This window comes from Panthera pardus, unplaced genomic scaffold (genome assembly GCF_024362965.1).
Source record: "Panthera pardus isolate Hobbes unplaced genomic scaffold, ASM2436296v1 HiC_scaffold_11, whole genome shotgun sequence".
NCBI classification, from domain to species: Eukaryota; Metazoa; Chordata; class Mammalia; order Carnivora; family Felidae; genus Panthera; species Panthera pardus.
Window position 1 is genome coordinate 58,073,460 of NW_026526666.1, and position 122,354 is coordinate 58,195,813.

Consider the following 122,354-nt stretch of genomic DNA (forward strand, 5'->3'; position numbering starts at 1 on the left):
GAAACATCCTAAGCAAATATAAAAGATTGGTAGACCAAGTTACTTCCTAGCAAAAGTAATACATCACTTCAATCAATTTTTACACTAAATTCTTAAAAGCATTTGAAAAACACTTGTGTCTTCTAATTGTTAATGCACTCATGTGGTGGAAGATTAGACAAGTAATAGAAATCTTTGTTTTCAAATAAGTGGTCTTAATTTTTCTTCTTAGAGAAGTTTAAAGCAGCTTATCATAAACATATGCAAACTATCAATTTTTGTGGCTTTCAGGTAAAGTCCAACACTTGGTTCATACAGAGTGTATGAGAAGAGGTTCTGATTCGGGAAAGGCAGAAAACAGATTATCCTATCCTACGCAGACTGTGTATCTACGTGTTAAGTACATGGGGAAGTGCTATAGTACTCCAGGACTATGCTTCCTGTTTTGAGGACGGTGAGACACAGCACGCACGGTGAGACACAGGTAGCACGCATGGGAAGTTGGAACCTGGGGCCTGACCACCGTGTTGGGGCTTCAGAAGGGAAATCTCACAAGGCATACCCAAAAGGACTAAAACACCTTCCAATGTTAATTTAGCCCCTGTTGAAGACCTAGGCTCAGTGCTGGAGGCTCTGATGCAACGCTTTTTCGTCTTCAAAGAGTTACAATTGCAGGCTCTTGTTCCGAGGTGCTGCGGTCCAGTGGATTTATTTATCTACCACGTGCATGCCACTTAACCTCTCCGTGTCAGTTTCCTCAACGGCAGGACGGAAGTAAAAAGAGCATCTCTTGCGTAATTTGGTCAGAATGAAACGCTTCACGTACAGACGCGAGGGTGCTGCCTGGCATTCAGCGAGGCTCCCAAGAAATGCCAAGTGCTGCTGCCCTTATCAGTACTGTTCCCCAGGCAAGATTCCAACGTTTGGATGAGAGAGGGCGATTGAAAAACACTGAGCTCGAGCGCCTGTGGCGCTCTTGGGGAGATGCACCACAAACCCAAGATCCCCAGTGATCTCAGACCGAGACGCGCTTTCTAAACAGAGAAGAACAACGCGCCTGGCCTGGCCTGTTCCAGACGCGCGGCGCGGGGCCGCCCACGACTTCGGTGCCAGGCTTTCCGGAGCGCAGCGCGCCCGGCCGGGGGCCGGGGTCCGGGGAAGGAAGCAGGGGAAGAGGAAGTTCACTGGGCGCGGCAGCAGGCGGGCGGGGCCAAGAGCCGGGACCGTGCAGGCGGGCGGGGCGCAGTGGGGGAGCTCGGCGCGGCAGGGGCGGGGCGCGGCGGAGTCGGGGGCGGGCCGGCAGTGCCGCGAGCTCGGCTGCAGGGACCGGCGGGGACGTCGCCAGCTCCGAGCTCAGCCGAGCGAGAGGACTTTGCGAGCCATGCTCGCGGCTGTGGGCTCCCTGGCGGCCGCCGTCTGGGCAGTGCTGCATCTGCGCACGGTCCTGCTGGGTGCCGTCGCCTTTCTGTTCTTTGCTGATTTCCTCAAAAGACGGCGCCCCAAGAACTACCCGCCGGGCCCCGTACCCCTGCCCTTCGTGGGCAACTTCTTCCATCTGGACTTTGAGCGGTCGCACCTGCAGCTTCAGCGGGTAGGAGCGGGTGAAGGTGCCCTGACCCTGACCTGCGGGACAGGGGCCGTCCCGGGGATCGAGGGCGGGAGGCTGGGGGGCTGTGCAGCTAATGCAGGGACCCTGGTAAACCCTGCTTTGAGCCCCGGTTTCCCAATGGTCAGCTGGCATCATTACACCTGCCCTTTCTAGAAGTGAAATAATAGTCACTGTTTACTATTAAAGTATGCCAGACTTGCTACATTCTTTATTGTGTATCTTGTGAAATGTTACTGGTACAGCGTATTTAGCATATGATCACTTTGTCCTCTTTAATATTTTTATCCTTGGGGAAAAAAAACGCTGTACTTACCTTCTTTGAGGCTGTATTTACTGAGTGTAAAATGGTGACAGTACTACCTAAATCCTCACCACTTTTCAATAACTGAGCCCCTCGCTTTCAATCTCTTCTCCCTGCGATCTGCTGTCACTAAAGTAATCGCTGTAAAATGTCATCCCTCGGCTTAAATTTTCTTAGTGCTTCCCACTGCTTTCCAGAGTGAGGACTTATCAGGGAGCCCCTTGGAACTCTTTCTGACTAAGCCTCTTTCCACCTTTTTATAATCATATCCCGCCAGGGCTCCTTAACCCTGGCTCCTCTGATTTACTTAAAATTCCCTCCAACATCCAAACTTCTCCCAAGAATCCTCAGCTGGTTTCCTACCACTCAGCACAGGCACCTAGCTGAATGACAACACTGTGATAGGTGGTTGTGAAGGTTAAATAAAAACAATGGTCAGACATGGCTTTTACTAGGTGCACAGTATTAGTCCCCTTCCCCTTTCCCTAGACATGCCTGGAGCACTTTAAACTCTTGTCTATACATGTACAGAGGGAGAAGGTTTTATCACTTTCTTGGAGAAACACCCAGTTGGTAACACTAAGTGACAGGATTAGTCACAGAATTTTAAAGCGAGGCTCCTAAACCTATACCCGTGTTTAAGAAATGTGTTGTTCAATTTCCAAGCATTTGGAAATTCTCCTGCTTGCTTTCTATTAATGATTTTTCAGTTTGTTGCCATTATGGTGAAAGGACATAGTTTGTGTAATTTCAGGTCTTTTAAATTTGTTACAGTTGGTTTAATGACCCAAGATACAGTCCCATGCATGCTTGAAAAAAAAAAAAAAAAGTATTCTACAATTTTGGGGATAAGTGTTCTGTATGTATCAATTAGATATCATTGGATGATCCTGTTTATTTCTTCTACACTCTGACCTCTTATCTACTAATTCTATTAATCACTACGAGAAGCATGTTGAAGTCTCCAACTCTAACTGAAGTTTTGTCTATTTTCCAATTCCATTCTGGTAGTTTTTCCTTTATGTATTTGCCATTTCTGTTATTTGGTGCATACACATTAAAATTATTATATCATCTTAGTGAATCGACTCATGTTATTATGTAATATCCCTCCTTATGCCTGGTGATTTTTATTGCCTGAACTTTAGCTGATATGATGTGACCACACCAGCTATCTGTTGATGATTATTTGCATGGTATATGCTTCTTCATACTTTCACTTTTAACCTGTTTGTATCATTATATTTGAAATCAGTTTCTTGTAGACAGCATATAAGTGGGTCATTTTTTTTTTTTTTTCATTTTGCCAGTCTGTCTTTTAATTGGTGGGTTTAGATCATCTTATTATTTATTTTCTATTTTTCCCTCTGTTTTTTATTCCCCTATTTATTATTTTTCTGTTTTCCTGTGGGTCACTTGAACATTTTCTTTTTAGAATTCCATTTTAATTTATTTGTTGTGCTTTTCAGTATATCTCTTTGCATTGTGTTTAAGTGGCTACCTAAGGATTATAATAGGCACATATAGCTTATTGTCATCTACTAGTGTCAATATTTTGCCACTTCAAGTTCAATGTGGATACCTTACAAATGTTAGATCCTTTTACCCTCCCTGCTTTACACTATTATTGTCTTAAATATGATCTCTCTATGGGGCGCCTGGGTGGCTCAGTCGGTTGAGCTTCCAACTTCGGCTCAGGTCATGATCTCACGGTTTGTGAGTTCGAGCCCCGCCTTGGGCTCTGTGCTGACAGCTCAGAGCCTGGAGCCTGCTTCGGATTCTGTCTCCTTCTCGCTCTGCCCCTCCCCACTTGTGCTCTGTCTCTGTGTCTCTCAAAAATAAATAAATGTAAAAAAAAATTTTTAAACATATTCTCTCTATATATTGAAAACCACATCAGACAATATTATAAACTTGCTTTTAACTGTTAAGCACATTTACTCATTTATTTACCCTTATTTTGCTGTTTCTTTATTCACAATTTTCCAAATTTCTACCAATATCATTTCTTTTCTACCTGAGGAACTTTCTTTAGCCCTTCTTTTAGAGTCAAAACTTCTCTTAACTTCTGCTTACCAAAAAATGTCTTTATTTCACTTTCGTTTCTGAAGTATATTTTCATTTAATATAGAATCCTAGGTTAACAGTTTCTTTCATTCAACATTTTAAAATGTTGTTCCACTTCTTTCTGGCCTCTGTGGTTTCTAATGAGAAACCACATTTGAATTGCTGTTCCCCATAAGTAATCAGTTGTTCCTCTCTGCTGCTGTCGAGAAGTCGTTTTGCTTTTAGTTTTCAGAGATTTGATTATGGTACGTCGTGGTGTTGATTTCTTTGGGTTTATTGGGTTCTTGGATCTGTAGGTTGATCTCTTAACCAAAGCCAGGAAGTTTTCAGCCATTGTTTCTTCAATATTTTTTCAATTCCACAGTCTTTTTCCTTCCTTTCTGGGACTCTTGGACACTGATGGTGCAAATGTTAGATCTTTTGTTATTCTAACGTAGGTCCCTGAGGCTCAGTTTTTGTTCTTTTCAATCTATTTTCTCTGTGTTGTCCTGACTGTATACAGTCTCTTGATCTTCTCAAGTTTCACTGGTTCTTCTGTCATTACCCTTCTACCATTGATTTGCTCTCCCGAGTTTTTGTTTAGATAGTTGCATTTTTAAGTTTTAATTTTTCCCTTTGGTTCTTATACCTATCATTTATTTCTTTGGTAAGATTTTCTATTTAAAATTTTTGAGAGTATTTGTAATTGTTTGTTAAAACATATTATAGCTGCTTTAAACACTTAACCCTATAAAGTTAAAACGCTTCTGTCCTGGGGCACCTGGGTGGCTCAGTCAGTTAAGCGTCCCACTCTTGATTTAGGCTCAGGTCATGATCTCAGGTTTTGTGAGTTTGAGCAGCACATCAGGCTCTGCCCTGACAGTGCAGAGCCTGCTTGGGATTCTCCACCACCATCCCCACCCCTCTACCATTCAGGCTGTCTCTGTCTCTCTCCAAATAAAAAAATAAATAAACAAACTTTAAAAAAAACCGCTTCTGTCCTATTAGGCTAGCCTTTTTCTGAAACTTTGGCTAGAGAAAGCAAGCCTTTCTTGGAGTTATTTTTGTCTGTGCCAATTAGTGTCATGAATAGTAGGAGGAGTAAAATGGAATGCTTTTACTCAATCTTGTATGAAATCATAAATTTGATATGTGCCTTTGGTTTACTACTAAGATAGATGTGATTAGAAAGGGTAAATGATTTGCCTGTCATAAAACTGGCTAGTGATGAAACTGAGGCTAGGATCTTACCCATGGCCCGATGTTTTTTCATCAGAACTATTAAATTTTACTGCATACAGGTTTGCATTTTTTATGTATTTGGTTGTAAAACAAATGGAGTCAAATGGTGTATTTAGTTATAACTAAATTTACACTCTAGCAGTTCGGAAACATTAAGTACCAACTATTTGCTAGATCCTGTATGAGGACTTATATGTTCATTTTCATTTACTCTTCACAAAAGACACACAAGTGAGTCATTAGCTGGTGCTGTTTCTACTTTGCCACTGAGGAAAGTGGCTGCAAATAATAAAGTTGTCTGCTTGAGTTATTCAGCATAGATGACGGCAAAACGAGCACTTCAATCCAGAACTGTTTGACACTTACGCCTATTCTGTACTTGTGCTACTTGACTTCTCATGACAGGGAAAGGATGACTGATTTATTCATGGATTCATTTATCAAACACACGTTTATGAAGCGCTTACCATATGACAGGCACAGCACAAAACAGTATATGATGCAATGTGTGGTGTAGACTCTTGGTAACCAAACGAAGTATCAAGAGATGGGATCCCTGGGAACGGGAAACCCTAGAGATAACGTCGTGTAGAATGTTGGAATAAATTGAGCTGAGCGTTAAATGGATGTTAGGCAAGTGGCCACGTGGAGTTCAGGGGACAGGAGATTTTAAATGGGACAAAGTGGCGTGAGCTAAAACACAGCAACAGCAGCGTGAAGAAACTAGCCTGTTTAAATGGTACGATGGGAACTTTCCTTGTATTTTTCCCCCTATATTTTAAAACTTTCTCTATCATGGCTATATGACCAATTAGAGGAGCATTTATTTATCTAAATAAGAGAAAACCTTATTGTACTAAAGTGGGAAAATGGTAGATAAGGTGGATAAATGTATTAGGTAGCATACACATTGAACTGCTTCTAACAGAGACCCCAAAATACAGTGGTGTAAAAAAAGGTTGAAATTTACCTCTCTCCCACAAATGAGTTCAGATGTAGGCAGGAAGCCCAGGATAGGGAGACTGCTTTCTATACCTCAAGACGATCCAGAAACTTCATTTCCTTCTTTGTTGTGCTCTGGTCCTGCAACCCCACTATGTGTAAGTTCTGGTCCACGGGAAGGGGAACGGGGTAGGTAGTGAGCAAGCAGTTTTTATTTAAGGATGAGACCCGGACAACGCGCACGTCACCACTACTCATGTCCCACTGGCTACACCTGGAGAAGCTGGGGAATGTGGTTTTTGATTGGAAAGTCATGTGGCTAGTTAACACTTAGTGCCATCACTCACAAAAAGAGAGAGAATATCTTCATCCTTTCATTTAACTATTTGTTTTTATTTTGCGAGAAAGAGAGAGCATACACATGAGGGAGAGAGGGGGAGAGAGAGAGCATCTCAAACAGATAGTGCAGAGCCTGATGTGGGGCTCAAACTCCCGAACTGTGAGAGCATGACCTGAGCCAAAATCGAAAGTCGGACACAGACTGAGCCACCCAGAAGCCCCTCTCTAGAGCCCAAACTTTATGCCCACAAGCTAGGTGCTAAATCTCTGTGCCTACTTTTCTGAATGCTGAAAATGCTTTCTAGGATTGTTATAAGAACCAGATAACTTCATGAATATCAACTTGTTGCCAGAGTGCCAAGCACATAGTTGATACTCATTTCCACGTCTACCACTATTCCCCTTTCTTTAAAAGTTTAAAGCAAGAAATTCAAGGAGAGCCAGTGCTGTTGCATCCCAGGCATCCCTTGTCTGCCTAGTGGCTGGATGAGCTCCGCTATTCCACTCTCTGGCCTCTTCCTCATTCTGTTGTCAATATCGTATCAGAATGCCTTTGCTAAAATATACTCCCGGACAGATCAATAACAACAAGTAATTGTGTTATTAATATTAGTATTGTGGCTACTAATCACAACAATCCTAAAGATGGGAACCCACAATACCCCCATTTTATACATTTGGAAATTGAGATAGAGAAGTTAAATAACTTGCCACCAAATCACACAGTGAGCGTGATTTGTAAGTGGGTTCAAACAGATTTGTATGACTTCACAATCCAAGCTCTTAAACACTCATTTACATTACGTCTCCTATTCAAACATCTTTGGCCTCCTAATTACAAGCAAAACTAGATCCAAACTATTTCAGCTGGCATGAAGGCTGTCCTCAATCTATCTCGGATTGCCTTGCCCAGCCTTGTTTCCTATCTCCTTACTCAAGTGAGGAGATACTTTTCCCAGGAAACCTGTCCTGGTGCCTGGTTCCCTTTATGTGCTTCCTTACTTTCCCTCGTCAAATGATTTCTTGTACAGAATAGTAAAAATAAGAACTGATTATTTTTCCATATGTTCCATTAGACTGGGAAGTGCTTTAAGTTAAGGACTCATTGTATCCCCAGCCCTTGGCCTTGACCTACCACATGGTCAGTGCTCTTTAATGAACCCTGCATTCCAGTCAAACCACACCGCTTACTTGTCCCTGAACACCTCCATTTTCCTACCTTGTATTTGCATATCCTATTCCCACATTACATGTCCTTTTGCTGGCAGCTTTTGTTTAAGATATAGTTGAAATACCATCTCCTTTTAGAGGTTTTCTAATACATCTGGGGTGGAAATTCATTTCTTCTTTCAATGGCTTCATGTTCCTTTCTACCAGCATCATAGCATATATCACTTCTGCTGTGCATTAGTGTTTTCTGCAGTCAGCATTGCTCAAGAGACTTTGATGCTGTAGGAAAACACCGAATCATATTGACCTTTGTACCGCCCCATGTGTTATAACATAACAATGTCACAAGGTGCCTGGCAACTCTTAAGCATTTTATAGAAATGCATAGAACCAAACTTGAATTTGCTTTCCACAGACTGTTCTCAGAAGCCTAGCACAGCCCCCAAGAACTACCTGTGACACCAGTATTCTTAGCAGGGGCTCATGGGCCCCAAGGGACTGGTGAACCCCTGAAACTACATGCATGACTGTGCTCATGTGTACAGGAGTTTACTGGAGAGCGGATCATGCCATACACTAGATTTTCAAAGGATTCTGTGATTCAAAAAAGAGTAAGAACCATTGTTAACGATGGTTTATTCCTAATTTCATTAGGTCTGTTTTTCCTGTCCTTCACCCTCCTTTCTCCCTCCCCCTCCCCCTCCCCCTCTTTTTCTCCTTCTCCTTCTTCTTTGCTTTATTGGATAGAAATAATTGTGGGGGTGCCTGGGTGGCTCAGTCGGTTCAGCATCCGACTTCAGCTCAGGTCATGATCTCGTAGTTCGTGAGTTCGAGCCCTGCATCGGGCTCTGTGCTGACAGCTTGGAGCCTGGAGCCTGCTTTGGATTCCGTGTCTGCCTCTCTCTGCTCCTCCACACTTGCACTCTGTCTCTCTGTCTGTCTCAAAAATAGATAATCAAACATTTTTTAAAAGTTGAAAAAAATACAATACTGTACATATTGGGGAAAAGATGATAAATCTTAGTAACATATAGAAACAACGTGCATTTTAGGGAGCTTATTTGAATGATACGTGCACACACACAGCTCAGTGCTGGTCAGAGTTTGGGGGAGCACACCCTCTCACCTGCTGCCCATGGAGTGAGAATTGCTACACTTTTCCTCTCTTTGTGTCTTTGTTATGTTGGCTCTTGAGTTTAAGAACTGAGATGAGGTGGAATCTCTCCCAGTTGTCTCTTGGTAATCGTAGTTCACGCACTTGTCTCACTAAACCGCCCCCCCCTTCTAATTTTTCATTATTCTAAACATTTTTTTCGCTCCACCTTATTATGTAAGCACTTAATCCCACATTTGGGGTTTTTAATCCTTTGTATCAAATTCCCTCATATTACTTTTGTTCACCTTTTATAGCTCCCACATTCTTTTCTTATTTTTCTATTTTCCTTTCTGATATTAAGCCTATTTTAGCCTCCTGAATCATCCTTTTAACCTCTTTTGTTCTCTTACTCATTTGAGTAATGACTTGGTTATTGTTGTACATTCGACAGTACGGTCTACCTTACAAAGTCTTTTCAGAGGCCCGGTGGGTCATACACTTAAATCCATGTAAAGCGATCAGCATAGTGCCCAGCCCAGTGCATGTAGGAACTGTTAGGCATCACCATAGTCAACAGGCGCAGGGAGGTCATTTGACCTATGTTTACACAGCTGAGTATGCCATGAAAGTTTTTTTCAATTTTTTTTTGTTTATTTTTTTTAATGTTTATTTATTTTTGAAGGAGAGAGACACAGCGTGAGTGGGGGAGGGTCAGTGACACAGAATCCAAAGAAGGCTCCAGGCTGTCAGCACAGAGCCCGATGCGGGGCTCGAACTCACAAGCTGTGAGATCATGACCTGAGCGGAAGTCGGATGCCCAACCGACTGAGCCACCCAGGCACACCATTGTGAAAGTTTCTGATGCAGTTCTTTTGGACTCATACGTGGGCGGAGAGCTGATAGAGCAGAAACTCTGAAGTCGTTCAGTTCAGCAAATACTAATGGAGTGTTCTGTTCCTTCCAAGTACAAGCTGAGATTCTAGGTTGTACGTGCACTTTGTCAGGAGTCATTTAGCTTAATCCGAGATTTTCACCCATTCCAAAAACATCTTTTCTGAATAGAATAAATTAGTCAAGAAATCTTTCTCATAAAGACTAAGAAGTTCATCGAGGCAGTCAGCAAGATGAAACAAAAAAGATTCTGCTTGATTTTTATGGGCCCTTTCCTGCTACGTCTTAGAGACAAAGACGTGTACTTTAGAGGCAGATGAATTTGAGAGGGAATCTTGGCTTTACTCTTTCCAGGGAGATAGGAGCTAGACAGGAACAAAGACTGATGGAAGGCTCTGGGCTGAGAGAACAAGGGAAGATTGAGTTCGGGCTTGGTTTTTAATGTGGGGGCAGGGAGGCGGAATGAGGCTGGTGTAGTCTGTTGTATTTGCTCTGAGCGGGGTGGTGGGGTCTTAGGCGCTAAGGGTGACAAGGGGGAGCATGCGTGCATGGAGACTGAGAAGGAGGGGCCACAGACACCCGGAGGAAATGGGGCCCTTCTGTTTGGTACCACTGCCTGCAACTAGCCACAACCCCGGGTGGACAAGAGGCAGGCGTAGGGTCTACTCAGAGTCGTCTCTTGAAGGAACAAGTCAGGAACCACCTTGATTAGTAGCCATTTGTTCTCATCCAGCCCACTTGCACATCCAGCCCACGTCTGTACACACCACACAGCCTTCCATTCTCTCCCTGCCTCCTTCCCCTTTTCTCTCCCTCCCACTGAACTCTAAGGGCCTGGTGGCTTCTCAGGTTCAAGTCTTTGTCCTCAGATCTTACCTAATGCCTGGAAAATTCCCTTCACCACTCAATAGCTTTGTCATCTCGGTGACATTACTTCCTCGACGACTCCTTTTTCCTTTTCTGAAAGACAAGGAAAATCATTAATGCCACAGGGTGGCTGGCTGCGAGATCGAATGAGGTAAACAGAGGAAGGGGCCTAATATGGCCCCCAGCGTCCATGTGCCTTCCCCCAGCACATCTCCATGTGCGCTCGTCCTCTCCGTTGCCATGAGCGTGTGTCTTCATCCCTTTGCACACAGAGCCCATTTGTTCCTCAGGGACTCAAGCGGCTGTGCGCCAGGTACCAGAAAACAAGTGCCTTTCACACTGTTGCTCTCATTCTTCTTCACAGAACCCTTTAAGGGAGGAACACTTTTTCCTTTTTATAGCTGAGGCTCAAAAACTGTGAAGCAACTTTCCCAAGAGCCACAGCTAGCCAACTATAGAGCTAAGATGCCCACATAGCTCCGGAACTAGAGTGCTTTTCCGCACAGCTGGCCTCAGCCCTGTCATGAATTTTCAGTTGTCTAGCACGTGTTGAGGAAGGGGACATTCTCTTCCAGTTAAACTCTTATGATTTACTGAGAAGTCCATGCTTGCAACCCAGAGTTACACTAAGCATATCAGCATTTTTTGTGTGTGTGTGTGTGTGTGTGTGTCACATGTTCTGAATTCTCCCCCCCCTCACTAGACTCTAAGGTGCTCGAGGTTAGAGACCTTGTTTGTTTTATTCTAGTTACATATTCATGTCTTGTTCTTGGGACAGTGTTGGATGCTCACTCAATTTGTGTAGGTTGAATATATGAATGAAGGTTTATGAGGTATAGAAGCACATCCTGGAGCGATTTCAATCCTAGTCTAGCTGAGAGGAAGAGGAAAGAGGGAGCAGAGAGAAACGTTCCCATCATACCAAGGTGCACACACAGACTCTGCTCAGTGCAAGACCTTCCTCAGCGACACACAACCCCTCCATTCCTGGACACATGGACATGTGCATAATCAATTGTGACTATTTGACTATTTTTCAGCTTGTGGAGAAATATGGAAACATTTTTAGCCTGCAGCTCGGTGACATGTCTTTAGTTCTTATAACTGGATTGCCCTTGATCAAAGAAGTCCTTGTCGATCAGAACCAAAACTTTGTGAACCGCCCTACAACTCCTATCCGAGAACGTATCTTTAAGAACAATGGTAAGTTTCTTAACTAATGTACGGGGTATATGCTTGATATTTTTATGATCTGTTAAAGGTGCCCTTGTGACTGTAATTCTCCAATACTCCCAGGGAGCTGGGCCATTATAAAGTTCCTACAATTAAAGAAAGCTGGATTCCCACATTTGCTTATTAAAGGCACCCTCTTAGGGGCGCCTGCGTGGTTCAGTCGGTTAAGCATCCAACTTTGGCTCAGGTCGTGATCTCATGGTTTGTGGGTTCAAGCCCTGCATCGGGCTCTGTGCTGACAGCTCAGAGCCTGGGGCCTGCTTCAGATTCTGTGTCTCCCTCTCACTCTGCCCCTTCCCTGCTCATGCTCTGTTTCTGTCTGAAAAATAAACAAACATAATTTTTTTTTTTTTTTTTTTTTTTTTTTTTTTAAAGGCACTTTAGAGAACTTGGCAGGGTCCTGTCAGGGATTTGAGAGAAGCTGTGTCTCCTGCATGAACTCACTCTGGAAGCACTGATTACTCAGTGAAAGCAGGGGAAGAGTCAATGCATTCTTGTTGTTTCTGCTTTCCATTCAGATCTCTTCCCCTGGGAAAATTCATGTGCACTGTTTCCTTCTGCTCCTTATGGAAGTCCCTCTTCTTGCCTCTAGTTCCTCCTCTTTCTTGTTAGGGCTGTGCCCCACAAGGTATCTCGAGCCTTCCACTCTGTGTTGGAACAGTTTGGCATGAACACTTAAAACTGTCATTAAATAAACATAAACATTTAAAAATCTAAATGGATAACTCAAATGTATTACTCCACCAAAGCAGCCTTTTTTTTTTTTTTTTTCCAGATGCTTTTTGAAATAGTTTATCTTTTAACGCTACCTCCACTCCATTTATTATGTGAGGCACGGTGCTAGGTTCTAGCAACATGACAATGAGTAGTGCTGACAAAATCCATGTCCTTAGGAAACTTACATTCTATTCAGAAAGACACTATCAATGAGTGCTAATAACTTAATGCATTAGTATCATTAAGCTGTGCGCAGGATGCATTTATCAGGGGCATCTAATCTAGCCCTGGGATTCAAGGAAAGCTAATGTAAATAAATGGCAGTCAATTTAACAAAGTGAAGCAGCAGTCAGGCAGAGGGAATAGGAAAAGTCCCTTAGGTGGGAAGAAGGACAGTGAACTCGAGGAACTGAAAGGTGGCCCATGTGGCAAGTATAGGGATTAAATAGAGATAATTAAAGGGAAATTCAGCTGCTGAGTGCCAGGAATTGTTCATGCAAGTTCTTGCTAAGGGTGTTGGGCATTATGCTCAATAACAAGGGAAACTCTAGAATTTTTTTTTTTTTAGTGAATTTTTTCATTTTATTTTTTTAATTTATTTTTTAATTCATGAAATCTATTGTCAAATTGGTTTCCATACAACACCCAGTGCTCACCCCAACAAGTGCCCTCCTCAATGCCCATCACCCATCCTCCCCTCCCTCCCACCCCCCATCAACCCTCAGTTTATTCTCAGTTTTTAAGAGTCTCTTATGGTTTGGCTCCCTCCCTCTCTAACTTTTTTTTCCCTTCTCCTCCCCCATGGTCTTCTGTTAAGTTTCTCAGGATCCACATAAGAGTGAAGACATACAGTATCTGTCTTTCTCTGTATGACTTATTTCACTTAGCATAACCAACGGAATGGGAAAAGATATTTGCAAATGACATATTAGACAAAGGGCTGGTGTCCAAAATCTGTAAAGAACTCACTAAACTCCACACCTGAAAAACAAATAATCCAGTGAAGAAATGGGCAGAAAACATGAATAGACACTTGTCTAACGAAGACATCCAGATGGCCAACAGGCACATGAAAAGATGCGCAACGTCATTCCTCATCAGGGAAATATAAATCAAAACCACACTGAGATACCACCTCCTGCCAGTCAGAGTGGCTAAAATGAACAAAGCAGGAGACTATAGATGCTGGCGAGGATGTGGAGAAACGGGAACCCTCTTGCACTGTTGGTGGGAATGCAAACTGGTGCAGCCTCTCTGGAAAACAGTATGGAGGTTCCTCAAAAAATTAAAAATAGATCACCCTATTACCCATCAACAGCACTGCTAGGAATTTACCCAAGGGATACAGGAGTGCTGATGCATAGGGGCACTTGTACCCCCATATTTATAGAATGGTTTCAAGTGGAGAAAGGAATCATCATGTTTACATTGCACATTTATAAAACCTATGTAGGTGGCAGTGTAGAAAATGGTATACAGGGAGCAAGAGACTATTACAGCATTTTAGCTTAGAGAAGGTACTAGCTTGGACTAGGGAGGTGGCAAGAAACGATAGTAGGTTAGGCCAGGTTAGTGGCAGTGAAGATACATAGATTTAAGGTATCCAGGGGGTAAATCCAACAAGATAGGATGACCTAAATCATGGGCGATGGAAAGGAGAGTGAGGTGTTGAGGTGGACACCCAAATGTCTGCCTCATGTGGAAGAGGGCAGGTGTTTCGTTTGGCTTGAGTGGGGAGTTGTATGGAGAGCATCACGAAGCCGATCATGGATACGCTGAGTTTGAAATGCTTTTAAGTCAGCAAAGTCAGGTAGACAGTTGTGTATGTCTGGAGCTCAGGGGCAGAAAGAAGTGGTCACGATCAATAGATGCCTATTAAAAGTTTAGGAGTTAATGAGATTTTCCAGGAATGGAGTATTGAGGGAGAAGAGAAGAGGTGTTAGACCTTATCTTGAAGTACTCCATTACTTCAAAATTTGATAAAAGAAGATGAACCAGCATAAGGTATGGGGAGGGGGAAAATCTGGAGGCCATGCTGTCCTGAGCAACGCTGGAAGGGAGGGCTTCAGGAAAGAAGTGCTCCGTGCTACTGAAAGATCAAGCAAGATAACATTGAAAAGTTTCCCCAGGCTGACAAAGAGGGCTGCCTCGTGGAAATGGTGAAGGCCAAAGCCAGACACTAAAAGGGGTTGCAGAACACTCTGGAGGTGAAGAAAACAAAGGAGTGTGGCCTTATCTGTGTTGGAAATCAGATGATGGTCTGTTGAACACACTGAGTTGTTTCTGGGGTTTTGTTTTTGTTTTTTGTTTTTTTTTTGGGGGGGGGGTTGGCTCTTTGCCTTTCCATGTGCTATTTCTGCCTGGAATAGTCTTCCTTGCTTTCTTGAGTCATTCCTTCATCTTTCAAATTCTAGCTTAGATAAGAGTCTCCTGGAAAGCCTTACCTCCTTACGGGTATAGATTTTTCTTGTCCATGGGTGCATTCTTAGTATGTAGCATAAAATTAATACTTAAATATACTTATGTGACTGGCAATCAAAGCATGGGCTTTGGAATCTAATTTGAACGTCTGTTCAGCTGCTTACTAACTGTAACCTTACAAAGTTGACGTTAGCCTTTGTGCCAAGGTTTTCTCATCAGCAAAACGGGAGGGCAACGTAATGATTATACCTACCTCATAGTGTTTCTGTAAGTACCAGTGACATAATGCAGTAAAAATACCAAAGCCCCTGTAGTGCCAGCAATGCAATGCAGTAATGCTAGCCACTGTATCTACTGCATATCCAGAGATATCTACTGTATCTCTGGATAGTTTTCAAGTGCCTCAGTGCCCTTCTCCTTCCCACCAATGCACGTTGCCATACCATTTGCCAGATATTTACATTATAGAATAAGAAAACCATAATGTTGGCTTTTTTTTTTTTTCCTTCCAGGATTGATCATGGCCAATGGCCAGACTTGGAAGGAGCAAAGAAGGTTCACCTTGGCAACACTCAAGAACTTTGGTCTAGGAAAGAAGAGCTTAGAGGAATGCATTCAGGAGGAGGCCCGTAACCTCATCCAAGCGATAAAAGAGGAGAATGGTGAGTGTTTCCTAGGACAGGTGCAGGATATTGTGACTCATTCATTCATTGAACAGATGCTTATTAAGTGCCTTACGTACCTAACCTGTGCCCAGCATTGTGCCAGGCACTGAGCATATTGCAGTGAACAGCTAACCATGACCTTGCCTTCATAGAGCTCTAGGATTAAGTGCAGGAAGATTAATATTAAACACATTACCGGTTTTAAACCCTGGTCATTAACTTGCCTTCCCAAGTATTGATGATTTGCTATATGTCAGACCCTAAGTAGGGGACTGTGGCTAGAGCCTCATAGGTGATTCTATACTTAAAATGTCCTATGTCCTATGTCCTGTAGAGGAGACTCTCTGTAGAAAATAGAAACAAACCAATCCGAAAGATCCGTCTCTTCTTCCACCTCCAGGACAGCCTTTTAACCCTCACTTCAAGATGAACAATGCAGTTTCCAATGTTATTTGCTCTATCACCTTTGGGAAACGCTTTGACTATGAGGATGCACAGTTTCAGGAACTGCTGAGGTTGCTGGATGATGTCACCTTTCAGGAGGCATCAAAGAGATGCCAGGTAAGAGGTTCTCTTTCAATATCTTGGGCTAGAATATTGGAGCTGATGTTCAAAACAGATGGGTTCTGACCTTTTGGTTTGTTTAAGCTAAAATATCACCCTTTGAAACTGACTTCACTCAAACTTACTGGAAGTCAATCTGTTGACTTTAGTGTTTTCTGATAATATAACCAGATATTTACTACATACAAAGAACATTTCTAACATTCATGTAAAGTACAAAACGTTACATGATATACACCTATGCATCCATGTTGTTTTCTTTAAAAAGCATGATATTGCCACTGCCTTTTGAGTCCCGCCCCTCCACGTCCCTCCCTAACCCAGGCACTCCCCTGCCCCAGAAGTGTTCTTTGGTGCCTGGCTTCTCCCTTCGCAGATTGAGGATTCATCTGTGTTAATTGCTCTTTTCTTTTTTAAATCCTGAATAGTATTTCAGTGTATGAATACACCACTGTTTGTTGCTCTGTCCCTGTCTTGATGAACAGTTGGGCTGTTTCTAGTTTGGGGATGTTATGAATAAACCTGCCATGAACATTCTTGTACAGTTGTTCATGTGGACACGTCCATTCATTTCTCTTGAATTTATACCGGGACATAAAAGATGCCTAAAGGTTTCAAAAGCAGTTACACTACTTACATGCCCATTGGCACTTGATATTATCAATCTTCTCATTCCATAGGGTACAGACCCTTGGGATTCAAACTTCACCCCTTCCTTGGTGGGCCCTGTACTCCATTTTGTCCCTCTGGGTCTGTGAGTCTGTCAAAAACTCTGTTCAGCTTCTTGGTCTCTCAGCCACTTTTCTGGGTTTGGAAGACACTTCTATGGCCAAAGCAGCCCCAACTATTAAGGTCACATTTCTCGTATCTAGAAGTGGATTTGTTTCTATTTATTCCTGACAAACATCTTTGCCTGGAGCTTTATGGACCCAGTGAATCAAAACTGATAAAGCATTAGGATGATTCCATGCACATTAAAAGGGTACAATGAATGTGAGCTATTATTATTATCAAAGTTATTTTTGAATTCCTTTTTCTCATTCCTAGTCATAGGAGTCCCTAATTCAATAACCCCATGTTCTTTGGCTCCATGAATGCAGAACCTAGGAAGTCATGAGAGTTTAGTGGGTACCCAGCTTATCTTCCCCAGGGAAAAGTAATTCCTGAGAGGGTTGGAAGGGGCAGTAGGGTAAGGCTAATAATAAGCATTTCTTGGAGTTCCCACATAGGCCAGGCATCTTGATGGACAGCAATACATACTTTACCATAGTTAATTCTTGCAAAAAAACCTTGAAAGATGAAATGGAGCATCATGGTGTGTGCAAGCAGGTATGGGAGTGTGTAAGCAAATCCAGATAGTGATCCGCTGGCTCCGTCCTAGGTGCTGTATGGATCTCATGTCGCTCAGTCACCAGAAAAATCCTGGCCCCCCCACTGGCAGCTGGTTAAACTAAGGAGCAACAGATTACATCATTGTTATCATCATCATCATTATTATCAACAGAATATTATGGCTGGAAAGCAGCAGAGCTAATAGACCTGTGCCTGTATCTGTTTAAGTCTGAGTGATTTTCCATTATGTTATGCTTCTTTCTACCAGAAGATATTAGAGAAAATGTTTTCAAAAATACTTTATTTCAGTAAAATATGTCTTATCTACATGGAGATTACATCATAGCAGGGCAGACAAATCCATAAGACATGCATCTATCATCTATCTATATCTTACACACACACACACACACACACACACACACACTTACTTGTGATAATTACCATGAAGGAGAATAAAACAGGATATGGGAACGGAGAGAGGCTGGCAGGGGTTATAGGATCATCAGGCTAAGACCACTCCAAGGAGGTGACATTTGAACAGCACCCTAATGAAGCGAGGGGCCAGAGTTATACAGATTTCAGAGGAAGAGTGTGCTAGGTGGAAGGAATAGCAAATGCAAAGACCCAAACAAGAACATCCTTGATGTCATCACAGGGGCCAGTGGTGCTGCACTGGAGAGAGTGAGAAAGAGCAAGATGGCGGGAAGTGATAGCAAAGGAGGTGACAGGTGTGTGCGGTGGCTGGCCCATGCAGAGCTTATAGGCCAGGAGCATTATGTAGAGCTTTGTCCGAAAGCCATGGCAAGTCATTGGAGGATTGAGAGCCAAGGAGTGAAATGATCTGATGAAGGTATAAAGTGATGCCCCTGGCAGCTCTGGAAAACAGACCTGGAGGGGGTTAAGAATGGAATCAGTGAGGCTGATGAAGCCTAGCACAGCATCCAGGTGAGAAATATTGGGTGTTTGTTAGGGGGGAACGTGGCTGGGGTGGTGAGCCGTGGTCTGAAACTAGACACATTTTGGATAGAGTGCTGAAGTGCTTTGCTAGAGGGTGACAGACAAGAGTCAAGGTGACCCCAAGGTTTTAAGAGCCAGTAAGTGAGAGATGGAAAGAGAATATCCATTGTTTTGCCTCAAAAAGCGAAAAATTGGCACCAAATTGTCTCTCTGAGTGTTTCGTTTTTCTCACTTAGCTCTACAATGTATTTCCATGGATTATGAAATTTCTTCCTGGACCCCACCAAACACTCTTTAGCAACTGGGAGAAACTGAAATTGTTCGTTGCTCAGATGATTGAAAACCACAAGAAAGACTGGAATCCTGACCAAACAAGAGATTTTATTGACGCTTACCTCAAGGAGGTGGAAAAGGTGAGGAAATCAGAGTTGTTTCCTGTTTGTTCTTAAAGAGCAAATGGGAGCGTACTCATTTCCTATTGCTGCTGTAACAAATTACCACAAACCTGGGAGCTCCAAACGACACACGTTTATTCTCTTATAGTTCTGGAGGTCAGAAGTCTGAAATCAGTGTTACTGGGCTAAAATCAAGGTGCTGGCAAGGCTGGTCCCTTCTGGAGGCCCTAGAAAAGAATCTGTTTCCTTGACTTCTCCAGCTTCTAGAGGCTGCCTTTGTTCATGGCCCCTTTTTCCATCTTCAAAGCCAGCATGGAGCATCTTCTCTGCTACCGTCCTTCTCTTGCCTCTCTCTTATAAAGACCTTTGTAATTACTTTGGAGCCACTGGAATGATCCACAATCATCTTCCCATATCAAAATTATTTTTTTTTTAATTTTTTAATGTTTATTTAGTACAGAAGGACAGAGTGTGAGTAGGGGAGGGGCAGAGAGAGAGAGGAAGACACAGAATCTGAAGCAGGCTCTAGGCTCTGAGCTGTCAGCACAGAGCCCAACGAGGGGTTCAGGCTTATGAACCATAAGATCATGACCTGAGCTGAAGTAGAATGCTCAACCGACTGAGCCATCCAGGAGCCTCTTGCCATATCAAAATTTTTAACTTAATTGTATCTACAATGTCCCTTTTAGCATATAAGGTAACACCCACAGGTTCCAGAGACTAGGATATGGACATCTCTGTGGGTCATTATTTAGCTTACCATGGGCAGTCAAAATAGAAGCAGTATTTCATAGAGTGTAGAAGCAGCATTAATTCAGGATTGATGAGGCAGGTAGAAATAAGGATAGGGGTAAATGATATTTGGCTTGAGTCCTTGGGGATACTCAAATACTGCCTGTTCATCTTCTATTCTGTGCTCTTTGCCCATATCTGAAGGAGCTATACACAAAAGGAAAGCTAACAGTTGAGCTTCAAAGAACTCTTTCATTGTTATTTGGATCTGAGCCCAGTTGCCTGTCCCTTCCCTCACCCCCCAGTGCAGAACACAAGAAAAGCTGAGTTGGATGCCAGAGTTCAGCCTTAGGGCCTGAGTGGGACTTCTGCCTTCCTCTTTGATCTTCCTATCATCTACTTTCCAACATTATAGGAAAGAAGGAGGGAAAAGCCAAATTGGATGTGTAGCCTTTAGCCCAGTCACCCCTGTGTTCAATATACCTCAATGCATCAGTATCACTGTCATAATCGTTGACTCGTCAGATTAGTTGTGTCTCCTCTTGGGATTGACCAGACTGGTAGGTTTCTATCCATCTCCCCTTTTATCTCACCTTACTGGCATAACATTAGTAGAAGCATTGATTTCTCCACAAAGGAGGAGACGTCACTTGCTAAATGCTGTGCAGGTATGGAGCCACACACTGAGCAGATTGTTGGCAAATTGAAGCTTCCGGGGCAAAGTGGTAAAGATGAAGGAATTCCATGAGGAATGGTTGATGGGATGAGAGTGGTTTCACCTAGAAAGGAAGACATTAACAGGGAGATACGAGCATTGTTCTCCATAAGAGGAATTCAGATTATTCTTCCTGGTATCAGTACAAACACGTTGAGTATTTGTTATGTGCTCTTTTCATCTCATGTAATTTGTAGTGTCATCTTAAGGGGCATGTGTATTTCATTGCTATTTTCTGAAACAGGAAACTGAAGCACAGAGAGATTAAGTGACTTGCCCTAGGTCATACAGAGAGTGAATGGTGTAGCTAATACTGGAACCCTAGTCTGTTTTCCACTGAACTGCTTCTCTTCCCACTGTACTAATAGATTCTCCCAAATTATAGATATATAAAAAAAAATAAGTGTCTTGATTTTCATCCACCAAAGCCAGCAGAAGTTTCCAGCACTTGGGGCGAGAGGATGCTAATGATATTGCTGTAATAAGTCTCTACCTCTTGAGATGGCCAAAGGGAAAGATATTTCTCCTGGGAATCTTTTCTTCCACATTCTCTCCCTAGGATGAAGCCCCTGTGTGTTGTAGCAACCAAGAACCCACTGAATAAACCTATAACCTTGTGCTTTCTAGAATAGGGGCAATGCTACTTCAAGTTTCCACGAAGAAAACCTCATCTACAGCACCCTGGACCTCTTCTTTGCTGGAACGGAGACAACTTCCACAACACTGCGCTGGGGTCTGCTTTATTTGGCCTTATACCCAGAAATCCAAGGTGAGCATGCCAGTGAGTGCGCCTGGGGCAGGACAGAATGGTGTCTCCTAGAGCATACGGCTCCCAAGTTGGGACTAGAAGATAGGATGGTAGAATGGAAAAACAGTCTTGAGGTGATGTGGACTTGAGAATGGGCACATTCTTCAATTTTCCTGTTAGGACTGTGATGGGTTCACATAATCCCAGTGTAACAGAGTCCCTGCCCTCAGGAAACTCAGAATCTAGAGTGAAAACAGTGAAGTCAATGGACACTGTGGTGAGTTTCAGGAAAAGACTTACATTCTTATATGAATGTATCTTGTTACAAGCTTCTAGCCTTTTACGTCATGTCTTCCATTGGCCTGTGGATAATGTTCAGACTCCTGAGTCTGGCATATCATGCTCTCTGATGTTCCTTCTTCTGCCTGTCCAGCCTTAGCTCCACCCACCGTACATGGTGGCCTCACTAAATTACATGCTGTTTTCTTTGCACTGTCCTTATTCATGCCTCCTCCATCAAGCTTGCTCTTCCCTCTCATCTGCTTCCCCATTTTCTCTACATGGTAAATCACCAGGTGTGCCTGAAGAATCTGCTCAAATACAATCTCCTCTAAGATGCTTCCCCACTCTAATAGGAAACTCCTTACTCTAGAGATGACTTTATTATTACTGGATTATTTTCCTCCTCTAGAGATGACCTAACACACCTCCATTACTATGTGATTGCACATTATTCATATGTCTTCCCCAAAGACTGTCATCCATTCAAAGGCAGTGACTGTTATAATCTTTTTTTTTTTTTTTTTCTCTCCAGGACCCAGAGCAAATTTGAGCTGGAGAGATGGGATGCTAGGATACAGTTTTTCAAACTTTGGATAACAGTTTATTAACGGGATATAAAATCAATTTAGTGGATCAAGACCAACATTTTTTCCTAAAATAAAAATAAAGATCAGAGTACTTCCCATGTACGAAGGATAAGATTGTTCATCAAACTTTATTTCTTTCCATATATTTACATAAAGTATGTTTTATGATTCATGATGTAAAATGCGTTTGGAACTCTGAATTACATTTTCTAAAAAGTTTAAAAGCTATCTCATTAGGATATAGAGTTGGCTTCTGTAATAGGGTCTCCAAAATAACAATAGCTTAAAATGATAGGGCACCTGGGTGGCTCAGTCAGTTGAGCATCCAACTTCAGCTCAGGTCATGATCTCACAGTCTGTGAGTTCAAGCTCAGAACCTGGAGGCTGCTTCAGGCTCTGTGTCTCCCTCTCTCTCTGCCCCTCCCCTACTTGCTCGCTCTCTCTCTCTTTCTCAAAAATAAATATTAAACAAAAATTTTAAATGATAGAAGTTTATAGCCATCTTCACAGCACCATTATTCACAATAGCCAAAAGGTAGAAACAACCCAAGTGTCTATCAATGGAAGAAAGGATGAATAAAATATGGAATACAATGCAATATTATTCATCCTTAAACAGGAAGGCATTTCTGACATGTGTTATAACACTGATGAACCTTGAAGACATTATGCTAAATTAAATAATACAGTCACGAAAAGACATATACTGTATAATTCCATTTCTATGAGGTTTCTAGGGTAGGCAAATTCATAGAAACAAAGTAGAATGGGGGTTGCCAGGAGTTAGGGTAGGAGAAAATGAGAAGTTATTGTTTAGTGGATGTACAGTTTCAGTTTCTCAAGGTAAAAAGTTCTGGAGATTGGTTGCACAATGTGAATATACATAACATTATTAAACTATACACTTAGATGTGGTTAGCATGGTAAATTTTAGGCCACATATATTTTACCATAATTTTCAAAACTCATTAAATGGTCAGGAAAAAAAGTTCTAGGGGTGCCTGGGTGGCTCAGTCAGTTGAGCGTCTGACTCTTGATTTCAGCTCAGGTCAAGATCCCAGGGTCATGGGATCAAGCCCCATGTTGGGCTCCACACTTAGCACAGAGCCATATATATATATATATATATATATATATATATATATAAATGTATATTTTTAAATAAATATTTATATTATATATTATAATATTTATAATATATATTTTAAAATAAAAAAATATAAATATATTTTGTACAAATAAAATATATTTAAAAAATTCTTATTTCTGTCAAAATTAAAAAATCTAAGCTTGACTCAGCAGAGCACTTTGGGTTCTAAGCTTCTTCCAACATGTTGCTCTGTTGTATCTAGAATGATGGCCTTGTTTATACTCTTAAAGATGGCTCACCTTGAGGGCTGCCTTTCCACAAGTGGGAAGGGAAGAAGGAAACACCCTTCCTTTAAGGACATGTTTCAAGTACCAAACATTCCTTCTACATTATTCTATTGACCAGAACTTAATCACATGGTCACACGTACAAGGGAATCTGGGAAATGTAGTATGTAGCTGGGTAACCAGGCATCCAGCTAAAAATCTCTTATTGTAGAAAAAAAAAAAAAGGAAAACAGCTATATTGGGGCACAATTAGAAGCGTCTTTGATGTGTTGGGTGCTCACCTAAACCAGTTCGTGTAAATCTCAAGACGTCCTTAAGAGGAAGGTAGATTTATCCTTACTGGTAAGAAGAGAAAACAGGCTCACAGAGTTTAAGTAACTTGCAGTAGTAATGTTGTAGAGCAAGAGTTTGCAACCAGATTTGTCTAAAACCCAGGTCCACTTTCCACTCATATAGTTCCTGAGAAATCAGAGCCTATACAGCCTGCTATAGTTTTAGCCATTTTGATCCTGGATGCCATTCTTTAGTTTAATCAGGCTTAAGGAAAGTTGTGGAAGAGGAGAATAATAGAACCTTCTTTTCCAGAAAAAGTCCAAGCTGAGATCGACAGGGTGATTGGCCAGTCGCACATACCAAGCACAGCCGCTCGAGAGTCCATGCCCTACACCAATGCCTTCATCCATGAGGTGCAACGAATGGGAAACATCATCCCCCTGAATGTGCCCAGGGAAGTGATAGAGGATACCATGCTAGCTGGCTACTACCTGCCCAAGGTAACCAGGGACTCTCAGCCTCAGATCTTCAAACCCATCTTTTAGAGCTCTGAACTGGAAAGTGACTCATACTCTTGCCTTAGGGAATCACTTAAATGGGAAAGAGATATATTATACCTGAGATAATACTAGTTTTTTTCTCCATGTGTGATCTTTGGAACATTAATCCAATGAGACGTTAATAAGTATTAGGGAGGGGAAAGGGGATTCCTAGGTCAAATATGTTTAGGCAGAGACCGGCTTTTCTTTGCTGTGGGATGTCTCAGTGGGTTTTTTTTATTTGTTTGTGTTTACTGTGTAATGTGCATTATGCGTCTTTGTGGGGATACAGCAAGCAGAAGTTCTCAGACTTTGCCACGGAGCCCTTTTCTTTGCCTTTGTGGAGCTTCTCACAGTGCTAGGAACCTGCCAGACTTGGAAAATTCTGCTTCACAATCCTGGGGTTCTAGAATATTAAAATAGGAAGGGACATTTGAGACCACCTGGATCAATATCACATTAATGCTGGAGTACTTTTTCCAGCTTTTACTTACAGACCTGTCATGGGACTGCCTCACAAAGGAAACCAGTCCAGGTGTATGCAATATGAATTATTAGAAAAAGAGAGAAAGGAACCAATACTTATTAAGCAATGAGTATGTAACATGGGCTATATAGATTCTTTCAAAATGTATTCATCAGTCTTCAGAATACCTATTATTCCCATTTTATAAATTGGAAAGTCGAGGCTCAGGAGTGATAAAGCTTGCATAAGATCTCTCAACTACAAAGTGACAAGAGTTGGGTTCCAGAACCAGATCGGTTTTGTTTCCCAGGCTCATCTTTTTTGTACGACACCATGTTCTCTCCACAGGAGTTGCCTTACTTGGACTTTAAAAGAGTCTCCCTGCAAGTGTTCTCAGTTGGCCCCTGTTAAATTCCTGTCCTCACAAAGGAAATTCTGTTCTCGCTCTGCCCACCAGTCTTAAGATCTAGGCAGACAGCTCTCCTCTGCCCTCTGGTGTCGTCTCTGCACATTGCACATTTACAGTTCCTTTGCTTTCTCAGGATGTAGGTCGGCTTCTGTGGATCCATTCCAGTTTGTCTAGATCCCTCTGTGTGTGTCTTACCGGCAACTTCTCTCAATAGGCAGAACCAGGGGAGCTTACCTATTCCTGTCCTATTCCTACGGCTGTTTCCATTCACTGTTTTCTTATTGATAGACATCTCGTGGGTGAAGGCTTAAGTCTAAATTATTTCACAGGTGCGGTTTGCATTTTTCTAGCAATTCATTTAGCTCCACAGACTCATTCTACCACTGGCTTTAAAGATCAGCTTTAATAAAGATCCTGGGAACTGAGAGATCTTAGTGACTATATCTTGTAGAGGCCAGGAGCCATGCCTTTGACATGAACTAGACCTTGTACAGATCGCGGCTTTACCTCTTCCCACTGCGTAACTGTGGGCATATCACTTAACCTCTCAGAGCTAAGACTTATCTATCTGTAAAATGCCATTTAAAACTACTTCATGGTTGGAGAGAAAATGAGGTCATGCATGTAGTGTTTAGTGTAGAAAGTGCTCAAAATAGCAGTGATTTACTAACTTAACAAATATCCAGTAAGCATCTAAAAGGCTCCCACCTGGGAAAACAACTCTGAACAAAATAATAATGCAAGTATATACCTACAAACCACGGAAACTGCCCAGAGGGGAGAACCCACTGGTTTCCATAAAGATACAGGCCAGCTGGAATGGGGAGGAGGGGCACGAGTGGTCTGAGAGGGCTTTCAAAGGGAAGTGGTGTGTGAGCTGAGGATTAACGAGTGATGGAGAGTTAGCTCAGTGACAAAGTAGGGAGGAAGGGCATCCAGGCAAGGAGAACAGCTTATAAAAAGGCCTAGAAATGAGTGGGAACATAGCATGTTTAGGAAGCTGAAAGGCGGCGTCTGGAGTGCAAGTGCAGGAAGAAGGAGAGTGGTCCAGACAGGGGTCAGGAGGTGGGTCTCTCCCCTAAGGGTGATGGGAAGCCAGTGAAGGGTGTTCAAGGTGTGGGTGGGCGGCTGGGGGCTGGCATCATCCTATCATGTCCAAAGCTCACTCTGCTTTTAGAGTGTGGAGCAGATTGAAAGGGGAGAGAGGCCACGGGCATGGTGGGCAGCTCTTACAAGACTGTAGGCAAGGCAGCTGGTAGCCTGGATCAGAGGCGGGGGTGGACACAGAATGGAAGTGACAGAACCAAGAGACATTTAAAGTAAAAGTGAGCTGCCTCACTAAAGGATTGGATGAAGGCAGAATGAGGGAAAGGGAGACAACACAGAGGACTTCTCGTTTCTTGTGTCCTTCGATGAATAGTGGTTCCCTTCACTGAGGGACCTGATCCTATTATTAAGCCTTCTGTGGAGTATACCAGACACTAAAGGGAAGAGAATGGGAAAAAGAGAGATGCATGGGGTATCTTTTACCTGGGTAGAGCTGCCAGAGTTATCACTTCGCTGAGCGGCTGGGTTGATTTGGGTATGGTACTGACTAGCTAGCTGTTGCATTATTCTCTCTGGTGTAGACATGTCCCTGTAGAAAGATCCATTCTGCAGTCAGTAGAAGCTACACTTCTCTGATAAAATTCCCTGCAAGCCCATCATTTTAAGCTATACCATTGCAAAGAGCAGGGTGGCTGGGGGGGTGGGGGGGCTGGGTAGGGGTTAGGCTCAGAAGACAGTGAGTTGGGGAGTGTGAGGGAGTCTGGGGTGTGGTCAAGCCCTGGCATGGGAGTCAGGTGACTGCCGCACTTCTGAGTACACGTGTTGCATGGGTCAAGCCTCGCCTGAGTGTTTTCTGCCTTTTCTAGGGAACCGTGATCGTTACCAATCTGACTGCACTGCACAGGGACCCAACAGAATGGGCCACCCCCGACAGGTTCAATCCGGAGCATTTTCTGGAGAATGGACAGTTTAAGAAAAGGGAATACTTTCTGCCTTTCTCAGTAGGTGAGTTGTGACAAAAGGAGTGTGAGAATCCACAGTCCCTCTTTTGGCCCTTCCCTACCCTTTTCCCCGTCATGCTTGGCTTTTTGAAGGTTTCCAGATAGCCCTGTTCAGTGTGACTCCCCTCCTGCTGTTCTCCACACCTGTGGATTCCTTACTTCCTCAGACCTTGCTTGCATCTGATGGAGGTTTTAGCTTTACTTTGTTCTGTTCCCCAGAACACTGGGGACAGAGATTCAGTCCCCATCTCTCGCTCACAAAGAAGGTTGGATATTTGCTATCTCTATAGAGGTTTTAAATGTCTCAAGTTCTTTTTAAAAGCCACCCACTCACATAGAGCTAGAGGCAATTTATAAAAATAGGATGGGGGTGGGGCAAGGAAAGGGGCTACTTGTTTATCATTATGGCCATCAGGAATGACTCTGGATGCCACTGTCCTAACTAGGTGGGATTCTACCCTAAGAGGCGCTTTTGATTTTTACAATTTTAATTACCCTTTAAAAATCTGGCTAATACATTTATATGGTACAAAGCTTGTAAAGTACAAAAGAGGATGTAGTGAAAACTCTCACATGTTTCTAAGCCAGCCAGTTCCAAAAGGGTGTTTTAATTCTTAACATTGTAAAATGAACAACAAAAATTCTTAGAATATTCCAGGTATTGAGTTAGGGTATGTTGCTTAGATTTTTTTCAAGTAATTCCCCGATTCCTGAATTCTATGAAGATTTCTTGGGCATCTATTACGTGTCAAGCATCAACTCTGAGGATTTGACAATGAATGAAGTGGAAAAGAAAAAAAAAACTGCTCTCATTAGCATGTGCTCTGGTGTAACATTGCAGGGTTCACATTACTAGAACCACTTCAAAGATAAAGAGACTGAGGCTTAGAAGGGTAACTTAGATGATCTAAAGTCATCAAATTCATGTGGCAGAGCTAGAACTCAGTGTTAACCAGATTTATCAAAAACTAAAGCCTGTGTTCTTCTTAGCACTGTCTCCTAAACATACACATATATGTACGTATATATAATAATATAGTTATATTATTTAGTTATATACATATAACTAAATGCTACACGGAGCCCATACTGTGGAATGCACGATAGTCTGCTTATCATTAACTTAAAAATAAATACAGATTGCTTTTCTGATCCAATATCCTTTTGCTGTTGATGACACTAGGGCTCAGAAGGGGAGGAACTGGAATTTGAACCCATGTGATAAGACCTGAAGTCCAAGGTGCAGCACCGCCCTGAGTGTTATCTGGGCTGATTTCTGATTAGAGCTTCTTTGTCTTTCTTCACCTGATTCCAAGTCATCTTTGCTCACATTGGACAAATCCCTCCCTGATGGGAAAGCTGCTGTGAGATATAGGAATACCTTCCAGTCTTCTGTCTACAGTAACTTCAAGTTTTATATTTCAGTACCAAGTCCCAGCCGTCTATTTCAAGGATTGGATTATAATTATTTTTGCCTCACTGGTGCTTTGCTATTGAGAATTTTATCACACCCTCTTAATTACAGACTTCATTTGCAAGCACATTATCTCATTTAATCTTTGCAGCCACCCAGTTATTAATAACTAGGAAAGCGATCAGTATTTCCTTTCTTCATATAAGGAAACTAAGAATAAGAGAGTGGTTTCTTATCCAAGGAATGAGGCAGAACAGGGCCTACGAGTTAAGGTTTTATACTTCTCATCTACTGGTGTCTTTAGCACAACTAGAATATAACTCTCTTCCCCCTTCAAGTCCCTTTCACTTTGATTCAGAGTTCATTCCACAGGTGTCAGCATACGTACGCATAACAAACAGTCCACAAACGCAGTGGCTCAAAATGATAAGTTATTAAAACAATATTAGTGCTTACAAATCTACACTTCAGTTAGGGAGTTCTGGTCTTAGGTGGGTGTGTTTATGTGTTTGGGAGGTCAGCTGGCTGAAAGGCTGATCTGGGACCTCAGCTGCAACCACAGGGCTTTCCATGTTACCTCTCATTCTCTGTCAAGCTAGCCTGAGTTTGTTTACATGGTAGCCATAAGATCCCAAGGAGGAGAATGGGTGGAGCTAGAGAGTGTAATGCTAAGCGAAATAAGTCAGAGAAAGACAAATACCATATTTTACTCATAGGTGGAATTTAAGAAACAAAGCAAACCAGCAAAGGAAAAAAAAAAGAAGAGAGAAAGACAAACCAAGAAACAGACTCTTAACTATAGAGAACAAACTGAGGGTTACCAGAGGGGAGGTGGGTGGGGGATGGGTGAAAAAGTGACGGGGATTAAGGAGTGCACCTGTTGTGAGGAGCACTGAGGAATGACTAGAACTGTTGGAGCACTATGGTGTACTCCTGAAACTAATATAACACTGTATGCTATCTATCCTGCAATTAAAATAAACAGCTTTGTAAAAAAAAAAAAAAAAAAAAATGCCAGTCATAGAAGTTGAAGCATCACTTGCATGTCAGCCAAATGCAACAGCTAACACTCAACTGGTCCTTTTGCAATAAAGGGCACTATCGGGACCACTGGCAAAACCTGACTGGGGATCTCAGGAGGAAATGGTGGTGATGCATCAGTGTTTCCTTGAGTTGGTGGTTATATTGTAGTTATGTCGGAGAATGTCCCTGTTTGTAGGAAACACGTAACTAAAGAGTTCACAGGTAATGTAGACAGTGTATGCTCAGATAACTTGGGAGAAACAAGCTCTTTGTATTATTTTTGCAACTTTTCTGTACTTTGAAAGTGTTTCAGAATAAAAGGCATGATAGGGAAAGTATAACAGTAAATAACTGTAACATACAGAAAGCTATCTTAATAATATTGCCACCCAAAATGTTTCACTTAAGAAGTATTTTCAATCATATTCTTCCAATTTTTGAGAATTAACCAGATGAAGTTAATGCTAAGCTCTTTCGCAGCTAGAATATTTATTATTATTATCCAGGTGATATGTTAAAATACTTTGTTTTGCTGTGAAAGTTATTGAATTCTTTGCTCTATTTGGATTCAGTATGTAGCCCACACAATATATAAAATAAGGTTCCCATCTTACACACACACTCTCTCTCACACACACACACACACACACACACACGTTTCCCTTGATAACTGAAGAGGTTAATTAGTCCCAAATCACAGGGCTAGAATTGGAGGAGTTGAATTGGCTCTCCCTTCTTCTGCTTCCAGGTCCTCCCTCACTAACAGGGATTGGGATGTGGCTAGGTTGGTGCCAAGTGTGAGCTAAGAGATCCAGCAAGGGCCCCACATCAGAAGCAAAAACCCCACCGGGGGAAAGACCACTGTATAGAAGACGGACTATTCAAGGAGGAAACCTGAGATAATTCCAATGCAGAGGGCCATCAATGGCCGTGAGGTCCCCAGTCATTAAGAAGGAAAACACGACATGGGGGACAGATGTCCTACATTTTAGAAAACCTGCTCTGACATTCACTGGCTTCTACTTTTCAACAGTTTTGTTATCTACTAGTGTTGTTGTTTGCTGATTGATTTTGAAAAGTCTTCAGGCTACACATTCACCTTCTAGGTCAACCCAGGCCTCCCTCCTCTTCTGGTCCCTCACCCTGTACTTTCGCCCTGTGCGTCAGCTGCTTGACCCTTGAAAGCATTGGAGTCTGGCTGGCTATCAGATTAAAGGAGCCTCCATACGTAAAGCCGTGGGGCCTTCCAGCCCCTTCTCCTACTCAGGTTTTGCAAGAAGTAGATGTCAGCCCCACACTAGATGGGAAGATGACCTATCTTATGCTTTTGTCTTCCAGGAAAGCGGGTGTGCCTTGGAGAACAGTTGGCCAAGTCTGAGCTGTTTATCTTCCTCACTTCCCTTGTGCAAAAATTTACCTTCAGGGCCCCCGACAATGAGAAGTTGAGTCTGAAGTTCAGAATGGGCATCACAGTCTCCCCAGTCAGCCACCGCCTCTGTGCAGTCCCTCGGTCTTGAAGTTGTCAGGGAGTGACCCTGAGGGACGATCGGAGGAATTGGATTCAGGAAGCTCCATGCAAATCCCAGCTTTGCTGTCTCCTCTGATGGAGCCTTGAGCAGATCTTTTACGTTGTGAATGATTTACCCTTTTCATCCAGGAGATGAAAAGCAGATACTGGTTCCTGCTCTCAAGGAAGAACTATTACAAAAACCAGAGGGAGAATGGACTTTGATTCGGAAACCATAAAGCTTATCATAAAAGTTCTAGCTGAAATCTGCCTCTTTCTTGCCAGCTTCCTTAGACACGGATTTGCTTCTGGCCTGTGGAGGTAGCTCAGGTCAAAGTGGTGCCAAATGGTTGGTAAGAGTTAGAATGTGGACCCTGAGGCAGCCAGAGGCTAGCCACAAATGCGCTCACTCGTGGTAGCACTGTGCAAGCATTATCTTGCTCCGGCCTCAGAATGGCCCTCTGGCAAGTCAGCAGGGCAACTGTCACCCCCTATGTATAGGCGGGTTTCTAAGAAGCAGCAGTTTGTAAGGTTTACCTAAAGAAACACTACCTTGGCCTTGAACTCAGGAGCAAGCAGAGGGCGACCACTGTCAACTAAACCTGGGGAACAGGTTTGGGAAACAATGTGGAATTATCTTCTTTGAGGGTCACTCTTTGCCTCAATTCCTCTATCAGGCATTTATTCTCAAGCTGTTCACATTGGACTTAACTATGTGGTGGGTGTGAGTTTTCTTGCAAGTAGATGGGTCAGTTTTTGAATGGTAAGTATTACCAGCCTAAACTCAACTGAGCCCTGGTATAGTAGGGAACCAGAAATGCCAGGATCCTGCTCAACCCTTCTGTACGTATTTGCTGAAGGGAGACAATGGCCATAAAATGGAAGGCCGAGTAACACTCATGGTCCGTGGAGTTTTGATACCAACCCCAATGCAAACACACACAAAGCCACCTGGGAAACTGGACTAAACCACATAGAAGATCTTTTTCTCCCTAAGGTAGAGACTCTGTGTGCTTCTGCCTGCTATTTGGAACTTTGTTACCACCACTGAATCAAGCTCCTGTTACCCTGATGGATGACGAGAAACACATAGCTCAGGCATTACTGTTATGTTGCCCTGGCTGCCAGCTACCCAACCACCCGAGCTGTGCTCAGACCCTCCGACGTGAGCTGGACCTGAGCACATCCAGCAGCCGAACGAACGTAGATGCATGAGTGATCCCAGCTGAGACAAGAGTTGCCCAACTGAACTCAGCCTAAACCGCTCACCTTAGATTTGTGAGTTAAACGGTTGTTTGAAGCCACTATGTTTTCAGCTGTATTGTTATACGACAATAGTTAACGAATACATTCCTACAGGGCAGGAACAGTATCCGTCTGGTTTAAGAACAGTGCCCTGAACATGATAGGGCTCAATAGTGAATTAATGGATAAAATAAGGTAGAATAATTGTGGGCTAATGTTAGATTGGACCAATCGCTCCAAATCAGATCTCTGCCACTGCGCCTCTGTCCTTGTCACCTCATTCTAATGACCTGTTTCTCAGTCCTGATGCCAACTTCTGTTATAATCCTTTAGGAACACAGTGAAGGAGTACAGGTTTGTTCTGACCTCACTGTTTCCTTCCATTTCCCAGGTGGCTTTCTGGAATGGGGCCACCTATCCCTCTTCCCCAGGCTTAGTTCTCAAGAACAGGCTGATGTCCCTGGATGGGTATTTTGTACTGTCTGGTTCACACTGTGTTTCTGTGCATTCACCGTGAGCTATGTGTTCTGCTCTGAAAAGCTAAGAACTTTTCCCTGTGCTTTTGAAGCAGATAAGAAATGAAATTAAGCAAGAATAAAGGGTCAAATGCAACAGGTCACTTTCAGGGGCTGGCACAGAATCTCTGATGATGCCTGTTGCAACAGTCAGGGTCAGAAGAGAGGCTTCTCTTAGCCCCAGTACATGAAAGGTCCAAAGATATCACAGGGCTCTTGTCATATATATAACAACATTAAAAGATGTGGGTGGGGTGGGGGAGTATAGCATGGAGAGTCAGGTGACTGGGGGCCAGGCCTGAATTCAGTTCTGAGTTTTACCATTTATTCACTTTTGCTTGTGAATTAAACAGGCTACTTTATCTTCCTGAATTCACATCCTAATCTGCAAAATAGAATTAAATAACACCTGCTGTGGTAAATTATGAGACTGGTCAAAAGACCCACTATCTCTCTCTGGGTTGCCTTTCTTTGTGGTGCTCTTTCCACGGGACTTTTTTATATAATCACCCTGATACATCCAAGAATGGCCATGACATTCGCTCAGTAAAATGAGAGCACAAGTTCCACAAGTTCAACATGTTTCTTTTTTCTCTGCCATGAGACCAGCAATGTCCCAGATAAGGGTCTGCAGCCTACATCCAGGTGACAAAGACAGAAAGCAGAGTCCTAGCTGATTCAAGATGGACACGAGATATGACAAACCTATTTTGTTGTGAGCCACTAAGACTTTGGGATTATTAGTTATGCAGCATAAGTTATCCTAAACTGACAGACACATCAGCATTTTAATTGTGAGGACCATATAGATTTATGTTTGTAGTTACTGTGAACACCAAATATATGTGTGTCTCTATATATACATAATATATAAAATGTTACTTTAATACATATTAAATACTTAAACACAAATTTATATATTACATATAGTGTATATCGTATATATTATATTAAACAAAGTAACAGTGTATTGGGCATATAATAAATTGTGGTTGCAATGCTATTATAGTTATTTCAGACAAAACATTTTTGTTATTTCTACGCCTTTTTTTCTAGACAATTTGATCTTTTCCTCACTGGAGTCACAGAACAATATGTTCCCCCTACTGACTCCAGGGTCAGCATAGGCTCTTTCGCAGGGCTGCTGCATGGTGAAACCCCAGGTGCTACCACTGGCTGTCCTCCCCTCGTAGTGAGTGGCATCCTCTGGAGTTGGACTGTGGATAGCCACGGGTAGGGGCCTGCTCCTTGGCCGGGCGGGCGTAGGATAATTTTTGTGATCGGAAAGCTACTCACCTCATCAACCATGTCTCTCCGTATTTCTGCCAAACTAGTGAGCTCCTATCAATTCCCTAGACAGGTTAGGTCCTCTGTCATTTTCACGTCTTTATATAAGCTATTTTTTTCTATAAGAAGTCTCTCATCACACGTGGCATACCTAGCCCTACATGTCAGCTCTTCAATGACATTTTTCTTGACTCTCAGCTGGTTGGTTGCTTCCTCCTTCATTCTCTGAGAGTTTTATTCCAAAGCTTTAAAGTCCTATATCCATGTAATCTCTCCCAGTTACCCTGAGCTTTTTGGGGGTGCCTGTGCCTGAGTTTTGGTGCATAAAGGAGATGCTCGGTAAATGTTTGTTGGACCTATGGGCTGGGGGTGAGCCACCAAGTGACTACGGCAGAACAGAAGCTTTAAAGGTGCAGGGTGGCAAGCATTTCCTGCTGCTGTGCAAGAAGCCTCTTAGTTCTATGTGCCTCAAGTTCACAGTCAGAGACTGCATACTAAGGTCCCTGCTACTTCCAGAATCCTGATTTGTGGGGAGAAGAACTTCCGAAATGGCAAATCAAGGACCTCCAAAAGCCACTCCTCTATAAAAGCAACAAGCAAAGTAGCAAAAGTTGTCAGAGTCAGCATTTCTGGAACCCTGAAAAGTAACCAAAGTCTTGCAACAATCTGAGCATTTGTTTAAGGCAGAAAAAATAAAAATAAAAGAGCTGGGTCTCAATCAGAACGGCAAGCGCTGTGGCATGTGAACCTGCCCTATTCCTGCTCTCTTCTCCCCAGCTCTGCAGTCTCCTTGAAAAGCAGCAGCCTCCCAACTATGGAGGTGAGACAGCCAAGTGCCAAGCAACCACTGGAGGGAGCGGGGTAGGGGTGGGGTGGGGAGGGTGGGCAGCTGGAGCAGCCCGAAGGCACCGTGCCCAAACAGTGGTCGCTACCTGACCTGTCTGGCAGTTCCTTGAAAAACCCCATTTTCAGGGCATATCTTTTTTTGACCTGACTCAAAGTTCAGTCTGTGTGAACCACACCATAAGGCATTCGTTTAAAACAAAAATCGGTAACAATTGTACCACACTGTGGTCACCCCAGGTGGCAATACCCAATGGTGCTAAGGAGAGGATGAAAAGGGAAAACCCGGGAAGGAGATGTCCATGGGGCTTCCAACAGTTCTGGCATATTTCTGGGAATCTAAATGGCCAGGTACATGGAAGGACCTGGCAAGGCCCAGATCTCTCACTCTGGCCAAGCCTGAGGCTCACAGGAGGAAAGCAGGAAATGAAGGCTAAGACAGAGTTGTGAAGTACCTGCTAGAGTGTCAGATGTAACCTGACTCCTATGCAGAGCCCTGAGAGGCTTCAAGGCATTTAAGGAAACTTCTGTCCACAGGGTAGCTGGACTCAGTGCTAACAGAGGAGAATGCCCACCGGCTGCCCTTAAGGAGGAACAGAAATTTTACAGAATCAGCCCCAGAAAGTCACCAGACAACAAGCAACAAAAATAACAACAGCAATAATAACAGACCTGGGTGGTTCCTGATCTCCAGAGTCTCCTCATTATACCATTTAAAATGTCAAATTTTTAACAAACAAGTTATAAACCACGTAAAGAAACAGGAAACTATGGCTGACACACAGGATCCAGAGCAAACAACAGAAACTCCCTGAGGATGTCCAGACAGTGGATTTATGAAACAAAAAAAACTTAAGATGAGTTATTTTTAACAGCTTTAAATTATTAATAAATTCTAATATTTATTCAGTTTAAAAGACTTTAATGTGAGATATTTTTGCACATATTTTTGGTGTGCAACTTGTCTTTGTATGTAAGTATGCACTGTGAAAAAAATCACCACAATCAAGCTACATAACTTATCCATCCTCTTTATAGTTAACCTTGTGTGTGTGTGGCGGGGGGGGGGGGGGGGGGGGAGGTGGTGGTGGTGAAGATCTATCCTCCTAGAAAATGTCAAGTACAAAATGCAGTAGTGTTAACTATCATCACCACGATGAACATTAGATCTCCAGAACTTTTCACCCCACATAACTGAACCTTTTTGTACACTTTAATGAACATCTCCCCATTTCCCACACCCCCCAGCCCCTGGCAACCACAATTTTACCCTGTGCATTTATGAGTTCGGCTTCTTAGATTTCACATTTAAGTGAGATCATGCAGTATTTCTCTTTGTCTGTCTGTCCTACTTCACTTACCATGTCCTCCAGGTTCACCCTTGTTGCAAATGGCAGTGTTTCCTTCTTTTTCAAAGGTTGAAAAATACTCCTGATTTCTTCTTATTGCCACATCAGAGGACTGTCTTCCATTTCTAATATCCCCTTACTTTTTAGCCTGCCCTATTATTTATTATGGATAGCACACAGTCTTGCTTTTTTTTTTTTTAATCCATTCAGCGTCTGTATCTTTTGATTGAAAAGTTTAATCAATTTTTATCTAAAATATTGATACAGAAGAATTTATTACCATTTTGTTAACTGATTTGTTTGTTTTGTAGCTCTTTTCATCTTCTCTCCTGCTATCCTCCTTTATGGTTTTTTTTTTTTTTTTTTCCTATGGATAGGCTTTTATTCTTTGCTCATTTTCTTTTGTGTAACTTCTGTAAGTATTTTCTATGTAGTTAATGTGGGGCTTACATAAACTGTGGTTATAACAATCTATTTCAAGTGGGTAACTTCATGTATAAACAAATCTCTACACTTTTACCGCTCCTCCTCCCCCCATTATATACTAATGATGTCACAGTCAACAACTATTTATATTGTGTATGCATCAACATCATTTATAGTTGCTGTGAATAATCTCATCATTTACTCACCACTATAATAGTAACACAGTATTCTGTTTTTGTCTATATTTACCTTGGCCAGTGAGTTTCATACCTCCTTATGTTCTTGTGTTGTTGCTATTTAGCATTCTTTCATTCAACTTGAAGAATCCCCTTTAGTATTTTTTTTTGAGAGTGAGCCCAAGCACATGATGGAGGAGGGGCAGGGGGTGAGGGGGAGAGAGAATCTAAAGCAAACTGCATGCTCCACCCTGAGCCTGACCCTCACTAGGTCATGACCTGACCTGAAATCAAGAGTCTGACACTTAACCCACTGAGCCACCCAGGCCACCCCCTCTCCCTTTAGTAATTCTTGTCAGGCAGGTCTAGCAGTAATGAATTCCTTCAGCTTTTGTTTATCTAGGAGTCTTTACCTCCTTTTTATTTTTGAAGGACATGTATGTCAGGATTAGTACTCCTGATAGGTAGTTTTTGTTTTTGTTCTTTTTCCTTTCAGGTTTCTGAATATATGGTCCCACTATGTATATTCAGACTGCAAGATTTTGCTGAAAACTCTGCCCATAGTCTTAAGGGGTTCCCTTGTGTGTAATATGCCATTTTTCTTTTGCTGTTTCAAAATTCTGTCTTTAACTTTTGACAGTTTGTCTTGGTGTGAGTCTCCTTCATCTTATTTGGTATGTTTTGGGCTTTATGGATCTGGTTTTCTATTTTTTTCTCCCAGGTTTGGAAAGCTTTCCGGTATTATTTCTTTGAGTAAAGCTTTCCACCCATTTCTCTTTCTTCCTTCCAGGACTCCCATAAGGAGTATTACTTAAGTCCCTTAAGCTATCTTCACATTTTCATTCTTTTTTCTTTGTGCCCATTTTACTGAATGATTTCCAATGACCTTTTAGTTTCATTGATCTTTTCATCTGTTTAATACACTCTGTTAGTAAAGCTCATTTTTTAAGTTTTCAGTTCAGTTATTGTATTCTTTGACTCTATGATTTCTGCTTGGTACTTTTTAATATTTTCTCTTTGTTTATATTCTAACTCTGCTCATGCGTTGTCGTCCTGAGTTTGGTGAACATTGTTATGATCATTATTTTTCATTTTCTGTTAGGTAAATCACAAATCTCCATTACATTAGGGTCAGTTTCTGGAGATTTACCTTGTTCTGTTATCCAGAACAGATTTTCCTCTTTCTTCATTTTCCTTGACACTCTATGTTGCTTTCTGTACATTAGATAAAACACCCACCTCTCCAAGTCTTCACAGACTGGCCTCACATAGGAGATGAGCCTCACAAATCAGCCTGGCCAGAGATTGTGGATGCCTCTCAAACCTCTGTGCTTGTCCAAGCTGTCATCCTTGTTTTTGGTGGCCCCCAGGAGAGCAGAGAATGCCAAGTTCTGTTAGTGCCTCCAGACAGGTGAGGTAAAAGCCAATTCCTCACACAGCAGCTGGAAAAGTTGGAACACTACATGTGTAGTCCAATTCCTTCCCTCCTCAGGGAGAAGCTAGGAGCCAGAGTTTATCACTGAGCTGGGCAGAGGAACTGTGGCAAATTCCTCCTCCCTCATTTAGGCCACACACTCTTTCAAATGGCTACTTTGTCTCCTGTTGCCCCAGGGTCCTCATAAATGTTGAGTCACATAGCTCTCCTAGCTGGGTCAGAAGCCAGTCCCTTGGGTAGTGGCTGGAAAGGCTGAGGGGAGGGAGGTTAGGTCTAAAGTCCATCTGTTTCTAGGGAGCAGCTGGGGACTTGGTTTTACTGCTGCAGCGTTGCTGAGTACAGGAGCTGCAAGAAGTAAGTACCCATACACCTTTTCAAAAATCCCAGACATTAGTCATTACCTGTGCAATCAGCTCCCAGAAACAGGCAAGTTAGAAGCCAGGTTGTCAGTTGGCAACTGGAAAAGTCAGGGTGGTAGTATAGTCTACCTTCCAGAGAGGTGCTGGGTTTTATTGCTGGAGCGAGCTGAGATGAGGAGTCCTAAGAAGAGCCTACAGGATCATTGAAAGCTGTCGCTTTCTCTGTGCACCCGAAGGGACTACTGAAGGCTGGGCCTTGTCAGCTCCTAGAGAGAAGAAAGTTAGAAGTTAGACCCTCAGGCAGCAGCTGGAAAAGTGAGGGCACTAGATGTAGAGTTCAACTCCTTCCAGGGAGAAGCTGATGGCTAGGTTTTTTTCACTGGAGTCAGCCAGGGGCGGTGGGGTAGGAGGGTCAATACAGGAAGTACCCACCAGTTTGATCACGCTTTCAGAGGACTGGGGATTGCCTACCCCATCAGCTTCTACATGCAAGCTGATGACTAGGCCAGCCCTCAGGCAGCAGCTGGAAAAGTTACAGTGCTAGATGTGCAGTCAGACCTGTCCAAGGGTGAAGCAGGGAACTGAGCTTTATTGCCTGCCACTCAGCACTGAGCCAAGGGAAGGGCTCTGGGAAGTGTTTGTGTGCCCACTGAAAACCATGTCCTTGTTGTTTGAGGTCCCAGGACACTAGCACATCCCAGGCCTCATCAGCTCCCAGAGATGATGCCTTAGTTAGAAGCTAGTTCTTTACGTAGCAACCATAAAAGTCGGGATGCTAGATGCATGGTCCAAGCCTTTCACTCCCTAGGGAGAAGCTGCTTGTTGGGGGTGGGGGCAGGGCTCCACCCAATTGTGTGGTGCGTTGCTGGGGGTGGGGTTTATGGTGAAAGTGTGTCTCAGCTCTTCTTACCTGTTTCAGCGTGGGTATTTCCTTAGTCACCTGGTATGCACAAGTCTCTCTCAAGTGTTTTTCTGCATTTCTCTCAGAGATACCGATCCATGTGCAACAGTTTATTGAATCCACGGGTGGAGCATTTCTTAATTTCTTGCCCACTCAGATACTCCTTTAATGCATTTCCCTTTCTCTTCAGAGCGTCTTGAGACTGGATTTCAAAAGAAAACACTCTGTCCATCGTCAGCAAGTCTAGTTCAGCTAGTACATATGTATCGACTGTGCAGAAGATACTGTGCTAAGTGCTGGAGGGGAAACAGAGATGAACCAGATATGGCCAATGACCTCAAGAAACTTAGTGTAGTGGGGCATTAAAAAAAAAAAAAAAAAAAAGGTTGATCACATTACGGTCACTAAGACAAAGAATTGGAAAACTTCAGAAAGACAGATCTGTCATCTTATTCGAGAAAACTTGGAAGGATTTATGAAAGAGGGAAATATTTGAGGTAAAGCAAGCAGCAGGTCTGAACTGCAAGTTTTACTACTTACTGGGAGCAAGTTGCTGTGGCCCAGCTGGGCAAGGGAACCAAGTGTTCACCATCACAATCACGGCCGGCTTAACAATCCAACTTCAGCTCTATCCCTGAGCATGTCACTGTGTGCAGGAAGGTGTCTGAAGGTTTCACTTCACGACATTTCTGTGGTCACGTACCACTGGAAACTTCAGAGATGTAGAATGTGTCCATTCAACCTAGGCATCTAGAAGAAGCTGTCCAATTCAATTTTTTGTGATGATAGAAATTTCTTTACTTGCACTGACCAATACTGTAGCCACTAGGCTAATGAGGAAATACAACTTAATTAAAATTTGTTTAAATACATATTGTGGCTAGAACCACCACATTGGTCAGTATAGGTCAAGAATCTCTGGTAGGGAACTAATCACAAAATTATGGGATGATGTTGGGCCAGCATTTATTGTAAAATTCAGAAAGTCCACTTTATGGAATCATGTTCTTTTGGCAACGTGGGGATCTATCTAAAGTGAGATGGGACTTTATTCTCATTTTTGCATGTCTGGCACATGAACTTCATTCATGTGATAAAACAAATATTTACTGGGCATCTATTAGCAGCAACAGAATTAAGCCTTTCCAAGACATGTTGTACTTTCCTAAAAATTTCACAATTCATTGTGACACACATGTATAGAATGGGAAATAAGGATGCTGGAAACAACAAAACAAAACAAAACAAAACAAAGTGGCTTTAAGAAACATTGCTTAAGAGAAATTCAGGTGGGAAGTGGCAGCTGATATGGCTAAATGGTGGTATCAGGGATCCAAGCTCCTTAGTCTTTGTTATTCCATCGTCCCTGAGGGTCACATCTCTTTGGCCAGACCTTAAATGGCCCCATGTAGTTACAATGGGGTCTGGAAAGTAATTATCCTCCCCACCCCCCCCGGTCACTGGATAGTGAAATCACAAGCTAAAATATGGCATTCTGTTACCAAAGGAAGAAGGGGATAATGGATATTGAGGGATAAGCAGCAATCTCTGCCAAAGAAAACCCAGAAATATTCTGGATTTCATGATAATGGAAAATGTCTAGATCCCCATGTGAAACTGGAGACATAAAAAGGGAACACCAAAAAAATCACTCCTACACACCTTCTCATTCACCAAAAAATTCAATGAAAAACTAAATTAGAAGAATTAATGCAATTATTTTTTCTTTAACAAACTAAATATTTTAAGTCCTTTATTTAAAGCAGCAAATAAATGTGCACTTGTAGCCACTAAAAATCCACCATCACTGTCAGACACAGAAATCAGAAAGTTTATTTAAAACGTTTCACAACTATTATATTGTTATTGGACAATCATTTATTTAAAATAATATCCTAAATACTTACAAAAATAAATCAAGTATTGCTTCTATTTTTCAAGTGTCAAAGTCTTTTGCCATAGAAAATAGAAAGAACCTTTGTAAACTAAACGTAACATTTAAGCTACATCAAGTTTAATAACTGCACACTATTTTCTTTAATGGCTGTGCTTTACAAATTCCCAAGCTACTTCTTTGTAATGTATAGGTTCACAACAGGAATGTATGCATACAGCCATACATACACATTTTTACATAGGAATGTTTCTCATTAAATATGCCTATAGAGAACCTAACATAGTACTGTGGCCTAAAAGCCACCCCATAGAGCCCAATGTGCCACTATACAGAAACAGGTGTAGATGTAGAAGCATTATCTAACATTCAAATTAGCAATCCAGTTATCAGATGATGACATCTTAATGAGGGATACTCAGTTTAGTGTTTCTAGATAAGACATTAATTCTTAATCTATACTAAATCATAAGAGTTCAACAGCCTGATTCACTGAAAAAAAAAACAAAACAGAATAAACTTCAAATATTTCTCAATACATTAAGTGATCATTGTCATATGTATACACACTTTTAACTTAAAAAGAGAAAGGAATATTAACCTTAGAGCAAATGCTCAACATTAAAGATCGCTTCCAAACTGGTCTGGGGTTGTACTTTTATCAGTGGGGCATTCAAGACCTTACCATACAGACAGATAGATGCTGGCTTTCTCTTCCCTGGCATATGCACTCAAAACACAGACATAAATCATAGTTCGTGATGAATATTTATAATGCTGTACCACCCACAGGGTGTCAATCTCACTACATTAACCAGATGTGGAAAATAATCTCACTTCTGATCAGTTCCTGAATTTCCATAAGGTTAATCACAATAATACAGAACTTTACATTAGTCTTGTATAAATACTCCTGTATCAAGCATTTTAAATTCTACTTATCAACTAGAAAAGTGATAAATCACAAAATTTGCTTTTTCTCTATTAAAAAAGAATCTAGCTTTCTGTCCTTATTCAGAAATTGCACAAATTATTTAGAAATTCCAAATATAATAATTGAAAATTTATGAGCAATTGACTGTGAAAATACTAAATTATTCAAATTGATGTTTTACAACAAATTCCAATAAAAGGGAGCTTGAAGAACTTGTAAAATCTCAATTATGAGCAAATAGTAAACACCAAAGGAGCAGATGTCCTACACTGACCAAAATATACCAAAACGCCATAATATTTGGAAAATTTTAATCAGCATGCTAAAATATTTTCACAGGGCTATTTCATTTCACTAAAAGTTGCAGGCAGGCAGACTATAGGAATATACAAAAAAGCAAACCAACAATATAATTGCACCAATAAAAACCATCAAAATCTAAGAGGTAGTCAACAGAAGTAACCCTGATGAAACAATATATCCTGACAGATGCTCCCTAATCTTAAGAGACCTAAATGCAGTATGAAATTCTTGTATTTTCAGTGATTAGGAAAAGTGTACTGGTAGATAATCTAAAAAGCAAGTATCTAAATGAATAATACTGTAAATGGAACAATACTCACATATGCAACGAAAGGCGGAAAATAAAATCTGGACCAGGGGTCTACAGCCTGCAGGCCACATCCATCCTCCTGCCAGTTTTTTGTCAATAAAATTTTATTGAAATGCAACAACACCCATTTTGTTTACATATTTGTTTATGGTTGCTGTTTTCACACTTACAGCAGAGTCCAGTACTTGGGAGACATCATATGGCTCAAAAAGCCCACAGTGTTTACTCAACTGTTTACCATCTGTCTCTTACAGAACGTTTGCTGACCCCTAGTCCAGACATATGCTGACAGGTACGCAGTTGGCGAACGGCACTGGAAGGATGAACTACAAACGTCACAACCTAAGGTATTCAACTATACGGAATGCAAAATGCTAATTGTGCCACAATTCAATTCCTTTTCATATCTGGAAGAATCCGAACAGTTTTCTTCTTTTTATGTTTGTGGTCTAATATCAAAGAGTATTTCCAAGTTACTAAAGAAAGGTTGATCACAGCACTGTCCGAAAGAACTTTTCGCAACGATGGGAATTTTTTATACCTGCACTCTCCAATACCGGAGCCATCAGCCACATGTGGCGGTTGAGCATTTGAAATGTGGCTGATGTGACCAAGGAACTGAATTTTTAATTTTAATTAATCTTATTTAAATCGCCACATGTGGCTTGTGGCTAGAATGCTGGACAGCACAGATTTAACTCAAGATCTAAAGTATGGCTCCTAAAAAAGGCCAAAAAAATTAGAAAATAACACCTCTGAAGGTAAAAGCTTTGGATAGAAGTGAACTGAATACCATAAACTCAGTCCCAGACAGATTCTTTAATTCGTAAACAAAATCAAACTGATTCCGGATTATTCCATCACCACACCATCTCTTTGCAGTGAAGAGGAAAAACTATTATGGCATGTTTTTTAGTAAATGCCCTGATAATTTTATGCTTAAAAGCAATAATTATGATCATTATATTAAAACATGTGTGGACGTTTCACACAAATTATATTTTTTGCCTTACTTCCCATCAGAAAAATCACTTATAAAAGTCAGCTTATTTCCATATCCTTAACATTTCAACCATGCTGTACAGAAGCCCTTGTTTATAGTAGGTACATATGAGAACTAGGAACTTTCCTGAATCTGCAAAATCTCCAGTTAGTCACTTTTACTATGGCAAAAAGTCATTTCAATAGTCAATCTTCCAAATGTTATAACATCCATCACATGATAAAAGAGACCCATCTGATGACAGATTTGAGGATAGAGGTAAAACCTTCTATGCATCGAGTCAAAAAGCGTAACTCTTGTATAGTTCTCCATGTACCTACTCAAGACTATTTTTATATGGACCTACGCAATAAAGCAAATATAGATATATTTGTAAATTACTTATTACTGATTATACATTGCAAATTAACCAAGTTACTGGTACAAGTGAAAACATTAAAATATACAAAGTCAATTTGAAATTATAACACTCTCAGAAGACAAAAGTTTGAGATGTGTGCCTAATTATATCTTCCAATTACTCAAATATACTCCCTTAGAGAAATAGCTGACTCTATATTTTGCTTTCCAAGTCAGCTGACAAAATTAATTTTGTGCATGTTAATTTTAAAATAGCTGATATCCAGCGTCATAAATTTCTTTTTCAATCTGGCAGTTAATTGAAGGATACAAAATATTTTAAGGGCACTTCTGTTTATGTTTTCTTCTGTAGTTTAATCAGGTGTTGTAGCAGGAACTTTAACAGAGAGATTTCTTCTGGTGTTGGTGATGTGCCGTTGCTGTGCCAGGAAAGACCGTGCGGGAGCGCACGCACCAGGGTCTTTGCAGGCACCACTGCCGCTCACGAGCCTAGATTCCATCCCCAGCTTCTGGAACGCTAGACTCTGCACAAACATAAGCAGATAAGGAACAAGACTACTTAGTTTGTCAAGTGCTTTTCACTTGACAAATATAAAGTCATTTCCTCAAAACACTACTATAAAGCTAATTGATGTTTTTCTCCTTTCGTAGAAAAGCTAAGGGTTCAGAAGCTAATTCATCTGTACATTGTAACACCAGCAAGGAGGAGGAAACAAAGGCATAAAACTCAGTTTCTCTATTTTAACCCACTAAACCTGAAATCATCAAAAACAGTAGCTTAAATTAGTATTCTAACATTAAGCTGAATTATAACAATAAAAAAAGGTTCCAAAGTAATTTTTCCTGTTTGGGCCTTCACTCCACCCACTATGAGCAGACATAACACAAGAGAAAAGCTTAGGTCAATGATTCTCAAATGAGGTCCTCAGATTAACATTTGCACCACTGGAAAAAAAACGGAAATTCTATCTTGCAGATTCTACCCAGACCTACTAAATCAGAAGTTCTGCAGCTGCATCCAGTAACTTGTGTTTTAACAAGTCTTCTAATGCGTGCCAAAGTGTGAGAACCACCATAGTTCACTACTGTCTATCTACACATTGATACATGACAAGTTACTGTAGTTGTGGATATTGGGTTTTTTAGTAAGAAAAGTAATTACTTTTTCTCACTAGCCCACGTAATAGAATTTTACTAAGCTTAGAATCACTAGGAATTAGTATAACACACAGAATATAGTAAATGCTCAAAAGACATGGGTAGAAAATGAATACGTAGTGCATTATTTGGATCTAATATCTTTAATGATTTATGTATTGAGAGGCTGCGGAGGAACAAAGAAAATAATACACAGTTACCAATCTTAACTCGGATGACTGACTTATGAGGGAAAGTTCTGGGAACACTTCACATATGATTTCCTTTAAGGCCTTGCTACATTAGGCCAGATTTTATCAAACAGAGAAGGGAAGGCAAGAGCACAGACAAAAAATATGGTGACATACAAGAATAGGCATGTTTGAGGAAGGACAGCCCGCTCTTTGTGGGGAAGCACAGGGTTCTGACATGGGAGTCCATACTCTCTCATACTAAATAAGCAACAGCTAAGGTAGATAATGGCTGTGTTATTTTCTATTTCGATTAAAATAATCCAAAAGAACCATATACATCATGAAATGCTTGCAAATATCCCACTGACAGTAAGGATGACAAAATAAAATGCACTTCAAATAATTTTACACTATTTTCTCCTTTTTTAACACAGACATACAACTACCGAAGAGTATTTCTTATTAAAAACAAAACAAAACAGAAAACAAAACACAGTGAAAGACACACTTAGAGGCTTCATGGGATGTTAAAACAAATGCTGAGTACTAGAAACACGGGATTTTCATTTCACAGATATTCACATTTCTACAGAAACACTATATGAAGCACAAATTAAATATTTTAGCTCAAATAAGGCAATTTTTAAAATATTTGTGAACTGTTGTGTGTGTGCTTCATGTGCATCACCTAAAAACACTGAAGTATATAATTTGGATTATGACTCACATTAAAAAGAAGAGAGTATGTCAGGAGATACCTGACTACATGCACACAGGGTAACTTCTGTTTACTTATATACGTAAGCATGCATGTGTAATGATCTGTGGTAGAAAATATATTTCTTTCTGTGGCTCCTGGTCAAAACATTTGATAAACACAACATCCAATCACTGGTTGAATGTCAACTCACCTTATTGTACCAGGCAGAAACAATGAGTTTTTCTTCATAATCACGGAATTTTGCTACTTTACATTCACTCTGGAAAAAGACAAAAGGACTATCAAAATCCCAGAAATAAACCCAAACTACCAAAACTGGAATCATTTTTTCACTCTGCTCATTGAGAGAATTTGAAAAATGCATTGTGTAGCACATAAAGCAGTCAAAATCTGAACTGGATCATGGAGAAAGCATGCACAATACCTTTAAGAAAGAGTAAGACTGTGACTAGTAAACCTTTAACTTCAAAAATTTTACTGGTAGGACAGCACTTAAGCAACAACAAATAAGAAACTCATGATTCTCATGCTACTGTCACCTATAAAGAGAGACGAAAGTAATAACTGGGTTAGATGACAAAACAGACCAGCATCTATGGAGGACTCAAAACTAAGGAGAAAGAGGATGTAGTAAAACATATGCCAGAAAATCCTAAAGATCTCCTGTAACGCTTAACCCGAATTTTTCTCTCTCGTTCCTCGGTCATCTGTATACTAGATTGCCTGTGGCCATGCTTGCGTGCTGACCTAGAGACTGACATCCATTTCTTAATTGCTCAAATATAGCAAATTTAGTAATTTCATTGAGCACCAGATACAGCTGGCTCACGTAAATGTTCTACATAAACACATGAGTGTTCCTACAGCGAGATGCTCACAGTACAAAAGGACGCAAGAAATGACGGGGGCAAGATGGCCTTTTGCTGGCTCACACCCACTCCAGACAATGACTCCCCAAGAACGATGGCAGATAGAATAACATCTGCTATTTATATTACTCTTATTTTTGCTTCTTGCAGCGTATGTGCAGAAAAGTACACATGAACCAAAGCCCATATGCTGTGACGTAACCCAAGTTTCTCCTCAAAGCCCTATCATCAGAGGTGCCATTCTGTCTTTCTACTTGGTAGGGAGCTGCACTTGAAGCATCGACGATGCTGCACACGCTCACTGGCATTCACTGGGAGGTGGATAATCAGGGCAACTCAGAGCTCAGGGGGTTTTCAGTCCAAGTCTCATTATTTTACAGATGAGGAGACCTACGACCAGAGAGGAGAGGTGATAACTTTAAGAGAACTTACCAATAAAGTAGCAAACTTGGCCTCTCGTTTATGTGATATTTAATGCTGGGAGTACAGATATATAAGATACACGCTCTGCCCTCAAACTCTGACACACACCAGGAAGAAGAACAATGCTATTGTGGGTTGAATTAATGAGTTCAAAATACATGGAATCGCTATGGAGAAATAACCAACTTTGTCTAAGGAATCCAGGAAGACACATGTGAGTTGGATGCTGAAGAATGGATAGTATTTCTGCAGAGAGATGCCCCCATCCAGTGCTTTTTTTTTACAGCACGTGACAAGGCCTGGACAAGCACTTAGCAAAGGGCACATAAGGCTGGTGTGCACTCGGAATGTTAAGTCTTTAAACAAAATAGTTCCACTACAGTCCATACGCCCTGGCTCAGAAATAATATGAAGAAAATGGTAAATGAATACAACATGTTTCTCTGAAATACAACATTCCTAGTTGATTTAAAAAGAAACCTACTATCAATTACTCAAATTTCAAGGCTAGTATACAGACCTCATCATGGCTCTGCAATTACACATACGTTATTATAAGGAAGCACATAATGACTTCAAGAATAGTATCACATCTCACCATAGTATTAAATAATTTTGTAAAACACTTTGCAAAGGAAACTAGAACATGCCCAATTATAAAATCTATGAATATACAGTTCCAGACTGACATACTTATTAACGCAGCCAGTAAAAATGGTATGATCATCAGCACAAAAAATAAGTTCTAAAGACCAGGCTAATTAATGAGAAGATGTCATCGCTAACATAACTATGCATGATTAACAACCAAGACTGCCACTTCAGTGCAAGGACTTACTGGATTCTATGAGCACTTTCTTCCCCCAGGAATTGCAACTAATGAGTTTACTTAGGTTCCAGTGAGGAATAGGGAGAAGAAAAGAGAAGGAAAATCTAGTTAACAGAATAGAGTACCTTTTTTTAAAGGTGAGTTTGGTTCCTTTTTTTCCTTTATTTACTTATATTTTCTGAATGAACTCTAATCCACATAATTTTAAAAGGAGCTAACATTATAACAGAACTCTATTAGCCACTAAGGGCTATCCACAGGACTGGCTGTTGTGGGAGTGACAGAGACAATGTAGCAGAGTAGATAAACTCCTATTGGCTGGTGAGATGCTTTGTAGTAAACATACTGAGTGCTAAAACATGGCATTGCCAGCTCCTGATTTCAATTTCTTGTGAAACTTGATCATTAATGGCAGATGCTGGACAGCAATTAATTATCAGGATTATACAGAATAATTAAAAGGAGACGTGTGAATATGAAAATTTTACCTCCAGAATCTCAATTCTTCTCTCTTTCTCTGCCAACTGCTTTCTAAGTAGCATTATTTCAGCTGATGCTGGATTTAGTTTGGGATCTAAAGTTTTTATTACCTGTTGAAAGAAAAAAAAACAAATATTTTACATTTACTTTACATTATCAAGTACTGAAATATAAGCACCTATAAACCTCTGTGGATAAAGTGGAAAATTGTCCAGAAAGTGATCCAGGTGTGAACTATGACTTATTTTACAATTAAATTTGAGTAATAAAAAAAACATTATAGAGGTAGAATGATATTATAATTCAGTACCAAAATGGGAAGATCCCTATCTCAAAATAAAATTTCCTTTCTCCAAGGCTCAGTACTCAGGGATAGTAATCTAGTCTTATTAAACTTTGAGCACTGAGGTCTTGAAACAACACTTTCCATATTTATCAGATACATTTTTTAAAAAATTAAAAGAATTTGCTAATTATATAGGAACTCATTGTACAAAGTAACAAAAAAATTCTTAGCAACAACCTTTTTCACTACCATTATCTAGTGAAATGTAACTCAATATGTGAGATCAACTTATTAGAAACTGATGACTTTGTCTGCAATCCCTAGAGTGGCTCAATCACATTTATGGAAGTCACTAAAAGTTAGGTAAAAAGAGATTTTGCTCAGAATGCTGTTCATAGACTCAACTAAACTATGAAGCCAGCAGTATAACAAGAAATTAACTTGAAAATATCAGGTGTAAATTAGAAGACAAAAACAAATTTCCAATAATAAGGTCAGTTGTATGATGTAATTACAAACCTATTCAAAAAGATTTAAACTGATTTAAAGATTTCACCTATATTCACTGAGGTAAAGGAAAAAGACTGAAAGGTAATATGCCTAAAAATTACTGTGGTTCATTCAAAACAATTTGCTGAGTGCTGAATATGGCAGGCACTGACTATGGCCCATGGGATACAGGAGGCTTGGTGCCTGCCTTCGAGGAGTTCACATTGTAAAAGCAGAGTTTAAATCATAATTTAATTACAGAGAACACATCATAATTTTTTACCTCTAAGTAATAAAAAGTATGATTGTGACTTTTCTATATTTTCTGAATTTTCTATCATGGACATTATGTTACTATAATTAACCTCTCCCTCCAAATAATGTAAAGGTAAGAAATGAAATCATGTTTATCATACAAGCAATTGCTTTTTATTTTTATTTTTTAAATGTTTATTATTTGAGAGAGAGAGAGAGAGAGTGGGGGAGGGGCACAGAGAGAGAGAAAGAGAGAGAGAGAGAGAGACAGAATCTGAAGCAGGCTCCAGGCTATGAGCTGTCAGCACAGAGCCTGACACGAGCTTGAACTCACGAACTGCAAGATCATGACCTGAGCCAAAGTCAACCGACTGAGCCACCCAGGCGCTCCAGCAATTTTTTTTTTAAATGATAGTACTTGATGATGACAAGAATATGGTCACTGTTTTGTCTACTTAATTGTGATCCTTTTAGAATATCATTTAGATATATGTATCAAGCACATTATTAAAATGTTCTTATCCTTTGACCTAAAACTTCCATTTGACCCATTAGCTTAGGAACAAGGCTAACATAATAAGCCAAAATAAGGGGCAAGCTTTCTATATAAATAAGTTGCTTATAGTCTTATTTCTAGAAGCAAGAAGGAAAAAGAAATGGAAACAAACTATTTCCAACAACAGGATGATGACTAAATTACTATATACTGCATTCAACTGAATATTATATAGCCATTCTTTTACTTTGCACAGTCCGCTCTAGAAGCGTTTGTCTTGTTTACCTATTCCCTGTGCTAAGTATAACAGCTGCTTAATAAATATTAAAGTATGTTTATATAACATGAGGGAATTATTTTAAACTTTCAAAATATAAATTGTATGTGCTATGATCATACAAATTGTGTGTTCTATGTCTGCAATCATGGACGTAGTATGCACTGAAAAAAATGCACAGTTAAGAAGAAAGGGAATCTTTCTATGTTTTATATTTTCTACTAAAAGCACTTATATAGTTGAGAGACACTAGACTGTGGCAGAGACTGTCTGGATATTTACCAAGACTCCCTAGAAGTTGAGTACAGCTGTGTGCCTATATTCTGCCCACTGCAGTGAGGGTGAAAGTGGTTCATGTGGCCCCCAGGCCCACCCCGTTACTATCTCCGGTATGGTCTAGGCTGGCTGCCCTCGTCTACCAGCTGGACTAAGTCAAGTACAGCTGGGAACATTGTGTTCAAGAAGGCAAAGACTCTGTCAGCTGGGGGCTCGGGGACACTGCACGGAGCAGAGCCCCTCCCCCACTGAAGAATGGACTTCATATGAAGCCTTGAGATCTTGAGGTGTATCTGTTGTTGCAGGTAATATGGACAACTTAATAAATACAAAATTCAAACATAAAAAGAATAGATACATTAGCAGTATTTTAAAGCGTCATCATATAATCCTCTTGTTTATTCAACAAATAGAAAAGAGTATATTGATATTCTCTAAGAGAGAATGTTTTAAGAAAATACATGGTATTCATGGAAATAAACGATTTTATGAGAATGTTCTTACAGATATTTAAGTTGGAAATAGGGAAAAAGACCAGTCTGGTAAACATTAGAAGAGTGTTTAACTATCTAATCTAAATTAAATGGTAAAACAATTTTAAACAAGTTTGAAGAGCAAAATTTTCACAAAGGCAAACATTCATTTTAAGAACTAAAGATTCCAGGGGCACCTGGGTGGCTCAGTCAGTTAAACATCCAACTTCCGCTCAGGTCATGATCTCATAGTTCATGGGTTCAAGCCCCACATCGGGCTCTGTGCTGACAGCTCAGAGCCTGGAGCCTGCTTCAGATTCTGTGTCTCCCTCTCTTTCTGCCCCTCCCACATTCATGCTCTGTCTCTCAAAAATAAATAAAAGTTAAAAAAAAAAAAAACTTAAGAGCTAAAGATTCCATACTTTCTTAAATTTTTTTTTAATGTTTATTTATTTTTGAGAGACAGAGAGACAGAGTGAGCCCTCAGCACAGAGCCCAATGTGGGACTTGAACTCACAAACCATGAGATCATGACCTGAGCCGAAGTTGGACTGAGCCACCCAGGCGCCCCTTAAAATTCTTTCTTTACCATTTATTCATTTGTGAGAGACAGAGAGTGAGTGGGGGAGGGACAGAGAGAGAGGGAGACACAGAATCCGAAGCAGGCTCCAGGCTCTGAGCTGTCAGCACAGAGCCCGACATGGGGCTCAAACCCACAAACTGTGAGATCATGATCTGAGCCGGAGTCAGACGCCGAACCTACTGAGCCACCCAGGCACCCCACGATTCCATACTTTCTAATAGTCATCTTCTCTAATGAGGTCACTGCGGTCCCCGTATAAACTGTCCAAGAACAGCCCTGTGTTTGTTTTACATGATGTTGATGAGTGAGAGGGAGAGACTGTGAGGACTGACCCGCAAGGCAGGGTAGAGTCAGAAAAGGGACATGATGCATATTTAAGAGAGATGACCTCATGGGCGGAATGGGCCTTATGAGAACCTGAGTCAGAAGACTTGAGCTCTGAAAGGTAAGCCACTCACATTCCTTGCTTTCTCCAAGTACATTTTATATCTTTCCTCCATTGCTTTCATATCTTCATCTTTCTTCTGAAGAGCAGCTTCAAGTTCATTGATCTTTTGCACTATTATTGAGAATGAAATGAAACATGACCAATTTAAAATATTCCCTCCTCACACAAAAATTATAGTTATCTGATTATTTTCGAAAGGACTGATAAGAGAACTTAAAAATGTTTATTTCTTCTTTGTAGTGAATTCGTATCTAAAACCTTTGAACTACAACTAACATATCCTCAATCATTTCATATTATTTTTTCTTAAAAATATCTATAATCTGCTTTATCCAGCTTTTCTCCCTTCTATCAAGTGTTTCAATGAGCAAATACACTTCAGCATGTAAGCATAACCATCATAAGAAAATAAAGCAGTCTTTCTACATACTGTTTAAGGCTCAATTTAATTTTATTATAAATTATTTTATTTACATTTCCATAGTATTAATTCTATTATATGTTACCATGTTTGATACTCCTATATATCAATCAGTTCATTTTATTAAGACTTTTTCGCTTTAAAATCAGATCACTTGTTAAACACTGAAATCACTAAAACATTATCATGGTTCTTATTTGCAATGCACACATTTATGGAGTGTCTGAAAACTTGTACACAGTTCTTGCATCTTTCAACTAAAAAAAAGCAAGTCCTTAGTCGTAGTCTGATCCAGGTTTTTACAAATACCTACCATTCTGGTTTACATCTGGCTGAAGATCTTCAATGAGTTCTTGTTTCTTCTGTAATTCTTCCTGGACCTCAGTTAGTTTTTCCCTAAGTAGTGGAAAGAGCATGGAGTTTTGGAAGCAAACAGACCTGAGAATGAAAACTTATTTCTGCCACAGGACATTTGTGGACTGTGGCCAAATCACTTTCTGATCCTGAATCTCCTCACCTGTAAAATGGGCATAATACCTGACACATATTATAGGCTTGTTGTGAGAGGGTAAACTGCCTGACACATGACAGGTACTAAAAATGTTAATTTTTCCCTCTCATCCTTGCTTCCTAAGAAAGTCGGAGGAAATATTTTATTGGTTAAACATCCCACATCTCCACATGTGACAGCTGTCTACTTTGTAAACTCTTCAAATGACATTAGTGATGGAAAAATGTAGGATTTGAGATCATTGACAGGCAGGCTGAACATTTTAGCGCGTTTTTCTTTTGACTTCTTGATGGCAGTGGTGTACATTCAATTGGCATCAGGGGGTTTCTCTTACAAACAAAGTCAGAAAAGGATACTAACTTTAGAAGTTTTTAAAACCCTTCCCCTCTCATATTTGAAATGAAATATCAGTTTACTTACATATGAGCTTCCAACTTCTGCTTTAGTTTGCTGGACTATAAAAATTAAAAAAAGTTGCTGTAAGATAACTATTGTGACAAAGATAAATTTTCCAGACATCAAAATCTCTTTACCTCCTTTTGAAGTGTATTATTTAAAATTATGAATTTTTTAACAATTTGTATTTCTAATAACATACTTGTAAAGACATAAAATTTCAGGTGTTTTTTACTTCAAAGGGAAAGGAAAGGAGGTTAGGAAATGACATAAGGATGAGTACAAGAGAGAAAGAAAAGTGCTTCATATTTCTGAATACCATGAAAATAAAATTTGAACTTGAAGAAAAATACCAAATGCAAGCTGAATGTGATATATTGAGGAGTATCAAACATTTAAAAATCATTTTTTTAAATACATAATTTAAGATGTTAGGCCCTTAGTGAAGAATAGACTTAAATAATTATCTTTATAATAAAGCTTTATCACTATAAATGCAAGCACTCTAATATTAACATCAAAATGAAGAGGATTTTGTTAAAAAATAAAATTCAAAACATAAAACTTCCTCTTTAAAAAGCAGGAGTTTAAATTGCAACACTAGTTCTGTATCATCTACTGAAAAGTTGAAGGGTTTAAAATACAGAATCTGAAACATAACTAAGACACTAATAATTTATTTTTAAAAGATAAATAGAACACATTTAAAAACACCGCAATCCAAAATGTACTCTCTCAAAGAGATCCCATTTTAAAAGTATTCTCTATTGTGGCTTTAAAAAATATTCATATTAGAGAGGTTACAATACCGTATATATGCACATATGAGATGCCGCCATGCATGAGACGATTTCTATTTTCCAAGCCCCCGGGGAAAAAAGAAAAAATCATATAAAGCATATAACAGACAGAGAGGAAACACAACCCCTTCAGTCTTCCTTTTCACCTCTTTACTTACTCTTCATAGCTTTCTCCCCCGTCAACACAGATCTAACCACCTCAGCTTCCATCTAACCAGTACCTAACACACACAGAGCCCTGTCTTTTTGTTGTTGTTTCCATTAAATGCCTTCCTCCCTCTGTCGTTACTTCCTTCCCCCTGCATACAGAGCTCAAACTACAGACACACTGTCAGGTGCATTCAGGTTGGGGCTGTTGAGTTCTGCTGAGTCCTCTTCTCTCTGCCCCCACAATGTTTGCCATCGAAAACAGATTAGAAGCAGCAAGGCCACGAGTCGGCAGGGAAGAAGGGAAGAAATACGAGGTGATGCTTTCAAAACTGCATTATGGTTTCTGTCCTTTGGAGGTTAGTATGATCCACTCCTATAAGGCTCTTTGGTAGAGATCATTTTCTCCCTCTCCCTGGTCCTGTTAGAAGTTTTCCTCAATTCTGACCACTGAGCACTCTCAACCAGGACTTTGCTGAGGCCCATCCTGTTGGTGTCCCAGCACAGCCATGAAGACCTCACTGGCAGCACACCAGCAACCATGAAGTTAGGTGTAGCTGTTGAAGTAGGACAGATAGAAATCACCTTCAATACATACGATTAATTTATAGGCTCCAAGGTGGCAAAATCACAGCATCCGTTATGCAGATATATACGGTATTCAAGGGTACCCTCATTGATAAGGGCACTTTCAAACACAAGACGAATTTGGGCGTTAGGACCTCTCGCAGAGAGTCCACACGCAGCAGAATTATTACAGCTTTCAAGTTACTTACACTTTCTCCTTCAGACTTGGACCCTTGTTCCTGTAAAGATTTCTGGAGGTCCTCAATCTGCTGCTGCAATTCTCGGATGCGCTCTTTGCTCAGCCTATTGTAAGATGGATCATATACATTTATTTGTATGGAAAGTCAAAGTAGTTAAGGATCTATAAAGGTGCATTTGTGCAATTGGTGCATTTAATAGTAATAATGAAGGCTGAACAATTATCTGTGGCTAGGTTTAATATATAGTATAGTAGGCTACTTGCAAAGAAATATTTTTTAAAAAGAAGACATTTATCCAGGAAGTACATACACCCACATGTAAAAATTCAAGATACTTATGCGCCAGTTGCAAAAGCACATCATTTGTGCACAGTACTCACTGGTAAAAGAAATTAGAAAACTAGCTCAGTTTTCCTACAGTTGTATTTTAAAAAAATTTTTTTTAATGTTTATTTTTGAGTGACAGAAAATTTTGAGTGACGGCTCCAGGCTCTGAGCCATCAGCACAGAGCCCGATGCAGGGCTTGAACACAGGAACCATGAGATCATGACCTGAGCTGATGTCGGATGGTCAACCGACTGAGCCACCCAGGTGCCCCCTTACAGGTGTATTTTTAACGAATGGGAACTAGGTTTCTTTTTGTTTCAGATTTCATAGTGTACTGACAAAGGTCACCGTTTTCCAACCATCTCTTCATAATTTTTTGTTTAAATTAAAGAGACTAACACTAGCAACTAATGCAGATTTTTAACTTGGCAAAACCTCATTCTTTAAAACCCTGCTTGAGAATTGCCTCTACTGAGGTTTCCATCAAGAAAGAGAATCTGTCTCTCTTTTCATGTATATATGACCCAACACACCTGCCCATTATAATGCCCCATTGTTCCAGTTATCAGACAATGTAATTATCTATTCATATGTCTATCTTCCTGTTTTAACTTTCTAAAAGCTGAAACTTTGTATCTCCAGTGCTGATATTGAATTGCAGAGGATAGTAATATTTGATGGTCCCTTCACAAAGCTAAAATGTTATTCTTTTTTCAACCACAGTTGATGTAATACTATATATACATGTTTGAGAAACCAGGTTCAAGTGTATCTAAAATTCCTGGTCTCTAAGATCCAATAAAGGTTGGTCAAATAAAACCACATACTTTTACTGAAAAATATGCCATATATAAGAGGCAAGTTAGCATAGTGTTCAAGAGTCCAGACTCCGGAGTCAGAATCACAGAAAGTTCAAATGTGCAATCGAAACTTACTAGCTTATAACTTTGGATAAGTTACTTAACCTCCTTGAACCTCAGCTTCCTTATCCATAAAAGAGATAATTACAGTTCCTATTTCACAGAGTTACTGTGAGGTTTTTTGAGTTAATACCAAACAAGCGCTTAGAAGGTAATACTATATATTACCTTTAGTAAATAGTTTCTAGGTTACCAGTAAAAGAACTCCTATTTCTCTCTGGGATTTGCATAATAAATATATAATACCATATAACACTTGTGCTTTTAACAATTTAATACTTGTTTTTCGAGACAGTCTTACAATAGTTTTTTCTTAAAAATTTTCAGAAACATTGCTAACAGTTTTAAATGACAGCTGTTGAATGAACAGGAATTTTCTTTCCTAAAAAGTTAAGAATGTAGAAAAAATGTAAAATGTATATTTAGAAAAATTTAAAAATAAATTTTGCTTTTCAACATCAGGGAAGTGGCTGGCATATAGTGAACATTTTATCAATGTTATATATTTTTAATATTATAATTTTTAAGCCCCTCCTCAGTATCAGATAAGTACATCATTTGCTTTAAATATGTTATCTGTGAATCTTCATAACAACCTTCAAATAGGTATCACCTCCAGTTATAGCTGAGGACATTAAGTGTGAATTTAAGTAACTTGCCCAGAACAAAACAGTTAATAGGTTTAAATAGAGGTGGCACTCAAATTTGACTCCACAGTCTATGTTCCATCCAAGCACTGACTGCAGTAGAAACCCAGATTGTCATTTACTCGTTTGTTAAATTTTCTGAGAATTATGAAGACATATAAATGAAATTCAAGAATGAGAAACCTGGTTACTAAAGTGTGCTAGAAGCAACGGGAGTGAGAGACTAAACTCCTAACTATTTCAATTACGATGATATCTCCCTCTTCTGTGAGTCAAGATTTGGTGGCTACCTAATGGAATCACTATGACAATTACACAAGAGTGGGTCACCTTTGCTCGGTTTCCAGTTCATTCATCTTGCGGTGCTTCTGTTCGAGCTGTTCCTGGAGTTCCTCAATACGTTCATTCTCAGTACCTTCCTGTTGTAAGCGAAGCATCTTATTTTCATGTTGCAGTCGAATAAATACTTCCCTGATGTTGAAAAGAAAATTTATTTTTAAATTTTTCTAAATATACATTTTACTTTTTTTTACATCCTTAGCTTTTTAGGAAAGAAAATTCTTGTTCATTCAATAACTGTCATTTAAAACTGTTAGCAATGTTTCTGAAAGTTTTTAAGAAAAAACCTTCATATATTGTAAGACTGTCCTGAAAAACAAGTTGTGAATTTTTAAAAGCACAAGTGTTATATTATATTAAATATTTATTATGCAAATCCCAAAGAGAAACAGGAGTTCTTTCACTGGTAATTTAGAAACTATTTACTAAAGGTAATATATAGTATATCCTCAGAAAACATAAATTAAAAGCAACAGGTTTAAGAAATCAGTTTGCTTATGGGGTGCCTGAGTGGCTCAGTCAGGTGAAGTCTGACTCTTGATTTCGGCTCAGGTCATGATCTCACAGTTTGTGAGTTCGAGCCCCATATCAGGTTTCACACTGACAGAGCACCTTCACTCGCTCTCTCTCTCTCAAAATAAATAAATAAACGTAAAAAAAAAGAAATCAGTTTGCTTAATATTTTTATTTTTTTAATGTTTGTTTATTTTTGAGAGAGACAGAGAGAGAGAGAGCAAGGGAGGGGCAGAGAGAGAGGGAGACACAAATCCAAAGCAGGCTCCAGGCTCTGAGCTGTCAGCACAGAGCCCAACGTAGGGCACGAACTCGTGAACTGGGACATCATGACCTGAGCCAAAGTTGGATGCTTAACCAACTGGGCCCACCCAGGTGCCCCTAGTTTGCTTAATATTTCTAAATATACTTTCATGATGACAGGCCTATCACTGTCTCTAGATTATTTTTGTTTTAAAAAAAAATCTTTATTAAAAGTTTACATACACATATTTTCTAAAATGCAAATGATAGGAATGATATTAAAGAAAAAAGTAATGTTCTCCTACCTGCCTCCCTAAATGCAATTTCTCAGAAGCAACTAATTTCAATTAATCTCAGTTTGTGTTCTTCCGAACAACAGCATCATGACTTTAAACTATAGACTCATATGGCTATTTTAAAGTGATATTAATATCACTGGATACTAACTAACAAGTTGCTTTCCAGTCCAACAGGTAAAGAGCTCTGTCTTAACAACAAAAGTTGAACAAAATGAAAGTCAACAAATTTGCAAGCTATATGCTAAGTGAAACAAGTCAGTCACAAAAGGCTGCATATTGTATGACTCTATGTATATGAAATTCTGTAACAAGCAAATGGACAAAGAGTCAATTCTTGGTTGCCTGGGGCTGGAGCTGGAGGAGAAGCAGGAAAGAGGAATGACTGCTAATAGGGACAGGGTATCCTTCTGGGAAAATGAAATGTTCTCAAATTAGATGGCTGCACAACTCTAGGACTACACTAAAAACCACTGAGCTGTACAACTGTAAATGGGTGAGTTGTAGCTCAATAAATCTGCTTAAAAAGAATTTGAAGTAATAAATAAAACTCTTACCACAAAAAAGAAAACCATAAAAACTACCAGATTAGTCAAATGCCTACAAGTAAACATAGCAGTAAAATACGAAAATAAAAGCTGGTGAAGAAGAATCTCTAAAATTTGTATTTTATTTAACTTCTGCTTAATCCTCCTGCTATATTTGACAGCCCCTCTCCTATTGGCTTCACCCACGTGGATTTAAAGGCCATGTATAAAAAGGGTTTTCCGTAGAGCTTCTGGGTAGGGAAAGAAGTTCAACACAGTAAAAGTCATATCATAAAAACCAGAATATCTCATTCAGCAAGTCTGTGAAATTTTACTTCTGATAAGACCTAAAACTGCTAAAGTAGCAATAACAATCTAAGAAGCTCAAGCAGATGAGACAAAGTATTTTGAGCTCTATGACTCATAAAATGGAACATTTTAAAGGCTAATAATTTTTTGAAAAGAATCACATTTCTAATATTATCAATTAATAAAAACACATTTACCTGTATTCCACGGGCATAATCTCAGCAGCAAGATTCTCAAAACTTTTTGTAGCAGACGCATCTAAACAACAACAATGAAACATCAACATTCCAGCATTTCTATCATTAAAAAAAACTTTTCAAAATCCAACAAAATTCACCTGTTTGGTTTAGATGATCTTGCTGTACTTGTGAACATCGAAGCTCTTCATTCGTTTCTTTCAGAGTATCACGTTGTTCTATTAGTCTCTAAAAAAGAAATGTTTATATGAGCAAAACAATTGTTTCCACAAGAAATGTACTTTATGGTTATAACAATTTATCTTAGCAAACTAATTTCCTAATTGTTGCTTAGTTATTTAAAAATGACAATATTTTAGTTTTAGTGCTAAATCATGTAAATAATCTTTACCCAACACAAATCTTGTGATTTCAAAGATAATATACCTTTGAACCAAACTGATGTAATTATGCAACAGAGTACAAATATGCAATTGTGGAGTAATTAGTAAAAAGTATGGACTCTGTAGGCAAATAGATCGTGGCTTGAATTCCAGGTTCCCTATTTCCTAGTTACATTATGTGGGGTGAGTTATTTAGTTCTTTGGCTTTAGGATCCACACCATCAAAATGGAAATGCTGATACTTAGATCCTTGCAAAGGTGTTCTGAATAGTGAGCGAGGTAAAGTTTGTGGTTATTTTAAGAATTGATGAGGGAGCTCCTGGGTGGCTCAGTCAGTTAAGCATCCAACTTCGGTTGAGGTCATGATCTCATGGCTCGTGAGTTCAAGTTCATGTCGGTCTCTGTGCTGACAGTGTAGAGCCTGGAGCCTGCTTCGAGTTCTCTGTCTCCCTCTCTCTCTGCCCCTCCCCTGCTCACGCTCTGTCTCTCTCTCTCTCTCTCTCTCTAAAATGAATCAACATTTAAAAAAAAAAAAAGAATTGATGAGCCATTATTGATTTTTTTTTAACGTTTATTTATTTTTGAGACAGAGAGAGACAGAGCATGAATGGGGGAGGGGCAGAGAGAGAGGGAGACATAGGATCGGAAGCAGGCTCCAGGCTCTGAGCCATCAGTCCAGAGCCGGACGTGGGGCTCGAACTCACGGACCGCGCGATCATGACCTGAGCTGAAGTCGGACGCCCAACCGACTGAGCCACCTAGGTGTCCCTGATTTTTAACATTAGGGTTAACGGTTTCTTTTTTACTTTTATGGGTTCTGACAAATGTATAATGTATCTATCACTAAAGGCTCATGGTCAATTGATTTTTAACAAGGGTATCAAGACAATTCAATAGGGAAAGAACAATAGTGCTGGGACAACTGAATACCACTCAGAAAAGAATGAAGTTGAGACTCTTATACCATATACAAAAATTCAAAATTTATCACAGAATAAATATAAGAGCTAAAACTATAAAACTAAAAGAAAACAAAAAACATAAATCTTTATAACCTCACATTATTCAATGACTTCATAGAAATACTACCAAAAAATACACAAAAGAATAAAATGGCTAACTCTGATTTCATCAATGAAAAACTATTCTGCTGCAAACCATACCATCAAAAAAGTGAGAAGACAACTCACAGAATAAAAGAACATATTTGCAAATCATACATCTGAGAAGGAGCTTATGTCCAGAATATATAAAGAATTCTTACAACTCAATAATAAAAAGGCAAATAATTTAAATAGTATGTGAATAAGTGATTTGAAGAGATAATTTCTTCAAGGAAGATATACAAATGGCCAACAAGTACATGAAAAGATGCTCAAATTCATCAGTCATCACGGGAATACAAATCAAAACCACAATGGCATACCACTTCATAGTCACTAAGACAGCTAAAATTAAAAGGCTGGTAAGTGTTGGCAGGGATGTGGAGAAATTGGAAACCTTTACAAATTTCTGAGAATGAAAAATGGTTCACCTACTTCAGAATACAGTCTGGTATTTCCTTAAAAGGTTAAACATAGTTATCATATGATCCAGCAGTACCGTTCATAGGTATATACTCAAGAAATGAAACACGTCTACATAAAAACTGTAAATAAACGTTCATAGCCATGTTAACTGTTTAATAGGCAAAAAGCAGAAATAGCCCAAATGTCCATAAAATGATGAAAGGATAAATAAAATGTGGTATGTCCACAGAATAGGGTATTATTCAGCATGAAAACAAAGTACTGATTCATACCACGAAATGGATAAACTTTGAAAACATTAAGCTAAATGAATGAATCCAGTCACAAAACCCACAAAGTGTATAATGACATATTCTGGACAGACTGGGCAAATCTATAGAGAAAGACAGTAGAGTAATGGTTGCTGAAGCTGGGTGGGAGGGAACCAGAACACAGAGCAGCTGCTAGTAGGCACACTGATGGGGTGAGGAGAGTGTTCTAAAATCTGACTGTGGTGATGGCTGCACAACTACAAATGTACTAAAAACTGCTGCATGGTACACTTTAAGTAGGCAAAATTGATGGCATATACATTATATCTCAATAAAGCCATCAAAAAAAATCCCACCTATGGTGCCTGCTCTCAAGGAGCCAACGGTCTAGAATGGGAACGCACGCACTGAGACATAGGGGCCTTGCCTCTGTGACTCCATCTTCCCTTGGGAAGGAAAGTAACGAAACTGTAGGGTGAATTCTTTCTACTTCCTTTTACACCAACACTCTAATTTGGAGAAAGACAGAAGAAGAACTGACTGATGTGACTTCCAATCTTAGAATAACAAGGATAATATTAAAAACTAAAAGAAGACAGGCGTATGACTTATCAACTGTAATTATGTTTACCTCTTTTTCCTTAAGTAAAGCTTCGTGTTTTTCTTCAAGCCGCTTCATTTCAAATGCTAGTGTATCTGCCCTTTTGGATTCAGAGGAAAGTTTATTGTGAAGATCTTGAACCTTTTGTCGAAAACAAGAGTATATAATATTAATAGTTTTTCAGAGGTCAATAAATGAGAAACTGATTGGAAATAAAACTTAGACTAAGAATATAATCCAGTAATCCTCAATAGTTGTGAAAATAGCATGTGGATAAGAGTTAACATAAATTTTAAAATACTCAAATAATAACTTAATAAGAAAATCATTCTTGTACTCTACTGTTTCTCTAGGTTGCTTGATAAATAGCTAAACAGAATATTACCGGCTATAGCTCCATTCTCTAGGCAATTATTATTAGTTACCAGAAATGCTAATAATAAGCAGTAAAATGCCTCCCAATATATACAAGCTCAGAAGAGAATAAAAAGGGGAAAGACCTAGATAACTCAAACTCAACTATCAATCCTGGAATTAAAATTACAGGTAGGAGAAATCTGTCATCATAATAAGCTCACAGCTGGTTATAGGCAATGTTCTTCACCTCTCTATCATTCTTAAAGTATCAGAAGGAATAAGAAAGTTGAGCTCTTTCAGATACAATGATTAAAAAAAATTGACATATTTTCTTACCTGCCTCTTGTACGTTTCTAATTGTGTACGTGCTGCATTTGCCTTCTTTAATTCTTCTTCTAAGCTGACTGTGTTATGCATATACATCATGTTTGTTTCTTGTAAAGTTTTCACCTGCTTGCGAAGGTCATTCAGATCTTGTAATTTCTGACGATACATCTCGACCGTTGATTCTAGTTTATTAGCTTTATCAGAGGTAGCCCTATAATAAAGCTACATGTTACTGGGTAAAAGCTAGTAAATGCACATAACATTTCTATTCTGGCCCTAAAATTAGTCAGCTAGATAAACTATCAATTGGCTGAAACAACAGAAAAGAAAATCGGACAGACAGCAAAAGAATTAAACTGTGTGAGAACTTTAGAAAAAGACTCAAGTCCAGTGTGGAACCTTTTTGTTATAAAGGCATCAAAACAAAAATGCCTTAAATTTGACACACTAAATTATCAAACCGTTTCATACAGCACAATGTCTAAAAAAGAATGGTTTTGTAAATGTAACTGAACAATTCCAAGCTTCTCTGAAGCTTACAGGCCAATTTTGCTTTGTGTTTAACATTTAGTGCAGTTTTATTCTAAGTATTTGATATACTTAGGCAGTTGACTTATAATTTGTTTGACAAAGCACATCCCTTTAGAGTTGTGCTTACCTGGCCAACTAGAGCAAAAATAAATACATAAACCAAATCACTTTCCATCACATGCAAGTTCAAATGAATGCTAGGAAGATTTTGTTTCAAATGGACATAAAAACTGGGCAACAAAATGGCTAATTAAGAAAATTTAACAGAAAAGGCTCAGTAGGTTGAGGGTCTGACTTCAGCTCAGGTCATGATCTTGCAGTTCCTGGGTTCAATCCCCATGTCGGGCTCTGTGATGACAGCTCAGAGTCTGGAACCTGCTTCGGATTCTGTCTCCCTCTCTCTCTGCCCCTCCCCTGCTGATGCTCTGTCTCTCTCTCTGACTCTCAAAAGTAAATAAAACATTTAAAAAATTTTTTTAAAAAAGAAAATTTAACAGAAAATATAAAGAGCATATGGATAGTCTGTTTGCTTGACTAACAATTCATAGGAAAAGCTAAATATAAATTTTATATTGTCAAAGACAGTAAGAGAACCTTGGGATAACCCTGAAATAAATGTTAAGATACTTACCTATATCTATTTTATATCAAATGCCGAAATATGGATTGTGAGAATACTTTCCCTCATGTAAAAAGTTCACAAAATAAACTAATGAGTACAAGGAGATGAAGCTAAACGTATCTAAAAGTAATTCAGTTTACACAATCTTAAGAAAAAGATATCACCCCCCCCCCCCCGCCTCAATCAGGCTCTGTGCTGTCAGATATGCTTGAAATCCATTCTTTCTCTCTCTCTCTCTCTCTCTGCCCCTCCCTGGCTGTGCGTGTGCTCACTCTCTATCTCTCTCAAAAAAAGAAAAAGGTATCATTTTGGGTTTACAAATTCTAATATGAAATTGTGCTAACAAAGATTGAATATTATCCTTAAACTGCAATTATTATCAACAAGCATAAATTAAGTAAAGACTAGGAGCCTGGAAAAAACTGATCAGTACTTGATATGTAGAAATAACCCTACGAATCCCTGATTAAAATATGGAATACTGAAATGACTAATAACTTAGAAGCGACATAATTATATTCAGACATGGCATACCTAAGGACATCTATTTCATCTTTCAGGGCTCTTGTTTCTTCAGCAAGACTAGTCAGTTCATCATTCCTATGTTGAAATTCAATTAGTTGCTTTTCAAGTTCTTCACAGTGAACACGATAATCATCTTTCGCAGCTTCAAGCCTTGCATAAACAAAGTAAGTATTTATAATGTAATTTCCATTATTTGTTTTCTTACTGAGACATGAGCTTAGCAAGACATACTTTTAAAATGTTCTTTAAAATTCTACACTCAAAAGAAAGACTAAAAGAATAAGACACTTCCGGCTCCCGGATTTAAAACTGGCTGAGAATAAACTAATGTCCTGAATTTTCATTTTCACTTCTGAAATATGGTGCTTGGTTATCACTAGTTCTAAAAGGGGTTTTAATCTCAGAAGGTGAAGAGAAAATGTATAGATATATAATTACTCAAAAATATACATCGCGTGTGAAATGGTAAAATATTAACTCTAAGTAGACTATGGTAAGTTATGGATAAATACCTCAAACTCTATGGTAAAAACAAAAAGTAAGAAGATGGGGAAGTCTGGTGGCTCAGTTAAGCCTCTGACTCTTGAACTCAGCTCAGGTCATGATCTCACAGTTCATGAGTTTGAGCCCCATGTCAGGTTCTGCACTGACAGTAAGGAGTCTGCTTGGGATTCTGCTCCTCCCCCACTTGTTCGTTTTTTGTTTTTTTTTTCTCTCTCTCTCTCTCAAAATAAATAAACTTTAAAAAAAAAAAGGAAAAAGGCAATACAGTGTTTAACATCAAATATTAAAAAAAAATATTTGATTCCAAAAGAATGCAGGAAAGGAAGATAAAGGAAAGGAATAGATATGACAAATGAAAAACAGCAAATTGACAGACCTAAATACAACCATAACAAAAATTACATAAAAGGCCAATAGGTTAAACACACCAATTGAAAAGGCAGAGACTATCAGACTAAACAAAAAAAGCTCAAATATACATTAATTATACAAGGGATATTATAAACATAAAGACACAGATTAAAAGTAAAAGGATTTAAAAACACCATGAAAACAGTAAGCAAAGGAAATTGGGGTGGTTATGGTAACATCAAACAAAATAAATTTCAAGACAAAAAAAGTATTATCAAAGAAATGTTTCATAATTATAAAAGGGTCAATTACTAGAAAGCCATATCATCAACGTATATATATACCTAAAAATAGTTTTAAAATACATGAAACAAAAACTGATAGAATCAAGGGTAGAAATCCACAAATCCACAATCATTGTTTAATACCAGTCTCTAATGAATGACAGAACTAAACAAAAACAAAAAAAAAAACTAAACATAAAAATACAGAAGAGATCTGAACATTATCAACCAACATGATTCAGTTGACATGTATAGAACATGTCAGTCAAAAATGACAGAACACACATTTTTGCAAGTGCACATGTAACACTAATCACAATGAAACATGATGAGCAATAAAATAAGTATTAATAAATATCAAAAGACTGCAATCCCATGCAATATGTTCTCTAACCATAAGAGACTTAAATTAGAAATCAGTCACAATAAGAAGTCTAGAAAAGCCTTAAATACTTGGAAATTAAACAACATGTTTCTAAACAACCCACAAGTCAAGGAAGAAATCACAAAGGAAATTGGAAAATAATTCAGACAGAATAACAACAGAAAGACAACCAGTTAAATTTGGGGAACGTGGCTAAACCAGTGCTTGGAGGAGAATTTACAATTTTAAAGGCTTATATATTAGAAATGAAGAAAGTCTTAAAATCAATCCAAATTTCAACCTTAAGAGGCTAGGAAAAGAAGAGCAAATTAAATCCAAAGTAAATAAAAGGAAAGAAAGAAAGAACAGAGATGTACAACTAATAATACGGAAAGCTAATAAAGTTAATAGATTAATAACATTGATGAAACCCTAGTAAGAGTGATCAAGAAAAATGAGAAAAAATACAAATTACCAATACCAGGAATGAAAAAGCAAGCATCAGTATAGCTCCTACAGTCATTAAAATGACAATGAAAGAATATTATGAACAACTTTATGCCAATAGATTCAACGTCTTAAATATAAGCATATACCTTGAAAAGCACAACTTATCAAACTGACATAGATGAAACAGAAAATCTAAGAAGCCCTATGAGCACTGATGAAATTATATTGTCATTAAAAGCCCTTTCACAAAGAAAACCATAGGCTCAGATTGTTTAATATCATTCACACATAAACTCTTTCAGAAAACAGAGAGAATTCTTCCCAATTATTCTATGAGACTAGCAGAACTCTGACAACCTAAAAAAAAGGCATTACATGAGAAAAAAAGTTATAGACCAGTATCTATTATGAAGACAACCAAAAAAAAAAAAAAAAATTCTCTCAATCTACAAGCAAACTGAATCTAGTTAATATATATGCAGAATAAGTATGACCAAAGTGGTCTAACCCTGAAATATAAGATTGTTCAACAATCAAAAAATACAACAATCATAATGAAAGAATGAAAAAGAAAACCACACTGTCATTTCAAGATGTAGAAAAATCATTTGACAAAAGTCAACAATTAGTAATAAAAACTCTTAGCAAGCCAGAAATAAAGGGGAATTCCTTCAAACAGAAAAAAAACACATTATAAAACTTTACAGCAAGTATTATACTTGATGGTACTTAATTGAACATTTCCCCCCTAAGACCTGGAATAAAGTAAGATGTCTTCTCTTGTTCAATGCAAGAAAAATAAATACAGGGCAGAAATTAAAAGGAAGATGTAAAGCTCTATTAATAGATTAGATGACTATGGATGCCTTAGAATTTTCTACATAAACCATTTTCTAGAATCAATAAGTGAAGACATAAAAGTTTCAGAAGACATAAAAGTTTCAAAATAAAAGCTTGAGTTTCAATATATAAAAATTAATTGTACATATTAGCAGCCACTTTTCAGAATAATTTTAATTGTATTGGTAATAGCATCTACATGGGAATAAAGTTAACAAAACACAAAACTTCTCTGCTAGAAACAACACAATATTGCTGGGAGAAACTAAAGACTTAAATAAATGAAGATACCATGTTCATAGACGGTAATTCTCAATATAGTTAAGATATCAATTTTACAGAACCTAAATCATAATCACAGAAGGTTTTTTTAAATGGAAATTGACTGACAGATGTGAAAATGCAAAAAGACTTGGAATAGCCAAAACAAATTTTGAAAAGAAAGAACAAAGTTGGAATACTTATACTACCTGATTTTAAACTTACTTTAGAGCTAAAGTAATCAAGACCACATCATACAGGCATAAAGACAATCTGATCAAGAGAAAACAACTAGAGAGTCCAGAAGATGAACCCAATTTTATGATACCATTTTTCATGAAGATACAAAGCAATTTGGAGTAAAATTAAAATATCTTCAATGATCCAACTGTAACGACTAGATATCCATATGGAAAACAAAAATAAAAATAGGGACGCCTGGGTGGCTCAGTTGGTTAAGTGTCCAGCTCTTGATTCTGGCTCAGGTCATGATCTCACCGTTCATGAGATGAAGCTCTGTGCTGGGCTCTGTGCTCTCAGCACAGAGCCGTGCTTGGTATTCTCTCCCTACCCGCACCCCTTCCCTGCTCATGTTCTCTCCCTCTCAACATAAGTAAATAAACTTTAAAAAATAACAAAATAAATAAAAAATAAAAATAAATAAAGCTTGACCTCCATACCTTACACCATTGTTTTAGAAAACAATTCAAAATGGACTATAGCCTTAAATGTAAAAGATAAAACTGTGAAGTTTCTAGAAGAGCATAACAGAGAGTATCTTCATGGCATGGAAGTAGACAAAGATTTCTTGGACAATACACAAAAAACCACTAATATTAAAAATATTGACAAATCAGACATCATCTAAGAACTTTTCCTCTTTGAAAGACCCCATTTAAAAAATGAAAAGGCAAGTCAAAGAATGAGTGAAATATTACTATGCATATATCTGACAAAACGATTTGTATCCAAATTTTTAAAACTTCCTACAACGAATTGATAATGACAAACAACCCAATTTAAAAACAGCTCAACAGTGTGAAGAGACACTTCACAAAGTAAGATATATTGCCAATAAGCACTTGAAAAGGGGCTTATCACATCATTTGTTGTCAGAAAAATGCCAATTAAAGCCATAATGAAATACTACTACATTTTCCCTGAAATGTTTAAAGTTAAAAAGACAGATAAGAACAAAATATCCTACCAGACAGAACAACTAGAGCAATAAGCAGCAAACTCTGCTCATAGAGTATAAAATGTTATAGCCGCTTTGGAAAACGGTTTGGCAGTATCTTTTACAATTAAACAGCTAGTGCGTAACTCAGCAATACTGCTGTATGTATTTACCAATGGGAAATAAGAAAACGTATGTCTTTAAAAAGTCTTGTATTATAATGTTCAGACTAGTTTTACTTATATTAACCCCAATTGGGAAACCCAAAATGCCCATCTAAAGGGAAATGGATAAATAAAAGTGTGGTATAATGTAGAATAATTCCAAATATTTGAATACTATTTAGCAATAAAAAATAATGAATTACAGATACATTCAAAACATAAATGAAGCTCACAAAAATGCTGAGCAAAAGAAGCCAATCACCAAGAAGTTCATGCTGCATTATTCAATTTATATGATGCTCTAGATTAGAGAAAACTAATCAATGCTGAAAACTACTCAGAAGAGTAATTAGCCTCTGGGAGGTAGGGGTTGACTGGGAAGAAGCATAAAAGAACTTTTTTCAGTGACTGAAATGAACCATATATTGATAAAAGTGTGATAACACAAATGTATGCTGTTGTTAGCACATTAAATTGGACGCAGTATTTCTTCATTTCACAACATGTAAATGTTACCTTGTAAAAGAACCATAAACATACTGAAGTCTAATAATATTTTGTATTAAAAAGGTAAGACTGCAATTCTTAAATTGCTTTCTATGTGTTTTAGGATTAAGTATATGAGAATATATGTTCAGGAAAATGGGAGCCAGGTTTCTCACCACTGGAGGAGTTGACAATATGGAAATGCAGATCAGAATGAACCCCGAAGACAGGGGACTAAAAGGAAAGATGTCAATATGAACTCACTGTTCATACTGAGAAACAGAATAAATGCAGACGTGTATATTCCAGCGTGTGGACACAGGCAAGTGTGAACATCGGTCGTAGGAACCTGTGCTAGTGTATTTCCTAGCTCTGTACTCCAAAGTGGCCTAGAAGCAAGGACCAAAACACTCATTTGGAGCACAGGTCTTTGTTTCTAAATAACATTCTCCACTAGAAGGAATTAAAAATCCTTGGAGAAATGGCTGACTGCAGAGTCTGGAAAGAAGGAGAATGAGTCTAGAATATTTTGTTGTGCAGGAAAGTAAGAACGTGCTCAAAGGATAGCGACAGGTTGGAAAGGACACAGGGGCCAATTGAAAGGATTCCCAGTGGTCGAATCTGGGATAATTCCAGCATCAAATAACTGATGACAGTAATGGATGTGTAGTCCATTGAGTAAGAATAATACTAAATGCAGTGCATGATCCTGGATTGGATTCTGAAACGGGAAAAAAAATAGCTCTACAGGACAATGAAACAACTACTGGAATTTGAATACAATCTGTGGATTAGATGGTAATATGTATCAATGGCAAATTCCCTAATTTTAATCACTACACTGTGGTTTATAAGAAGGTATTCTTGTTTTAGGAAATGTATGCCAAAGTATACAGGGATAAAAGTGCACGTCTCCAGAGTACTCTCAAGTGGTTCAGGAAAAAATATATGCATCTGTAAGAATATGTAGAGAGACCGCTAAAACAAATGGAAAACACTGCCAAACCACTGCAGAATCTGAGCAAAAGATATAAAGGAGTTTTTTGTGCTATTCTTGCAACTGTTACTGTGTTTGTTTGAAATTATATTTTAAAAAAGTAACAAAAAATACATACAGTACAATTAGAGTGCCTCTTCTCAAGGCCTTATATAGTCCAAGGCCAGGCTACTAGCACACAAGAGACAGCGTTCATTAAAGGTAAGATGTGGGGCGCCTGGGTGGCTTAGTAGGTTGAGCGACCAACTTCGGCTTGAGGTCACGATCTCACGGTTTGTGAGTTCAAGCCCCGTGTCAGGCTCTGTGCTGACAGCTCAGAGCCTGGAGCCTGCTTCAGATTCTGTGTCTCCCTCCCTCTCTGCCCCTCCCCCACTCATGCTCTCTGTCCAGAAATAAATAAACATTAAAAAACATTTAAAAAAATAAATAAAAAATAAAGATGTACACCACCTTTTTTTTCAAAGAAAAAATACAAAAATTTAAATAGAAAGCACCTCTTTAGGTTAAGATTTCCATTTTTTCCATTTATTATCAGGTTCCCTCTCCTATGTAAGAAACACCCCATTACCCCCAGATCTCAGCAGTCATTCCCTTAAACTCCTATTGGACTTGCCTATGGCCTTTATTTGGCCCTAATCACAAGTTATTTTGAATTGTTTTCTTTTTATACACATATCCCACTTGCCTAACTAGATTGCAAGCCCATGAAGGCAGGAACTATTTACACCATTTGATATTTTCAGAGCTTCTATTTTCAGTGTTCTAAGCATACTATAAAGTTATAGCATGCTATAGCACACTATAAAATGCTTAATAATTCATCACTGATAGGACTTCTTAACTCCTGGTTTAACAGAAATCCATGGAATGGTTTTTACTAAAAATGCTACCTGAAGTTTTCTTCCTGTAATTGTTCTAGTTGTAACTGTGCATGAAAATACTTTTTTGCAACCATTGTATTTGGATCATCAAAAGATCCATCCAACTGGTCAAGTTTTTCATTCATCATCTCATTCTCAGAAACTAATGAGTTCTTTTCATCTTGAAGTGCAGTCACCTAAAAAACAAATACACAAATATAAGCATCAATAGCAAAAAAAACTTAAGAGTCCAAAGCCCCACACTGCTATGTGACCAAGCCATTAAATTAGCTTGGTCAATCAGACAACATAATTTCTAAGGATCCTTCCAAAGCTGGAATTTGGGGTCTAGGATGTTTGAGTCAAACAAAAGAAATCAAAGTAATTTGATTACTACAGAGAAAACCGAGTTAAAACATACAAGGAGAATATCTTCAAAATGTTATTGCTTGCCCTAGTTTCGGTAAGAAAATTTTTCTAAGTCTTTAAAGTCTGATGTACTGATAAGCTTTGAAAAATTAATTTGTTCCTCTTTTAGTTATAAATTTACTATTAGGATGCTGTTACCTAATAAGCTAAAATACACACACATGCACAAAGTTATTTTAGGTTCACAGCAGAAAATTATCAGTTACATATCATGTCTTCAGAGACAAGCACATTATTTGGTTAATGAATCAGTAACAAAAAGCTGAACTAAATCCATTTGCACATTGAGACTGTTTGCTTATAATTTAAAATGGCTAAAAATTTAGAATCACATCGATATCAGTACCTGATACATTTTCACTTTACTTACATATTAATGCAACAAACATGATTTGCTTCAGTTCTTTTTCTTTTCCATTTAAAAACATCTTTTAAAACCTTTTAAAAAGGCTGTAACCTGGTCATATGTAAGACCAGAAGTTTACATATGATTATATTAAGCTTCCTTTGAAAAAAAGTTGACCTATTATGATTTTCAACATATTACTACATAGGTTTGCGATTGTTTTTTCAATAGATGTAATTAATTCAACCCAGTTATGGGAAGGAGGCTGTATACCGACACAGTGAGCTACTAATAGGAAATTAAAAGCAAGTGAGTGCCTTCAACACCGTATAGGCAAGTTACAAATACTTGCCTTTGACCAACACAACGACCAACACAATGACCAATGGGCAATGACCAACACAAAGGCTCAGAAAAGTCTTCCCAGGAAGACTACGGGAGAAAGCAATTTTTCTCCCTAAATTCAATGCATGCATCTATCCTTGCCATGCAAGCAGTTTAGTGACTATTACCTGTCATGTACAACCCTAAATGACTGAGATATGAGAAAGGAGGAGAGTTTGTACCCTTAGCATCCTTATAGTAAAAATGTAAATAATTACACAACAGGAAATGTTCAAAGTGCTTTGGTGGAAACATACCATAGGGCAGGAGATGGGACACAAAGAAAAGAAAATCTCATTCTAGCTGGAGGGAAGAGGGTGTCACAAAAAGATCCACAAAAGAGAAACAATGCCCTCAGTCTTCCAACCTGTGTAAGAACCACGTAAATAAGGTAGGTAAGGGCAAATTCAGTTTTCAACACCTGGTGTGTAACCAACCTGGGTCCTATCCATGTTTCACAGTGTGGCTCCAGAGCTACCTTCAGCCACAGACGTGAAGGAGAAGGTAGTAAACATGCAAATTCCTTGCACACCCTCCCTCCCATCTATGACACAGAATGTCCAGTGGTGGTTCTACACATCTCCTTTAACAAGTTCCATAGGTTCATTATGTACCTGCCTTTATCCTTCTCTGTTTTTATTTTTCTTCTCTATTTCTTTGTTTCTCTCTCCTTTGTTCCTGTGTCAAATTATTTAAAAATGAGACAGAAAAATTCAAAAAGCTAAAAAAAAAAAAAAAAACCACGCCATTTTCTTACATTACCCAGATTTAATGTAACACTTGTGTCCTATTTGCTTATTTAAACAAATATATGGGTTGCCTGGATGGCTCAGTTGGTTAAACATCCAACTCATGATCTCAGTTGAGGTCTTGATCTCAGGGTCATGAGTTCAAGCCCCACATTGGGCTCTGCACTGGGCACGAAGCCCACTTAAAAAAATAAATAAATAAAAATGTCATCCCATTAAAGTTTGAAAATCACTGCCTCAGATATAAACGTATCTTGTACAATGGTGGACAGGAGCATGTCTTCTCTAACGTACCCCAGGCAAGAACGGGTGACCATTGCTATGGCATTATTACCGCAGCAAGTGAAGGACTGCATCCGACTGCTGCCGGGGGTCACGAATGGTGGCTGGAAGGGCAGAATAAGAGCTACTGGCAAACGTCATAACTTGCCTGAAGGTCCCATAATATCCTGATTGGAATGGAGTTCCTCAAAACTTCACATCCAAATATCACGTGGAGTTCTTCTTTCTTTTTTTTTTAAGTACACATAATCAGACCTGCTTCCTGATTTACTGAATCAGAATTTATGACCATAATTTGCACAGAACCAACACAGTTCTGTATTTGAAAGGATTCAAGCTTCACCAGATCCTTCCCCACAGAATCTCCACTCTTGCATTCTTTATTTCGATTAAAACATGTTTGCTAGCTAGACTCCATCAACAAGCAGTTTTTTCAAGAACAGCTCGTGAGTCTGCATCTGAGCTCTTCATCTGGCCACGATGCGGCTTCCCTAAGCACTCGGTAGATACTGCTCTTCCAAATTCTGGTACTGAAGTTGTAGGGAAGACTGATGGTCTGGTCTTTGTGGGTGATTTGCCTCTTCTACCTGAACAACCAAGGACTCGTTCTTCTCCTATTCATGAAGTTCAATGGCTTACCTAGGATAAAGCCTAGTGTTTCCCATTATTCGGTGATTAGTTTCTGTGCATCTGCAATTTTCTTTTAAACCTCACTTTGTTGTCTTCACGCCCCATCTATTTTACTGATGTGTTCTGAGGAAGCTGTTCCACAATGTGAAGCAAACATTATTTTTCTAAGCTTGGCTGAAGTCTTTTACGTGCACTTTAGTCTGCACTGTTTGCACGGATGTCACGCTTCTATTCTTTCCATCTAACTCGTGCTTTGTTGGCAGTCAGGATACACCAGATGTTCCAGTATGGACTGAAGACTCCTTGACACGTCTCCACTCTACTGAAGATCCAGTGTGCCTTCCTCTCTCATTATGGCTCCCTCCACACCACTCTACAGCCTTGGGAATGGTCAGGGAAGGAGGGGGCAAGCTGAGGCAAGGCGCAGTCTTTACGACACCTGGGCTACACTCTCACTTCTGAGGTTTAAATACCTTCCACCAGAGTGCTGAGCAGTGTCTCCCATTCCCAGGGAGGAAATCCTTTGGACATCAGCCCTCTCCCCAGTCAGTGTGTAGCTCTACAGACTGCTTCTATCAGGAGTCAGGCCCGTAGTGTCTTAGCTGCTCCTCCCCAGTCCAGTGAAAGAAAACAAAAGAATCGAAGGGTGACTCTCCTGACTGTGTAGACCGCAGGGAGAAGTATCGAGATTCCCGTGGATCCCCCTGCGTGGGTCAGGGATGAGGAAAGGAGAACAGATACTCGCTATGCAGCACTTCTGTCAACGTCACATGCCTGCTTCTTTCCTTGACTGTCGGTTTTTTGACTTCACAAGTTATGTCCTTTTTCTTGTTTACCTGTCCTTGGTGCATTTCTATGCAGCTTATTTTTCTTTTTTTGCTACATTTGGTCAGGTATTAAAACAATCCCCTCTGCCCCAATTCAAAAACAACTCTCAAGTAACATATGATTAAAAGTAAAGATTTCTCAAAAACAAATTCCCTTATGGGGCGCCTGGGTGTTTCAGTCGGTTGAGCGTCCGACTTCAGCTCAGGTCATGATCTCACAGTCTGTGGGTTCGAGCCCCACATAGCGCTCTGTGCTGACAGCTCAGAGCCTGGAGCCTGCTTCGGATTCTACACCCCCCTCTCTCTCTGCCCCTCCCCTGCTCGTGTTCTGTCTCTGTCTCTCTCAAAGATGAATAAACATTTAAAAAAATGAAAAAAAATGTGCCTTATAAAATTGGGATATATGTCATGTGAACCTATGTGGATTCTATGTTGTTAATTAATTACTTTTTGTTCTATTATATAATCATTCATTTCCTGTGTGCAGATAATCTGAGGGTTGATTCTGTTTTAATACTAGAATCAAAAACTTGAGTTGTCTGTACTTTACTGCTAAAATCAGGTGATCACATGCTCTTCACTATGTATAACAAACACATCTTCTAACATAGAATTTTGTGTTCTTTATCAAATAAGAATTTCTAGAAAATGTACAGAGATCCTACATAAGACTGCTAAGGCCTGAATGATTCAATCCTCTGTTCTTTATATCAGGTATTCTGGCAGGTGAATAAGATCCTATTTGGCAATAACACATCTCAGATGCTTTGTATATGTGTATGCATTTGTTGTAACATGTGACATAACTGTGGCCAAGAAACATGAAAGAAGAACATATAGAAAGCCCCCTAATTTTGAGGTACTGGCTTTGTTCAAATATAAACATTAACTTTGTTCAAACACAAAGGGACTGATTTTTTAAAGAATGACGTTAAAAGACCAGAACTGCAGTGCTGTCACTGTACTAAGTAGTTGAGTCACCGTGACCTAGTCACTTCTCTTTTCCTTATGTGCAAGCCTTTACGGATTAGAAATATTACGCAGCCCTGTCAGTCTAGATCTTTATCTCATCAAGCCAGGATGATGCTCTCACAACCCTTGTTCCTTGTCTTCTTACTTTTCAGAGAGTAAATTATTTATGTAACTCATTATTTGAATAAAAATGTGCAATTTACATTTAGCACATTATGCCAGTACACTTACCCTTTTGCATAATTTTTTAAGACTTACTGCATAACTTGTGCATTTGCACTTTTCAGATAACAATAACAATACGCGCAAATACACATAGTGCTTATGTGCGTCAGGTACTACTCTAAGTGCTTAATGCATAGTAACTCATTTAATCCTCATAAAAACACTCTGGGAGAAACACACTATTATCACAACACTTCTCAAGAGAGAAAACTGAACTATAAAGAAATTAAGTAATTTGTTTGAGAGGATACGACCATCTGAATATAGGTGGGCTAGTGTGACCATCTACCCTATTAAACGTTAACTATTGTCTCTCATGCCGTTTATTTTGCTAACATGTACATACATGTGAATATAAGAATTATATACACATGGATTCAGATACATGTACATGTTAGCAAAACAAACTTGGTACCTGCATTTAATGGGGAAGGGGAGAAAAGCACTTCTAAATACTTCCATAAATGACCTCATTTAAATATTCGCTCTATGCAGTAGATACTTGAATTTCTCCTTTTTACAAAAGAAACTAAGGGCTCATCTAAATACTTGAAATTCCACAATTAAAATGATTTTCTCAAAGAAATAATCACCAATTTTCAACTCAAAGAGAAAAGTAACTAGGAAGTTCATGCTTGAATGTTCAAGCCTATAACAAACACGTTAAAATTTCCCTCCCTGGAATGGAACCCCTCCTCCGAGCCACTGTGCCAATGAATTATTTACAATAAAACCTCCGTAAACTTAAAGAGGAAGTTTCCCTCGGATGGGTTTCTCTTCTGCACCTGCATATCCAGTTCTTGGCACCTTTGCCTCAGTTCTTCCTTTTCCGCTAGTGCTTCTTGAAGTTCTTCCAAGGCCCTTTTAAGCTGAAACAGAAAACGTTCTGATTCTTAGAAAGATGTGTTCTGACACAAGTTCAAAAATATGTGTATGGACACATAGACACGGACATTCAAATTTATCAACAAATCTACTCTCTTTAAGTCTCCATTTGAACCTTTCTAGGGTTACTATGCAAATTAGACAGCATAGGAAAAGCAGTCGGCACAGGGTCTCTGGGATGTAGTGGACAGTCAATAAATAAGCAACTAGTAGTCAGAGTGAGGGGGAAGATTTTAAGAGGGTGACCAGACGCAAATGGACAGTTGTGTGAAAAAGGTGTTTGGTCACAGGAGAAGGTGCTGATTAGTATAAAACAATGAGGAAGACCTAACTGCAGATGGAAATCATGCATCTATAGTGACCTCAATTCAAATAAATGGCTGTGCTTTTCTCTAACAGAGCTCAGCTGCATGGATGCTGCAGTAAAGACGGGCACTCATTTGTTTTAGTCTGAGTTTCCCCGATGATCAGGGATGTTGAGCACCCTTTCATGTGTCTGTTGGCCATCTGCACGTCCTCTTTGGAAAAATACCTGTTCATGTCTTCTACCTATTTTTAAACTGGATTATTTGTTTTTTGGGTGCTAAGTTTTATAAGCTAATTACAGAGAACACACTGATGGTTATCAGTGGGGAGGTGGGTGGGGGGATGGGGGAAACAGGTGGTGGGGATTAAGGAGAGCACTTGTGGTGAGCACCGAGTGTGGCATGGAATTGAATCACTAAATTGTACACCCGAAACCAATGTTACACTGTATGTCAACGAACTGGAATTTAAACAAAAACATTAGAAAATTTTATCTATTAACAAATAAGTCTCAGTTTGTTGTTTCTGTGTGAATATTTACACCGTCTCATTAATATTTAAAGCAAAGGTCCCACAGAAGTAAAATTTTAGGTAAATCTTCATAAAAAAAAAATTGTTTTCTGGTTCAATGTGCATTTTTTAAAAAAAACCTGAAGTATCACTAACATAGAATGTCATATTAGTGACATACATCATACAGTGATTCAACAACAAAACGATGGTTAGATGCCCTGAAGGGGGTGACAAGGCCTTAGCTGTGTGCTGGCAGGCCAGAGGGCCTCTTCCAGCCTTGTGACACGGTGCGCTAACCTTTTCCCCTTTCACGCATCACTCCTTATGAAATGTTCAAACAGCAGAATACTAGAGGATGTTGTTTAATTTCATTACACAAAACTTAGAAAAAACACAGTGTTTAAATTCAAATAGAAATTTCTTAGGAAAATTTTAGTTTGGAATACTTGGTGAGATGCCTGGTGACACTCATGAAAAACAGGTGTTCCAAAGTAGAGCAGGAAAAGCGCTAGATGCAACGGCCTGTCCCTGTGCCCCACCCCACAGCCCAGGAGAGTGCCCTCCCCCGTGTGAACCAGAATGCAAGAGAACCTAGAACTGGAGAAAGGGGACTTGAGCGCAGGGTCATGGAGCTGTTTCTTCACAATCAGGAGAGAGGACAGCAACATGACAAAAATTATCATATTAGATAAATGACAACTTAGCAGAATTTTTTCAACTGTCTGCTACTTAACTGTGCAATCATCTAGCATGAGCCACATATATATCAGAAGTTTTGGAAGAAAAGTGCAATGTCACTCATCTCTGAACATGATCATAAAAACTTTTGGAAACCAACACTACTTGCATTCATGAAGGAAATCATAATAATATTCAATTGAGATATTATAGGATAAACAAGCTACAGTTCATGGAGGAGAATATTCTTGCATATGTTCGCCTATGTAAGCCTTATGATAGTAATCGGCTAAGGAACTGCATGTCTGTTTTCAATACTCTCCCCACATACTAAGATACTTACCTGTTGCTCTAATTCTCCGACAGCATCATTTGTGGGACAGCTCACTATTTCTTTACTCATCAACTAGGAAATTAAAGTAGCAATGTTAAGTACAATAAAGAGACTAAGTTATGAAGTAAAAATAAGTTTACTTAAAAGGGCAGTAAAATGCTTTATATTCAGTTTTCCTTGATGATCCTTAGAATATTATTTAAATAAAAACTTCATTAGAGACTTAAGCTAAATAACACAACATTTCAACTATTACATCAGTGGGGACATCAGGAGTAAAGTGTACTTGAAATGCACAGATAAATTTAAAATACTTGTATACTGAAAAATTGTAATCTAAGTTCTAAAAGACGAACTACTGAATAACACTGAACACATCAAATAATAAAAAAAAAGATTGTCCCATAAAATTAACACTTTTAAAATACAGCCTTTAAATGAGTGATATAGCAAAATTCCTAATTTGAGAAGTCATTTTAAAAGTAGGAGTTACAATTATATGGAAAAAAAAATCTTATAAAAGTAACCTTTTTGTATATGAAACACAGACATATGTACTGTGATGCTTTAATTTTTTTTTTCGTTTTTATTTTAATATTTATTCAATTTGTGAGAGAGAGAGAGAGAGAGAGAGAGAGAGAGAGAGAGAGATAGCAGGGGAGAGGCAGAGAGAGAGGGACACACAGAATCCAAAGCAGGCTCCAGGCTCTGAGCTGTCAATACGGAGCCCAATGCAGGTCTCGAACCCACAAACCGTGAGATCACATTAGCCGAAGTTAGATGCTTAACTGACTGAGCCTCCCAGGCGCCCCCGTACTATGATGCTTTAAATTCAAGTCAACAATGCAAACTCAGAGCACACACTGCTAACCTCCTGTGAGATGCCTCCTTCCAAATCATGCCCCTGTCAAACTGCTTGTACTCACTAATTCCTCATTCTACCTCCCCTTGGACATCCTCTACACTGCACTTCAGTCTGATGTTAAGAATCAACATGTACCACATGAATTCTGAACCATTCTGGTTCAACCTACACATCTAGATTCACTTGAACCCAGGCTACCTAACTCCCAAACCTATCACCATATTTGCTCACAGTTTCTCCATTCAGAAAATGAATGTAAGATATATTTACACACATGCTTTAAAATTTCAAGAAAGACTACTCTAATTGGCAGAAAAAAAAAGAAAAAATAAAGATTCTTATCTGGTCAGAGGTTGTTTATCCTGCTTAGGTGAAGTTATTTAAGGGAATCTGACAGGGGCACCTGGGTGGCTCAGTCATTAAGTGTCTGACTTTGGCTCAGGTCATGATCTCATGGTCTGTGAGTTGGAGCCCTACATCAGGCCCTGTGCTGACAGCTGGGGGCCTGGAGCCTGCTTTGGATTCTGTGTCTCTGTCTCTCTCTGCCCCTCCCCTGCTGTGCTCCGTCTCTCTCTTTCTCAAAAATAAATAAACGTTAAAAAAAAAAAAAAGGGAACCTGACAATATTAACTTATCTTTTAAAATACAGAAGTACTAAAATTGGGCTTGAAGTCTTTTTAAGATATTTTGGAGAAAGAAAAGAAAGGAAGGCACACTAATTTAAGGTAAATAAACCTGCTGCAAAGGGCAAGTTTATACAAGTAGAAAAATATACATCCATAAGATTTATGTGATAATTTTTGTGTCATTAGGTTTAGGATTTTCATACATATGTGAAATGATAAAAACTTACCTCTTGAATAGCAGTCATGACCACATGTTGAACAGACTCTTCCAATGTCATTATATTTTGAATATGTTCTGTGATTTAAAAAAAAAAGATAGATATGATAAAAAGAATCTACTCTTTTCTATGTTACTTTAGCCATTCAATTAATAGTATAAAAGGTCATTTACCACACATATTCTTTATGCAAGTATATTTTTCCACAAGAAATAAGTCCACCAAAATTATATAAGCAGAATTAAAATGTCCAAATTTTAAATGTTTTATTTTTCCTAAAGAAGAAAACCTCTACTTTTCTTATAAGAAGAAAAAGAAGAAATTATGATTAATCTTAAAACAATTATGACAATTTCTTCCCTCTTCTTAGGTGTTCAGTATTATGGGATGAATTCATACATATTAAATGAATGTTAAATCTTCAGCCCAGAGAATTAAATCTTACCACCTATGTAGTTCATTTCAGGAAGGCTTTCAAAGAAGGGACTTATATAGCCTCCTATAAACACATACTCAATATTCATCAAGTCTCATCTCAAGGAGATCCTTATGCCTTACCACAAACACACATGCAATAAGTTAAGTCTGTCCCAATATGAAATGAAGAACCATAAGAAAAGGTGTTTCATATATTTACATAATCAACTTTGATGGCATGTTCTCCAGCTAAAACAATTTCCATATAATTCCAAATTTCCAAAAAAACATTATTTTCAAATATTTTTATTGCTTAAATGATTGTCCTGGAACACTCCTGAAAGTTCTCTAAATCTTTCTTTTATTTGTGAAGTCAAGAACTGGACAAAGATTCTGACAGATTCTGGTATGCACCTGACCACTAGGTGGGGAGTGGGAGGGGGAGGGGAAGAGTTAAGTAGAGAAAGCACAGGCAATGCAAGGATTTCCTTTAACTGGATTTTCTGGGTAACGGAGAGTTTCAAGTCTGCTGAAACCTTCAAAAAAATTATCTCTTTTCCCACCAAGATAAATGTGGTACTATTAACCAAACAAGTTCATTCTTTCAAGACTGAGACTATTGCAATACCTTGGAATCATTTTGAACTCAATTCTCATTGCAAAGTATAAAGGTATGGAAGCTGTTTTACATCTTGGGTGTATTTTAGGTTTCAATTAAATTACTGCAAGTTTTTTTTTTCATTTATTTGCTCACTCCTAAAATCTGAGAGCCCACATATCTCCAAAATTAAATCCAATTAGGTAACACTGATGTGTTTAACAAGACAGTGAAACTATTTCTTTATATTTACCACTTGCTAAACTTTTATTTATGTATGCCGAAATTGAATTTCCTTTCAAAATTCTGGGGACAAAAATTCTATTAATGCTTGGAACTAAATTATGAAAGTAATATTAAAATTCATGGAAGGTAACAAAATCATAACAAGGGAAAATTACACCTGAAAATGTCAATTATAACTTAGAATAGGAAGAACTGATCAATTCACAAGAAAAGAGATGAAATGAGATAAAACAGATATTAAATAGTGCAGACAAAATACAGTGAAAGCCAAAGTTACTTTTTTGAAAAAGACTATTAAAACTGACAAATGTGGAAAAGATGGCAGAGTAAGAGGATGCTAAACTTGACCCAGAGACACACCAAGGCAACAGCTACATCTAAGCAAAACTAACTCTGAAAATGACCTAAAGACTAGGGAAACAGACCTTCCTTAGCTAGTCTCAGAGAGAAGGCCACATATAAAGGGTGGGGGCGGGGGGGGGGGGGCAAAGACATGGTTGGGAACCAAATCCCCAGTGGGACCAACCACAAACAGGATAGGCAATACAAGGATGGAGAAGCGAGATCAGACCCCACACTGGGCAACCCTGTGTCTGATGAGTCCCTATAATATCTGACTTAACACTGGGAGCTTTAAAAATCAGCAACGCCAAGAGAGTTTCCTACTGAAGGCAATAGGAAACAGAGTCCCACCCTCCCCCACCCCCCTAAAGAGCCAGCACACTAAATAACTCAGCCCTAGACACAGCACAGAGGCGGCAGTTTGAAAAGCACCTGGGGTATACATGAAGGAAATTCAGTGACTAATCTCAGAGTATGTGCGTGAAGGGCAGGATCTGCAGATTCCTCCCAGGGAAAAATGCTGGCTAGTGCCACTCTTCTTCCCTCCCCCACTAAGGAGATGCTTCTGGGAGCCAGTTGTAACACTCTCCTTCTAGCTCGCTAATGCCACAAGCTCTGCCCCAGTGCTACCCTGCAGACATGCCCCACCCAACCTGCCTGCTTTGGCAGGCAACCCTGCAAATTAGCTCCAGCTCTGCCACACCTGACAGGTAGCACTGGCCAGGCCTGTCCCACTCCATAGTTCTCCAACCCTGAGTTGGTGAGTAAATAACCCCAAACATGAGCACAGCTGCAATTCCTGCAGCTAGGCCTCTTAGTTGGCTGCACAGGGAGTAAGCCCTGCTCTTCAGTGAGACTTACAGCTGTGGTATAGAGGCTAACTGCAGGTGGCGAGGCTGACCACTAGCCCCACCCACCAACTGGCCCATGGCAGCCTCAGTCTGGCCTCTCAATAGCACTGGGAGCAAATCCTGCCCAGTGCATCCACAGCAGGTAAAGCAGGTGACTGCAGCTAGCTGGGATGAAGGTTATGATGGCCCAGCCACAAGTGTAGGGCACAGGCAGCCCATGTAGGGGATACTCCTGGAGCACCTAGTTCTGATGACCAGGAGGGACTGTGCTGTAAGACACTTTTCCATACCAGGCCACTATCTTCAAGACCAGAAGAAGTAGCTGACCTACCTAATATACACAGAAATAAACACAGAGAGTTAGACAAAATCAGGAGACAGAAGTATATACCCCAAATGAAAGAACAAGACAAAATCATGGTTAAAGAGCTAAATGAAACAGAGGTAAGCAACATGCCTGATAAAGAATTCAAACTAACAATCAAAGACACTCCCTGGACTTGAGAAAAGAGTGCATGAACTCTGTGAAAACTTCATGAGATGGAAAATATAAAAAAAAGAACCAGTCAGGGCTGAAAAATTCAATAACTGAAATGAAAAATGCACTAGAGGGAATCAACAGCAGATCTCATGATGCAAAAGAACAAATCAGCGATCTGGAAGACAGAGTGATAGAAAGCACCCAAGCTGAACAGCAAAAAGAAAAAAAGTAAGAAAAAAAAAAGAAGAACAGGTTAAGGGAACTCTACAACATTACCACAAATAACATTCATATTATTAGGGGGTCCCACAAGGAGAAGATAGAAGGGAGGCAGAAAATTATTTGAAGAAATAACAGCTGGAAACTTTCCTAATTTGGGGAAACAAATATCCAGGTCCAGACAGCACACAGAGCGTCCAACAGGATGAATACAAGGAGGATTACACCAAGATAAATATAATTAAAATGAAATAACGATAGAGAATTTTAAAAGCAGCGAGAGAAAATAAAAATGTTATATATAAGGGCAATTCCATAAGGCTATCAGTTGAATTTTCAGCAGAAACTTTGTAGACCAGAAGGAAGTAGCATGATATATTCAAAGAGCTGAATGGAAAAAACCTTACAAACAAGAATACGCTACACAACAAAGTTATCACTGAGAAGTGAAGGAAAGATAAACGGTCTCTGAGACAAACAAAAGTTAAACAAGTTCATCCATCATTAACTCAGCCTAACAAGAAATTTTAAAAGGAATTCTTTAAGTGGGAAACAAAAGATATAACCAGATGTAAGAATATTATGAAGGGAAAATGTTTCACAGGTAAAAGCAAATGTATTTTAAGGGCAGTAGATTAATTACTTATAAAGCCAGTATGGAGATGAAACACAAAAGCAGTAAAATCATTTATATCTACAAAAATTAGCCAAAGGATACAAAAAAAATAAAAGGATGTAAACTATGACATTATATATGTAATGTGAAGAACGAAGTAAATATTTAGTGCTTTCAAAATGTGTTCAAACTTAAGTGACTTAATATAAATATCAACATAATATAAATTGTCAAACACACAGGATATTATACATCAACCCAGTGGCAACCACAAGTCAAAAACCTATAATAGATACACAAAACATAGAGAGAAAGGAATCCAAGCATAACTCTAAAGAAAGCCATCAAACCACAAGAGAGCAAGAGAGGAAGAAAGGAACAAAGAACTATAAAAAAAAAAAATCAGAAAACTATTAACAAAAGGGTAATAAGTATATTCTTATCAATAATTATTTTAAATGTCAATGGACTAAATGCTCTAATCAAAAGACATAGAGTGACATAACGGATAAGAAAACAAGACCCAGGGTGCCTGGGTGGCTCAGTCGGTTAAGCATCCGACTTCAGCTTAGGTCAAGATCTCACAGTCTGTGAGTTTGAGCCCCGCGTTGAGCTTTGTGCTGACAGCTCAGAGCCTGGAGCCTGCTTCAGATTCTGTGACTCCTTTTCTCTCTGCCCCTCCGCTTCTCACGCTCTGTCTCTGTCTCTGTCTCTCTCTCTCTAAAAAATAAATAAACATTTAAAAAAAATAAAAAAAAATAAAAAAAAAGAAAACAAGACCCATCTGGGGCGCCTGGGTGGCTCAGTTTGTTGGACATCCAACTTCAGCTTGGGTCATGATCTCACGGTTCAAGTCCCACATCGGGTTCTGTGCTGACAGCTTGGAGCCTGGCGCCTGCTTCAGATTCTGTGTCTCCCTCTCTCTCTGCCCCATTCACGCTCTTTCTGTCTCAAAAATAAATAAACATTAAAAAAAAGAAAAAACTAATCTATATGCTAAATTTATATGAGCCTACAAGACACTTCAGATCTACAGACACAAATAGACTGAAAGTGAAGAGATGGAAAACAATATTCCATGAAAATGGAATAAGGGGGGAAAAAAAGCCAGGATAGCAATACTTATATCAGATAAAATAGACTTTAAAACAAAGACTGCGGCAAAGGGACAAAGAAGGGCATTGCATAATAACAAAGGGATCATTCCAACAAGAGGATATAACAATTGTAAATATCTATGTACCCAATAAAGAGACACCTAAATACATAAAGCAAATATTAACAGTCATAAAGGGAGAAACTGACAGAAATACAATAGTAGAGGACTTAGCATCTCACTTATATCATTGGATAGACCATTCAGACAGAAAATCTGAAACAGTGACAGGAAACAGGAAACAGTGACTTTGAATGACACATTTAATCAGATGGACTGAACAGATATATACAAAACATCCCATCCCAAAACAGCATAATACACATTCTTTTCAAGTGTGCATGAAACATTCTTCAGGAAAGATCACATGTTGATACAAAACAGAGCTCAATAAATTTAAGAAGACGGAAATAATAATAAGCATCATTTCCAACTACAATGGTATGAAATTAGAAATCAAATTAAAAACAAAAACTGGAAAAAACCCCACACATACAAGAAGGCTAAACAACATGGTACTAAACAACCAATGGGTTACAAAGAAATCAGAGGAAATACATGGAGACAAATGGAAATGAAAACACAAGAGTCCAAAATCTTTGGGATGCAGCAAAAGCTGTTTTAAGAGGGAAGTTTATAGCAAACCAGACTATCTCAAGAAACAAGAAAAATCCCAAACAACCTAATCTTACACCTAATGAAACCAGAAAAGGAAGAACAAGGCTTAAAGTTAATAGAAGAAAGGAAATAATAACGATTAGATAATAGTAAAATTAAGGAAAGAGACTAAAAAACAATAGAAATGAAATGAAACCAAGAACTGGTTATTTGAAAAGATGAAATTGATAAACCTTTAACCAGTCTCATCAAGAGTCAAAAAAAAAAAGTCAAATAAAATCAAAAATGAAAGAGAAGAAATAGTAACTGATGCCACAGAAATACAAAGAATTACAACAGAATATTTTGAAAAATTGTATACCAACAAATTACACAACCTAGAAGAAATGGGTAAATTCCTAGAAACATGATTTTCCAAAATGGAATCAGGAATAAAAAGAAAATTTAAACAGACTTATTACTAGTAATGAAACTGAATCAGTAATTTAAAAAAAAAAAAAAAAAAAAAACTCCCAATAAACAAATGTCCAGGACCAGCTGGCTTCACAGTAAATTCTACCAAACATTTAAAGAAGAGTTAATACCTATTCTTCTCAAACTACTCCAAAAAATAGAAGAGGAAGGAAAACTTCCAAATTGATCCCATGAGGCCAACACTACCCTGATACCAAAAGCAGATCAAGACTCCACTAAAAAAGATAACTACAGGCCAATAACTCTGACAAACACAGATGCCAAAATCCTCAACAAAATATTAGCAAAACACATTCAATAACACTTTAAGGATCATTCACCACAATTAAGTGAGATTTATTCCAGGAAGGCCAGTGTGGTTCAATATTCACAAATCAATGTGATACATCACATCAACAACAGGACTAATAACAACCATGTGATCACATCAAAAGATGCATAAAAGCATATGACAAAGTACAATATCCATTTATGATAAAAACCCTCAATGAAGTAGTTTTGGAGGGAACATATCTCAACATAATAAAGGTCATATAAAAAAATCTCACAGGTAACATCATACTCAATGATGAAACACTGAAAACTTTTGCTCTAAGATCAGTATCAAGGTAAGGCTGTCCACTCTCACCACTTTTATTCAGCACAGTACTACTGGAAGTCCTAGCTGCGACAACCGCAGAAAAGTAAGGAAGTAAAAGGCACCCAAACTGGTAAGGAGGAAGTTAAATCATCACTATTTGCAGATGACAAGCTACTGTGTATAGAGAACACTAAAGACCCCACCAAAAATCTACTACAATTAATAAATGAGGTGAAGATGGAGGATACAAAATCAATATAAAGAAATCTGGTGTGTTTCTACATACTAACAATGAAGTGGCAGAAACATACTAAGAAAACAATCCCATTTACAACTATGCCAAAATAAAATACCTAGGAATAAATTTAACCAATAAAGTGAAAGACCAGTACTCTGAAATCTGAAAGAAATTGAAGATGACACAAATGGAAAGATGTACCATGCTCATCGACTGAAAGAATTAATATTGTTAAATGTCCATACTACCCAAACATCTACAGGTTCATTGCAATCCCTATCGAAATGCCAAAAGCATTTTTCAAAGAACTAGAATAAATAATCTTAAAACCTGTATGGAACCACAAAAAAACTTGAATAGCCAAAGCAATCTTGAGAAAGAACAACAAAGCTGGAGGTATCACAATCCCAGGTTTCGAGATATACTACAAAGCTGTGGTAATTGGAATGGTCTGGTACTGGCACAAGAGAAACATAGATTAATGCAATAGGATACAGAGCCCAGAAATACACCCACACCTACCCGGTCAATTAATCAATAACAAAGAAGTCAAGAATATAAAATGGAGGGGTGCCTGGGAGGCTCAGTTGGTTAAGCATCTGACTTCAGATCAGATCATGATCCTGTGGTTTGTGGGTTTGAGCCCCGCATCAGGCTCTGTGCTGACAGCTCAGAGCCAGAAGCCTGCTTTGGATCCTGTGTCTTCCTCTCTGCCCCTCACGCTCTCTCTCCCTCCCTTTCTCTCTCTCTCTCTCCCTCTCTCTTTTTCGCTCTCAAAAATGAATAAAAATTAAGAAAAAAAAAAGAATATACAATAGAAAAAAGACAGTCTCTTCAATAAATGGTGCTGGGAAACCTGTGAGACCTAAGCCGTAAAACTCCTAACAGAAAACATAGGCAGTAATTTCCTGAACATCAGCCTTAGCAACATATTTATAGATATGTCTCCTGAGGTAAGACAGTCCACTGAATAGAAGATAACTGTAAATTATCTATCTAATAAGGGGTTAATATACAAAATACATGATGAACTTCTACAGCTCAACACCAAAAATACAAACAATCTGATTTAAGAATGAGAGGACCCCAACATTTTTCCAGGGAATAAATACAAATGACCAACAGGTACATGAAAAGATGCTCAACATCACTAACAATCAGGGAAATGCAAATCAAAACCACAATAAGATATCACCTCATACCAGTCAGAATGGCTATAATAAAAAACACAAGAAATAACAAGTGTTGGCGAGGATGTGGAGGAAAAGGAACCCTCATGTGCTGTTGGTAGGAATATATAATGGTACAACTACTGTGGAAGACAGTATGGAGGTTCTCAAAAACATAGATAACAGAACTACTATACAACCCAGTAATTCCAACACAAGGTATTTAACCAAAGAAAATGTAAACACTAATTTGAAAAGATACATGCACCCCTATGTTGATTGCAGCATTATTTACAATAGCCAAGATATGGAAGCAACCCAAATATCTGTCAATAGATGAATGAATAAAGAAGAAGAAGTCTACATACACAGAACAGAATATTACTCAGCCACAGCCAAAGAATGAGATCTGGCGTTCTCAACAAATGGATGGGCCTAAAAAGTATGATGGTAAGTGAAAGGAGTCAGTCAGATAAAGACAAATACCATATGATTTCGCTTATATGGTTGTTAGAGAAGGGGTGAGCTGGAGAATGGGTGAAACAGATACAGGGAATTAAGAGGTGCAAACTTAAAGTTATAAAATAAATTAGTCACAGTAATGAAAGTACAGCCTAGGGAATATAGTAAATAACATCGTAATAACATTGGAGACAGATGGTGACTACACTAATCATGGTGAGCACTGAGTAATGTACAGAAGTGTCAAATCAATATGCTGTACACCAGAAACTAATATAAAATTGAATGTCAATTACACTTCAATAAAAAAAACTGACAAATGTGCTAAAATTAAGCAAACAGATGTTATAAATAACCAGTAGCTGAAAGAGAAACAAAGCATTAATCAAATAAAAAATAAAAAGGATCACAATAACAAAAAATTGCTAGGTTTATAAATTAATTGCTATTTGTCAATTTGTAATTAAAATTTATGAAAGTGTTAATAACTTTTGATGACCAAATTCTCCTTATTTGTGTGAAAAACCCCAATACATAGATCTTTGACACTATCTCTGAAAAATAAAAGCCTGCGGAGAAATACTCACTTGCCCTAGAAAAAAATAGCTAGTTGATGATAGAGATGAACTAATACCAAGATTTTCTGATACCCAGTCGCTGTCCTTTTTTATTGAGAAGCAATTAATTTCTGGGGCGCTTGGGTGGTTAAGTCGGTTGAGCATCCGACTTCAGTTCAGGTCATGATCTCATGGTTCATGAGTTTGAGATCCATATCAGGCTCTGTGCTGACAGTACAGAGCCCACTGGGGATTCTCTCCCCCTCTTTCTCTGTCCCTTCCCCGCTCATGCTCTCTCCAGCCCTCTCAGAATAAATAAACTTAAAAAAACAAAGCAATTAATTTCATATATTTTATCTTTCTCCTTCCTGAGTTTGTTCTTATTGAATTTAACCTGCCTCATATTATTACTTCACTAGATAATGTTGAATTTGTCTTCTAAAATCCTGGCTTACAGTTTTTTACAAACTTAAGCACCCAACATTCTCTCATAAAGGTGATATACTGAGACCAAGTTTGGATGACTCCTGCAAAAAACATCAGCAACAAAAATCTCACCACCCAGAATGATGCAAGACTCTGAAGGAAGTAAATTTTGGTGTGTTCCATTCATTATTTCATTCACTACATGCAACCAAAAATGTTCTTTTTGTATTCACTAGGATATGAGTCACTGTTTTTGGATATACCAATATAACAATTACGTTTGTGTCATCAGATTGCTTAAGTGGAGGATACGCTGGACAGGCATTCTTCTGAAAAGAGCAGAATATCATCTGAGGAAGCTTGGGTTATAACTTAGTATCTGCATATTTATTTATAAAAATCTGAATCAGCCTAAGATTCTATCTTCTATCAGAAAATGTAGCAGATGAACAAGTACAATTTTTACTAAATATCCACTAAGTCCTAGCACTGAATATTATAAATTAAATTAATTAAACTAAAATACATTTAATTTAGCCACTGAATATAAATCTCAGAATCCAGGTACAACTAAGATTTGTACTTATTAATGACAGAACAGGGATAGAATTAAGATCTCCTAGGCTACATTTCCAGGTGATTTGTGCAAGATGCAACAGTGAATTTTTATGCTACTTTCTATAACAATGTAGGTTGTTCCTAGAAAGTAAATATTCCCAGATTGACTTTGAATTGATTGAAATTCACTTACCTTGCTTCTTTTCACAATTGACGGCACAACCTAAAATAAGCTGGAGCAACCTCCCTAGCTCCACAGAATCTGAACATTCAGTTATTTGGTTCAAATCAGGGATGAGTTCTTCAGAAATCTGCTGCCCCAAAAACTGCAGTAGTGAGACAATAAATTAGATCACTCATTTATGTAGATTACAAAGAATTTATTACATTTAATTATCACAAGGAAAATAAATTATAAATAGGATCATGAGATAAATCAACAAATTGATATATTCATAATTATTTACTAAAACCAGTAAACAAAGTTCAAGCAGCATCCCAAAATTTTGAGTAACCAACCAACAGCAACTAAAATGGTTTTACATCAATATCCTTTGATCCCACTGTCAAAGGGATTAAGAAACCCCTAGCTTGATCTATTATGACAAAAGTTACACCTTTCCAAAAATAGATTTACGTAAGCCAAAAGATATGCATAATATTTTGACGCATGATTGAATAACAGAAACCATAATATAAATCATCACACTTACAAAAGAACAGCAAATCTAACAAATCCAATGGATTAATCTTTCCTTATCTTTTTTTAGCATTTTAAAAAATTTTCTTGACATTAAAAAAAAAAGTTCCAAAATGAGTTTTAGGCATTAATAAATTGAAACTTTTCAGTCTTTAAAATTGTTTGGAAAAAATTACAAGTGTAAATATGTGACAACTTTAAAAAACAGAAACCAGGGCGCCTGGATGGCTCAGTCAGTAAGCACCTAACTCTTAATTTCAGCTTAGGCAGTGATCTCACAGTTTTGTGAGTTCAATCCCTACGTTGGGCTCTGAGCTCACAGTGCATAGCCGGCTTGAGATTCTTCCTCTCTCTTTGCCCCTCCCCTGCTCGCACTCTCTCTTTCTCAAAAATAAAGAAAAAATTAAAAAATTTAAAAGAGTAAAAATAGAAACCAAATATTTTAATGGCAAAACCAAACCAAAAGATTGCAAACATAAGCAATAAACTTTCTTATATCAAATAACCCTATTAGAAAACTTGTTATGGTATTGAATAAGAAAAAAACAAAAAACCTACTTAAATAATGTACTATCTAAAGTGACTTTAATACTACTTCCATTTTGCTTATTTTCTATTTCACTTGCACAAAAGCATAATTTCACAGTATACCTTGCTGCTGCTTGCACTGAAAAGAAATGTCAAAATAATACTTACATAGGAAATACTTCAACTTAATTATAAAATCTATTTGTATAGACTTTGCATTTTTTAAAATCAAGTCATACAGAAATGACAGTAATTCAATTGTAGAAAATAACCAATTTCAGGAGTATCAATACAGAAGGAACATTATTTTACAAACCAATATATTAGTTTAAGCCTATTCATGTTCACAAAATTTGAGTGTTCTGAACATGGCAAAAAACAATATATTCTAATTATGAATTACATTTCAGTAAAATGTTATAAACTAAAATCCAAGTTTTTTTTAGTGTCAACATAATTATCATATATGATTTGGTATTTAAACAAATCAGATATTTTTCATACCTCATTGTAATAACTCATAATTCCTTGAAGTACCTTCTTTAAATTACTAGCCTAATGGAAAAAAAAATAAGAATTCAATGAATTATTTCACATTAGTAATGAAGGAAAATTTATGCCAATATGAAAGACATAAGAACTCTGGCCTCATAAAAATGACAACAAAAACATATATTAGAGTTTTATAGATACAAGCATATGATATTTTTTAAACATGAAAGCTTTAATCGGAGTTTGATTAAAAATGTCTTCATGCTTACATAGGTTAACCAGGGCGATTCTATTCAAAATGAGACGCAATGAGGAAAAGTACAACTTTAAAGATTTAGCTTTGACTATGTTCACCTCCAGTCATGAATGAGTACCAAGGTTTCTACTTATTCTCTTGCCAAAAACAACAGAAAACAGGACAAAATACAAAGAAACAACTGTTTCCAAGCTTTAGCCATTGGGCAGGATGGAACTCTAATTTCTGAGAGAAGGAAAACAAAAAGATGAGTCCAACTCTAGTCCAAGATTTCTCTCTGGAGGGGATTTTCATTCCATGGAATGGAGTGGTAGAACCTGAACAAAGCCTGAAGTTCTCCTTGAGTTGAGGAGTTAGACTTCAGAAGTTCAGGAAGGTCAAGGTAGTTAGACTTTGTAGGCAGACAAATGAAGAGGTGAGCACTATGGAGGAAAAGAGCTCCGGAAATCTACACAGTGTTTTGTGTCTTTCAGCTGAATACTAATTCGCATGTGCACGAGAGAAACTCAGTGAGATTCAACAAAAAAAATTTCACTTTTTTCCCCATTTTTTCCCCAGTCAAGAATAATTCCCAAGGCAAAAACAAGCCAGGGAAATTTAAGCTGAATAATTTCCAAAGATTACACAAGGCCAGAAATGGTTGAAATTCCCACCAGCCAGAGTGAAGAGACAATGCTATAGACAAGCATTCACTAAAGACTTTGAAAAGGTCATACCTTAGTAGTTTGTCTAAACTAGCCCTAGAAGAAAGATAACCCTAGATCTGCCTCCCACCCAAAACTTTAGAAGGATCAAATTGATTCATAAGTATCTTAATTGCTTGCAAGAACAAAGTCCGACTCTCTCCGAAGAAAAACAAAAAATCCAGCACTCAACAATGAAATTCTAGCATCCAAACACTGTTTAGCATCCAATAAAAAACTACTACATATATATGTGAAGAAGCAGGAAAATATGGATCATTAAAAAAACATGGATCATGAGGAGAAATCTCAGTCAATAGAAACAAGCCCAGAAATGAGCGATGAAAGAATTAGAAGATAATAATGTTAAAACTGCTAGCTTAGAAATAATGTTCAAGGATTTAAATGAAAATAGGAATATAAGAAAAAAATGGAAGATTTTCTTTAAAAACAAAAACAAAAACAAAAACAAAAACAAAAACCAGGAGTAGCCTGGGTGGCTCAGTTGGTTAAGCGTCTGACTTCAGCTCAGGTCATGATCTCGCAGTTCGTGGGTTCGAGCCCCACGTGGGGCTCTATGCTGACAGCTAGAGCCTGGAGTCTGCTTTGGATTCTTTGTCTCCCTCTCTCTCTTCCCCTCCCCTGCTCACACTCTGTCTGTCTGTCTTTCTGTCTGTCTCTCTCACAAAAATAAATAAACACTAAAAAAATTTTAATACAGGGGCGCCTGGGTGGCTCAGTCGGTTAAGCGTCCGACTTCGGCTCAGTTCACGATCTCGCGGTCCGTGAGTTCGAGACCCGCGTTGGGCTCTGGGCTGATGGCCCAGAGCCTGGAGCCTGCTTCCGATTCTGTGCCTCCCTCTCTCTCTGCCGCTCCCCCATTCATGCTCTGTTTCTCTCTGTCTCAAAAATAAATAAACTTAAAAAAAAAAAAAAAAAGCTGCTGAGGATTCAACTCAGTTTTTTTAAAAAAAAAAATAAATAAATAAATTTTAATACAAACTTAAAAAAATAGATATTCTATGGATAAAAAAAGGAATACTCAACTATTAGATGTGTACATGAGAGACCTAACATAAAGATACAGATTAAAAGAATAAAAAAAAAATACACTAAAGCAAGAAATAATCATAAAACTAGAGTGGCTACATTAATGTCAGACAAATTAGACTTCAGTGCAAGGAATATTGCCAGGGATTTAAAAAAAAAAAAAAGTCTTTCATAATGATAAGTAGATTCATTCACCAAGAAGACATTTAAAAAATAATGTATAGAAACCTAACAAGAGATTCAAATTACATGATAAAAGTTAACAGAACTAAAAGGAGAAATTGATAAATCCACAATCATTGTTAAGAGATTTAAGGACTCCTCTTCCATAACTGACAGTATGGTCACAGAAAAATCAATAAAGATATAAAAGATGCAACAGAACTATCAGTAAGTTTGATATAATCTGCCTGCAGAATACATGTTCAAGGGCACATGGAACATTCACCAAAACAGACCATATGTTAGGTCATAAAATAAGCCTCAATAAATGTAAAAGAATTTCTCAATACGGAGTTACGTTATCAAACAAAAATGGAAATTAGAAATCAATAAATATAAAAAAGGTGCCTAAAAAATCTTCAAACATTTATAATTTGAAATATCTACTTCTAATCTACCTGTAGGTCAAAAGAAATCACATGGGGAATTAATGAGTATTTTAAACTGAATGAAAATACTAACATAGAATGTCAAAATGTGTGAGATGTGTAAGGCAATGCTTAAATTAGGGGAAAAAAAAGGTGCCTAAAACTTATGATTTAATTTTCTACTTTAAGGCATAAAGAAAGAAGAGAAGGTGTAGGTAAAGGAAAGGAAATAATACAGAGAGGAAATATATAAAAAGCAAAAGCTAGTTCTTAAAAAAAAAAACCAAAAAACAAAAAACTTGAAAAACATCAAACTTCTCAAGAAAAAAAAGACAAAACACATAAACTGCCAACATCGGGAAAGAAAGAGGATACATCACTAAAGATCACAGAGTTACCAGCATATTATATTAGCAAATATTATATTAGCAAAATAACGAGTTAAGAACTGTATGCCAACAAATTGGACGACCTAAGTGAAACACACAAATGCCCTATAATACACAACAAAACTGACTTATGAAGAAACAAAATCAGTTTGGTAGTTTCTTATAAGATCAAATATATACTTACATAACCAGATACAATCACATTGAGGAATTTATCTAAGAGAAATTAGACACATGTCTACGCAAGGACTCATACTAAATATTCATTGTAACTGTATCCATAGTAGCTAAAAACTGAAACAATTCCAACATCCATTAACAGGTGAATGGGCAAGCAAATTGTAGACTATCAATGTAATGAAATACTACTCAGGAAAATAATTATAATAATAAATAACTCCTAATACAGGTAGCATGGGTAAGTCTCAAAAACATCACACTGAGTGAAAGATGCTAGACACAAAGAGTAACAAAAAGTAAATAATGTCCGTTACCATTTATACAGAATTCTAGAAATCTACAGTGACAGAAAGCAGATCCACGGGGCCAAGCGAGGAGTGGGGACCAAGTGGGAAAGGACGTAAGTGCATGTTCTGGGTTAATGGAAATGTTCCACATCTAATTATGATGGTAGTTACCTAAGAACATGCATGTGTCAAAACAAACTGCACACAATAAAATGCACCCTTAAATTAATTTAAAAAAAAAAAAGATTTAGCTGAGCTTAGTGCTAATTTTAACATCACTGTTTGGGTTAAGTGCTTCTACTGCTCATTCTGTATACCTTTATTCTCCAGTTGTCACCCGTATCTTCTTTAATTCGGCTTAACCAAGATTCATCGAACCAAGCTACGTCTCTGAAATGAAAACACAAATGCAAAACATTTAAATGTTTTTGTTGCATGGAAAGTACTAAATTAAATCAATAAAGTTATTTTATATCTAAAAGCCTGTCCTTAATACGAATAGCAAACATTATTTAACTGAACCCCCCGAATTTTTAGTGATTCTTAAGGATTTCTTTTGGAATTTCTCATAATAAATTACTTAATTCATTAGCATCTTCAATTTAATAAACATTTACTGAATATCTCATACAAGACACTCTGGTAGCAGGAAGATGTATAAACCCAATCCTAAAGGGGGGGAGGTAGAAATTAAAACTAACATTTTAATATGTCTATTCTGTATCAAGCACTGGGCTTGATGTTTTTCCATATTGCAACTTTCAATATTGTAGTCACTGGAAAAGGATTATGATTATCCTCAATCTTACTCTTCAAAGAAATGAAGATGAGGGAAGCTATGTAATTAGCCCCAAATCATACTAGTATATAGAAAAGGCCAAAATTATTTGACTGTAACTGAGGAGAATGAGTGTAATGAGAAGTCTACAAGGACAGTTTAGTTCTAAACTCATGAAGTCATATTAACATGGGAGGCCAGGACAATGAATTGCTATATTGATTTTTTATGTATTTAATAAGGTTTTAAAGAATAACATTTGACTATATAGTGAACTACACTAATAGATCATACATATTCTAAACAAAAATTTGGATGCTTGCTCTGAGTAAGGAACTGAGCAAGATTAATATAAAGATGAATAATTTACTACCATGACTCTCAGAGAAATAGCTATTAAAGCAGGAAAGTAAAGAGCACAAAAACTCTACTCAAAGGAGAATGTGAGACATTCTTTAAGAGTTAAACACTACAGGGGTGCCTGGGTGGCTCAGTCAGTTAAGCGTCTGACTTCAGCTCAGGTCATGATCTCACGGTTCAAGGGTTCGAGCCCCGCATCTGGCTCTGTGCTGACAGCTCAGAGCCTGGAGCCTGCTTCGGATTCTGTGTCTCCCTCTCTCTCTGCTCCTCCCCTGCTTGCACTCTGTCTCTCTTTCTCTCTCTCAAAAATAAATAAACATTAAAAATTTTTTTTTGTAAAGAGTTAAACACTATAAAATCACAGAATGGTGCTAGAAGAGGTTTTCAAGGTCTTGTCTAGATTTTCACTTTACACATAAGCCAACAAAAGTGAGGGAAGAAATTAAAGGGATCCTCTTCCAAACTTGAATTTAAAAATGAAAAGCTAAAACTAGAACACAGTGCTTAGCTTTCCACAAATCATTCTGCCTCAGATGTTCTAATACAGAAGATATTGCTTTGACTGGGTAACCAAAAATGACTTCATTTCTAATTCATCTATGTGGAATATGTAACCATTTCCTTTTGAGCAAATTAATGTTAATTATATTCAACTTTTCCCAGATACTAAGGCTACAATTACCAAAATGACTTGCCTCAATATATGAATGGTGTATTTCTAACCAAGCACTTGCCTGAAAATTCTGATTTACTAATAAGTCAAAACTGTCATCAAAGTAAATTCATTTCTTTCGACATCAGATTAAGTAAAAGAGGTAAGCCAGTTGTGATGATTAATTTTATGTATCAACTTGGCTAGGTCAGGATACCCAGTTTTTGTTCAAACACGCTTGGATGTGGCTATGAAAGCACTTTTTTAGATAAGATTAACATTAAAATCAGTAGACTTTAGGGGCGCCTGGGTGGCTCAGTCGGCTGAGTGTCTGACATCGGCTCAGGTCATGATCTCACAGCCCGTGAGTTTGAGCCCTGTATCAGGCTCTGTGCTGACAGCTGAGAGCCTGGAGCCTGCTTCAGATTCTGTGTCTCCCTCTCTCTCTGCCCCTCCCCTGCCCACGCTCTCTCTCTCTCTCTCTCTCTCTCAAATAAACATTAAAGAAAATTTTTTTAATAAAAAAAAAATCAGTAGACTTTAAATAAAACACATTACCCTCCATAATGTGGGTGGGTCTCATCCAGTCAATTGAAGCCTTTAAGAAAAAGACTAACCCCCCTCAAGAAAGAGTAAATTCTGCCAAGAGATTGCCTGTGGACTCTGGCTGCAACATCCACTTTTTCCTGGATCTTTGGCCTGCAGGCCTGACCTGTGGATTCTGGACTTGCCAGCCTCCACAATCATGTGAACCAATCCTAAAAACAAATTTCTCTGTCCCGTGTGCATTGTGCGTGTTTGTGTGTGTGTGTGTCCATCCTATTGTATATATCCATGTCTTACTAATTCTATTTCTCTGGAGAACCCTACTACACAAGTCTTCTAAAAGATATCATTATATATGCTTCTAGAATTATGTTCTAATTACCTCTAGAATATGGATCTAGACATAACCTCTTCTAGCTTTCCTCCTTTTATCTTGTGTTCCTCCTTGTCTTTCTTTCTACTCCAAATCAACTTCAGCCCTACGTCTTAGTCTGCTCAAGCTTCTATAACAAAAGATCACAGACTGGGTGGCTTACATAACAGAAATTTACTTCCCACAGCTCTGGAAGCTGGAAACCCAAGATCAAAATGGTGTAGCAAGGTAGGTTTCGTTCTCAGCTCTCTTCTTTCGGCCTGTAGGTGGCTGCCATCTGTCCGTGTGCTCACATGACCTCTTCTTGGTGTGCTCACAGAGAGTGAGCTCTCTGATGTCTCTTTTACAAAGATTCCAATCCTATCAGATCAGGGCCCCACTCTTATGACCTTATTTAACCTTAATTGCTTCTCAGAGGCCTCATCTCCAATACAGCTACTACACTGGGGGTCAGGGCTTCAACACAGAAATCTGGAATGGATGCCAGCATTCAGCCTATAACACGCTGAGAAATACTTCGTAACTTCTGCCTTCTTCCTTTTCTCATAAACAAGTCATTCTTCTGAGACATTTGTAACGGCAGCCAACCTTCCCCTTGATACCCAACCTCGTAACTCTGGACATATCCTTCCTTACGCTTCTGCACTGCCACATCTACACGTCTTAACCAGACTCCTGGCCTGAACAATTAGCTCCTTTTCTCATCCTTCCCAGAACTTCAGTGAAACTCGAGGGGACATAAGACTGAGGAAGCAAAATATGGTCCAATTGTTGTCTAACAAAAGTAAGTAGGAATGAGTATAAAATTATTTAACTGCACTCATAGTGTTTGTCTTCAACAATTTTACCAACTAAACACAGGCAATAATTAACAACTGCCGGTTACTATACACAACATAGTTGTTTTGCTCCAAGAGACACCCTGACATAGTTTTTCTTGGACAATTAAAAGGCCTACTGTGGTTAACACATGAAATTGTGATCTGTACTTTGGGCATGCACATCTGACCTTTTATGTATTAAGACCCCAAAGTAAAAATCTATCAGGAGAAGGTCAAGATACTAGATTTCACGGATTACAGCTGACTGAGAGCACAGGTATTAGAGTCAGGCCAAAGCTATGCCAATCCTGGCTTTGCTATTAACTCGTTATTTGATTTTACCAAAGTTGTTTCACCTCTCTAAACCTCTGTTTCATGTATAGACTGAGGAATATCTACCTCACAGAACAGTAAAAATTAAATGAAATAATATATGCGTAGGGTATATAACAATGGCTTATAACTTAGTAAATACTCAGATGTTGGCTATCATGATTCATCATTTCAAATACTCCAATATCTGACTGAATGAATGAAGAGATAACTGCATGGTACTTGAGGTCTCTGGGTTTCTACATTCTTGTTCTCGCTCTTTTCCCTCTTGCAAAAATGTCTAGTCAAGACAGGCAAAAGAAATAAGCAGAGAAGTTATCTGTTGTTTAAAGTGGCCAAATTAAGCCTTTCTTTTGGGGGATGTCACATGCTATAGTATTTATAGTTGTTGTGGGTTGAACTGTATCTTCCAAAATAACACGTTCATATTCTAACCCCCAATATCTGTCAATGTGACCTTATTTGGAAACAGGGTCATTGCAGATGCAATCAAATTAAGATGAGATCAAACTAAATTACTAATACGACTGGAAGAGGAGAGGACACAAAGACACGGACATGGAGGGAAGACAACCAAGCAAAGAAGAGACAGAGATGGAGCCATGCTGCCACAGACTTGGGAATAGGGGGGTGGGGGGGGTGGGGAGGGTGGAGGGGGGATGGTGGTACGAAAGCTGGAAGGAATGATCCTCCCCTACAGGCAACAGAGAGAGCATGACCCAGCCAATACCTTGATGTAGGACTTCTAGCCTCCAGAATTAAGAGAAAACAAATTTTTGTTGATTTAAACCACCCACTCTGTGGTACCTGGGAAACTAATGCAGCTGTAATTATAGATTCTCCCCATGTGTTCTTTAAATATCTACATATATTTTTAAAAGTATTCAGGCCAAAGATAACAATTAAGGACTTGTAAAACCCTAGCAATAATTCCATGACTCTCCAAGTCTAAGTCATATAGTTTGGGCATTGATTTTTAAGATTTATTATTTACCATACTTGCTTCAGGTAAATAATAATTACTCATTAAATTTTGCTACTTCCTTAGAAAGCAGAATTTCCCTTCTCATCTTCAGTTACAACTTTGATGTGATTTGATGTGAGTCACAATAGTAATCAATGCAATTCATAACAGAATGTAACATATACAAAGTGCTTTTGAGTGTTCAAAGAAATATGGTAAAATGTGCCCTTTTAGCAGCAATATGATATACTGATTCAACTAGAGAAAAATGTATGCTTCTAAGTTTCACTATCCAGATCCAGACTTCTGGAAAGCTATAAAACTAGAAGGGGATTCAAAAGAAAAATAAAGTTTAAATAATTCTTGGATGATAAGGAGACTAAGACAGCTAAGTACATGCCAAAACAGGCAAAGCAAAAAAAGAGGTTTCGATCCAATTTTAGGTCACTGTCATATGTTTTATGGAGAAAGAGAGCTTTCTGATTGTTTGGCTATTTTATTATTCTTGCAGAAAAGCCATTAGAAGACAAGAGACAAATGAGAGAAGGAAAAGAAAAAAAGGAAAATCAGAGAGCCAGAGGTTTGGCAGTAACAGCAGAATCCAACAGATTATGGAAAATGAGTTAGTGATAAAGGGTAGAGTTTAACTAAATTTGAACTGACCCTACTCTAAACATCAGGTACAGGGGCTCCTTGGTGACTCAGTTGGTTGAGCATCCGACTTCAGCCCAGGTCATGATCCTATGCTTCGTGGGTTCGAGGCCCGTGTCGGGGTCTGTGCTGACAGCTCAGAGCCTGGAGCCTCCTTTGGATTCTGTGTCTCCCTCTCTCTCTGCCCCTCCCCCACTCTGTCTCTCTGTCTCCCCAAAATAAATAAACACTAAAAAAATTTTTTTTAAATAAAAAAAATAATAAACATCAGGTACAGTGGTAGAGTACAGGGAGACAAAGAGCCATTGCATCATATCACAGTAAAAACAGGTCTCTTCTATTGTATTGTAGTATAAAAGCTACCAGAGCTACCACAATACATATAAATAACAGCTTTGGATGGCACTGTTGAAGTCAATGAATGCGTACCAGTCTTACATCCATACCAACCACAATGTAGCTCCATCTACACCAATACCCACAACATACTGCAATAACAAAAGGCAAAGGGCACATTCTAACAATAAAAAATAATGACGACTTTCCCACATCATCAATAAAGGGTCATATCCAGAATGCTTGGTTCTGACCAATTAAATCACTTTGAAACTAATCAGGGCATAAATAAATAAAATGTTTAAGAAACATGTTTGAGAAAAGAAGGGAGAAAGGCATATTTTAGAATGACTGCCAAAAAAAAAAAGTTAACATGTTAAGTTTGTCTCTTAATGTATTAATCTTGAGTTAACCATAAAATCTGTCTATTCACATTAGATCATGTTGAAAATTCCAAGTCACTACAATTTTGACACTTTGAGTTGTTTTTCTGAGGGTGATAAGGAATTTCTGCAAACCCATCTACAGGGTTTTCAATGTCAATCACAACAAACCTTGACAAAATGATGGCAACCACTGAAAAAAACATCTCTGACTATAAAACAAATAGCAGAGATAGGATTCTGGTCTCATGGAAGACACATTATCATAAAAGTAAGCTAATACAAAATCAGTAGGGCTATCAATTAATAAATTAGCCCTGTTTGTTCCTACTAAGGGTAGAGCTCATATTGCAGATGTTATAACCGTAATCATTGCACAATGTTTGGCAAAAATTATGAAATAATGGACTTAGGAACTTTTGATACTATATAATTATATCTAATGGGCCTAATCCAAATAGAATCGTTTTATTAAGATTCTCCAATATTTGTGATTTCAAAATTCATTTATACCTCATTTTATTATTGGTAGAGTCATAGAATTCCTACTTTTAACTCAAATATAGATTTTAAAATTTAATATTTTTTCCAAATCCAGTATTATATACTTCAATTCTCTCTAAAATAATAATCTCCATGCATTGATACCTTCCAATGATAGTAAAGTAACTCAAAAAATCATAAGCAATTATACCATTCCTTAAAACGGCTTCTTTTCCAGTTACTGTAGTTTGTGAATGTGACCAGGACAAGTTTAAAATGAAAATCTCTTAGCTAGATAATAATCGTGTTTGCTCACTTAATTAAGATTACCTCTGTGAACAAGCAAGGAAGAATCAGGTGGTGAACTTTCCTGTGCCCTAGGTGTAATAATGCCTGTCACGACTTAATAGGATAAAGTTTCAGCAACTTTTAGAATACAAGGCTAAGTTTTCTTCCTTGGTATTGGGTTTACAATTCTTTCAAAAAGAGTCTGGACTGCTACTTACATTTGATGAAGAACTTGTGCCATGGCAACTCCATTAGTCAGCTGTTTGACATCTTGACAAGGTGCGGCAGTATTGAATGTCTGCAGCTAAAATGACACAGAGCAAATGACTTTACTGTTCCTTTATCCTTACAGGGTGGTGTTACCAACTCCCCTCCCCAAACATATGAACACGACAGAGAAAAATAATTATAAATTGTCCTGTTTTGTTTAAATTCAGACTGGGCCGAACAAATGCAACTATACTAACAAGTTTTCGTGGCTGTGTAATAGTCTTACAAACATAAACACTTAACAATTCAAATAATCACACCGAAAACAGTCAAATATATTGATGCAATGTAGGAAGTACTTCAGAATTTCTGAGAGTCAGATGCACAGACCTTAAGATCAACTATATTGTGTTCGTTGTTAGGAGAATAACATCAGAAAGGACTTTAAGGTAACCTATTATGTCAACTTAAAATTTCACTCACATCATTTGGTAGGACAACAAAGCCTAGAAATGTCAAGTCTAAAACTACTTAATTAACCAGTGAGGCCTGAAATAAGGCAGGACCTCAGCCTGCCATCCAACAATTAGTCTCAGGGCATGAATGGTCCAGGGCCCACCCACCACATCAAGTTGTTTCTATTTAGTTTGGCTTTACATATTATTCTTGTCGAATCTCTATTTGTTAAACATTCATGTACATGGTAAAAAGAGAAGTGAAACTGTGGCGTCTTTTTCTAAAAAGCAAATACAAGACAAGAATTTTTGAAAAGCAAATTACAGCAGAGCTACAATGGGTCATATATTTCCTAGAAGTCTAATCTCAACCCATAATGATCTTAAATTAAATACACTATGATTCTCTTTTCCTACATATATTTATCTCCTTTACTATTCAATTATAATTCCTTAATTTGCCACTTAACTATCTTAATCTGACAAAAGTCTCTCCCCTCCATGATTCACCTTTAGCGGTTCTGTTTGAGATTCTACAAGTAAGTCTCCATTATGGTAATACACATGGAAGAATGACACAGACAAATAATGCTAGCTACAGTTACTTTGAAAGTACACAAAGATACTTTACTGAGATCCTACTCTATGTGGGCACCGTGGGGTTACAAAAGAAAATCACCTGTTTTCTACTCTCAAGCAGTTGCAATCAAGAGTTAAGGACAGGAGAAAAAGACATAAATTATTTCTAGAAAATGCCATTCCCAGTCTCATGACTATAGTATGCACAAATCATTCAGAAATAGACAGGAGTTAACTAATTAGGGTTTGTATTTAGGAAATACTTCTCAGAGATGATTCCTGAACAGAAGGTCTTGAGTAAAGAAAGAACCAAGGGAAGGAAGCTTTAGGAAATAGGAATATGATAAGAGCACAAATACCTGAAAAGAAATGGTATTTTTAGGCAACATACAGTTCAGTATTACCGGATTTTCAGGGCAAAGAGGAACGGGGAAGAGGTGACAACAAAGGGGGGGGGGCAGGTAAGAAAACAGATATGGGTCAGAACTCTGGAGGTCCATGACAAGAAGCATGGACTTACCCTTGATGGTATCATCCTTATAATGGGAAACAGCAGAATAGTTTGTATCTACCTCACAAGATGGTTGAGAGAATTAGCAAGCAGAGCCAACTTAGATCAGCGCCTGATACAAGCTCAGCAGCTGTTAGCAATTAGTTATGATTCGGGGTTCCTCAAAGCTTGGGGTCTAAGAACAATACAAATCAGAATCTCTAGACACATTAAATCAGAAAATGCCTAAGTGATTCTTTTTTGTTTGTTTGGCTTTAAGTGGGCTCCATGCCCAGTGTGGAGCTCAATGTGGGGCTTGAACTCATGACCTGAGCTGAGATCAAGAGTCAGACACTTAACCTTCAGAGCCACTCACATGCCCCTGCCCCAGCAATTCTTATGCACATCAATTTTTTAGAACCAATGCTCTGGATGATGATGAATCACTGAAGAACAGTAAGAAAGAGAGTGATAACTTTAGCATATTTAGAATAGCAACAATACTGACACAGAGAAAGGAAGAGAGTAACTTTTACACCTGAGTCCGTTAGAAGGCTCCTGTAATAGTCTTGTTGATAAAACAGGTGGCTTACAGATAGGGTAACGCTGACCAAGAGGACAGAATAAATTCATGGAATTTAAAATATAAAATAACCAGGATTTTGCAACTAAGTGGATGCACAGGAAAGAGAAACCCCAGGGTTAGGGCATCTTTAAAAAGAAGATAATCATATACTTGCAGGTAAACTGTGGCTCCCACTTTTCAACGCTTCCTACTTACATTTTATATCATTAGCTTTTTACAAAATGGATAGGATTAGTTATTTTAAAAGAATGATTTAAGAAGCACAGAATATTAAGCAAAATAATAAAGAAATATGTAAAAGTAGTACATATACTAAGTATTGCCTCATTGACCACCAAGTCCAGATTAAGATCAATTTTTCCTTCTCTTAGACATGGATTTAAATTGGGCTGTCTCGGGGAGCCTTGGTGGCTCAGTTGGTTAAACATCCAACTTCGGCCTAGGTCATGATCTCACGGTTCATGGGTTCAAGCCCAGGGTCGGGCTCTGTGCTGAAAGCTCAGAGCCTGGAGCCTGCTTCCAATTCTGCATCCCCCCTCTGTCTGACCCTCGTTCACTTGTGTTCTCTCTCTCTCCCTCTCAAAAATAAACATTAAAAAAAAATTTTAATTGGAGTGTCTCTTGAAAGTTCTTAAACTAGTTGCAAAATAAATTAGATAACACAGAATGTAATTTCATTTGGCCAAACAGAAAGGCTTTATAACCAAGAAGAGTGAATAAATTAAAAAGCTCAGTGTGGGTAGTGATGCCAAAGCAGAGGGACAAAGGAAACCGTCCTCTTTCACACTACTCTTCACAGAGGTAAAGAAGCAGAAGTCTTTTTGGTGAGTGGCCCAAAAGGGGCAGACAGGGCTTCCATCAGTAACCACAGGGTTCTTGCAAATCAATCTTACTTTCTTATTTATCTTTAAATAACGCAAATAATCAAAAATGTGGAAATATTGTTCCTGAATTGCTTCAATATAAATGTCACCAAAATCAAGGAAGAAAGGGGGGTCTTCCCAACTGACAGCCAAAATCTTCAACTTTGGGTCAGCTCTATTCTCATATTCTCCTCCTCTAAATATTCATTTCAGAAAGATTATTGTTTTAAGATTTTCATAACAATGATTCAGCCTTTAATATTTTTTGTTCCTTTGGGCATATATTTGGCATTTGTTTTTCCTTCACCTGCCTGTCAAGGTCAAAGAACACAAGAACTAAGAAAACCATTAAAAATATAGTTCAATTCTAATTTTATTGGTGAAAGTAAAGTCCCAAAATTTTAATTTTCCAAATGTTACAAAGCCAAGTTTATTAAATATATATTCATGCAAATACTGCAAACTCTCATATACTCCCTCTACCATGTAAATGGTGCCCAAATTTGTCTTTCAGCTCTAAATTTTTTGCTAAGTAGCAGTACAACATTTCTAAGAACGAATTATTTTAAGATGAGTTCCAAATCATAAAATAAAACTTTTTTCCTTCTTTCTTTCTTTTCTTTCTTTCTTCCTCTTTCTTTCTTTCTTTCTTTCTTTCTTTCTTTCTTTCTTTCTTTCTTTCTTTCTTTCTTTCTTTTTTGAGAGAGACAAAGAGAGGGAGAGAGGAAAAGAGAGTGTGTGCTGGGGAGCAGGAGAGGGAGAGAGAGAATCTTAAGGCAGCTCCATGCCCAGCGCAGAGCCAGGTGTGGGACTCAATCTCATGAGATCATGTCCTGAGCCAAAATGTCCTGATCATGTCCTGAGCTGAGATCGAGAGTCAGAAGTTTAACCAACTGAGCCACCCAGGTGTCCCATAAAATATAACTTCTTAATAACTGCCAAAAGAGCCGCAGCAACTTCTTATTCAACACGTCTCCAGAGGCAAGGGAAACAAAAGCAAAAATGAACTACTGGGACCTCATCCAAATAAAAAGCTTCTGCACAGCGAAGGAAACAATCAGCAAAACTAAAAGGCAACTGACAGAATGGGAGAAGATATTTGCAAATGACATATCAGATAAAGGGTTAGTATCCAAAATCTATAAAGAACTTACCAAATTCAACACCCAAAAAACAATCTAGTGAAGAGATGAGCAAAAGACATGAATAGACACTTCTCCAAAGAAGACATCCAGATGGCCAACGGACACATGAAAAAATGCTCATCACTCACCATCAGGGAAATACAAATCAAAACCACAATGAGATACCACCTTACACCTGTCAGAATGGCTAACATTAAGAACTCAGGCAACAACAGATGTTGGCGAGGATGTGAGAAAGAGGATCTCTTCTGCATTGTTGGTGGGAATGCAAGCTGGTGCAGCCACTCTGGAAAACAGTATGGAGGTTCCTCAAAAAACTAAAAATAGAACTACTCTACAACCCAGCAACTGCACTACTAGGTATTTATCCAAGGGATACAGGTGTGCTGTTTCAAAGGGACACATGCACCCCCATGTTTATAGCAGCACTATCAACAATAGCCAAAGTATGGAAAGAGCCCAAATGTCCATCGATGGATGAATGGATAAAGAAGATGTGTTGTACACACACACACACACACACACACACACACACACACACAATGGAGTATTTCTCAGCAATCAAAAAGAATGAAATCTTGCCATTTGCAACTATGTGGATGGAACTGGAGGATATTATGCTAAGTGAAATTAGTCAGAGAAAGATAGATATCGTATGACTTCACTCATATGAGGGCTTTAGGAGACAAAACAGATGAACATAAGGGAAGGGAAGCAAAAATAATATAAAAACAGGGAGGGGGACAAAGCATAAGAGACTCATAAATATGGAGAACAAACAGAGGGTTACTGGAGGGGGTGTGGGAAGGGGTATGGGCTAAATGGGTAAGAGGCATTAAGGAATCTACTCCTGAAATCATTGTTGCACTATATGCTACCTAATATGGATGTAAATTAAAAAATAAAATTAAAAAGAAAACTGCCAAAAGAGGCATCTCTGTACTAATCAGGTTTTCTTAATGACCTCTCAAATTCTATTAATGTTGGTTCTATTGTCCTAGAACACTGTCTAGTGCTGAAAGAACAGAGTTTACTACCAGCTGTCTTCTCACCTCCATGATTTAGCCCCATCCTAACTTTTTAATCTTTTATCTCCTACTACTTCTCCTCAACATGTAACATTACTTACTACAGTAGGGAGCACATTAAGAAATTAGAGATATCATGACAAGGATGTGCCTTCACTACCTCTTTTTGATCTATTGCCGAAGGAGACCATTTACATTACTTCCTGTGTCTAGAAAATTCATTTCCCCTGATTTCTACTTGCTGAAATCCATCAATCCTCTATCATACTGTTAAAAGTTTACCCCAGGTATCTACAAGAACCTACATCCTTAATGGTGAAATACTGGTCTCTGAGGTCAGGACCAAGACAAGGATATGGACTATCACCGCTTTGATTCAATGTTGTATTAGAGATCCCAGCCAGTTGTTGTTCCTGGGAATACAGCAGAAAACAGGTCACAAAGGGGCTGTGACCCCATGGAGCAAATAGGTTGACTTCAGAAAGTGTTAAGTGTTACAGACTCATAGAAAAGGGGTGACAGGTTATAAAGAGATAGGACTGGGGGACAGGTAAGTCATTCACTGTTACTGACTCTGAAAGATGACAACAGATCTGAGAACTGAATGGTGAGAAGAAGTCAGTCACTCACTAGACAGAGAATATTCTGGGTAGAGGAAAGTATAATTAAGAAGCCCAGATTCCTCAAGAAATAGAAAGTCAGTGCAGCATGGTGGGCATGGAGGACTTGGGGCATTGGGAGAGTTTGGGAAAACCTGGAGAAGTGAGTGACATCAACAATGCAGTGGCTGGCAAAGGCAAAGACAGATACCAACGTTCACTGGAAATCATCTGGAGAGGTAAAGAGAAGCCAAGAGACAGGTACCCAAGAAACTAAGGCAGAAGATGATCTCACAAAAGAACCATCAAGTAAGATAAGGATAATAAAGAATAGTTACGAGTTTGCCAAATCCAGTAGGTGAAGGCCTAAAAGAAAAGAATCTCATGTGCAGTGGGTTGAGAAGTGAATGAAAGTTCAAGTATAAAGGATGAGTATACAAAACTCAAATAATTTGATTGCAGAGGGAAGGGGAAATAGAGTGTGGTTTTAACAGGGAGTGTTGGTTCTTTGTTTTCTTTTTAAGATAGGGAAGATTTAAGTAAGTTTATGTGTAAAGAGGAGGGATCCAAAGGAAAGAGTGAAATGAAAAAGCAAAGTTTTAGAAGAGGTAGAAGGGATGGGATCTAGAGCTAGGGTCAAGATAAGGAGGAGATCATATTTCTGAGGGGAGAAAAGTTGGGGGTTCAAACAGGGTACTGGTAGAGGTTTGCAAAGAGAAATGTGAGGGGATCTGTGTGGTTGTTCTTAGTCTTTATATAGCTGGGCATTGTTATGGGAGCAAGTAGATTTGTCTGTAGAGCATTTCTAAAGGCAACAATCTGCACAGTAATTCCATTTTCTCCAGTGTTTCAGCAGCCTTAGAACTGGAGAAACAAATAACCTACTATACTCTGTCATCTATAGAATTTTTGCAGTTTTTAAGGAATTTTGCCTCTCATTATAAAAATACACAGCTCTGCCTACCACTCCAAGAAAAAATGGAAAGTTCCTTGATTATTCTTGATACGTCTTCCTCAGTGCCTTGAACAAAGCAGCAGTGCCTTGATCAATAAATACTGGCTAAAAGAATGGGTATAGTACATAGTATTTTAAAACATTGCAATACAATTCAAAAACATCCTTTACTTCACCACCTCATATAAGTCAATGACATCACAAAGACGAAGTTTACTACTTAAGTCAGATGTTTAGAGCAATAATGTAACAGATTAGGATACCCCCTTTAATTAGTCACTTGTTTTAGCAAAACACATCGCTAAAAGTTATGTTGCCTTATTTCATGAGAGTCTTAAAACACAGCATCTCAATGCCAATACTTACTCTAAATGAAAATAAAGATGAACAGTTAGCTAACTGCTTTTAACTCAGAAGCCCTATATACCTGCATTCCACTTATAACCAAAGCTATTTACCTCTAAACTGTAAAAGTTGCTTTAAATCACGGTCATTTCCAATAGACTTCATACACAGCCAGAAACCTTCTCTGATTTCTCACTGTTTTGAATTACTCAAATGAGGAGATCGCTAAAGAACAGCATCAACCGAATACCACCTCCTGATCCAGTCTGTTTACATTCCATTATGCACACGCTCATCCACACACAACCAAACAACTAGTTTAGGGATGGGCACCATCAACAGCACCCTGTGGACAGACCATCAAGCACCAACCTTGCCCAATGTGGGTTGGAAGCTACACCTGAATTGCCAGCTCTTTGATCGCTGAGCACCTCCAAAAGGTGAGACATCGTTTTACTTACGGGAATACTGGGGGCAGATCCTGTCTGTCCAAATACCACACAAATTAATTAGAAATACCAAACACGCACCAAGTGCAAATGAAAATACCAAGTCTTTTTCTTGAAAGAAAATGTTGTCCACTGGAGAAGGAAAAGGGGGGGCCAGCAAGAAAAAAGGAATAGGAGCCCCCACCTCCAACATATCAAATGTGTGCAAATATCCCTTTGAAACGACTTCTACAGAATCAGAGGTCCTGGAGGAGCTCTGATCCAGGAACCAAAACCACCTCTTGGCCACCTGTGTCCAAGCAGAGCAAAGTGGTTTGGATAGGAGGGGAGTTTCGCAGAGGGCCTCCGCTCCCAAGTGGCACAGAGGTCCGTACAGGAAAGCTGTTCAGCAGACAGAAGGCGAGAGAGTCGGCAGTCCGGGGAGAAGAAAATGGGGGCAGCGAAGAGCAAAGGGGATGGACGCCTGGCTCCAGCCACAGCTGTCACAAGCTAGATAGATCAAAGCAGTAAGACGAGCCTCCTCCGGCTCCAGCTCCGGAGCTCCCTTTACCTGCCCCTAGTCTCCAGACACAAACATACAACACCCACACGTACACACCTGCCCCGCGACCCGCAGGTGGCACTCTCGCGGTCAAGGGCGACAGGAGACTCGGAGGGCGACGCGCCGAGTCCGCGGCGCAGGTGGCCCGGCTACTCCTGAGGCTCACCTGCGGAGAACCGGGGGCCCGGGGCAACTCGCCTCGGCCCCTCGGCCCCCCGCCCCCTCGTACTCACCCAGATGATGAGGCTGTCGCATAACGGCAGCTCGGACTGCGGAAGCGGCTGCGTCTCTTCCATGGCCGGGGCCGCCGTCGACTACGCCGCCGCTGACACCGACACCTCCCTCCTCCCCGCGCTCCGCCAGGAGCCGGCGTCGACGACCTGCTCGCCGGCCGGGAAAGCTCGGTAGCCAGGCCCAGCGCCCGCGCGGCTCACGCGCGAAGCCTCGCGCGGCCGACGTCGCCGGCGTAACCCCCTCCTCGCCAACGCCCCCGTCCCCGCTCCGCCCCGCTCCGCCGTTCGCCCCCTGCCGGGTCCGGCCAGGCTGCGCGGCTCTGCACCTGAGCCCCGCCCCCTCCTGCCCCTTCCCCGCCCCTCCCGCCCCTCCCGTCCTCCCCCCCTCCTTCCCTATCCCGCACACCTCTTCCCGCCGCACTGAGTGACCAGGGCGCGCACCAGTCACAAAGAAAGTAGGTGCTCGAGAGGGGCGTGCGGGGCGGGAGGGGGCGGGAAGAGCGGGGATAGGTTGCGCAGGAGGGATTGCTGATTGGACACACCGTCTTGGCTCCGACCAATCAATGTGAGACAAGACAGCCTCCGGGAGGGAGCGCGGGAGGGTGGGAAGGGGTTTGTGACCTGGCAGGTGCGGTGGGGACGGGGGCGGGGAGCGCGCGTGCGCGGCTGGGCGATGTAGCGGCTGAAGCTCACGCTGCCCCAAGGGCAGAGGAGGCCGCGGGGCTCCCAGCGTTAAGTAGGGCGGGCTCAAGCATCTTCGCGCCTCCTTCCTTCCCCTCAGTAGGGCAGCTCCTGGCTACACCTGTGGAGATCCACACTGCTGCCCTCGTGTCTTCAGAAATAGATCCTACTCGAGATAAGGAGAGCTGATTTTCTCCCGGTCGCTCATTGGAAAAGGACATTTTCCTTTGCAGACATGGCAAAGAAATGTGTTTGCTAAGGGGGGAGAATACCATAAAGCTGCTTAAGTTAAATAAGCTCGCACAAGATCACAGAGACGGGCAATTGCATTTTAAATGGGGCGAAAAGGAAGACCATTTTCAGGTAGGAAAATGGAAAATGAAATAATCTTTTTTAGTTTTCAAAAAACATGGAAGATAACAGTGTACAATGCTTCCGATTTTCCTTTGGCGGATGAAAACTTGCCTTTTCTGCGAATGTTTGTGAGGGAGGGGGTGGCGTAGAGTTGGAAGCTCTCCAAGGTACTGATGTATGGCTTAGGCTGTTGAAATGGGTTGGGATATTCTTACTCTTACTGTTGATTTCCATCACTTCACTCATTCATAAACTCATCAGTTCATGCTCTGTGTAAAAATGCAGCTGGCTCATTTATATTGCCACGGTCTTTATATTTAGACATTGAAAGTTTAAAACTGATGGATAACTGCAATTAAAAGCCCTCAAATGTAAATCAGTCTCATTCTAAAAATACAGTACTTGCATTTGCTATCAAGTCTCTTAACCTCATTCTAGAACTTTCTTACCCCATGTGGAGTCATTTTATATTTCTGGACAACAGCAACATCAGTAATATGACTTAACTGAAAAGGAAAAGGAAAGGGAAAAGATCTAGGAATTGAAGACCTGGTCTGAATCTTCACTTTACTCCCCACTGGCTGTTGACAGCTTTCTCCTATGGAATTCAACGTCCACATTTCTAAAATGATGCTGATGACACTGACCTGCCCCGTCTCTCTCACAGGGGCAAAACTGATAATGGGTGTGAAAGAGTTTTATGAATTAAAAACTCTTTTGCAAATATGAGTTACTACAGTCATACATGCTTATCACTAAGAGTCACAGGTGACTGAAGTATTCAGAATATTTAAGAAGAATAATGGGGGGGAGGAACTGAGTTATCCTTCTGAGCGCTGTAGGAGCAGAGAACAGATCCTAAGGGAAGGATGCTCGGTTGTCTTCATGATACTAGATCTAAAGGAAAAATATGTGAAGCATATGATCAGTGAATTCAGAAAAGAAGAAATACAGATAGTTCAAGGAAATGTGAAAAGATTCAAAAAATTAAAAACATAAATCATTGAAATAAAACAACAAAAATAATGTTGAGAAGAGTGAGTGCACTTTCATACAAAACTGGAGCAAACATTTTAGAAGAATTTTTCCAATTTTCTATCAATATTTATCAAGAAACTTTAAAATATCCATACAATTTAAACCCATGACTCTAGAATTCCACTTATGGCCATAAATTCTATTGAAATAATCAGAAATGTAGTCAGAGGTTATGAGCAACATCATGTATTGCAATTCTGTATATACTGATCAATACACATCCAATAAGCAAGAAAGGTTAACTACATTATAGTCAATGTGTAAGATAGAATATTTGGTGACTAGTAAAAATAATGGTTTGGGGAATATTTAATAGAAATGTCTCATGATATATAACATTAAAAGTTTAGATATAAAAGTATGAGCCATATGATTTCAACATAATAAATATTTATGTATTTAACATGTGCACACGAAGAAGACAAAGGAATGCTCATCAAACCATCATTTTTATTTATGGATGATGTTATTTTCTGTAATCTTCTATATTTTTCAACTTGCAATTAGCTTGTATTACTTTATAATCAGAAAATAATGTATTAGAAGAAATGCCTAATACAGTATACTCTATCCTTTTCCAACTGTTGACATTCATTTCTAAAAGTTGGCATCTATATTTGCAGCATTGAATAAAACTGATTTTTAAACACTAGTTGTGGGGTTGTAAATTGGCACAATCTTTCTGAAAATTTTTTGACAATATATATCAAGAATCTTTAAAATGTTCAAAGACTTTAAGCCAATAGTTTCACTTCCAAAGCCTATTCTTTTTTTTTATGTTTATTCATTTTTTTTTTTTGAGAGAGAGACAGAACATGAGTGGGGGAGGGGCAGAGAGAGAGGGAGACACAGAATCCGAAGCAGACTCCAGGCTCTGGGTTGTCAGCACAGAGCCCAACACGGGGCTTGAACCCACAAAGTACAAGATCATGACCTGAGCTGAAGTCAGACGCTTAACTGACTGAGCCACCCAGGCGGCCCTCCAAAATCTATTCTAAGAAAATAATCAGATGCCAACAAATTTGTTGATTGCAGTGCTAGTTATCAAAGCAAAAAGAAAAAAAAAGAAAAAGGAAAAAATAAAGAAAGAAAAAAGGAAAAAGAAACAGCCATTAAATGAAAGAAGAGTCATTAAATACATTATGGTATATCCATACAATGAAATATATTGTGGTTATTAAAATATTGTGACAGAAGTTTAACGACTCAGAAATGTTTAAAGAATAATATTAAAAGATAAAGTTGATAATAGAAATCTGTATACACAGTATGGATCTCTCCCTTGCTTTCTCTCTCCCTGTTATATGTTTAATATATATCTAAAATTTATGTATGGATCCCTATTTGTGTATGCATGTGAGTGTATTTATATATGCTGAGAGAGAGAAAGAGGAGAGAAACTGAAAACAAAATAAACCAAAATGTTAGTAGTAATTTTGATGATATCTAGGTATTGGAATATTGAGTTAACTAATAATAGTTAACATAAAGTGTGGTATTGGTTTCGGGAGAAGCCCAGTGATGTATCACTTCCATATAAAACCCAGTGCTCATCCCAACAAGTGTCCTCCTTAATGCCCATCAACCTATTTAGTCCATCTTCCCACCCACCTCCCTTCTAGCAACCCTCAGTTCTCTGTACTTAAGAGTCCCTTATGGTTTGCCTCTCTCTCTGTTTTTATCTTATTTTTCCTTCCCTTCCCCTATGTTCATCTGTTTTGTTTCTTAAATTCCATATATGAGTGAAATCATATATTTGTCTTTCTATGACTTATTTTGCTTAGCATAATACACTCAAGTTCATCCATGTTGCTGCAAATGGCAAGATTTCATTCTTTTCAGTTGCCAAGTAATACTCCATTGTGTGTGTATACACATACATATACATCTTCTTTACCCATTCATCCATCGATGAACATTGGGCTCTTTCCACAATTTGGCAATTGTTGATAGTGCTGCTGTAAACATTGGGGTGCATGTGCCCCTTCACAGTAAGAATATGGCCAGATCTTAATGTGGAATAATACATAAAAGAATACACACGTGTGTGTAAGCGCGCGCGCACACACACACACACACACACACACACACACCTGTGTATCTGTAAAGAGGGAGACTGAAAAGAGATATGGTTAAAATTAAGCACAGACTTGAGCGTTATGGAGACCTAATATGACCTAATATGATCTCTTATTGCCTGGGTAATCTTGAGCAAGTCACTTCATTTTAATAAGCCTCTGTTTCAGTGTCTGCAAAATAGAATAATACTTGTGTATTTCTATATTGGTTAGGGATTTTTTAGTGATAAGTGGAAGGAATCAGACCTGAGTAACTTTATATTTAAAAAAAAATGTTGCAAGGGTATGAGAAATCTTATAGATTCAGAGGAATATCTGAAGAACCCAGCATGGGCAAAAGCAGGTCCCAGAGCTGCTCATTAGATCTAGGTAATGAAACTATAGATGTCTTCTCAGGAGAACACCACCTAGATGAATACACTTAAATAGTTGCTAAGTCTTTCCGGGTCATTCTCTTCAAGATTCAAGTTCCAGAGAGGGCATCCAATTAGCCTGTCATGGGATATGTGTCCAGCCCTTTGCCAGGAACAGAGTGAGCCCCTAGATTGTCTGTCCCACCAGTACTGCAGACCCAAGGTGAATCATGGGGTGGTTGCCCTGTGTAGATGGAGGGTGGGGGAGATGGATGCCTGCAGACAAAAATAAAAACAATTTTCTCTACATAATTTCACACGGTTGCTGTGAAAATCAAATGCATACAAAATGCTTAACAGAGATCCCAGCTCATCATAGTTGGTCAATACATTTTAGCTATTATACACACTGTGTATATGTCTTGGGTGTGTGTGTGTGTGCACGCACACACATTCTTATGTTTCCCCTCATTTTTTTTTAAAACAAAGCATATATATCAAAATATTAGCAGAGGTTGTTCATGATTATTTTCCAATGTCCATCAAAGTGAATAAATATTACCTTTTTAATTAAAATAAAAACAAATAAACAATAAAAGTAAAATAAATAAAAAAAATACTTAAGAGAGAAAAAGAACGGTCAGGATGAGATTTTAAACTGCATTGGGCTATGGGACACCTGGATGGCTCAGTTGGTTAAGCGTCTGACTTTGGCTCAGGTCATGATCTTGCAGTCTGTGAGTTCAAGCCCTGTGTTGGGCTCTGTGCTGACAGCTCGGAGCCTGGAGCCTGCCTAAAGACATTTAGCCTAAAGACATTTAGACATTCTGTGTCTCCCTCCTCTCTGTCCTCCCCAGCTCAAACTCTCTCCCTCTCTCTCTCTCTCTCTCTCTCTCTCTGAAAAATAAATAAACATTTAAAAAATTTAAAAAAAAACTGAATTGGGCTATAAGTAGATGGAGAAATGATAAAAGAGAATCGCTGATTAGGTACCTCAAATAGAACTGTAGTAGGCTCTACTTGTAGAGAGTAAATCTGTGCCTTGCACAAGCAATCGTGAAAAGGGGTGGAGACATCATAAGTTTCCCCTGTTGATATATGGATACCTTGAATGGCTGAGAGCGTACATCAGCTAGAGGAAAACTGTGGCCTGGACAGGTGTTGATCTAGACGTTCAGACATAGCAGCCAAACGGTACAAGTGGATCTCACTAGCAAAGCACTTATTCCTCAACCAAATTATTGCCCCTCCCCCACACGATCCTTACAGCATTGCTTAGGTGCAGCTGTAACTCCCAAAGTCTCCCAAACAGAAATCCTACAGATGCTTCAGAGGCAGAAGGATGGAAGAAGGGAAGAAGGGAGGAGAAAAAAGAGAATTGCAACATAGGCTAGATCTCAGCAACAGAGAGACAGAAGAAGCCAGAATGATGTAAGATCCACCATAGACAGGGGTTAACTCTAGATGATGCTCCGTAGGAGTGGTCTGCAGTCCACAATATCCAAAGAACTACAGCAGACTCAGGCTATATCCAATCAGCATCAAGGTCCACAGGCAGTTAAACACAAGAGCAGACACTTCTAGATTGACAATTTTCAGAATCTGAGAGATACTTTGGAATGATAGTGTCCAAGCCCTGGGAAAGATTTACAAGCCCTAATTAGAGTTCTAGGGAAGAGAAATGGTGACCAAAAAAAATTGGTATTGTAAAACTGCTTCGGGCATCCGGGTGGCTCAGTTGGTTGTGTCCCACTTCAGCTCAGGTCATGATCTCACTGTTGGTGGTTTCAAGCCCCGCATCGGGCTCTGCGCTGACAGCTTGGAGCCTGGAGCCTGCTGTGGATTCTGTGTCTCCCTCTCTCTCTGCCCCTCCCTTAACCTCTCTCTCTCGCTCTCACTCTCTCAAAAATAAACATTAAAAAAATAATAAAACTGCTTCTTGTTCTTAGGCCTGCGATCCCAGTGGGCAGTAATGTCTAGCAGCACCTATAAATCATCTAACTACTGTACTGGGTGTAGGAAAGCAAGACCAATCCCAGACACTTACTATGGGTAAGCTTTGGCTTTCTAATAAAAAGAAAGTCTTGGACAGAATAGACTCGGATACTCAGTAGGTCTGAACTTTTTTAGGTGATGGGATTGGGACAGACTTCATCTCCACAAATATTTCCAGCTGGGTTTCCTTTGGACAGAGACTGGAGGAAGGGGATCAAGACCGTGGACCTACTTCCCACTGTATAAAAGGAAATACATGTCTATTCCTCACACTGGCTAGGAATTGAGTCCTTCTATGAAATGCTTACTGGGAGACTGTACGGGACACCGAGAATTTTGCTTCTGGTGCCTTTACAGACTTAAGTTTAAGAGACTTTTATATGACTTAGTGGAACTGACTTTTAATACATTTTAGTTCAGCACTTAGAAACAATGTTAACACTAACCTGGTGGGCTGCTCAAAGAGAAGTTATTTGAAGATTTCAATGGAAAGGAAGTTCAAATTAAGAGTGAAGGCATCTCTGTTACTAGGACATGTATATCCATAGTACAAGGGATTTTAAAATTACACTATACACAGCCACATTGCAGGAGGTAGACTCTGAAATGGAAGATTAGCAGGCAGGAGGTTTATGAAGAAGCAGTCTTGGGAATTGAGAGCTTGGGAATTGGAGGAGAAGGATTAGAAGCAGAAGTGCACAGTGGGAGAAAGCAGCCTGGGGTGCAGTCCTAATGAAAGCTTCAACCAAGCCCTGGGGAGCTCTGAAGCTAGAGTAGCCCTTCCAGGTTTTCCGAGATTGGATGAGAGGGGGTTAGTTTTTTTGCCTCCATGCTGCTGAATCCCTGGATGTGAGCTGTCCTGGAAAGGTGGTGTGCCAGCCAAGGCAATTCACAACAGGATTCCCAGATGTTGGGGATCGGGGCATCACATCACACTATCTTCTGAACAGCATCCACAGTCATTTTTGGTGGAGCTTGTGTGCCATCACCCAGAATGGGAAAGCATGGTGTCAGAAATGGACAAGCATCTCTAATTGTGGCAATAGTGTAACTGCAAAGTGAAAATGGTCACAGAGGAAGACTGTTGACGTTCTTGTTTCTTACACTGAAAAACTCCAAAATGGAAAGGGGTTGTTGTCACACCTATAATTTCATATAGGGGCCTGGTGGCATATAACTAAACAAATGCCACCTTGGAGGATTTAAGACTTAAGTACCTGGAAACAAAAATTACAAAAAGATAAATCACAGCTCAGGATGATAATAATATAACTTGTATGATAAACTGGTGGGAAGGGATGTTTAGTTTGCCATTTACTGAGCTAAAATTAATATAACCATTTTATTAGACATATTTAATTCCACCCCAGGGTGCTGGGGTGGCTCAGTGGGTTAATCATCCAACTTCACCTCAGGTCATGATCTTGCAGTTAGTGGGTTTGAGCCCAGTGTTGGGCTCTGTGCTGACAGCTCAGAGCCTGGAGCCTGCTTCAAGTTCTGTGTCTCCCTCGCTCTCTGCCCCCATCCCCTGCCCTGCTCATGCTCTTTCTCTCTCTCAAAAATAAACATTAAAAAAGTTAAATCCACACCAAAGTCCTAAGTGAAATAAAATTGGATATAATTATTTTATCTTGTCTTAAAGTAACTCAGATGAGAACAAATAAAAAAGGTATATATTTTTTTCAAATACTTAAAAACAATAAGTAATAGAAATAGACATTTAGTAAAATGTACTGATAATGTAACCAATCTAAAGTATCACTGAAACATAAATTCTGTTCTTCAAATTTCAGTTTAAGTGAATCACAAGACATATCATTTTACACTGTTAAAGAGATGATCCGTGCTCATTATTCCATTGGTGACCTATTTTTTATGTACAAAAATCCTTCTAATCCATGTAAGCAGATTTTTACAATAAAGGCCAAACACTGACACATAGTGGCTAATCATTTAATCCACAGATGTTTGTCTCTAAAAAGCAAGTAAAATCTAACTTTACACTATAACTACCCAAGGTACCTTCTATTGTTTCCAAGTGTATTGAAAATTAATATTTCAAAATGAATTCTTTAATTTATATAAATGGAAAGTGGATAGAATCATGTTCTTGAGATGAGATCCACATAAATAAGAAGAGAATGATTTCTAAAGAGAACAGGAAGCGCTATGTTAGAAATACTGTTTATATTTTATTATAGCCTGAGAAAACCGTATATGAAACCACTATGGCTGACTAAACATGGATTCTGAAACCTCTACACATGTATCAACTGAAAATACATTAAGGTGATATCTGCCACAGGAAATGTATCTTGCTCCCTCCCTCTCCATGTGTTACATAGTATAACTTATATAGAACATAATATATCTTAAAATACCAAAACCGCTAGAAAGAAGAAATTATCAGGTCATTTAAGGACAGAAGAACAGTGGCTTACCTAACCATAAGCAATAATAAATGGGCTGTAGGAAGAAAGAAGGAAGCGCCAGGAAAGATGTGTGAAGGGTTTGTTGACATGAGCAGTTGTAGGAAATACTGACAGTAGTAGGTGGTTGCTGGAATTTTTGAAATTACTTAACCAAATAAACACATACTTGGTAGTGCAATTTGGAAATATTTTCCAGAGATTGTAAAAAGAGACAAACAAACAAAACAAAAAAACAAAAACCCGAAAGTAAAAAAAAAACACCCAAAAAACAAAAAACAAAAACTGGTCAGAGCTTTTAGCCTTATACAGAAAAAAGACAAGCTGCACATTTTATTAAAGTAGGGGACTTCACACTTTGATAATGTTTTATATGAACGCAACTGGTAACCAAGGAGATACCCAATCCTGAGGCTATCAACACCACCTAAAATTTATTGAGTATTTATTAGGTGTTATGCATTATTCAGAGGGCTTCATCTGTGCTAATTCATTTATCCTTAACAATGTGACAAGGTAGTAATACTTTCAATTTTATAGATGAGAAACTGATGCATACTCAAGCTTATATAACAAATAAGCTGACTACTTCAGAAAATCCTTCCAGATATAAAGAGGAGAATCCTCATGGGGGGATGAGGGGGAGGTCAGAATGGCCTTTTTTAAGCCTTATTGAAGTATAATCAATAAACAAAAATTTGCACATGTTGACTATGTACATATTGGTGAGTTTGGACACAAGCATACATCTGCAAAACCATCACCACAATCAAGGTTCTAAACATATCCATCCCCTCCCAGAATTACCTTGTGTTCTTTGTGTGTATTTTGTGTTAAGGACTGATTTTTAAAGAGGGGAGCCTGGGTGGCTCAGTCATTGAGCGTCCAACTTCGGCGCAGGTCGTGATCTCAGGATTCCTGGGTTTGAGCCCTGTGTCTGCTCTATGCTGACAGCTCAGAGCCTGGAGCCTGCTTCAGATTCTGTGTCTCCCTCTCTCTGCACCCCACCCCCCCCAACCCCGCTCATGCTCTGTGTTTGTCTCTCAAAAATAAGTAAATATTAAAAAATTAAACAAAATAACTTATTTTTAAAGATAATCATGGCAAAATAAAATATAGCATGTATAATTCTTCAGTCATTATTGTTTATATATTCTCCCTTGTTACTGAAATATTTTTTCAGGCAGTCAAGTTTCTTTTTGTTCAACACTGGAAGCAAGCAAAGCCATCATATCTAGTTGAATGAAGTTAACTGTTACCTGTTAGAGAATCTGCTGACTGAAGGTTAATGACTACAATAGATGATTCAGAGACCTTGAACATATTTTGACACTTTTTTTAATTGAAGTATAGTTGACACACAATGTTACATCATTCAGGGGTATAACACAGTGATTTGGCAACTTTATATGTTTTTCTGTGCCCACCACAAGTGTAAACTTGAACTATCAACTTCAAACATAATTTTCCTTATAAACTTCACATGATTTTTCTGAAGAGTAACTAAATTGGCCATTTGGATTACATACTGACCTACTCTTGGGGGGTTATTTTTTTATGTACAAATTTCTTTTTTTAATTATAGTTACATTTTTTTCTCTCTAGATAGATAGATATAGATGTAGATATATTTCAAGAGTAACAAAACTAATTATTGTTTACCCTTAAATACTTTCATCATCTATCTTCTTTTTTTATTTATTTTTATTAGTATTTTTTTAATATATGAAATTTATTGTCAGATTGGTTTCCATACAACACCCAGTGCTCCTCCCAACAGGTGCCCTCCTCAATGCCCATCACCCACCCTCCCCTCCCTCCCACCACCCCCCCCCCCCCCATCAACCCTCAGTTTGTT

The 122,354-nt window shown here is 38.8% G+C and overlaps 2 protein-coding genes and 1 non-coding gene across 3 annotated transcripts; 1 reads left to right on the plus strand and 2 right to left on the minus strand.

Annotated features, from left to right (window-relative positions):
- The first annotated feature begins 1,272 nt into the window (after nt 1-1,272).
- Nucleotides 1,273-31,155, plus strand: CYP2J2 (cytochrome P450 family 2 subfamily J member 2). The gene is made up of 9 exons (XM_019449096.2): nt 1,273-1,570; nt 11,523-11,685; nt 15,366-15,515; nt 15,919-16,079; nt 18,611-18,787; nt 20,844-20,985; nt 23,796-23,983; nt 26,811-26,949; nt 30,721-31,155. Exons 1-9 carry the CDS (start codon nt 1,361-1,363, stop codon nt 30,897-30,899), a joined length of 1,509 nt encoding a protein of 502 aa, XP_019304641.1. The 5' UTR covers nt 1,273-1,360; the 3' UTR covers nt 30,900-31,155.
- A 10,080-nt stretch (nt 31,156-41,235) lies between these two features.
- HOOK1 (hook microtubule tethering protein 1) lies at nt 41,236-111,793 on the minus strand. Its single transcript, XM_019449097.2, has 22 exons — nt 111,569-111,793; nt 103,309-103,394; nt 96,440-96,512; nt 92,700-92,750; nt 91,161-91,293; nt 80,969-81,036; nt 79,260-79,322; nt 77,320-77,403; nt 71,721-71,887; nt 64,962-65,102; nt 63,284-63,485; nt 62,621-62,731; nt 59,967-60,054; nt 59,827-59,887; nt 57,733-57,873; nt 55,517-55,610; nt 53,818-53,852; nt 53,200-53,282; nt 52,476-52,576; nt 48,891-48,992; nt 46,472-46,540; nt 41,236-44,753 (listed from the first exon to the last, which is right to left on the minus strand). Exons 1-22 carry the CDS (start codon nt 111,629-111,631, stop codon nt 44,583-44,585), a joined length of 2,187 nt encoding a protein of 728 aa, XP_019304642.1. The 5' UTR covers nt 111,632-111,793; the 3' UTR covers nt 41,236-44,582.
- LOC128776024 (U6atac minor spliceosomal RNA) lies at nt 78,436-78,557 on the minus strand. Its single transcript, XR_008420999.1, has one exon. It is a non-coding gene; the product is annotated as a U6atac minor spliceosomal RNA (small nuclear RNA).
- Nucleotides 111,794-122,354: the final 10,561 nt, after the last annotated feature.

Coding starts and splice junctions, on each gene's coding strand:
- CYP2J2 (XM_019449096.2), top strand. CDS start 1,361: ATGCTCGCGGCTGTGGGCTCCCTGGCGGCCGCCGTCTGGGCAGTGCTG. Junction 1,571..11,522: donor CGCACCTGCAGCTTCAGCGG/GTAGGAGCGGGT, acceptor ACTATTTTTCAG/CTTGTGGAGAAATATGGAAA. Junction 18,788..20,843: donor ACCTCAAGGAGGTGGAAAAG/GTGAGGAAATCA, acceptor TGTGCTTTCTAG/AATAGGGGCAATGCTACTTC.
- HOOK1 (XM_019449097.2), bottom strand. CDS start 111,631: ATGGAAGAGACGCAGCCGCTTCCGCAGTCCGAGCTGCCGTTATGCGAC. Junction 65,103..71,720: donor TTACAGGAAGAAAACTTCAG/GTAGCATTTTTA, acceptor TGTTTATGCAAG/GCTTGAAGCTGCGAAAGATG. Junction 46,541..48,890: donor GAAGAATTGAGATTCTGGAG/GTAAAATTTTCA, acceptor GTCTTTTTCCAG/AGTGAATGTAAAGTAGCAAA.